A 144,179-nucleotide genomic window follows, 5' to 3' on the forward strand; every position below is an offset into this window, starting at 1 on the left:
TTGCCAAAATCATGCCTCTTCACTATCTTGCATGGTCCAAAATTCTTCATCTTTAGCTTATTATATGTACCCACTGGAAAAAGATCCTTTCTCAAATGAACCATGACTTCATCTCCAACCTAAAATCACTTATATCTCCTTTTCACATCTACCTTAGCCCTATACTATATATTCATCTTTATGATGTGCTTCGTCACCTCCTCATGGATGTTCTTCATATGTTTAGAAAAATATTTTGCTTCAGCACTACTTATCTCTCCTTTATCCAACTGCCTCAATTCATAAGCATTTCTAGGACTACTCCCATATACAATCTGGAATGGTGATTTACCAGTACTCTTATTCACAAAATTATTATATGCAAATTCTATGTATGGTAAAATCATATCCCATTTTTTTGGTTTATCCTCAACCAAACATCTCAGCAAGTTTCTCAAACTACAATTCATAGCTTCTATTTGTCCATTAGTCTATGGATGATGTGATGTACTAAACTTCAAAACTATCTTCAACATTTTCCATAATGTATGCAAGAAATACCCAACAAATTTGGTATCTCTATCTAAAACTATACTCTTTGAAAGACCATGTAATCTCACCACTTCTCTTAAAACCAACTCTACTACATGAACAACATCACTAGTCTTATTGCAAGGAATAAAATGTGTCATCTTTGAAAACCTATAAACCACCACAAAAATAGAATCATGCCCATGTTGTGTCCTTGGTAATCCAAGAACAAAATTCATGCTGACATCCTCCCGTGGCTTCTTTGGTATAGGTAATGGCTGATACAACCCTATATTCTACTTCACTCCTTTTACCATCTGACAAATTTTGCAACTTTGTACAAACTTGGTCACATCTTGTTGTAACTATGGCCAATAATAATTTTCAGCAACCAAATCTATAGTTTTATCTCTGCCAAAATTTCCAACCAATCCTCCACTATGCTTCTCCTTGATGAGATTCTCTCTCATTGAACTTCTAGGAATGCACAACTGGCTTCCTTTGAACAACATATTAGCCACTTTTTCCTATCAAGTGTAATAGTTTATGTACAAGCCTTCTACGCTTCACCAAATCAAGATCATCTAGATATAGAGTACTGAGTTCCTTGAACCGAAATTGTCTTCTACTAAGAGAATCTACAACTTTGTTAGACTTCTCGCTCCTATGTTTCAAAGAAAATATTTAACTCTACAAAAACTCAACCCACTTTAAATTCCTTTGGTTCAACTTTCCTTGACTATTCAAATATTGCAAATCTTGATGATTAGTATACAAAAAAAACTCCTTAGAAAGAAGATAGTGTCTCCACTTCATAAATGCTTGAACTATAGCATAAAATTCCTAATGGTAAACAAAATATTTTCTTTTTGTATCATTCAAATTCTCACTATAATAAGTAACAAGTCTACCTTCTTGGCTCAAAATAGCTCCTATTGCAGTATCACTAGCATCATAGTCTACTTGAAACACCTTTTTAAAATTAGGAAGTGCTAAAATAGGTTGCTCAATAACTTTTTATTTCAACATATTGAAACTCTTATCTACTCCTAGATTCCACTTAAAAATTTTCTTATCCTCCCTCATTGTTTCATTCAAGGGTCCACAAATACTACTAAAACTTCTTATGAACTTTCTATAAAATGTAGTCAGTCCATGAAAATATCTTACCTCTATTTTACTTCTTAGAGTAGGTCATTCAAGGATAGCCTTCACTTTCTCTACGTCCATTTTTAGACCTTCTCCTGTGACTACAAATCCAAGTACACCAACTCTTTCTTTACAAAACTACACTTCTTCAAGTTTATCAACAACTTTTCTTCCCTCAACTTATCAAACACCTTGAAAATTGAATCAAATGCTCCTCCAATGTGTTACTAAAGATAAAAATATCATCTCAGTAAACAATGACAAACTTACCTAGAAACTCCTTCAGTACCTCATTCATGAGCCTCATGAAAGTGCTTGATGCATTGGTTAGCCCAAAAGGCATGACTAACCACTCATATAGTCCTTCCCTTATCTTAAAAGCAATCTTCCACTCATCACCTTCTCTAATATGAATCTGATGGTACCCACTCTTCATATCTATCTTTGTGAAATACTCAACTCTGCTCAAATAGTCCATAATATCATCCATTCTTGGCAAAGGAAACCTATACTTGATGGTGATCTTGTTGATAGTGCCAAAATTTGTGCACATCCTCCATTCTCCATTCTTCTTTGGTGCTAAAACTATTGGTATAGCATGTGGACTCAAAATATTTTGAATCAACCCCTTCTACAACAACTCATGAACTTCCATGTTCAACTCTTCACTTTCTGCTGGTGTCATTCTGTGTGCCATCTTGTTTGGAAAATTGGCTCCTGAAACCAAATCCATCTAGTGAGTGTTCTTCCTCATTGGGAGTAATCCATTAGGTACATTATCTAATAAAATATCAAAAAAATCTCCCAACATATCTGCAATTTTTGTAGGTACCTCCTCTACTTCTTCTTTACTATCTTTAGGAATTATAGGAAAACACATATTTTCATGCTTCATAACTTTAAGAAACTCTTTTCCATCAACAAAACATATTTTGGCAATGTTGATCATAGAATGGTTTTGAAAATTGAGTGGAAACACACTTAAACTATTTGCTAAGTTGATGCTGAGCTAGCAATATATATTGAGTATAATATATGTACAAGAGTTGAGTTGCAATAGGTGCCAAGTCAAAAAGTTAGTAAGGGTTGACTCATTCAAGTGTCAAGAAAATAGATAGTGCTGAGAAAGTGTATGTGCCAAGTAAACAACATGTGTCGAGCAATAAAGAATTATAGTTAGTGCCAAGCAATAGTAAATAGCAAGTTTCGAGTGACATAGTATTGACATAAGATTTTGTGCCTTCACAGACTCAGTTGTAAATCATGTTGCAAGATAGCTAATGGATAGATCTCGAAGCCTAGAGCTAAGATCGAATCAATTTTGATTTCCTATGTAATCTGCATGCAACCAATCAAATAATTAGAATGTTAAAGAGGCAATAAGGATGAATCTCAACCTTAGATTCATACCTAATCCTAAGTCACAAAAACCTCTTAAGGAAGACAAAGCTCAATAATTCAAAAAGATGAATAAAGAGATGATAGAGTGAAAGAGAGCAAAAAATAGAAGGGAAAAGAGAACATTAAAGGTGGCTTAGTAAAATAGAGGAATTGCATGACCAGTTAAGTAAAACAGAGTATCAGAGCTACATGCAACTTCACATTAGATTAGAAAGGATCAAAGTAGAATGAATTGAACAACAATCTATAATCAGCAATTAAAGATTGTAAGCAATCAATTCAACACATTCTACTATACTCTCTAAAAATTGTATTAATAGAATGAAAATCCTATGGAGTTAGGTTGCTTTAATAGCTATTTTGTAAATCCTTTAATAGGGTGACATTCCAAGTGAATGGTTTGTAAATCCTTTAGAAAGGTATACTTTTAATAGGGTGTTAGAGCCTTTGATAGGGCAGACCATTGTTGATGGTCAAACTTTGTATCCTTAACAAGTTACACTATTGCTCCAGTGATAAGTTGTGGGTGTCATCCCCACCCTAGTTTTACCTTCTCATTTTGGAGATTTTTTGGATGATCAAATATTTTTTCATCTATTTTCATGCATGCTTTTACTTTCATGTTATTTAGATATGTTACATGCATGTATTGATTTTAGTTTAAAAAAATTATTGGTTAATCTTTGTACTTTTGATTCACCCCCCAATCTCAAAAGTATACTTCCCACTTGTGAATTCCAACAATTGGTATCAAAGCCAGGTTCTCACAAGGAGAAGCTTTACAGCTTGGAGAAAAGATCTAGAGATGGAGGTCTACAAGCTTGGGAAGATCATAGAGAACTAGGAGATTAAAATACATCTCATTCTACATTCTCTAGAAGAAGCTAGGGAGGAATTAAGGAAATCCCTAAAGAAAAGAAAAGAAATCACCATAGCTAAGAATGATACATAGTACAAGATGATTGACACCACAAAAGTGTTTACCAATGGAGACTCAAAGGAGTTTGATGTAGCAATTATAGACCTAATGGAGAAGATTAGAGTTCAAGCAAAAGAAATCAGAACTCTCAAGATTGAGCAAGAATCACAAGCTATGTGAAGTGACTAAATAGAAGAAGAGAGCCATTGAAGATAAGGCCATGATGGAATATGACAAGAGAAACTTAGCCAACATATTGGAGAAGAAGTCAATTGAGCTTGCAAGATTTCCAACATGCAGCTAGACACCCTAAGCCAAATGATGAAAGCTCGTCATGAGTTGAATGTCAAAGACATTGAGATCACCACATTAAGGTTGCAGAACAAACAACTACAAAATGATCTAAGGAGAAAAAAAGAAATTGCAAAAAGCTTCAACAAGCCCAATGAAGCAATCAAGTATTTTAAGCAACTACTGAAGTCTCCAAGATCTAGCAATGGTACATCAGGACTAGGCTATGCTAGCACTAAAGAAGGAGAATCGTCCAAGACTATTGAAGAAAGAAGTGACAAAGGTAAGAACCCAAAACCCACTTGTCATTTTTGTGGTAAGAAAGAACATACTGTTAATATGTGTAGGAGCAAGAATGTCAATCAAAATGACAAACCTAGAACCATGGGTCACTGTCATAAGTCCAATAAGCAAGGACATTAGGCACATGAATGTAGGACTAAAACCATCAAGACACAAAGATTTGAAGGTCACTACTACAACTACCAGAAGTATGAACATAGAGCCTTTGAATACAAATCCAAGCCTATGTAGTCACCAAACCAACTAGCAAAGAGAAAAAGTCATGGACACCACTACAATTGGGACTACAACACTAGGAAGAGTTGTCACTACTATCAAGAATATGGACACATTCCTAAGAATTGCATAAGAACACACTTTATTAGCAACTAAAATAGATGGTAAAATCAAACCACTTGTTTTAGCTACCTAAAGACAGGACAGATCAGCAAGTATTGCCCAATAAGGTCAAAAGCACCCAACTCTGAGTTCAATAAAGAAAAAGGAAAAGTTGATGTTGAACACATCAGAAGAGAGATGAATAAGACATGGAAGAAAAAAGATTGAAGTAACACATCTAATGGAGGGTTCACTTCACCTAAAAGGTCAAGTGGTCTTAATTCATCCAACTAAGAAAAACAAGGTATGTGGAACTGATATATGATGCTTTATCATACATCAGTTCCAAAACAAATTAGCACTAAAAAGAATAAACCAAAATGAACAAAGATTCAAGGTTAAAAATTAAATTTTTCATTCTACTACTAAGTGTGACAACATACCTTCAGTTGCCAAGTGAAATTATAGTATGTACCGAGTAGCCAAGTGATTAGTTGATGTCAAGTAAAACTGTGCTAGTTGATGCCGAGTAAGGGAAAATCCTTTAGTTTTTGAGTGGAGTGAAAATCATGTTGATGTCGAGTAATGTAGGAAAATGCATACAAGCTGAGTTAATAGCTATATGAGCACTAAGAATTTAATGCTAGGTATTGAAGGGTATATGTTTAAATTTTTCGATCATTATTGTCATTCAAATGCAAAACAAAGAGTAAGCAGAGCAAAGAAGCAATTTTAAGTGAAGAAAAATCATTCAAGTAGATTTGAGAAAAGTCCCAATTCAATTTTATTTATTCAAATGTATTTATTTAAGTGCCGAGCTACATAGTCTTTGAATTTGTTAAACCCTAGTTTGAAGAAATGGCCTCTAGCTCTAGAAACCATAAGGATAAGTATTCGTGTGAAGTTTAACTAGTTAGTGGGGAGGTAAACCAGCCATAATTCAAGCCCATCCCTGAAGTAGCTTACAAGAATGACACATTTGGTGCACTATCCATCATTCCCCCTCAAGTTGTCATGGTTCAAGACATTTTCAAATGCTATAATTGCAAAGTAGGAGGAATAGGAGACATGGAAATTAGGAAAGCCTAAAATAAACTATGTGACAATGGAGTATTGAAGGAAGAATAAGCATAGTTGAGAAAAAGGAACTTACCCATGCCCTAGATTTCCCTACAGTCTTTAAAATGGAATGAACCAGACTTGTTTTAAGTAGAATTCATGATGGTTGCTTATGGTTAGGAGGACTAGTGAAGACAACCAAGAGAATCATTCACCAAGTCATAGGGTATCCAACTCCAAATTAGCCTAAGACCTTGAGAATTGACTCAAAGGAAGTCATAAAAAGAACATTGGTGCTCAATGGAACAAGAGGGGTATGACAATAGAAAAAATCAAGGACCCTCTTATAGAATTTGTTGCTAGAGTTATCTCTCACAAATTCTATCAATCAAGCAGATTGAACAATGTGCCTTGCATTATAGTTGATGTGGGATATAAGATTATGAAGAAGGATCATACATATGGCCTAGCTAAGCTACAACTACAACAAATCATGGAAAAGTTGGGAGCCATAAGAAGGTCCAAGAGTGCCTAATGCAAGTTTGGATCAATTCTGATATGCATATTCTTTTATGTTCAAAATGAATTTCCTTCCTTTGGCAAGATAGGCTAGAAAACAAATAGATCAACTATTTTATAGATCAATGAGTTTATAGAGAAAATGGGAAACGATTTTGAAGACTTTAAGAAGTTTGTGAAATAGAGGCTTAGGATAACTATTTCCTTAGTTGAGCAGCACATCAATGACATTTATTTTCTAGCTAACATTGATTATACATATATTCAAGATGCAGTGCAAGAGTTAGATGGCTAAGGCCACTTGGTTATGAGATCAATATTGATGAAGCTTCAGGGGCAATAACAACTTTACTTGTAGAGGAAATAGATAAAAGTGCAAAACCTTTTAGAACTCATGATGTTGTCAAATCCAAGGTTGAAATGGAACTAAAGATAGCATCAATTTTGAAAAAGAATGATAGATTTGTAAAGAAGCTGAAAGACAAATTTGGTGAAGGTATAATAGAGGGAGAGGACGATGTTGAAGAAGAGGATGAGGAAGAAGAAGAATAGAGTTAAAGACCACTCACCTTGACACAAGGAATGGGTGAGGATGAAGAGGAAGAAGGTGTCGAGGAGGAACAAGCCAAGGAAGCACCTCCAAAACCTGAGCCCAAGAAGAGAAAGGCTAGCACATAGCTTCCACTAAAGCCAAAGAGCAAGAAAGTAGCCAAACCAAGCCCTGCTAAGCCTACTACTCCAAAAATAAGAGCCACTACAAGAGCTACTAGTCAAAAGGCATAGGAGAAAACAAAATACAAGAAGAAGGTAGTAGAGAAACAAGCGCTAGTAAAGAAAATATATTGCTCAACCTAACTCTAATGAAGAGAAGAACAAGTCAGAGGACACAAGCCAATTCAGAGTGGTAAGTCATGCATCTGAATCTAATTTGGAAAATATTTGTGACAATATTAAGGATAATGTAGACTTAACTAGCTTGAAAACTATTGATTTTGGTAAGTTGAGTAGAGAAGAGAAAAAAATGGTGGAAGAATCTATCTACACCATGATGGCCAATTTCAAGACAACTCCACTTGAACTTGACAATTCAATACTACAATATTTGTATTCAATTATTGAAAATAAATGGCATTATTACCTAAACATGGAGAAGGAAATAAGAGAATCTATCTTAGCCAAGGTAATGCCTAAACTAATAAAAGGTCAGATCACAAAGGCAAGAAAAAAGCATGGGAGAAAATTCTCTCCCAAATATAGAGACTTCAACATTCTTCAAAATAACATTGAAGATGTTGTGATATGAATATCAGGATTTAACTGTGTGATTTTTGAGTCAAACTCGATGACCCATGTTTCATGAGTAGTGATTCAACATGAATCCATCTCTCATGAGAATAAATGGAACACTTAGCACTCATTGGATCTAGGTGATGCTCACAGGGGTGAAGCACCGGGACTTCCCGGGAGGTCACCCATCCCAGTACTACTCCAGCCTGAGCGCGCTTAACTACAGAGTTTCCTCCATAGTTAAACCCAAAGCTTGCAACCCCATTTGCAAAACCTTCACCAAGTGTTGTGCCTTATGAACCATTCATTAGAAAGCCCCTTAAGCTCATCAATTGATAAGTAGGAGATAATTTCCACAGCTAGTCAAATTGTGATATGAATATCATGAAACATGGGTCATCGAGTTTGACTCAAAAATCACACAGTTAAATCCTGATATTCATATCACAATTTGACTAGCTGTGGAAATTATCTCCTACTTATCAATTGATGAGCTTAAGGGGCTTTCTAATGAATGGTTCATAAGGCACAACACTTGGTGAAGGTTTTGCAAATGGGGTTGCAAGCTTTGGGTTTAACTATGGAGGAAACTCTGTAGTTAAGCGCGCTCAGGCTGGAGTAGTACTGGGATGGGTGACCTCCCGGGAAGTCCCGGTGCTTCACCCCTGTGAGCATCACCTAGATCCAATGAGTGCTAAGTGTTCCATTTATTCTCATGAGAGATGGATTCATGTTGAATCACTACTCATGAAACATGGGTCATCGAGTTTGACTCAAAAATCACACAGTTAAATCCTGATATTCATATCACAATTTGACTAGCTGTGGAAATTATCTCCTACTTATCAATTGAAGATGTTGTTAATAAATCAACAAAACTATGGAAGTTGACATATGGATTGACAATAGTGAAACCAAGAGAAGATGATCCCCTTGAAGAAAAAGACAATGAAGAGAAGAAGAGTATGAAAAAGATGAGGAAATTCAGAAAGAAAAAGGTGACAACATAGTGGAGGAGACACAACAAAAGACAAATAAAGTAGCAAGTGCTGAGGAGTAGCAATAAGAACAGAGTGTGCAAGACACACAACTACCACCTTTAAGCACTTCACATGATACCTCCACACCTATAGAAACAATAAATATAAAGGATGTTCCTAACAACTCTGGTCAAAATGTCAATCCATTGATTGTAGAGGATCTCAAAAGGATTCTTGACCAAACTACATTGCAAGCATAATTATGTACAAATCCAGTCTTGGTCAGTGTGGAAGAATTACAAAAGGCTATAGTAGATATAACAAGGGATAAGGTGAATCCATAAGAACCACCCTCTCACATCCCTACAACTACAAGTGAACAACCAATAATGAAAATAGCAGTAGACACATCTATAAAAGTTGACTCCATAGTTCAAGTCTTGATGATTGAAAAAAAGACACAGAATGAAGAGGAGAAAGAGCCTACAAAGGAGCAAGTAGGGTAGATAGATATATTTGTCTCTACAACATAGGTACAAGGTGCACTCTCATAGATCATAGTAATTGATAAGGAAAGATCTAAAGAGGACAAGGAAAGTCTTAAGGAGGAGCAAAAAGAAATACAAACATTGGTAAATTTGCCTATAACAGGGACTCCCACAATGCTTTAGAAGTTGATCATTGATGCTTTGCCATTGCAAATATCTACACCAGGCTTAAGCTCAACAAGAGTAGCAAGGGTACTTCATTATGGAGAGCCTACATTAGATGAGGACATAGTCATCTCCAAATATAAATATGATAATATTACTCTTGAGAAAATCAATCTAATGCAAGAGGCATTAGAGAGGAAAAAGAAGTAGGAAATACTCAGAAATGAGTACAAATAAAAGAAAGCTTTACACAAGACAAAGGACATATTCTTAGATGCCTTTATCTTTTAGGCACCTGATGAAACTAAGCCCATTATGGAGAAACTTTCAAATAGAGTGGACCAAGTGCAAAATGAAGACCTTGATACAAATGCAAAACTACTAGAATGGTCAAAAAGGAAATTTTAGGTGAAGACAAATGAGAAAATCTCTACTAAAATTTCACTTTCACAAATTGAACTAGCTAAGAAAATTGAAAAAGTGAAGGAAGTACTTGAGAACATCTTCTTATTGTACATAAAGCTATGTGATCCATCCATTTTCACTCAAGAAATTATCTAGAGGATTATGAGCTTGGAAAGAGACTTGAAGTTATCTTCTATGCAACTACCAAGAGATCTAGCTTAGGGTGAAAAGCATTTTCACACTATGCTTCAAACTCAAAAGGAATTAGTTGTACCAATAGTAGATGAGGCAAATACTAAATCCAAACTAGTTTAGATACAATCTGCAATAACCCCACACATGGAAATCTTACAAAAAGAACTATCTTATGCAGAAAATGTGTTAAAGAAAGATTTTCACATTAGATGGCTTAGTTCACCTTGCAGTAGAGTCAGTCATCCAGATTAAATCACTAAAAGTTGCACTATACAACAGGGATGCTGCTCTAACGATAGTAATGGAGGTAAAAAATCCTTTTTGGCCAAATACTTACTTAGAGTATAGCCCCTTTGACATAAGTGTCAAAAAGGGGGAGATACACTTTAAGGGCGAGAAAATGAGAAAATGAACTAGGAGAAACTAAAGGGCTGGAAGGAAACTTCAACTACAAGGGAAGATATGTGAAAGGAGGAGTTAGAACAGAGCAAATAAAGAATGAATGAAAAGGCAAGGCACATAGGTATAGATAAAGAGTATCAGAATCAACATGAGACAAATCCAACATGAGAAGTTTTGGATATAGTTAATGCACATCAACTCAGGAAGAGTTACAAATTTTGACATATATTGCTCTTTACAGAATTTCAAAGAAATTTTTGAAGTTTTGTATACATGTCAAATAATAGTGGTATTATACTTGAGGGAGTCAAATGCATTATGTATAAGTTAAGTGTTTTTGACACTCATGTCAAAGGGGGAGATTGTTGATCTCAAAATGGTTTTGACAATTGAGTGTTAACACACTTAAGCTATTTGCTAAGTTCATGCCGAGCTAGCAATATATGTTGATTATAATATATGTACAAGTGCTAAGTTGCAATAGGTGTTGAGTTAGAAGGTTAGTAAGTGTCATGTCATTCAAGTTCTAAGCAAATAGACAGTGCTCAACAAGTGTATGTGTCGAGTGAATAATAGGTGCCGAGCAAGATAGAATTATAGTTAGTGTTGAGCAATAGTAAACAACAAGTTTTGAGTGATACAGTATTAACATAAGATTTTGCGCCTTCACAGACTCAATTGTAAATCATGTTGCATGATAGCTAATGGATAGATCTCAAAGCCTAGAGATAAGATCAAATCTATTTTGATTTCCTATGTAATCTATATGCAACCAATCAAATAATTAGAATGCTAAAGAGGCAATAAGGATGAATCTCAATCATAGATTCATACCTAACCATAAGTCACAAAAACCTTTTAAGGAGGATGAAGCTCAATAATTCAAAAAGTTGAATAGAGAGATGATAGAGTGAAAGAGAGTGAAGAATAGAAGGGAAAAGAGAATGTTCAAGGTGACTTAGTAAAATAGAGGAATTATAAGATCAATTAAGCAAAATAGAGTATCAGTGCTACATGCAGCTTCACATCTGATCAAAAAGGATCAGAGTAGAATGAATTGAAAAGTGATCTAAAATCAACAATTGAAGATTGTAAGTAATTAGGTCAACACAGTCCACTATACTCTCTAACAATTGTATTAGCATAATGAAAATCCTATGGAGTTAGGTTGATTTAATAGCCATTTTTTAAATCCTTTAATAGAGTAACATTCCAAGTGAATGTTTTTTAAATCATTTAGAAAGGTACATTTTTAATAGGGTGTTAGAGCCTTTAACAAGGTAGGCCTCTCACAAGGAAGACCATTGCTAATGGTCAAACTTTCTAACCTTAACAAGTTACACTATTGCTACAGTGATAAGTTCTGGGTCTCATCCCCACCCCAGTTTTACCTTCTCATTTTGGAGGGTTTCTAGGTGATCAAATATTGTGTCATCTATTTTCATGTATGTCTTTACTTTCATGTTATTTAGGTATGTTACATGCATGTATTGATTTCAATTTAAAAGTTTTATTCGTTAAGCTTTATACTTCTGATTCAGCCCCCGCCTCTCCCCCCCACCTCCCCCTTAGAAGTATTCTTCCCACTTGTAAATTCTAATAGGCAGAACTACATACCTTTTCTTCTTTATCCCTCAATGGATTAAACTTATGTTTCACTCCATGCTTGATTAGTGTGTACTTATTTTCTCACCCATCATGTACAACATGCTTGTTAAACTGTAATGGCCTACCCAACAACATATGACATATGTCCATAGGTATGATATCACATAGTACCTCATCCTGGTAGCTTCCAATCTTGAACTTCATTGAGTACTACTCATTGACCATGACCTTTTTTTCATCTTTCAACCAAGCAATATGGTATGGATGCGGGTGTTTCTTCCTCTTTAGTTTCAACTTGGTGACCATCATTTCTAACACTAGATTGTTAGCACTTCACCATTAATGATCACATCACAACACTTATCTTCACATCTACACCTTGTGCAAAATAAACTCATTTTCTTAGGTTCAATCTCACCACTTAGTAGGACTCTTCAGTTAACTAAGACTTCTCTTCCTTTAGCATCTTTAGAATGTGAGGATCTAGCATCTTCATCAACATATACAACTCTCACCTGACCTTATTTTCTTTGATCTATCCTTCCTTGGTGTTGGGTGTACATTCAAATTCTCGATTCCCTTCTTATCTATAGTGAAAACATTTTCCACAAAAGCCTCCACTTCCAAATCCTAGTCCTCTACCTCTTCCTCTCTGATCTCTATTGCTCTGATCATGGAAATGAATGGAAATTTTTCCCCTCTACTTTTGACTACTACTTCTAGCCTCATCCTTATTCTTATCATCATCATTAAGACTAGCATAAGATCATCCACTAGATCTTCCATAGTGACCTCTTCCCCTATTCTTATTGTCAAACTTCTTGTTCAATTTCTCCTCAACTCTTAGGACAAACTGATATGTCTCCTTAGTACTATTCATTCAAACCAAACTTAGCTCATCCTAAATTCTTGGCCTTAACCCATTAATATAATGGGCAACTTTATCCTTATCAACTTTTAAATGGTTGGTTCTAATGAGAACTCGATGGAACTCTTCAGTATACTCTTGAATAGATTTTCCTGCTTGTTTCAACCCTTGCATTTTCTTCAACAAATCAATCTCATAATCCACATGAATGAATTATTGCTTCAATTTAGCTACCAACCACTCCCATCTAATGATTTTTTCCTTTACCTTTCTATTTCACTTCAATTGAACCTCCTACCACCAGATCTTTGCATGTAACTTTAGTTTTGCCTTCGTAAACTTGACCCTATCAAGATCTCCAATATCATCATATTCAAAGTACTTCTCTAGTTAATTGATCCAATTGATCAGCTCCTTTGGATTAAGATTTCTTGAAAATTTAGGAACTCTAAACTTAGGTATTTTTCCAATTTTGGAGATGGCCCTAAAAAGCCTCTCTTCCTCTAGGTTTAGAACTGTCGCTACTCCAACATTTTCTTCTACTTTGTCCTCATGCTTGCTTTCATCTCTTACGGGAAGATTTATTCCTCTTTGCATTTGCCTTTGGAGGGCTTAGAAACCTTTAGGTGTAACACCTACAACTCTTCCACCATGCTGTCTTCATGAAGGCATTTTCGTGCTTCCATTGAAACCAGGAGCTAGTACAAATTGCCTAACAATCTATGATCTATCTACATACTCAGCCCAAGCCACAATCCTAGTGCAAACTGCCTCACAATTGGCAATTTTTCTCCACCAAGAACTCTAGCTCTAGTACCACTTAATGCAGGGTGATCTCCTCAATACCATAAACTCATAAGAGAAACAAAGAAATAACAACAATTGCAAGAACAAAATATGGGCTTCTTATTTGCACAACAACTATAGTATTATAGAATTGATAAGTACAATAATTTGCAAGACAAGCTATGAACTATCACCCAAAGTTGTCCTAAACAATATTTGGGCCTTTCTTAAATATGTAGTTTTATGCCACCTAAGAAGGTTCTAGATGCTCAAACTTAATACCTAGGGCCGACAGACCCTAACAAAACATGTAGAGTCATCCAAATACATCATTGATAATTATTTTAGAAATTTCAAGTAGCCCAACTTTGAAAGGCCTTAACTCACTAACCATTGCTCCAATTGGCTATTATTACCACTTTTTGGAAATTTTAGCTCCTAATCTACAAGCTTGGAACCATGCTAGTGCCCTTCCATCAAATTTTTGGACCTCATCCAGGCACTCTAAGGCCTCCATGGTGGGCCTGCAGATTTTTTTGCAAATTTTTCTATCAAAAATTTGCAATAAATTCTTTGATACTTAAGCTAGAGAAATGAGATTTTTATGTTAGGATTATGTTAGAAATAGATAATATTGAGACTGGGTTCAATTAGTATTTTCAATCTTTTTACCCACAACTGAATATTATTAATTACTTTTCCACAAGCATAAGAAAGAGAACCAATAGTGCTAAACAAAATAAACAACCATACATAGAGAGAGATCATAACACGTTATTCTGTTAAGTAGGAAAACCCTGGCCAAGGTAAAACCCCAGTGGGGATGGAATCCATAAGATGATTCACTATATAAAGAATCTAGTTAAGGATATTGATCGTGTTAGGAGTCTATGAAAAGTGTATAGTGTATCAAGTCCCTGTTAGGAGAGTAGGCCTTGTTAGAAACCTCAACCCTATTAGGAGTTGCTTCAACCCTATTAGGAGTTGTTAGATCATATAAAAATGTGTACAAGAAGAGCCACTTCCCTAACATGCAACTATACAATTGAGTTCTTCAAGAGAATAGATATACATACAAAACTAGATCACTTGCTATTCTTTGCAAATCTTCTAATTGTCAATAATTGCACATAACTGAACTACTTGTTGTACTTTGCAATTTCTTTCATTGTCAATTCTTCATACAAGGGGTAATTGTGCATATATCAAATTACATCATATCTCACATCACATAACATTACTTCACATAGCATTTTTCATCATACATATTGCACACTAAATTTGCAATTGAAGTTCCTTACATATACCAAACACATTAATAATTTCTTCCTTGTCAACTTACATATCATCCTTAGAATCACTTCAACAAGATTTAATATTCAAAAAAATTCTACAAGTCGTAGAAGTCAATTTACTAATATGCTCTATTCTGCACTATGAGATATCTGCATTAGTATTTCTTCCAGAGCTTGAACTCGGTTGATCATATGGATAGGTGCACTATATGCATAATCAAGATGACATCATGCATCTCTGGTTAACTACACAAGATAATATTCGAAGGGAATATTATGCTATCAACAAAACTTGTCATTCTATTGTAACATTGTCTAATACTTAGACAATTTTCCTTCACAAGTAAACATGACTAAACTGTAAAAAAAAATGTTTCCATAAATTAAAACCACATATCTCACCTTATTTGATTGATTTATCATATTGCCAAAAGCTTATATCTTTAAAATGAACCTTCCTATAGAAAGTGAGAACATCCTGAGTTCATATGACAAACTTACTAAAAATAGCAAGTTCCCATAAATAGTAACCACCCAATCTACTAGTCCTTATTAAAATAGAAAAGACTAAAAATAATGTTTTTGGGTGATGCAATATTGCTCATACACCCAAGATGCTCCTATATCAATCATCCTTGATCAAAATGTTCTTTGCATCTCCTTGGATAGCCTACACTTAATTAGATAGCCTTCTCTTTTTTCATCTTATCTTCTTCACCACTTTCTCATTTTTTGATCCACATCTTGACCTTTCATATATATGAAATGAAATGTCAAGTAGGCTTGAGTACCCTTTCAAACAAACAAATAACATCCATTGAGTCATCTTGCATAAACCAACAAATGGATAAAACTAATGTGCTGAAGGTCGGCTAAAACTAGGTCACTTGGTTACTAGTGAGTTCCTTGGTAACTAACCTGACCTAGTTTACATAGGAATCTATGAAATTCTCTTCTTCTAAACTTTTTCTTGGTGAATATTGGAATCTTCTAAACTTTTTTCTAACTGGAAGTTCTTGGTAAGAGTATAACATTTGTGTAACATCAATGTCAATATACAATTGAATAATTGTTATCAACAATCTCCCTCTTTAGCATTGATGAAAACACAACATGTCATTAAGAAAATAAAATTGAGAGCAATTAGGATGATTTGTAATATTTTATAATATCCTTATTTTCATTCTAATTCTCTATCCATCCATGGGAACTCCCTCTAAAGTTATCCCTCTATCATCTTATCTTTAGACTCCATTAGATTAAGTTCTCCCTCTTGCAGATTTCTATCATTGATTCTAATTATACCAATCTTCATCAATGAATATATGACATGATTCTCTCTCTCTTTGACATCAAATGACAAAGACTTGACATAGTTATTTTACAATGTACTTGATGTACAAATTCATATGCAATGAGCTCTAACTTCTTTGCATCAACTTAATAGATCTTCAATGCAATTTGGTAGGTAATTCACTAATCTATACTCTAGTGACCATTAGATAGGGGAATGAACCATAGATTTCGTCTTAGATACAAAAATGCATCCTTAGGTAATGTTATGGTAAATATGTTAGCAACCTTCTCCTTTGTGTTAATATATTCCAATCTAACCTCTTTATCTTCAACTAATTCTCTCAAAAAATGATACTTGATTGTAATGTGTTTTTTCTTGGTGAGGATCACTAGATTTTTTAGATATATTAATTGCACTTGTGTTATGACAATAGATAATTATTGGAATCCTTGATTTATTCCTTCATTCTTGATGATAGTTTCCTAAACCACATTATGTTGGAATAATTAACTACTATAGCATCATATTCTACCTCTATTATAGACTGAGAGATGCAATTCTACATTTTACTTGTCCAAGATACTAACTTCTTTCCAAGAAAGAATGGTCCTCCACTGGTGCTCTTCCTACTATCAATGCTTCTAGCATTAGTAAAAGATTTCAACTCTAAGTTTCTTCTTTCTTGTACCATAGACCATAGTCTTATGTTCCTTTTAAATATCTCATAATTCTTTTGATTTTCATCATGTGATTTTCTCTAGGATTTCTAGAGAATCTTGCAATATACCAACTACTAATGCAATATTAGGTCTTGTATGAACAACATGCTGAAATTTTCCAATCATAGATCTATAGGAAGTATGATTTACCTCTTTTGAATCATAATTCTTGGATAACTTGTGTCCAATAGACATAGGTGTTCCAACTAGTTTGTAATATTCCATTCCAAAGGTCTACAATATCTTGTTGACATATTTTGATTGAGTAATTTAAATGTCATCCTTCATTTGTTGAAATTGTAAACCAACAAAGAAATTTTTTTCTCCAAACATTAACATTTCAAACTCTTTCCTCATTTCTTTAGAGAATGACTTACATAAGTCATCATGACCTATAAATAGGATATCATACACAAATATTTATTCTAGAAAAATCTTTTATTGTGGTCTCTCTTTAATATACAGACTATTGTTATCATTGATTCTTGCACAATCTATGATGGATATTTTTCTTCTTTCTTCTATGCCACTCTACTGAGATGTACCAAGTGCATATACCTATCTTTTAATTCCTCTTTCATTTTATAACTCATTGAATTTAGTAGATATGATTTCTCCTCCTCTATTTGATCTTAATGATTTTAACTTCTTACATGTCTCTTTCTCAACTGTAGCTAGATAACACTAGAATTTTTGAAAAGCTTCAAATTTATCCTTCAAGTATATTATTGAAATCATCCTAGAATAATCATCAACAAAAAAAGGAAGAATTTGCCTCTATTGTATCTCTCTATATCTATTGGTCCACAAATATTTGTATGAACTAGTTCCAGGACTTCCTCAGTATTTATTTTTTTTACTTTTAAAGCTAGTTTTACCCATCTTTCCATTCTGACATTGTTTTCATATTGTCATTTCTTTAGATTTGGAATACCTCTTACTCTTTTTTTCTTATGTATAGTAACCAAATTATCAAAGTTTACATGACATGTCCTTTTATGCCATTACCAAATTTTCTTTACATGTGCCAAGAAGCATGAACTATTACAAAGATCAAGATAGAATAGATTAACTTTTTTCTGATTGCTAGTTCCAACTAGGTTTCCTTTACCATCCAGAACCCTAGCCTTCCCATTCATAAATTCTATCTTGAATCCATTATTTTTCAGTTGTGCCACACTTAGAAGATTGTGTCTCAATCCTTCAACCCAGTAGGCATTATCACGTCTAATTCCATCAGTCAATGCAATGCAAGCTTTTCCCTTCACATAACATGGTTCATTGTTTCCAAATTTAATACTTACACCATCATAGTTCTCAAAGTGTTTAAACTTATTTTTATCACTAGTCATGTGATAAGAACATCCACTATTTATTAACCATGTGTCATTCTTGCTAACATGAGAAATAAGTGTCATCTTTTCATTATCCTCATCATCAGATTCATCTATTTAATAGAAATATAGACCATTTCATCTTCATTATGACTAATAGAATCTTTAGCAATATAACAATATTTCTTACCTTTTTCTTTATAGTCTTTATAGCTTTTGAAATCTTTCTTTCCTTGAAAGTTCTTGGATTTTTTTGTCATTTTTTCTTTCCTTGTTTGGACACCTTGCAGCAATGTGACCAACTTCTTCACAAGAAAACAAATCGATGGAATTTTTCCTTTATACTTACCTTTTCCTTTTGGTAACCTCCTTGCAAGTAGGGCTTCAATGACTTCAAGATCATCATTATATTCTTCATCCTCTTCACTATTATATTTTTTTCCTTTTGAGTTTCCTCCCTTTACACCTGTTGCTATTATTACACTACTAAGAAACAAAACACTTAATACCAAGATGATGAAGATCACAATAACCTAAGGATTAGCTAGCTCCCATAAATAGCTATATGTTCTCTAGATCTAGATGCAACTTCAACAAAATCATGAAATATTTTCTACTCTTTTGGCTCTACAAAACCAAGGTGGGTGCACCTAAGGGATAAAAGATTCACAATCTAATACTACATTCACATTTTAGTCACTCTATGATATTTTATAACAATAATCATCCCCTATATAAAATTGGTTACAATTCTTCTTAGATCTACAAATAACTATGGGCAATAGTAGCTAACTAAGACTCAAAGGTTAAATGTAAATAAGTGTTGACCAACTATAACATTATTCAAGCATTTAGTCACAATTCTTCTTAGATCTATAGATAACTATGGGCAATAGTAGCTAACTAACTTAGAGGTTAAATGTAAATAAGTGTTGACCAGCTATAACATTATTCAAGCATTTAAGGTAAAATTGACATTGATTTTTAGATGTTTTCTTGACATATATCTATGATCTTCCCATATGCTAACTTTAATTGTTGATCAGTGCCTTATCCATTGGGATTTAGAGTCTATCCAATTCATTGACCTAATTTACTACATTACAATCAATATAATCAACAATTCTCCCTACAAATCATTCTTACATAAATCTTTCCTAATGCTTGAAGATCTTGTCACATTCATTGAAGCATTTACTGAATTCATCGAATCAAAAGTAATAACAAATTGACATACAACTTATCCTAGTTGCATTAAACTAAACAAGATTTACTCTACAAACTCAAAATAACCACCCACCAAAAATGGAGACAATATTTAGAGAAAAAAGATAATGGGGAAAATTCATCTTTGTATTAATCTTCTTTGAAAATTATATAACATTGGGTAATACTTAGACCAACTCAAATAAAGACATCATGATCATGGACAATTAATTTATTCTCAAAATTTGTAGAGAAAATACATCAAAGAGTTGATATCAAGAAAAATTGGACTAAAATAGACTAACAAAACTAAAAATTATATAATGAATTAGACCCTTTTCTCTAGCCCTAGAATCTCACTTATATAGTGTGAGATGCAACAAACTTCAGGCATAGAGAAACTGATAGTTGTCCTTAAAATAGGAAGATATTTACATTGTTACTATCACAAAAAACAAAATATGGTGTAATAGAATGTCTTTCATCATGAATATTCTTTTGTGGGGACCACTTTTTGCTACATTTTTCATTGTTGAGGAATTTATGATTGGCTTTTTTGTTGTTGTTCTTTTTGGAGGTGTGTGATCATTGGTCCTACATGTAATGGCTCTTTTTCTAGTACTTGAAGACTAAGTTTAACCTTAAGGTACTCCACCCATGTCATCTTGTACTAACAAATTAATATTCACCATTGCTTGTCCTATTGCGAAATCAGCTATTTGGGCCTCTATTTTGGTAGCTATAGTTGGTTGCTTACCATTGTCCTATTCTACTTTTACTAATGTGTCAATTACTTGTACTTCATCCTATTCAATTTCATCATTATCATTTTCACCACTTTCTAATTTCTTTGCATGAATGAAATCTTCCCTCCACTTGTCAAAAAGTGTGTCATCTAGCTAATTAAAATTTAGAATATCATGCTTCTTCCTCATCACATAATCCCTAAATTTATCAATTTCAATAAAATTTGTTCTCCAAGAATCATAAAAAAAATTCACTCCTACAACTTCTTCAGTTGTATTTTCCCACCATGTATTTCCTTTCTCATTTATGACCTTATTCATTTGAATTCATAATAGGTCATTCAATTCTTGGGCCTATTCCTCTTTATTTTTCAACTTATCCTTTTATCTATGGCATGTGAGAAGAGTTCAAAATTAATACTGTCATACTTGTCAAGATAATTTATGATCATCTTTTGCAATACAATTCTCTTATCATCAAACTCTAATAGATCATTGGTCAAATCATAAGTCTTTTCTATATACTCATAAGATAAACTGATAATAGAAAAACACAGAAGAGTAACATTTTTATTACTTCTACTCCATTTGTTGACAACTAGCTTTAGGGCATCAACAGTTGCTTTCAACTCATCCCATATATTTATTACCTTTGCTATTTGGTCATAAAAATTTGGCCAATCAATCTTAATAACTAAATAAATGATGGCTTTAGTTAACCTATCCCTATATTGAATCTCTAACTCTACTCAAAATTCCCATAGTTTACTCTTTTTTTCTTTAAAATCCTCTGCAATGTAATACTAAGGTCTTTGTGGTGTGTCTAGAATCTCAATAAGAAGAGTTTGTTTAAAAGGTTCTACTGGTGGATAAGGATAAGTGATCCTAGGCCTATTAGATTTCCCTTGGTATCCCATCAACTAATTTTCAAGTTCAATTCTCTTTTGAATTTTTTTATTATATGCAGCTAAAACTCTCTCATACTTGTCTTGTAACTCTAACCTTTCTCTTTTATCCCTTAGATTTATGGCTAAAGTGAACTTGGCTGATCCAACACCTAGTTCTATAGCTTCTTCACTTGTAGTTTCTTCAACTCTTTTCACACTTAGATTTCCTATCGAGCCAATGTCATTAGGATGGGAAAAGCTAGTTCTCGATAATTTTCTCATCGACCAAATTACCAATGTAGCATGATCCTCACTAAACATGACATATTTCATTTCCTTCTTTTCTTTCTCATTTCATTTAATCTTTTGGTAATATAATTACAAACCATTGCATCCACAATATCCCAATTTGGTAGTAGTTGAACCCTAGATGATTTTATCATTCTCCTTCCCTCTTTAGGGGTCAAGCTTTTAAATTCTTGCATCATTTCCTCCTTTATTCAGTTCTATAGATATGCCTCCTCTATCCCAAGATGCTTTGTTTTCATTTTATTACATATTTCTTTAAAAAGTCCAATTTTTATCCTCTAATAAAACTAATAAAAGACTCTACACTTAACAAAATTGTCATAAAAAATGAACTCATGGCTAGCCCATTCTAAAATAGGGTCCAACTCCCTTCCTCTGTAATCTGCAAAAATCAACTCAAGACTTGGCATTGGAGGTTCCTGAGGATTTCCCTCTTCTAATTTTGATGTGGTAATGAAAACTCTCCCTTGAGATCCCAACTATTCCACTTGCTCCTTAATGAGTTTTCCATCTCCTATGTGTAATGGGTATTGAGTGGGTGAATAGTCCTTTATTTGAGGCACTTGTTCCTTTTCTACCTTTTGCCTCTTAGGCATAACTTCATTAGGCCTCTCCTCCATAATAGCACTAGTTGACCCTATTATTTGTTTTCATTTCTCCATTTGGGCCTTTTATTTTGAATTATGTTGTAGCCAGGTGTTCTCTGAACAACTAATTATGTTGATCCTACTATAATGGTGAAAGACAACCTCCTCATGACCTCTTAGTCCCTATCAAGATAATAATTATTAAAGAATAATTTTTTCTCATTCATAACTTCCATAATCTCAAAAAAAATAATCATCAATTTATTTAGCTTGTCTGCCTCTATCTTTGCATCATCTATAGGCTTATAATCTTTATCAAAATAATTAATGAATTCTAAAACCCTATAATAAACTCTCCACTTCTCCTTTTTGATCTCTTTCTCTTGGAGAAAGAACTCATTCCTTATTATGTCCTCAAGGAAGTAGGTTTGATTATCCTTTGCACCAATCTTGGCCCTTCATCTAAATATATCAAAAAATCCCTCACTATCACAAAAATGAGCATGGGAGGTAGGCATTTTATACTGGTCTAGAAATTTATACAGAAACAACTAGCCACCCTTAGTGATTATGAGCTAGTGAGCAATAGTAAATGATGGGAAAATTGAGCCCCTAGACATACTAGTCAATTTTGTTTCCTCCAACCCACCTATCTGCAATAGCATTTCAGCTATCCCTACCTTTAGATGCACTTTGTAAGGAAGTACATAGGATGTCCCTTAGAAACCATATATTCCAAAAACTGTAGGAATAGAGTATGGTATAATATCTTTCCAATTATGAATGCCTTGAAAGCAAAAGGATTGTCCACAGGCCAGATAAAATTGAGCAGTGCCTTGGGAATTCTAGGATTTTCCCTTAATATGAAACTTCTCAACCTAGATGGGAAATACCTATAAAATCTAACAAAGCTTGCCTCCTCTACATCTCAGGTCATATCTGCACTCTATAACTAGACTAGTAAAGATTCTGTCTCATATTCTCTATTCAAAACCATCTCTTTTTCAAAATAGGTAACACCTTTAAATAATAACATATGCATCAATAATGAATAACGGCCAAATGTTTTCTCCTCTTTACTCTTTGCAATCCCATTTAGACCTATGTGGATTTCCTTCACTAAGTAAGATGCAAAATCAAAAATGATATCCACACTAAAAAAATAAATTTGTGTCATCATTATATACATGAACTTTATTGGCATAAAATATTGTTCATCCTCACCAAAAACCCAACAGAAGGTCATGTAAATTTCTATGGCCCTAGTAGTGAAAACTGTCTTCTTGAAAGTCTCCTTAGTTGATGTTGTAACAAAGGTTAAATTTCCAGTTGTGGCTAGGTGTCCTCTCAATGCACCTTGCTTGACTTAATCCTTTTTAGACAAATATTCCTTCTCCATTTTTGGCAAGTCAATGATCTCATGGTAGTCTGTGAGTGGCTCTAACCCAAAAACCTCTGAGATTTCTTTTTCATTAATCCTTATCAGGTATTCCCCATCTACTCTTCATACTATCCTAACTACTAGGTCATAATTTTGGGAAATGGCTATGAGAAGGTCTAAATCCATGAAAACTTGAGGGGCCACTAATTTATCCAAATCAAAATTCTAAATATTTCCATGGGGGAAAAACAAATTCCTTTCTGAAAACCATTTCTTAAAAAGATGGAGCCCTATTTTGGAAGTAATAGAATCCCTTACCCAATTCCCTTTATCATATAAACCATCTACAATCTTGAGCCTAATGTTCATAGGAATTATATTTTTTATCTAGGCTAACTCATTCATTGACTCGGTTAATTATTCTAGAAAGTCATCATGTAGGTTCCTACTGGCATATTCTAACTTCCCCAAAAAACCCTTCTTTGGAGGCATATTTGATAAAAATGAAAAATACTAGAATTCTTTGAGCTATATGATGGATTAAGATACCTACTTGGCTCTTTGCTATGTTCTTTCCAAATACTGCAATAAATCACTGATATAGAAAATACTTTCACAATTCAACCAAGCAAGAAAAACTCTTCTTTAAGTTCTTAACTCTCTGAGAACTAAAAGAGTTTGCATGAATAAAAACTCTAAATCATATATTATATCCCTGGTTATTCTTTGCACAAGGAGCCTTAATTATCATAAATGGATCGTAAAGAACACTGGGTGGTATCATCTTCAAATTTAAAAATAAGCCATTAGTTTGTGAAAAATATGATGTTTAAGGGATTAAAACTTTAGTGACTCATCTTTTACCTTCCAAGTTTGAGCTCAAACCAATTGAATCCATCTACATAAGCTTTTCTTTTCACTATTGGAAAACTACACTAGACTCACTTGTGCCCTTGGACACATGTCACATTCTCGCTATGTCACCAAGGGTAAAGATTGAGCAACTTCAAATGCAGATATAGAAACCATCATTGATGATGGTTTAATTAGATGGTTAAACTATATTATTATTTTATTGTAGATATAGTGGGCATGTACAACTTTCCTTTGCTCACCATGTCATGAATAGTAAATATTGAGCAAATTTTCATAGCAACAAGGTGACCACCATCGATTTGAAGAAATCTAATAGCACAAATCAGTAAGTACATTTCCTTAAGTGTCGATCCTCAATATCACTAGATCATACCATTATAACATGCTTACATGGCCATTAATGACATGTAATCTTTACAGTGCCACTTTTAAGTTTGGTCCCACTAAGTTCTCTTTTCATGGGTGGTCACAATGCCACTATCAATAAAGTTCATACTTCTGATAGCGACAAGACAACCACCATCAATTTTGGTGAGATCTGATGGCATGGATTATTTTAGGAGCTTTAGGAATTAATTTGAATAACTATTTAAAAGGTGCCTAAAAAAATAACAAATATTTTAAAAAGACTTTCTCCTACTCAAAAAATAAAATGAAGAGGGACCTAACCCAAACTTTTTCTAGGGAAATACACTTTTGATGAAATAGAAATAGGGTTTTTCTAGGGTTAAGAAAAATTAGAACACCAAACCCTAACTTTGCAAAGAAAAATTGGAACATTTACTTAAATATGCACTTTGATAAGCATAGAATGAAAATATGGCCAATAGTGGCTATGTCTGGGGATAATGAATAAGCATGTTCATACGAGGGCTTAGAATCCCTTGGAGAAGTAGACCACATACTTGAGACAAAACTTCATGACAACTTTGAGAGAGAAATAGCACAAGAAATAAAAACTATACAAGACCACACCAGAATTTATAGGGATTTACAAAATATAAAGGAAAGCCTAAGCTATTGTTCATGGAATACAATTATTTTTAGCAAAAATACTTCTTCAAGAACTATCCATAACTAGAAATTCAAGAATATTGCCTGATAAATCTTTCAAGATATAATAATCTTCCCCCATATGGCTTCCACTAGCTAAGAACTTAGCCATATTGGATCAATTTTTCCATGCTTTCCTTTATCCTCAATCCTAGCATTCCACATGAGAACTAGGTCTTCAATTTCAAACTTCTTAGTCATTGTCTTTTTTTCATAAATTTTTTTTACTTGTAACTACAATTTTGCATTTTTGAGAGAAGCTTCCCTTCTAATCTCAGTTAGCCCTACCAACTCATCCAACCTCTCCTATATATCATCAATAATATCCTCATTATATGTCTAGATGTAATAATATAAGCCTACTAGATTTCTCTGAGGCATTCTTGCCTGGATTCTATACACAATATCAAAGGGTGCTACATCTATGGCTTTCTTTATTATCACCCTATCAGCCCATATCACTAGTTTTAGTTTAGAACCTCGTGCCTATTTATTATCATCCAAGGTTCTCTTTATCACTTTTAACAAGCTCTTGTTTGTAGATTTAGCTTGTCCATTTCCTTGTGAATGATATTGGGAGGATGTTGACCTTGTTATACCATATTTATGCTAGAATTTTATGAACTCTTATGACCTAAAAGACATTGCATTTTTAGTTATAATTGTAAGAATTTTCCTAAGGGAAAAATTCACACAGGAACTAAGAACTCAAACACAAGAACATAGTAGACCAAAGATAGAGAGAGTATGATCAGAATAACAATGTATTCAATAACTAGTTGAGAGTACACTAGGAGTGCTTGAATATAAAGGCCTCTGAGATACATCTAGAATGCCTCATAATCAGTACCATGATGTGTCATACAACCAAGCACATATCCACTAGATATGTGTTATCCTCCATTAAGCATGGAAGTAAGTTTGGTGATCAAAGGATAAGCCTACAAGGGTGTGATGCGCAAAATAGTGTTGTAGACACCATGTGCTAAAATAGAGTTGCGTACTCCTATGTTGTCTACATGAAAACTCATAAAGGTGTGAAAACTCCTAAGTGTCTCATAAATAAAAATAATAAAATAATGCAAAATAATAAATAATGCATTATCCTAAGTAAACTTAAGTAAGTGTACTAAGTGAATACTTATTTACACCAACACCCCCCCTTAAGTGCAACTTAGGGGAATGCCCTTAAGCTTACAAAACTAGGATGAAGATGCACAATGGGTCCCAGGTACTAGGCCATATTAGGTACCCATGTACATAATGAAGATGCAATCTCCCATAAAATGGGGAAAGAGGGAAAACCTGATGGGAAAAACCCTCAACTAAAAAGAGAGAAAAAGAAGGATGCATCGATGGATGGAGTAATCAAGACCCCCCCATTACGATATACAACTAGTATATACATAAGAGAATAAAAGAAGGAAGAGAGATAGAATAGGCTCCCCCCCCCAAAAGAAGAATGCCAACAAGTGAAAGCCGCTCTGATGAAGAAGCTAGTCCATGAATGCAGAATGGTGTTCCTCCACTTACGAAGAAAAAAAGGCAAAGGTACACTCCTAAAGATGTGTGTTGGCCCTAAAACCTACTCAAGTATCCCTATACTGATGTTGAAGTTCACCCCTTCCAACTATGCTAAAAAGAATGAATGCAAATCTGACAAGGATGTCTGTTGAACCTATTCCACTGAACCATTTGTCTCCTCAAGTGACAAAGAGACCTCCACTAATTGTTGTTCATAAGGATCCACAATCATGCTAACCTATTTAGATTGATCATGTAGAGAATGGACATGAGGGTTAGATTGAGCCCTCACAACAACTGTAGAAGCATCATCATCAATGAGAAGATGTAAGTCCTCAAGTCTGTCTCCCAAGTCAAGTGAAGTTTGAGCTGGAAGATGAGATGTACCATGTTGAGATGGACCTTTCACTATGGAAATGTAAGCACGTGGATTGGACTGATGTGACCTTTCACTATAACTCTCGATAGAACCCCGCATGTCTGAATCTATTGAAGCACTATCACTGGTGTCACTATCAGTTTCCACTGTGTATGAAGTGTGGAGAGGAGTAGAGGACAAGCTGGGAGAACTTTCCTCAAAGTGAACATCCTTCTCCACAAAAATCTCATGTGTCTCTAGATCCATAAGTCTATAAGCCTTCACATTGTCTTCATAACCAATAAAGGTACAAGGCCTAGCTGTTGGTGCCTTGCAACTCTTGGAAGAAAGGCTTGCACAAGATGGACAACCAAAGACTCTAAGGTGACTCACAACTAGTTTTTTGCTACACCATGCCTCAAAAGGAGTCTTTCCATCTAAGGTTGGATGAGGAGACCTATTAAGTATGTGAGTAGCATTGTTAACGGCTTCAACTTCAAGTGTAGGATCAAGAGGCTTGGCCTTAATCATGCAACTTGCTATGGTCTTGAGAGTCTTAATCCTCATAGCTACAACATCTTTCTTGTGCAGACTAAATGCTGGTGAGTTCTGAAAATCAATCCCCTCAATTCTACAAAAGTTCTTAAGTCTTCTATCTATGTATCTATTCTCATTGTCCACCCTTAGTACTTTGATGGCTTTCCTTGACTTGCGTTCAACATGAGTCTTGAAGTCTTGAAGCTTATGAACCACTTCATTCTTATGATGAAGGAAGAAGACCCAAGTGAATCTCAAAAAGTCATCAACAAATGTGAGTATGTAGCAACCTCGGCTGACTGAAGTCACTTCAAAGTGTTCTTCTAATACCATGTGAACTCACTAAAGAACAACTAGAGCTTGAGAAGACTTCCCTTTATCATACTTCTCCTCGAGATTCATATCTACTAAACAAGATGAACATTCTCCCTTAGAAAATTTGATATTAGGTAGACCTTTGACCATGTGTTTAGAGAAAAGTTGTTGAAGAGAGCGGAAGTCAAGGTGACCAAACCGCTCATGCCATAAGTTGATTTCTAAAGTAAAGTGAGTTAACAAGGCTTGGGAAGGACTCTTAGGCTCAAAGTGGGAGAAGGAATAAAGCCAATTGTCATCATTGACTTTCCCAACTACTACCAATGAATCATCTTTAAGACTTTGCACCATCAGTGAATTTGGAAGGAACTCAACTGTATGACCATCTCCAAGGTGAGTGATTTGGTAAACTAATAGGGGATTGGAGCTTAGATTTGGAATATAGAGAACATCTTTGAATTCCCCATCTTCCATTTCCACATGTCCTTTCCCTTCAACTTCCATCTTAGCATCATCTCCCACAAAGATGTGTGGTACCTTTGATTGCTTCAATGAAGAAAATTCTTCCCTTGAAGAACCCATGTGGTAAGAGGCCCCTGAGTCAAGTATCCATTCCAAAGAAGAACTTGAATTTGCCATAAGTGCTTGACCTTTACCCTTTGAAGAGGTAGGAGTTGAATCCTTGGAAGTACCTGGCACTTGAATCTTGTTCTTCTTGAGTAGATTTTCTAACTCATCAATTCTTTTTGTCTTGCAATGATGCTCGTCATGATTTAGCTTTTTGCAGTATGCACAAAAGAGTTTTTCCTTCTTTTCATTACTTCCTTTCTTGTTTGAAGAAGAACCACCTTATTGAGAGGAGGATTGGTGTGTCTCAGATTGTGTTTTCTGCTTCCACTAGTTCTTCTTGTTGTTTCTTTTTCCCCCTTAACTAGTTTTGTGATCATCACTAGCCACTAAGGCTTTGGTCTTAGATGACTTGAGAAGGCCAAAATCCACCAAGTGAGATTGTTCAACAAACAACATGTCTACAAATCCATCAAAGGAAGGCTTTTGGTAAGCAAATCCCATGGTTAACCTGTGAGTATTAAAACTCAAAAAAAAGTTGGCGTACTCAAAAGGTAGCCTCTTTAGGATGTGATGAATAAACCTATCATCCTTCATGGGATTTCCACAATCTTTTAGAAGTGCCCTATACTCATTGACTTTGATGATATAATCCTTAATTGTGTCATAATTCTTAGGATCGAAGAGAAGTAGATCATCCTCAATCTAAAATCCCTTTTCTTCATCCACTTTACCATACAACTATTCAAGTTTATCCCAAGCTTCTTTAGATTTTGAACAATTTTTAATGCAAAAGAGAAGATCCCCATGTACACAACTCCTGATAACACCTAAAGCCTATTGGTCTTGAATTTGCTAATGAATGAGTTCTTTAGCATCAGTAGGTTTGGTAATTTTACCATCAACATACAAACTAAATACTTTTTCCATTAATCTACTCCATGCAATATCTTTCCATGTAGAATAGTTGCATGAAGTTAGAAGAGGACATTTAAAACCCATGAAGCAAAAATGAAAAGAGCACAAAAGAGACACAAAAAACATAGTACACACCACCCCTTTTCACTCAATCAAAAGACCCCCCCAAAAAAAGATGCTTTGGCACTTTATAAGTAGTGCATTTACAATGGGCCACTTGTCAAAATGAACAAAGTGGACTTTCTAATTTTTCTTTTACAATTGCCTTATATGGCTGAAATCTGTCACTTAAGAACTGTAGCTCATATTTACAACAATTTAGAAAGAGAACAAAAGATTACAATGCCAAAGAAGGCCTAATTCTGAAAGTGAGAAATTTGTCTACACAACCTTAGAATTTGACTTCAGATCTAGAAAGTAGACAAAAAAAAATGCACTTTCAAAAAAAATGGAACATAAAAAAGTGAACAGATGTGCCTATACAAAGCTTCTAAAGTTGCAAAATGTAGGATTATGTAGGTACAGTCACCAAAAAATGCAATTTCTAAAAAATTTGTGCACCAAAACTAGAAAACAACACCACCACTAGAAAATTCATGAAATTCTACCTGATTTCAAAAGAAATTGCACCTAAATCAGATTCCGGATGTCCAAGATATGGTCTCAAAAAGTTAGGGTGCCAAACTAAAAAGCAATCTATAGAGGGGTCTTGACGTAAAATTGTGAGTCTAAATATATTGGTCAAATGGTCATCTTTTTAGTTATAAAATGCCTAGGTTTGATAGTCAAATGACTATCAATTTTAGCATAGCATTTTGCTGATGTCAACAAAAAATTAGCACCCTTGGGTGATGTGGCAAGCTGACTGGATGCTCTGTACTGTACGAAAATGACACGTTCCAAATTTTCTATTGGTGACATGGCAATACCCACTGGTTCCATGGGTGACATGGCAGTCTAGTTGTCACTATAGATGTGGCAGTTGGGTCAAGCTGATGTGGCAAATACGTGTTAGGTTGAGTTTGCAAACTGATGAATGTACAGATTTGTTGATGTGTCTCCACGTGTTGCAAATGGGCAGATTTTAGTAATCTGTGTGGAGGGGTTTGAAAAAATGCTTGCAAGTGGGAGTTTGATAAACAAAATTTCAAAATATGTTGTTAATCCTGAGAAATGTCTGTGACTACTAGACGTCAACATGAGGTTCGCTAGACACTCTGTGAGGGCTTTTTTAAATCTGTCGTCATCAGGTTTGGTGCAGGTCACTGAAGCTAGAGGAACCATTTTCCAAAGTCAATAAAAATAGCAATGGAAAGTATTGACTATCACCAGCAAATCTATTTCACGTGCCAAAAACTATGTAGCACTTTTGAAATCTTGTATAGCACTACCAAAAACCTGTACAATCTGCTACTGGAAAAGCCAACGACGACTGGCAGAGATCAGATCATGGAAGGACCAAACACAGGTGCCAAAAGTTGAAGCTCAATGCTGGAAATAGAGTCTGTTGTGATCAAAAAACTTAACGTGAGTTTCTAGAGAACATTTTTGGTTGCCAGATTAACATGTAGAGTTGCCAGGAAATGATGGATTAATCCCACATTTACTCTGCAGTGGGTCTGCAGACTGTTTAAATAATAGTCCCCATAGCTGTTAAAACAAAAGGCAATAGGTGTTCACTAGATGTAGGGATTGTGTCACTGGCTGGTGGGTATAGTTGGCCGAGGAAATTTTTTGACCAATGCAATGTTTGGCCAATAGGTTGTCTGGACTCCGCAGAGGTGTATGCGGGTGCAATACTATCCGAAATAAATAAATTCCTTTGTGCACAAAATAGGAAATCCCTCCAAATGGTAGATTTGAGGTGTTACTGCCTGGGTCTACTAAAAAAAATTTCTCTGTTGGGTGCCCAAAGGGCAAAAAAATTTTTTGAAAATTTGACAAAAAATATGACAAAAATACAGAGAAAAATAACATATCCGAAAAAGAATTAATTGAATCTACAAAAAATGACCTTACCCATGCTGCAAATTAGGGCCTCTGGGTTCTGATTTGAAAAAGCATTTTGCCTCATGGTCAACTTTGGGCCAAAGTAGCCAATTTTATAGTCAATTTTCACCGGTTCTGCATTTCAGATGCAATGGCAAGGTCAGATCTGGCTCTGGATGCTCCTAATTTTTATAGCACTCTAGATTTGGGCTCAGGTGATTAAGCAAGCGAGAGCTCTCGAATGGCTATGTGATGAGAAAATCTCTATGCTTTGATACTATGTAAGAATTTTCCTAAGGGAAAAATTCACCTAGGAACTAAGAACTCAAACAGAAGCACATAGTAGACCAAAGAGAGAGAGAGTATGATCAGAATAATAATGTATTCAATAATTGGTTGAGAGTACACTAAGAGTGCTTGAATATAAAGGCATCTGAGATACATCTAGAATGCCTCATAATTAGCACCATGATGTGTCATACAATCAAGCACATGTCCACCAGATATGGGTTATCCTCCATTAAGCATGAAAGTAAGTGTGGTGATGAGAGGATAAGCCTACAAGGGTGTGACATGCAAAATAGTGTTGTAGACACCATGTGCTAAAATAGAGTTGCATACTCCTATGTTGTCTACATGACAACTCATAAAGGTGCACAAACTCCTAAGTGTCTCATAAATAAAAATAATAAAATAATGCAAAATAATAAATGATGTATTAACCTAAGTAAACTTAAGTAAGTGTAATAAGTGAATATTAATTTACACCAATAATAATCTTTTGTGGACATCCAAACCTTGAAATGTTATTATTCAAAAGGAAATTATTCACCACTTTTCTAGTGGCATTCCTTATAGAAATATCCTCTGCCCACTTTGTAAAATAGTCAGTAGCTACCAAAATCCATGAATAACCAATGCTTGATTTGAGAGAAATTTCACCTATAAAATCCATGCCCCATTACTAAGAACGTGCCTAGACCTCAACTAGTTTTAAAGGAGTGCTTCTAGAGAATTTTGGTTTGCCTACAAATCTCTGACAAGCATCACATTTTCTAACCAGTGATTGAGCATCTTTGAAAAGAGAAGGCCACCAAAATCCAACTTTCATGACTTTATGGGCCATAGTCCTAACCATGTGATGTCCTCCATATATTCCTAAATGCATCTTAGCTAATATTTCCTTAGATTTCTCTTGATCAATATATTTTAGTAACACTCCTTCAAAATTCCTCCACCATAAGTTGTTTCTAACAATAATATATCATATGGCCTTTAACTTTATGCTTATTTTCTCATTATCTATCAAATGGGAGGGAGATTATGTGTTGTAAGTAATATATGACATTGGTGTAGCATTCACAATGATCCATATCACATAACCCTAATCTTAAGTCATCCACTACCAAATTTATTTGATTGGCATCTAGGTTTGATTGGGCCATAAGCTTTGTTAGTTTTTGACCTCTTACTAATTTAGTGATATGGATATCAATGTTAAACTCTTGAATCCTATTGATCCATCTACATCTTCTACCAAACACTTCCTACAAAGAAAATATATCTTTTACAACAACAATTGATACAAATGTTATAACAATAGCACCTATAATATAACACCTGAAGGCTTTGACCACTTTTACCAAGGCATAAGTCTATTTCTCATTTATCTCATACTTTAATTTAGTAGGCTAAAGGGATTTACTAAAAAATGCAATAGGTTGTTCATACCCTTCTTCATTTTTCTTTAATAAGACTACTACCACAATATGCAAACATGCAAAAGAAAATATGTGCATCAATTTTGTATAATATAGATTCCTAAGGACTAAAGCATTTTTATAGCTATTTCAATGTCTTCAAAGGATTCTAAAGGTTCACCACCCCAATTGATAACAACTTCATTTTTTAGCATCTTAGATATTGGTCTACTAACCCTAGAAAAATTTGTAGCAAATCTTCTCAAAACATTTACCTACCCAAAGAATGATTTTATTCCTTTGACATTCTTTGTATTAGGAACTTTATCAATGGTAGCTACTCTTTCAAGATCTATCTTCACACCATCTTGTGAAACTATATGTCCTAACAATCTCCCCTCTATTACTCCAAATGTACACATCTTTTGGTTCAAGGATACTCCATATTCCAAGGCTTTAATCAAAATCTTATCTAGATGTTTACAATGATCCTCATCCTTCTTGGAATATGTTGTGAGGTCATCTTGATATACTACCATAAACTTGTTAATATAATCATGAAAGGCTACATTCATAGCCCTCTAAAAAATTTTCCCGGCATTAATTAATCTAAATGGCATTCTCAAATATACATAAGTACCCAATGGAGTTGTAAAAGCTATCTTAAATTGTTCCTTTTCATTTACAAGCACCTAGTTATATCCAAAAAATCTATCATCATAGACATTAATTCAAAACTAGTCTCTTGTTGCAGCATGACTTCCATGTTTGTTAATCCATAGTTGTCTTTCAAGAAGGTAATATTCTAGTTCTTGAAATCTACAGATAGCCTTATGTCTATGTTCTTCTTTCTGACAGGCACCAAGTTTGATACCCAAGTGGAATGCCTAATTGGTTTTTACCCCCCCATCCCTTAGCTTCATTAATTTTTCTTGAATTTTGGGAGCCAAGGTGGAGTTTACTAGTCTCTACTTTTGCCTAAAAGTTTTAACTTTTTCTTTGAGTGGTATGACATGCTAGAATAAGTCTTCTTTATAGGCCTTAGGTCATCATAAGACCATGCAAAAACATGTATATACCTTCTTAGCAAATCAATCTGAGGTTTTTTTTATTTTAGTAGATAAGTTTTGACCAATATAAACTTTCTTTGGGGCTTTAGAAGTACCAAGGTTTTTCTCTTCCATTTCTTGGGGTTTATGATCTCTGATTCTAGACTTCACCCTATCTTAGTTATCAAACATGTTCTCAAAAACCATTGACCCTTTGGGTCCTTTGTTGGTTTTCAATTGTATAATCTCCTAACCAAACAAGGTTTCCTTACCATCTCTAGTTTTAATTAAAGCACTACAATCTAATTCTTGGCCATGGTATTTATCTTCACTTGACAAGAAATTCAAAATATCACTATCATCCTCAAAAACTTGCCAATGCTCTATATTGACAAGTATATCTATATTTTCCAATAGATCAATCATCTTATTTTGACTCCTTTCCATCCAAGGAATACCAAATGCATCAAATAACTCAATTTGAACCCATACAACATTTCTATATTATTTCAATCTTTTGTTTTTGGAAGCATAAGTTTCTCTAACCTAGGAAACCACTAATTTAGAATCACCTATGACATGTAACTTCTTGATTCCATGATGGGTTACAACTATAAATACTAATAAGAGATCTTTATATTTTTCTATATTATTGGTGCATGAAAAATTCAAGGTGAATGAATTTCTAAATGTGTTCTTTTTAGGAGAAACAAAGATTAATCCTACCCCTAAACCTTCTTTAGAACTTGCCCCATCAAAATACATGGTCCACAAAATTTGTCAATCCATACAACATTCAACCTCATGTGCAATCATAGTAGGGAGTTTCTCAACTTCTTGAGTAATTAGCTCAGCCCTAAATGCATTTACTCTAGTATCTAGGAAGTAAGTTGAATCCTTATCATCTCATATCCAAAAATATGATTGACACTTGGTTCCCCATTTACCCTAACAACCTTATCAACTATATAAAAAGTAGAATAAGATAAGTCACATTGTAGGCTACCTCCCATAGTATCACTTCATTTTCTAGATAGCAACATTCCATAGTGTAGAGGAATATCAACTACAAGGACTAACATTGTCAATTTTACATCAGGGTATGCAGCTAGTTTGAAAGGTAGTGCATTGATAGTACCTATGATAGGTACTTCCCTAGCATCCATGCCTCTGCATCTACCTTGTTTAGTGTCTACTTTCAAGCCTACGACTTTCATAACTTTGAAAGGCATAATGGTTTTAGAATCTCCTAAGCCTATCATGTAGTTCTTAATAGTTTTTCCCTTTATGATCAAATTGAGAAAAAATGGGTCAATGTCCTATAAATAAGCAACAGATGAATCATCTAAGAATATTTGGGGAATTTGGGAGACAATTCCACTATCTTCAACTACCACTAGGGCTTGTTGTATGACACTTTGTTTAGTAGTATCTCTTCTATTACCTATTCCACCCATTACTCTTGTGTTCATCAATTCTACGTAATTTAGCTAAAGGAACTTTTACAGTTATTTGGGATAGCATAGATATCATGTCAATGCTTTCAAACATAGTAAGTTTTACAAGCATACCTGGAGTTGTAGTCTTTTGAATAGTAGACACTATTATTTTCTTATCAAAATCAGATCCTAACTTCTCTTGCACAATTGCTTGAGGTGTCTCAATTGTTTGAAAGTCCATCTTCTTTTTGGGTTCCCACTTCTTGGTCTTACTATCTTTAACCTTTGTTGCCTCTACATTATTTTTCTTACTATCATCCTTGATCTTATTTATAAAAATACCAGAAGGCTTACCAATTTTATTACCAATTGTCCTGCTTCTCAAATTATAATTAGTATGACCTCAAGAAATCATTTCTGTTGTAATTATATCAATCTCCTCTTTAGAAGGCTTCCTTAAATTTATATGACCAACATCAACTAATGTAGTATATATTTTATTTTCATCATAGTCTTCATCATCTAAAAATATTTCTGATGGTGTAATTGGTAAACAACTTTCTAACTAGCAATGTCATTTTCATGTTCTTCTAGGTCAGAATCTACATAGTCATCACACATATTAACCATATTAAAACTCACATCATCATGGGCTTTTTCTTCTCCTTCCTCCTCATTTTGTGCATTCTAATCTACAGTAAATGGCTGAGCAACCACATAGTAATCTAAGCAGTGAGGTGATTAACATATGATGCATAATGGTACATCATCATTCATGTTAATAGAATTCCTTTGTAGAGAATCAAGTGTACTGTTACCACATTTTTTTTGCCCCGCCAAGTTTCAAAATTTGAATGTTGCCCTGCCCAACGGTCACCTCCCCAATTACTAATATTTTAATACCCACGAAGATATCAAAATTACCTAAGTTCTGAACCTTATGATATTTTTACGCCTCGCAAGTTCTCTGCCATCAGATCAGGGCCAATCAATGGTCGTCACCATCTCGCTATGATGAATTTGTGCAAGGGTTACTATAGTGATGTAACAATAGGGCATCACGTGTCCTGGTGGGACTGTATTTCATCCTGCCAGCGCAGTAGGGATCAAATGACTAACAAACCAACAGGGAAGTGCCATATGTATCATAGGCCCAACGAGTTACTATGGAGGAAGGTTGCGGGAAGGTGGGTCTTTGTGGCCATTGGATTAGAGAAGATCAACGACTGTCACCATATTGCCATGGTAAAGATGTGCGATCTTTACCATAGCAATGTAGCGATAGGTCTCCATGTGTTAGTGGGGCAAGGTCTTGCTAGGGTGCGGTCATTGAGGTATTGCTAGGTGTCGGTTGGATACGACAAGGTTGTAGAGGTGGCAAAAAATATGATGGGCCTGGGGTAAGGACCGTATGGAGTATGATGAGTCTTCATGATCGTTGGATCTAGGCCGATCGATGGTCATCTCCACCTCACTATGGGTAAGTTGCTCAAGGTTTATGTTGGCGATACAACACCTTGTTGACGCATGTCTCACTGGCCTGGTCAAAAAGGACGGTCAGTGACTGGCGGTTAATGTAATCATCATAGTTAATATGAATATCTGCAAGGGTGGTGTGGTTAGTTTGATGACGGAAGGTCAACCACAAAAAACTTCCCCAGGTGGCGGAGCGAAGAAAGGTGATTGGCCCGCATGACCCAGCTGGCTCGTATAGCCTGTTTGACTTGCTTCAACCCTGTTGATTCATGAACCAGGAAGCAAAAATGATCAAGGTTATCTTGTGATCTGATCTTTGTGATCAATTTTGACCTACCTAAAATGAATGCAAGGCATAGGGAAACACTCCACCATCTCAGTTGATCCATCTACTGTGTTAGGATCATTCATTGGCGTCGCTTCTATCTACTTGAGGCATTCTTTCAGTTGAATATCTAATTTTTTACTTCAGAACCATGCTCGAGTGTGATCTTTGATCGGATATTTTGGGGTTCAATGGTAGTAGTTGAGTAGTTAATGCAGAATCATTTCCCTCAGTTATGCCTGAACTATAAAGGCAATTTTGTAATCTTTTCCAAGGGTCGACTCTTTCTAATTTCTCTGATATTGCTCTACAACTCTCAGTGTAACATTCCCTATGCCTTTGAACTGAATGATTCTCTATTTTATCTCCTTCAGCCATCAATGTGTATGTGCATCCCATTTTGCCTCTCATTGGTGTATTGTCGAGATCTATAGCCTACATATTGTATCTATTTTTTGCCTACTGGATAATATATGAGTGAGATTCCTCTTTCCTTGTGTTATTCAGTTTGGTTTCTTGATTTGCATGAGGTTTTAGATCAAAACAAGCCTGTACGTATACATCCTTAGTTTCATTCTAGTTTAATACTACATATATGGGCAGAAATGGGTCTGAACACTCTATTTTGGTGCATCACCTCTGTAGTTTAGGTAGGGTAGAGTTGTTTTTTGCATCTCCTTCTTCCCCTTTTCCTTCTGAGAGTAGTTAGGTGTTCCCTGATAGTAAGAGGAAGTCGGCCTTCTCCGAAGACTCAACCTTGCAGTTCAAGTCCCACAGCTTAGAGGTTGTTTCCATGTTTCACTAGGTTGTCCTCGCGCATAGGCCTTGGACAAGGGTGCAAACCTAAGTGACAACAGTTTTTGGCACACCCAGTGGGAAAATCCTATTGAAGATTTAAATTCTACTGGTGTCAAAGAAGGAATAATTTTAGAGATTAATACTGAAGAGGTAGTGTTGGCTTCAGTATTCAAGCCTTCGAGAGGTTGGTCCTTCAAAGTACTTGGTGACTCTGAACATCAACAAACTTGGTTCCTAGCCAAAGTTGCAGTGATTCATGCCCAGAGCTGAAACAAGGGCATCTTCTAGAGGTAAATTTCAATATCGAGAGCTTTCCCTTTCAAATCCTAGAAGAAGGAGGACTACAATTTCATTATCACCAGTTAGGGGTGAAGAAATAGTTAATATACCTATAAGGTCCGCCTCTACTCCTCCTACTACTCGAACTCAGCCTAGATTGCCATCAACGCTCATTAATAGAACACTTGTTTATATGGCATAGCCAAGAGTTCATGCTTTTTCCACCTTTAATGGTGGAAGTCCTTTGTTGTTAGCCCAAAGACATGATATACCAGTATCTGCACTAAAAAGCATACCTAATTTTACTGGTGTGACTTCTATCTCCCCTTTAGAGCATATCCTTGAAGTAGCAAATGTCTGTAATATTCATGGTATTACAGAGGATGATGTTGCTATCAGACTTCTAGCCTCATCTTTAAAAGGAAAAGCATTACAGTGGTATAGAGGCTTAGCTCATGGTTCTATAACTAATTGGGATGAACTAGGAGCAGGATTATGCAAACATTTTGAGGATAAGAGTGACCATTTGTCACTATTAGAGCAGCTGACTTCAATAAAAAGAACCCCCCATGAGTGTATGACTAATTTTAATTATAGATTCCAAAAGACATGGGATAGAATACCTACTGCAGTGAAACCTACCCCTGGTAATGCCTTCTTGCATTACCTTAGAGCTTTTGACAGTGATATTGCCACTACAATCCAAACTATGGGAGGGGATACCTTGCCTAATGCTTATGAGATAGCCATAAAAGTTGAGAACATCCTAATACAAGGAGGAAAATTGGCTCCAAGGCCCCCTATGCCTTTCTTTCCTGATGTTCCTAATCACCAACCAGCAATGGCCCCTCTTCCTACAACTTCTACATCACAAACCCTTACTCCAGTCCCTCGAGCTTCTACATCCTCAAATGGGATAGATGAGCTCAAAGAAATGCTCCAAGGTCTAGTGCTGAATATAGATAAAAGAGAGAAGACCCTGGATAAAAAATTGCAAGAGCAGGGGAGGGAGTTGAAGGACCAGGGGAAGAGATTAGAGGATAGTCTCTCTATGATACAAAAGATGAGTAACAAGGTGGTGGCCTTAGAAAGGCAGCAAGCTCAAAGTGACAAGCCTCCCATACTACAATATCAAGCTACAAGTGGTGGTAGGATTCCTAATCAGTGGAATAGCTCCTTTGATTAGGGTAGGAAAAATAGTCATGCTTCTACTTCAAGCTCAAATCAAAACAGAGCCATAGTCCCTCAAAATAACTTGGCCCAAGATCAAGATTTTTGCCCTTCTTCCAACTATTCTTATACCTATTGCATGTGCCAGAAGGCAGAATCTTATATGGCCCTAACTATCCAAGAACCTGTAGCAAAGCAATCATACAAGGAGGATCATCCCAAGGAGGCATCATATATTCAAGGACGTGATGATTTCTCTTTCATGAATCATCAGGATGGGGAGCACTATAATATAAACCAGGATTTTGTTGCTCATAACACAAGGAGTAGGAAGAGATCTATGGAACATGTTTCCCCTCTTTCTCATATGCAGGCCTCAACTTTGAGTGCTACACCTCATATACAAGCAGCAAATGAACAAGCAAGTACTTCACAGTAGCAAGAGCAAGATCCAAGAAAGAAAGATGCAGGTGGTCCTTATGTTGCCCCACCTCAACCTCTTATAAGTGCAGCTCCCAAAGTTTCTACCAAAGTTCCTAATGCACTTTTCAGTGTGGTAGAGAAAATGAAGAAAACCAATGTGAATATCTCCATGTGGGATGCTGTTGCTACCATACCAATGCAGAAGAGGATGTTGCAACAAGAATTAGAGAAGATTGAACTCAAGGATCAGCCATCTATCATGGAGAATGCCACAAGTCTAGTACAACCATTTGGGGATGTGGAGACAAATAAAAGGGTTAGACCTCCCCCATTCTATGTTTCCCTGATTATAGGAGGCAAATTAGTCCACAATTGCATGATAGATTTAGGGGCTAGTAGCTCAGTAATGCCTAGGTGTGTTGCTGTGTTGGAAAATGAAGATGGGGTAACTGAGAGGGGAGGGGTGAATCAGTTACCACAAAAACATTTTCAAAAGTCCCAAAGATGCCTTAAACTTAGTTGTTGCTGCTACTCAATAAACACAAAAATTACTGCTTTAAACTTGATAGATGTTTAGTTAATTTATGAAGCATTTACTAAAATAAGCGACTATGCAAAAGAAAGTAATCATTAACACAGTAGACACCAGATTTACGTGGAAACCCAATATGGGAAAAACCACCAGCAACTAGTCACCAATTTTCACTCTTCTGAAGTGAGCCTTGTTAGGAGCCAACCCTGTTAAAGGTTACAAAACACACTGTTAGGTGTGACCCTATTAGAGGATTTAATCACCCTGTTAGGAGTGGCCTTGTAAGAGGTCTTTTGAACAATTCAACTGAATTGCCACCCTGTTAAAGGATTTATGAAATGGCTGTTAAACCAACTCTATTAGGAGATTTTGGAATCACTGTTACAATGGTTAGAAAGCAACAATGAATGATCTGAAAATACATGCAACTTATCTTGCTGAATATAGATCTCAGTTTAGCTCCACAAGATCCTTACTGATCAAATATATCTCTACAGCTCCAAGATTTTCCTCTGCTCAATTCTGCTTAGGCATACGCAAGTCTCTTCCTTGCACTTCCTTGCACTATTCGTACATACTTTCTATCCTCCTTTCTTTTTTTCGCATCTTGAGCACCTCTTTATATATTATTCATAATACCAGGTCGGCCCAATCAACTTGTCAAAACAATTCCAAAGTCGGCTTGCCCAACTAACTTGACGAAACATATTCCAAAGTCGGCTTGAACTAAAAAACAAAATTCTTCACTAGCCGACGCTGCTCGGTCAATATAGAACAAAAACTTCCTTCCTATGGTAACCGGCAGAACTCGGTAAAAACTACAATTACAGGGGAATTCAGTAAACCTGCCACTTCCTTTGGAAACCGACTGGACTCGGTAAAAGCTGTCTTTGACTATCGAGTGAGCTCGATGAAAACTCAGCTTTCCTTAGCTTACCGTGCGAACTCGGTTAACACTAACCATTTGCTACAAAATCCTTTGATACCCGAGTGATCTCGGTAAGAACTAAACTTTCCTTAGCTTACCGAGTGAACTTGGTTAACACTAACTCACCGTGTGACATACAGGAATGCTCGGTATACACTGCAAAAGGCTTTTACTGACCGACTGAGCTCGGTAGACTCTGTAAACTGTTTTCCTGGTTGATAGAACTCAGTAGACTCTGTCTGATAACTGATATGACATTTGTGTAACATCAAAGATAATACACAATTATTTAATTGTATCCAACAATCTCCCTCTTTGGCATTGATGGCAACACAACATGTCATAGCAGAAATGAAATTTGAAAGCAAGTCTACTGCAACACAACACAATTAACAATTCTCCCTCTAAGATAGAGAACTCTCCCTCTTACAATAATCTCCCTCTGTGAAGAAATTACTTAATCAAATTTTGGATTTCGGAAAAGATATGACGGTAAAACTCTCCCTCTTTGACAACACATGCCAAAGACCATCTAATTTCAAATGAATTTCATTGTACCTTTAGTACTGATTCATATGCAATATTTCTTTGATTTGCTGCATCAACTGATGATTGTTCAATTTTGTAAGAGCTGATGCATCACTAAAACTTATTTTAGTGAACTTCAGATAGGGGAATAACCCCTAACTTACCTCTGAGATACAAAAATGCATCCTTAGGTAAAGGCTTTGTGAATATGTCAGCAATCTGTTCCTTTGTATGTACATATTCCAATCTGATTTCCTTGTCCTGCACCAATTCTCTGACAAAGTGATACTTGATTGCAATGTGCTTAGTCTTAGAATGCATTACTGGATTTTTAGATATATTGATTGCACTTGTGTTATCACAAAACATGACGACTGGTTCCTTGATTTCCATCTTCATGCCTTGTAGCAATTGCTTGAACCAAACAATATTAGAACAGTTTACTGCTGCAGCAACATACTCTGCCTCTGCTGTTGATTGAGCTGTACAGTTTTGCTTTTTGCTTATCCAAGAAACCAACCTCTTTCCAAGAAAGAATGCACCTCCACTTGTGCTTTTTCTGTCATCAAGGTTTCCTGCCCAATCAGCATCAGTAAACACTTTTAAGTCTAGGTTTCCTCCAAGTTTATACCATAATCCATAATCTTTTGCCATCATGTGATTTTCTCTTGGTTTGGCTGAAAATCTTGCCACCATTCCAACTGCAAGAGCAATATCTGGCCTAGTATGAACTACATATTGCAACTTTCCAATCATAGATCTGTATAATGTCTGATCTATTTCCTTTGATTCATCTTCTTTGGTAAGTTTTAGTCCAGTACACATGGGAGTTCCAACTGGTTTACAGTCTTCCATACCAAACTTTTTCAATATCTCTTTGATATATTTTGCTTGAGTGATGTAGATGCCATTCTTGTTCTGCTGAATTTGAAGTCCCACAAAGAATTTGATTTCACTGAACATTGACATTTCAAATTCCTTGCTCATTTGTTCTGAAAATTCTTTGCAAAGATCATCATTCCCTGTAAAAATAGTATCATCTACAAATATTTCTGCCAGGACAATCTTATTTTCTGGTCCTTTCTTCATATACAAACTATTGTTATCATTATTTTTTTGAAATCCAATTTGAATAAGATAGCTATGCAATCTTTCATACCATGCTCTAGGGGCTTGTTTCAGACCATACAATGCCTTGTGCAATTTGCAAACCATGTTCTTTTTATCTAAATCAATAAAACCTTCAGGTTGTTCAATGTAGACCTCTTCATCCAGTATACCATTTAGAAATGCTAACTTGACATCCATCTGATAAACTTTAAATCCTTTGTAGGTAGCATATGCTAATAAGGTTCTAACACCTTCCAATCTAGCAACGGGAGCAAAAGTTTCTCCATAATCTATGCCTTCTTCTTGAGAATATCCTTTGCACACTAATCTAGCTTTGTTTCTTGATACTTTACCATTTTCATCCAACTTATTTCTGAAAACCCACTTTGTACCGATTACATTTTTGTCTTTAGGCCTGGGTATAAGAGTCCATGTTTTGTTTTTCTCTATCTGCTCTATTTCTTCATTCATTGCTTCAATCCAATTATCATTTTCTAATGCATCTTTGACAGTTCTAGGTTCAAAATCAGCAAGTAAACAAGTACCTTTCAACTTACTTCTTGTGATGGTTCCATCAGATTTATTTCCAATGATCTGATCTGCTGAATGATGTCTCCTGACATATTTGGCTAGAACAGGTTATTTTTCTTTTGGATGAATTTTGTCATTATCTTCTTGCATTTCTCCTCCTTGCTCGGTTTGGTCTGGCTCGGTATCAACTGGCACGGTATGTACCTGCTCGGTTACCTTAGGCTCGGTAATCTCTAACTCGGTATTTTTTGACTCGATAGACGTTGTCTCGATAGATGTTTCCTGCAACTCGGTTAGTGATGACTCGGTAGAAGAAGATTTCTGATTCTCAGATGCAGTTGATATTATATCCGAATCTCTGAAGACGAATCTTTTGTAATCTTTTGGTTCTTTTCTACTTTCTTCTTCAGTCTTTTCTGCAAATTCATCAACTTTCACATGTATACTTTCTATGACTTTGTGAGTAGATAAGTTCAAGCATCTATATGCTTTACTCTTGCATGAGTATCCAAGAAATATACCTTCATCACCTTTTACATCAAATTTACCTTTTCTAGATTCTTTCAAGATATAACATTTGCTTCCAAATACTTTCAGATAACTTACATTGGGTTTATAGCCATACCATATTTCGTAGGGAGTTTTGAATGAGTCTTTTTTTAACTGTACTCGGTTTAAGGTATGAACTACTGTACTGATAGCCTCCTTCCAGTATTTGATAGCAACATTCTTTTCTATCATCAAGGTTCTTGCACAATCCATGATGGATCTGTTCCTTCTTTCAGCTATGCCATTTTGTTCAGGTGTACCTGGTGCTGAAACCTGTCTTTTGATTCCTCTTTCAATACAAAAGTTATTAAATTCATGTGAAATAAATTCACCACCTCTGTCTGACCTTAGGCATTTCAATCTTTTCCCTGTTTCTTTTTCTACTCTTGCCAAATACCATTTGAACTTTTCAAATGCTTCTGATTTGTTCCTTAGGTACATGATGGTCATCATTCTTGAATAATCATCAACAAAAAGAATGAAATATTTTTCACCAGTATAGCTTTCAGTTTCAATAGGTCCACATAAGTCAGTATGCACAATTTCTAATAAATCTTCAGACTGATAATTTTTTCTTTTGAAACTAGACTTACCCATCTTTCCAATTTGACAATTCTTGCATAAACCGACCTCTGGTTTCTTTAAATCAGGAATGCCTCTCACTTTCTTGAATTTTCTTATCTTTACCAGATTGTCAAAATTCATATGACATAATCTTTTATGCCATAACCAACTCTCTTCTATTTGAACAATAAAACATGAATGTTCATCAAGTTCAAGATAGAACAAGTTACCTTTAGTTTGAATACCAGATCCAATCAGCTTTCCTTTACCGTTCAGTAGTCTTGCTTTGCCTTGGATGAATTCTACTTTGAGTCCATTGTTGAGTAACTGTACCACACTCAATAAATTGTGCTTTAGTCCTTCTACCCAATAAGCATTATCACATACAAGTTCCTGGGTTAGAGTGATTCTTCCTTTTCCTTTGATGCAACAAGGTTCATTGTTTCCAAATCTTACACTGCCACCATCATACTCTTCAAATTGATCAAACTTTGTTTTATCTCCAGTCATATGATGTGAGCAGCCACTATCAATGATCCATGTATCATTCTTACTTATGTGAGAGATGAGTGCCATTTCTTCATTGTCAGATTCATCTTTTACAGCAATGTAAACAATCTCATCCTCTTCTTCATCATTAGAATCATTAGAATCTTTAGCCATAAAACATGATTTCTTACTTTTATCCTTAAATTATTTGAAATCTTTCTTATTGTTCCATTTATTATCTTTCTTTTCATCTTTATCTTTCTTGTTTGGACACCTTGTAGCAATATGCCCAACTTCTTCACATGAAAAGCAGATTAGGGGTACTTTACCTCTGTATTTACCTCTTCCTCTTGAATATTTCTTTGCAAGTAGGGCTTCAATTAATTCAAGGTCACTGTCAGAGCTCTGATCTGATTGATCTTCACTCTCTGACTGAGATTCCTTCTTCTTTTTGCCTTTGTCCTTGAGTGAAAGCTTGGCTTCAAATGCAGACTTAATGTTCTTTGTAGCTGGAACATAATTATCAAAATTATCTAATTCAAATGTTGTCAATCTTCCAACTATGGCCTCTAGGTTTATCTTGTGATTGGCCTCACACCTTCTTTCTTGAATGGCTGATACCCTGATGGCATAAACTGGAAGTAGAGTTTTAAGAACTTTACTTATGACTATCTCTTCACTAATACTTCCTCCAGAAGCTTTGATAGCACTGACACATGCTTTAATTCTTTCAACATATTTGGCAATATTTTCATCTTCTTTCATTTTCATCTGATCGAACTGTCCTCTCAGACTTTCAGCTTTGGCTCTTCTGACATTGTCATCTCCACCATAGATCTCTTTCAGTCTTTCCCACATTTCATAGGCAGTAGTGTAGTCCTTGACATCATCAAACTCTTCATAACTCAAGGCAGATGCAATATCAATCATCATAATGTTATGAGTCTTCTTTATAGCAATGTCATTGACTGATAATGTACCTGATGGTTCTACATATTTCTCATCAAGATATTATAGACCAGTGTCACCAATGGAAGCTAGATGAAGTCTCATTAATCCCTGCCATGCTAAGAAGTTGTTTCGGTTAAGCCTTGGGATTTCCCTCTTATAAGACATCTTGATCTTTGGCTTAGATCGTTGAAATCTTCTCCTGCAAGCACCAAAAGCTCTGATACCAATTATTGGAAAATGAAGATGGGGTAACTGAGAGGGGAGGGGTGAATCAGTTACCACAAAAATATTTTCAAAAGTCTCAAAGATGCCTTAAACTTAGTTGCTGCTGCTACTCAATAAACACAAAAATTACTGCTTAAAACTTGATAGATGTTTAGTTAATTTATGAAGCATTTACTGAAATAAGCGACTATGCAAAAGAAAGTAATCATTAACATAGTAGACACCAGATTTACGTGGAAACCCAATATGGAAAAAACCACCAGCAACTAGTCACCAATTTTCACTCTTCTGAAGTGAGCCCTGTTAGGAGCCAACCCTGTTAAAGGTTACAAAACACACTGTTAGGTGTGGCCCTGTTAGAGGATTTAATTACCCTGTTAGGAGTGGCCTTGTAAGAGGTCTTTTGAACAATTCAACTGAATTGCCACCCTGTTAAAGGATTTATGAAATGGCTGTTAAACCAACTCTGTTAGGAGATTTTGAAATCACTGTTACAATGGTTAGAAAGCAACAATGAATGATTTGAAAATACATGCAACTTATCTTGCTGAATACAGATCTCAGTTTAGCTCCACAAGATCCTTACTGATCAAATATATCTCTACAGCTCCAAGATTTTCCTCTGCTCAATTCTGCTTAGGCATACGCAAGTCTCTTCCTTGCACTTCCTTGCACTATCCGTACATACTTTCTATCCTCCTTTCTTTTTTTTGCATCTTGAGCACCTCTTTATATATTATTCATAATACTAGGTCGGCCCAATCAACTTGTCAAAACAATTCCAAAGTCGGCTTGCCCAACTAACTTGACGAAACATATTCCAAAGTCGGCTTGAACTAAAAAACAAAATTCTTCACTGGCCGACGCTGCTCGGTCAATATTGAACAAAAACTTCCTTCCTGTGTTAACCGGCAGAACTCGGTAAAAACTACAATTACAGGGGAATTCGGTAAACCTGCCACTTCCTTTGGAAACCGACTGGACTCGGTAAAAGCTGTCTTCGACTACCGAGTGAGCTCGGTGAAAACTTAGCTTTCCTTAGCTTACCGTGCAAACTCGATTAACACTAACCATTTGCTACAAAATCCTTTGATACCTGAGTGATCTCAGTAAGAACTAAACTTTCCTTAGCTTACCGAGTGAACTCGGTTAACACTAACTCACCGTGTGACATACAGGAACACTCGGTATACACTGCAAAAGGCTTTTACTGACCGACTGAGCTCGGTAGACTCTGTAAACTATTTTCCTGGTTGATAGAACTCGGTAGACTCTATCTGATAACTGATATGACATTTGTGTAACATCAAAGACAATACACAATTATTTAATTGTATCCGAACAAGCAAGTACTTCACAGCAGCAAGAGCAAGATCCAAGAAAGAAAGATGCAAGTGGTCCTTATGTTGCCCCACCTCAACCTCTTATAAGTGCAGCTCCCAAAGTTTCTACCAAAGTTCCTAATGCACTTTTCAGTGTGGTAGAGAAAATGAAGAAAACCAATGTGAATATCTCCATGTGGGATGCTGTTGCTACCATACCAATGCAGAAGAGGATGTTGCAACAAGAATTAGAGAAGATTAAACTCAAGGATCAGCCATCTATCATGGAGAATGCCACAAGTCTAGTACAACCATTTGGGGATGTGGAGACAAATAAAAGGGTTAGACCTCCCCCATTCTATGTTTCCCTAATTATAGGAGGCAAATTAGTCCACAATTGCATGATAGATTTAGGGGCTAGTAGCTCAGTAATGCCTAGGTGTGTTGCTGATGCTTTAGGGATGAAATATGAGCCCATTGTTAGGGATGTGTTACAACTAGATGGTAGTACTGTCAAAACCATAGGTATCCTTAAGAATGTGGAGATGGCCCTACATGCATGCCCCGGTTGCACTGTGATTCAAGATATATCTGTTGCTGAAGTCAAGCCCTATTTTGCCATCTATCTTTCAAGAGACTTCACTGCTTATATTGGTGGATTCATATCTGTTGATTGGTCATATATGCCATTTAAGACCAGATATGGAGCCAATGCCTCAATTAGAGCAGAACCTCAAGCCCTTCATCACACTGAATCTTACACCCCCAATTTCATCAATATGAATTGCCCTATTCTAGAGATGGATGAAAATGACATAGTAAAGGAGCCTGTCACTTCCATAGTAGGGATTCCTGATTTCTTCTTGGATGAGTGGGAAAATGCATATCAGTTTGAGCCTATGTCAAAAATTCTTGAGACAGGCCTTAGTACATATTGCATAATAGAGAAAGAGGCTCAATCTCCTAATCTTGTTGGGACTAATGATGATATAAATGGAATATGGAGTATGTACTTTGATGGCTCAAGGAATAGAAATGGATCAGGGGCTGGTGTTATGTTGGTCTCTCCTACTCAAATAAGATACTACTTCTCCTTCAGGCTCCAATTCAATTGCAACAATAATGTGGCCAAGTACGAATCCTTGATTCAAGGTCTCTTACTTGCCCAAAAGAGGGGAATCCAAGTCTTGAAAGTATATGGAGATAGTGACTTGGTAGTGAATCAGGTGAGAGGCCAGAATGTCACAAAAAATGGCCTGCTCAAGTCTTACAAACACAAAGTCTGGGATTTTCTTGAGGGTTTCAATGCATTTAATATTCAGAGCATTCCTAGGAAAGAAAATAAACATGCTGATAGACTTGCAGCAGTGGGTGCAGCTTATGATGTACTAGGGAATCTTGAGGAGGAGAAGAAGCAACAAATTAGGGTGGTAGTGAGGCCTGCCATCCCTGACAACAACACTCATTGGCAACTGTTTGACTCCGATCAGCAAATTGTGAGTTTCTTGTAGAATGAGGCAGAATTCTCAGGTAGAAACCAGTCAAGGCTGCAAGATCAATATGGTGATCAGATCATTCACCTTAGTTCTAAAAAGTTTCCCAAGGGTCTCATTACTTTGGAGAGTGTTTTTAATCCTGATGATCAAACAAGAGGCAAAGGAATAAATCTAGCTGTAGAAAAGGATGATTATGCCCCAGTTACAATTGCTGATGGAAAATCTCTAAATATGGGGAAGGTATGTTCTGAAACTAAGCAAGAAAACTTCATTCAATTATGTCAAGAATTTCATGATGTATTTTCTTGGACATATGATGAATTAAAAGGGTTTGACCCTAGTTTGTTTCAACATACTATAGATCTAGTTGATAAGGCCAAACCAGTGAGGCAAAAATAGAGACCAGTGAATCCTAAGATTGAGCCCCTAATGAGAAAAGAATTATCCAAGTTGATAGAGGCCAATATAATATTTCCTGTCAAACACTCATCATGGGTAGCTAACCTTGTCCTTGTAAGGAAGAAGAATGGGGAAATCAGATTGTGTGTGGACTTTAGGGATCTTAATCGAGCTTCTCTTAAAGATCACCATCCTCTCCCTTCCATGGAGCAAATTCTATCCAAGGTCAGTGGGTCAAGGAGATTCTCTTTTCTTGATGGATTCTCTAGTTACAACCAATTGTTGGTTAAAGAATCTGATAGACATAAGACAACATTTACTACTAAATGGGGCACCTATGCTTACTACAAGATGCCATTTGGACTAACAAATGCAGGTGCCACATTTTAGAAGGCAATGGAGATGGCCTTCAAAAAATTAATTGATAAGTTTGTCTTAGTATACCTTGATGATATAACTGTATATTCAAAAGATGTAGAAGATCATTTTGATCATCTGAGACAGGTATTTCTAAGATGTAGAGAGTTTGGGGTTTCCCTCAACCCAGCCAAGTGTGTCTTTGCTACAAGCCAAGGAAAATTATTGGGACACATTGTATCTGAGGATGGTCTGACCATTGATCCAAAAAGAACAAAGGCAGTGCTAGCCCTTCCTCTTCCTAAACACAAGAAGGGGCTGCAAAGTTTCCTTGGTAGAATAAACTTTGTGAGAAGGTTTATCCCTAATCTTGCTACCATGGTGAAACCTCTTACATCAATGCTCAAGAAAGACATGGTTTTCTCATGGACCAAGGAGGGGAAGGAGATTTTTGAAGAGATCAAGATAGCCATAGCCTCAGCCCCTACTCTCATGAACACAAATTTTGAGAAAGATTTCATCCTCTACACTTTAGGTGGTGAGTCGAGTATCTCTGTTGTCTTGACTCAGACAAATGGAAAGGATGAGGAGCAGCCCATAGCTTTTTTTAGTGAAGGGCTCAAAGAATATGAAGATAAGTATAGCTTTGTTGAGAAGCAAGCCCTTGCAATCATCAAAGCCTTGAAGAAATTCAAGCACCTCTTATCCCACAATAGGATCCATTTGTTGGTGCCCCATGCCAGTGTAAAGGAATTTTTGTTAAGCAAGGGTATCAGTGAAAAGAGAGCTGGATGGATCACTAGGGTAATGGAATATGATGTTGATATTCAGATTACCAAGCTAGTAAGAGGGAGAGGATTGTGCAAAGAAATCTTATCAGGTCAGGGTTCTGATGAAGAGGCTACTATGGTATTAATAGACCAGCAAGAGGAAGTAAATGTTAACGGCCCAAAGAGCTGGATAAATAATATGAAGAGCTTCTTATTAGGTGATGGATAACCTTAGGGATTGGACAGAGCTAAAAGAAGAAAATATAGATTGCAGTCCATTCCCTATGTTGTAGTTGATGGTATCCTATTTAGGAGGGATTTTAATGGGACCCTATTGAGATGCATTGAAGAGGATCAGGCTGAAAGGATGATTAAAGAACTTCATGATGGCCCTGATGGAAGCCATTTCTCTACAAGAACAACTACTATGAAGATCATGAGGGCTGGTTATTATTGGCCATCTCTGTTCCATGATTGTTATAGGTATGTGAGAAAATGTGAGAAATGTGCTTTCTTTTCAGGCAAACAAAGGCTTGCAGCTCTCCCCCTTCATCCTATTCAGGTGGATCAACCCTTTACCTAGTGGAGGTTGGATTTTATAGGCCCTATTAACCCTCCATCTAGCGCAGGTCATAAATGGATTTTGGCTGCTACTGATTATTTCACTAGATGGACAGAGGAAGTTGCCTTGAAGGATGCCACAGAACCATCAGTGGTCAAGTTCCTTGATGGGATTGTATCTAGGTTTGGTGCTCTTTCTACTATCATCTCAGATAATGCTAAATCTTTTTTTGGAGCCCAGATTTGTGCATGGGCAATGAATCAAAATATCTACCTGAGCACATCCTCAAATTATTATCCCCTGGGCAATTGTTTAGCTAAGTCTTCCAACAAGAATCTAATCAGAATCATGAAGAGGACAATAGAAGACAATCAGAGGGTCTGGCATAAAAAATTAAAGACTACTCTGTGGGCTGATAGAATAACACCCAAGAGATCTATTGGGAATTCACCTTTTGTGCTGGTATATGGTAGGGAGGCTAGACTCCCAATTTCACTAGAATTCCCTTCCTTGGAGTTGGCTCATCAGTTGGAATTGATTGAAGATTGTGCCATGTCAGTAAGAATGGAAGAGCTGATGGAGCTAGAAGAAAAAAGAGATAAAGCTATGAAGACCCTGGAGTTGCATCAGCAACAGGTGAAAAGGAATTTTGACAGAAGGGCCAGGGACAGGACTTTCAAAGAGGGGGATCTAGTTCTGAAATGGGATGCTGATAGGGTGAAACTAGGAAGACATTCTAAGTTTGATGCATTATGGAGTGGCCCTTACCTAATTGCCAGTTGCAAACAGGCTAATGCATTCCAACTGAGTAGACCCAATGGTGAAGTTCTGCCCATCCCAGTCAATGGGATTTATCCTAAAGCTTGCTTCTAATGAAGATTGTGAATCCATGTACATAGTTAGTCTAGTTCCTTTTCTATTATTTCCTACCTTTCAAGAAGTGCACGTGCACAGGGTTCTCCTTTTGAGTTTCCAGCTTCCAAAGTTTGGACAGTCTTAGGTTGTAGAGGAAGTTTTGTTTCGCTTCAGTTACAGGGTAGATCTAGGGTTTTTTAATGTTTTGATCTCCTTGCAAAAAAGGGTTAGGGTTTTGCAGTTCTCAGATTTGTACCTTTCAGACCCATTTTTGACTCCATAGCCCAATGGATTGTTTACAGGCATTGGTCTTATGCATCGAGCAGGCTCATGCCCCCTGTGAGTCGCTAGAATGTTACCACATTTTGTTTGCCCTGCCAAGTTTCAAAATTTGAATGTTACCCCGCCCAACGGTCACCTCCCCAATTACTAATATTTTAATACCCACGAAGGTATCAAAATTACCTAAGTTCCAAACCTTATGATATTTTTATGCCTCACAAGTTCTCTGCCGTCAGATCAGGGCTGATCAATGGTCGTCGCCATCTCACTATGATGTTGTGCAAGGGTTACTATAGCGACATAGCGATAGGGTGCCACATGTCCTGGTGGGACCATATTTCATCCTGCCAGCGCATTAGGGATCAAATGACTGATAGACCAACAGTGAAGTGCCACATGTACCACAGGCCCAACGAATTACGAGGGAGGAAGGTTGCAGGAAGGTGGGTCTTCGTGGCCGTTAGATTAGAGAAGATCAATGACTGTCACCATATTGCCATGGCAAAGATGTGCGATCTTTACCATAGCGACGTAGCGACAGGTCACCATGTGTCAGTGGGGCCAGGTCTCGCTAGGGTGTGGTCACTGAGGTATTGCTAGGTGTCAGTTGGATATGACAAGGTTGCAGAGGTGGCACCAAATATGATGGGCCCGAGGTAAGGATAGTATGGAGTATGACGAGTCTTCATGATTTTTGGATCTAGGCTGATCGATGGTCGTTGCCACCTCGCTGTGGGTAAGTTGCTCAAGGTTTATGTTGGCGACACAGCGCCTTGTTGACACGTGTCTTGCTAGCCTGGTCAGAAAGGACAGTCAATGGCTGGCGGTTAATGTAATCATCACAATTAATATGAATGTCTACAAGGGTGGCACGGTTAGTTTGATGATGAAAGGTCAACCACGAAAGACTTCCCCAGGTGGTGGAGCAAAGAAAGGTGATTTGCCCACATGACTTAGCTGGCTCATATAGCCTATTTGACTTGCTTCAACCCTGTTGATTCATGAACCAGGAAGCAAAACTGATCAAGGTTATCTTGCGATCTGATCTTTGTGATCAATTTTGACCTACCTGCAATGAATGCAAGGCATAGGGAAACACTCCACCATCTCAGTCTATCCATCTACTGTGTCAGGATCATTCATTGGCGTCGCTTCTGTCTACTCGAGGCATTCTTTCAGTCGAATATCTAATTTTGTACTTCATAACCATGCTCGAGTGTGATCTTTGATCGAATATTTTGGGGTTCAATGGCAGTAGTTGAGCAGTTAATGTAGAATCATTTCCCTCAGTTATGCCTGAACTATAAAGGCAATTTTGTAATCTTTTCCAAGGGTCGACTCTTTCTGATTTCTCTGATATTGCTCTGCAACTCTTAGTGTAACATTCCCTATGCCTTTGAACTGAATGATTCTCTATTTTATCTCCTTCAGCCATCAATGTGTATGTGCATCCCGTTTTGCCTCTCATTGGTGTATTGTCGAGATCTGTAGCCTGCATACTGTATCTATTTTTTGCCTACTGGATAATATATGAGTGAGATACCTCTTTCCTTATGTTATTCAGTTTGGTTTCTTAATCTGCATGAGGTTATTAGATCAAAACTAGCCTATATGTATATATCCTTAGTTTCATTCTGGTTGAATAGTGCATATATGGGCAGAAATGGGTCTCAACACTCTATTTTGGTGCATCACCTCCGTAGTTTAGGTAGGGTAGTGTTGCTTTCTGCATCTCCTTCTTCCTCTTTTCCTTCCAAGAGTAGTTAGGTGCACCCTGATAGTAAGAGGAAGTTGGCCTTCTCCGGAGACTCAGCCTCGCAGTTCAAGTCCCACAGCTTGGAGGTTGTTTCCATGTTTCACTAGGTTTTCCTTACGCATAGGCCTTGGACAAGGGTGCAAACCTAAGTGACAATAGGTACCTTTATCCTTTATATTCTAAGTCTAGTTAGATATAGGTTTACCATCTTTCCATTGGGTGGTATATGGGTAATTCTAGATTTTTGGTTGTTTATTGAAATGGTTGTTGTTCACTAGGGCCTTTTCACCAACATTTGGTTTGTGTGAGTTGAAAGTTAGTGGGTTCATATTCTTTAATAAGTCCAATACTTGACCTATTGTGGCTTCCTCAGGCTTCTTTCCTATACGAGACTTATCATTCTCTTTCTTATTGTTCTTGGGATTGAACAACTTTGGGTCATCTCTCCTTCCTAGCTTACTAGATACTTTCCTATTGTTTCTAATATTCACAACTACCTTGTAAGCATCCCTTAAAGTTTTGGTATCTTTATCTCTCAACTAATAAGCCATTTTATTCTTAAAGGCATTGAAATATGTTGTAAGGCACACATCCTCATTCAATCTCATAACCTAAAATAGCTTGTACATTCTCTTCTAAAACCTTACATTAAAATTAAAAATAGATTCATTAGGATTCTTCCTGATGTTATTGAAATCATGATATTGCTATCAAGATTTAATTGTGTGATTTTTGAGTCAAACTCATTGACAGATGTTTCAACATAAACCCATCATTAGTCATAAAGCCATCGTTAGTGTTATCTCCATAGTGTTCTTTAAATAGCTTATCTAAGTTGCTCCATGAACTAATGCTATCATTTGGTAGTCCCGTAAACTAGTCCCTTACATCTTCAGTTAATGAGTGTACAAATAATTTCATCACCACATCCTCATATTCTACCTCAAAACCATTTAACATGTCTATAAAAATTCTCAAATGTTCCTCACCAAAAATAGCATTATTCCTTGAAAACTTCACAACTTTATCTCTTAAATCAAATGATATTGGATGAGGAAAACCAAAAATACCTAAGAATGACATTTGCTTGTACTTTTCCATGTATATATGCTTCTTCTAAAAACTAATTTTATTTTATGTGCTTGTCATATTACTCTAGTTATGGACAACATTTTGAGACTATGATACTTGGATAGTAGGGACTTGGGTACTAGTAGTAGATGATGAAGCATGGTAAAATTGAGACATATTTTAGCTAGAGATTACTAGTCCATAGGTGAGTATAGAGTTTTTGGCTTGGGTGGATAAATTATGCCATGAACCTAAGGTAGAGTTGAACTTGATCATTGAATCTTTCTCCTTGTTTCTGCTACCTAGGCTTCATTTTCAACCTTTTCAAGCTCTTTTGCAAGATCCTCTTTCTCTTTCCTAGCCTTTTCTAAATGAAGATCCAATTTGGACATAGGAGGGTTCATATATTTACTTGCTATAGTGTGAATTTCATTTATTTGGATTCCTATAGCCTTGCCCTTTCCTTTATTATTGGTTTTCACAATGGGTTCTACATGTTCTATCTAAATAGGCTTCTAAGGTTGGATTTGAGATATGATAGGTTCTTGCTTTGGCTTATGAGATTTTCTTTTTCTAAAACCTTAGATCTTAGGCTATCAATATCCCCAAAAATATTAACATGAAGGACAAAGTCCTTTCCTCCAACTTTCTATTCTACTCTTTTAGGGAAGCCATCCTTCTGAAAAATTTATCTCTTTCAATATGAGAATTCAAGGTGTCTTGCTCTCTCTCTTTCTCCAAATGAGAATGTTTAGCCTCCTCTTCTATAACCTATTTCTTTAAGACTCCTATTTCTAAGTATACTTCCCTTGGATCTACAAAATTTACTTCTAAATTAGTAGGGTTGTCAAAATCTATTAGGTTTGTTTCTACATATCGAGGTATTCTAGAATTAAAAGGATCCTTCATAATGTTCTTATAACCTAGCCTATGATTTTCAGCTATCACATATGATCTATGTAATGCATCTCCCATTGAAGATATGTATTTATCTTGATAGTCTTTCACTTCTTACAATGGGGTACTAAACATTCCTCCTAAAAGTCTTGTGGTTTCTGATCTAGAGCTTAGTGAAGAAGATTCCCTCCCTACCATAGGTTGGTATTGAGAGATTACTGATGAACTACCCCTTGGTTTCCAAGTAGGATTTACATCTACTTTCTTTTTCTTTTGTTTCTTCCTACCACCATGAGGTAAGTCAGTATATAATGGTATATCATGATTGGCTTTTGTATAAGCTCGTGTACTTTTCCTTTTGTCTACCATTTGTGGAATCTTTTTAATAAGCACTAGTTTTCAAAACCTTGATTGATTCACCATCCTATCCTAGGGAAAAATATAGCATGAAATAGCTTTGATTAAAAGAAAATACATGGGATAATCTAGAATATATTGACATACAAAATAACCAATCACAAATAACATAAGACTACAACTCTTGCTTAATAGATAAGACATGTTCACCAGGTCGGTACATGTCAGTCAACACCTATGGTACTAAGTATTTTCTCCTTTTCTAAACACTCAAGGTTTGTCACTAGAAAATTCCAATATAACCACAAAACATTACAAAAATAATTTGACCAACACATGTACAAACAAGACCAAAAAATTTGTCATACCTTCCACATATAAGCATGAGTTGAACAACTCCCAAGTAGAGTCACCATTTTTTTCATGTTTTTACACTACTAAGAAAAAAAATTCTTAATATGAAGATGATGAAAATCACAATAAGCTATGGATTAGATACTTACCATAAATAACTATATGTTCTTCGGATCTGGACCCAACTTCAACAAAATCATGAAAGATTTTCTACTCTTTTGGCTCTACAAAACCAAGGCTGGTGCACTTGAGAGATAAACAATTCACAACCTAATACTATATTCACATTTCATGCAATCCATTATATTTTATAAAAATATTCATCTCCTCTAGTAGATTACTCATAATTCTTCTTAGATCTATAGATAATTATGGGAAATAGCAGCTAACTAAGACTTAGAGGTTAAATGTAAACAAGTGTTGACCAACTTAAACATTCTTCAAGAATTTAAAGTAAAATTGATATTGGATTTTAGAATTTTTCTTGATATCTATCAATGATCTTCCCATATGCTAACTAAAACAATTAGTCAATGCCTCATCTATTGGGATTCAGATTCTATCCAATTTCTTGACCTAATTGACTATATTACAATCAATATAATCAGCAATTCTCCCTACAACTAATTCTTATATAAATCCTTCCTAATGCTTGGAGATCCTTGTTAGAATTCTTTTAGAATAACTAAGATGGGGGGAGGGGTTGTGAATCAGTCATCCAAGGTCCAATGATGTCCAATACAACTTTTTCTTCTAATCTTTGATGACATATAGTTGAAATTATCATGCATGCAATTAAAAATTAAACAACTATGAAAGATAACATGCATCACCACATAACACTAAGGATTTTGATGACCCAAAAACCCTCTAGGAATAAGAAGGTAAAACTGGAGTGGGGATGATACCCACAAAATAACTACATAATTGATTTCAACCACTTTTGATGGTTTGCATTTTTAAAGGCCTGCCCTATTAAAGGCTTTACACACTATCAGATGTGACCCTGTTAAAGGATTTCTACACCCTATTAGGAGTGTGCCTTGTTAGTGGACTTAAGAACATTCAACTTATAATGTCACCCTATTCAAGGATTTACATAGAGTTTTTAGGCTCACCCAAGTCCATGGGATTTAGAGTCACCTTCTCAAAAGAATCTTTTGTCCCTCTCTAAGGATCTCATATCCTTCTCCTAAGGATCTCCTATCCTTCTCCTGGGGATCTTCTATCCTTTTCCTGAGGCTTATCCACCTATTTGTTAAGCTAACCTAGCAATGTAGGATTTCATTATCTAATACAATGGTAAGAAGGTATTAGAAGGGTTTTGACCTAATAAAGATTGCAACCCTAACCTTGCAAATTTTAGATCACTCTTCAATTTTTTTTTTTCTTGGCATTCCTCCCTTGCAGTGCTGACAATTTGTTCACCCTTCAAGATCTGTCTCCTTGAGTTCTTCCTCTCATTATGCCAATGCACTCCATGATCACTTGATCAACTCAGAGTCTTGATGCTCTGTACTTACACCTCACTGTGTCCTCCTCCACATTAGCCTTCTCTTTGCTTTGACCATACTTGTGACCAAGTTCCCCTTTTTCTTATCTCTGACCTATAACTCTTTATAAAGAAGTTATGTTCTTCATTTCCAACTCAAATCTCAATTTGATCTAAGAAAATGATATTGTTCTCCCTCCAAGTTGTTTCTTCTAGAAACTTCATGATAAATCCATTAGCATTTGCCTTGAATTGGTTTGCATGGTTTACATAAAATTCTATGACATCTACTCAGCATCCTTATTATCCAACTAATTCACAAAATTTGATGTAACAAACTTATCGCTACTAATCTAGTGAATCTTTGACTTAACAAATAATGTAGCAACTCAGCATCATTGGTTTACTAATGCTTGGCTCTTTCTATGTTACTCAACTTCTATTTTTATTTTATTGGCGCTCGACACCTATAGCATTTTTTCTTTTCTCAGCACTTGAAGGATTTCTCAGCACCTATAGCATTTTTTCTTTGCTTAGCACTTGAAGACTTACTCAGCATCCATTACTTCTTTTTTTATGCTCGGCACTTGACCAATTCTATGTTACTCAGCACTTGAAGGAATTTTTGTTACTTGACACCTGAAGGATTTTTTGTTACTCAGCACCTGAAGGATTTTGTGTTACTTAGCACCTAAAGGATTTCTCGGCACACACTAAATTTGAACTTGCTTGGCTTCAACTAAGAATCTGTTTGGCTCTAACTAGCTTGCTTAGCTCTCTCCAATGAACCTAGTTAGGCTTTACAAATGACTTAGTTAAACCTTACATCTTTGTTGTGTCTTAGTGTGTCCATCCTCTTAGAGTATGTCATCAGTACACTATTTCATCAATGGCTTAGCTGATCCTTATACTTCTTTACAACATCATAACTTCAACCTTTCTCTAGATGCTCTAGTTACATCTTATTGATTGCCACCTCCTTGTCAATAAACCAATAGATAGTACTTGGATCACTTAAGAAATTGTCATTCCTGCAAGTAGCAATTTTGACATCAATGACAAAACAATGATTGAAAACATTCTTTACTAGTTCCATTATTCTTCATTCATGATCTTTTCAATCATTTCCAACAATCCTATCACACTCATTAAAGCATTTACTCAATTCATTGAGTCAAAAGCAATAATGAATTAACATACAACTTATCCTAGTTGCATTAAAATGAACAAGGTTTACTCATACAATCTCAAAATAGCCAGCCACTAAAAATGGAGACAATATTTAGAGAGAAAAGATAATGGGGACAGTTCATCTTTGCATTAATCTTCTTTGAAAATTATATAACAATGGGTAATACTCAGAACAACTCAAAATAAGACATCATGATCATGGACAATTAATGCATTCTCAAAATTTGTAGAGAAAATACATCAAAGAGTTGATATCAAGAAAAACTAGACCAAAATAGACTAACAGAACTAAAAATTATGCAATGATTTGAACCCTTTTCTCTAGCCCTGGAAGCTCAATTAAATAGTGTGAGATGCAACAAGCTTGAGGCATAGAGAAACTAACATATTTCCTTAAAATAGGAAGATATTTACATTGTGACTATCACAAAAAACAAAATTTGGTGCAACAGAATGTCTTTCATCATGAATATTCTTTTGTGGGGACCACTTTTTGCCACACTTTTTATTACCAAGGATTTTATGATTGGCTTTGTTGTTTGTGTTCTTTTCAAGGTGTGTGATCATTGGTCCTACATGTGGTGGATCTTGTTCTAGTACTTGAAGGTTGAGTTGAACCTAAGGTACTCCATCCACATAATTTTGTACTGACAAATTAACAATCATCATTAGTTGTCCTATTGCCAAATCATCTATTTGGGCCTTTGTTTCAGTAACTGTAGTTGGTTTCTTACCCTTGTCCTCTTCTACTTTTACTAATGTGTCAATTACTTGTACTTCATCATGTTCCATTCCATTATCATTAGTTTCACCACATTCTAAGCTCTTTGCATGAAGGAAATTTTTCATCTTGTTGTCAAAAAGTGGGTCATTTGGCCAATTAAAATTTAGAATATCATGTTGCTTCCTCATCACATATTCCCCTAATTTATCAATTTCAATAAAATGTGTTCTCAAAAAATCATAAAATAATTGCACTTTTATAGCTTCTTCAATTGTAATTTCCCACCATGCATTTCCTTTCTCATTTATGACCTTATTCATTTGAAGGCATAATAGGTCATTCAATTCTTGGGCCCATTCCTCTTTATTTTTCAACTTATCCTTTTTATCTATGGCATGTGATAAGAGTTCAAAATTAATGCTCTTATACTTGTTAAGATAATTTATGATCATCTTTTGCAATACAATTCTCTTATCATCAAACTCTGCTAGATCATTGGTCAAATCATAAGTCTTTTCTATATACTCATAGGATAAACTAATAACAAAAAAACATAGAAGAGTAAAATTTTTATTCCTTCTACTCCATTTGTTGACAATTGGCTTTAGGGCATCATCATTTGCTTTCATCTCATCTCATATATTTATTACATTTTCTATCTGGTCATAAAAAGTTGCCCAATCAATATTATTAACTAAATAAATGATGGCTTACCTTAACCTATCCTCATATTAGATCTCTACCTCTACATGCAATCCTCAAAGTTTACTCTTTTCTTCTTCAAAATCCTCTATAGTGTAATAGTAAGGTCTCTGTGATGTGTCTGGAATCTCAATAAAAGGAGTGGATTTAAAAGGCTCAACTAGTGGATAAGAATAAGTGATCTTAAGCCTACTAGATTTACCTTGGTGTCCCATCAAATTATTTTCAAGTTCAATCCTCTTTTGAACTTCTTTATTATAGGCAGCTAAAACTTTCTCATACTTGTCTTGTAACTCTAACCTTTCTCTTTTATCCCTTAGAGTTGTTGCTAAAGTGAAGTTTTCTAATCCAACACCTAGTTCTACAGCCTCTTCACTTGTAGCTTCTTCAACTCTTTTCATAATTAGATTTCCTATCAAGCCAATGTCATCAGGTTTGAAAAAGCTAGATATGGATCCTTTTCTCATTGACCAAATTACCAATGCAGCATGATCCTCACTGAACTTGACACCTTTCATCTCCTTCTTTTCCTTCTCATCTACATCTAATTTTTTGGTAACATAATTAAAGACCATTTCATCCATAATATCCCAATTTGGTAGCAACGGAACCCTAGATAATTTTATCATTCTCCTTCCTTCTTCAGGGGTCAAGCTTTTAAATTCCTACATCATTTCCTCCTTTATTTTCTTTTGTAGATCCACCTCCTCAATCTCAAGATTCTCTATTTTCATTTTATTACATCTTTCTTTAAAAATTCCAATGTTTGTCCTCGAAGAAAATTGATAGAAGGCTCTAGACTTACCAAAATTTTCATTAGAAATGAACTCATGGTTGGTCTATTCTACAATAGGGTCCAACTTCCTTCCTTTGTAATCTACAATAGTCAACTCAAGGCTTGGAATTGGAGGTTCTTGAGGATTTCCCTTTTCCAATTTTGATATGGTAATGAAAACTCCCCCTTGGGTTCCCAATTGTTCCACCTTCTCCTTAGTGATTTGTTCATCTCCTATGTGTAGTGGGGATTGAGTGGGTGAACACTCCTTTGTTTGAGACACTTGTTCCTTTTTTACCTTCTACCTCTTTGGCATAGGTTCATCAAGCCTCTCCTTCAGAATAGCATTGATTGACCCTATTGTTTGTTTTCCTTTATCCACTATGGGCCTTTTATTTTGAATTATGTTGTAGTCAGGTCTTCTTTGAACAACTAATTACCTTGATCCTACTGTAGGGGTGAAAGACAACTCCTCATGACCTCTTGGGCCATATTAGGATAAGAATTAATAAATAATAAGTTTTTCTCATTCATAACTTCTATGATCTCAGAAAAAGTAATCATCACTTTATTTTCCTTGTCTACCTTTGTCTTTGCATCATCTAGAGGCGTATAATATTCATCAAAACAATTAATGAATTCTAAAACCGTAGAAAAACTCTCCACTTCTCCTTTTTGATCTCTTTCTCTTGGAGAGAGAAATCATTCCTTATTACGTCCTTAGGGAAGTAGGGTTGATGATCCTTAGCACTAGTCTTGGCCCTTCATCTGAATATATCAAAAAATCCCTCACTATATTGGTCCAAAAATTTATACAAGAACAACCAGCCACCCTTAGTGATTATGAACTAATGAGAAATTGTACAAGATGGGAAATCAAGCCCCTAGACCTCCCAATCAATTGTGCTTCCTCCAATCCACCTATCTTCGATAGCATTTCAATTATCCCTACCTTCAAAGGAACTTGGTAAGGAAGTACATGGGGAGTCCCTTGGAAACCATACACTCTAAAATTTATATTAACAAGGTAGGGTATAATATCTTCCCAACTAAGGGATACCTTCAAATTAGAAGGATTGTCCATAGGCTTGATAAAATCTAGTAGTGCCTTGGGAATTTTTTAATTGTCCCTTAATATGATGCTTCTCAACATTGATGTGAAATACTTATCAAATCTAATAAATTTGACCTCCTCTACATCCTAGCTCATATTTGCACTCCATAACTAGACTAGCAAAGCTTCTCCCTCATATTCTCTATTCAAACCATCTCTTTTTCAAAATAGGTAACCCCATTAAATAAGAACATATGCATCAACAATGAATAATGGCCAAATGTTTTGTCCACTTTACTCTTTGTGATCCCATTTAGACCTATGTGAATTTCCTCCACTAAGTAAGATGCAAAATAAAAAATGATATCCACATTTAAAGAAGAAATTTGTGTCATCATATGCATGAACTTTATTGGCATAATATCTTGTTCATCCCTACCAAAAGCTCTACATAAGGTCATGTAAATGTTTATGGCCCTAGTAGTAAAAAAAATCTTCTGGAAAGGCTCCTTATTTGATGTTATAAGAAAGATTAAATTTTTAATTGTTGCCAAGTGTCCTCTTAATGCACCTTTCCTGACTTGAACCCTTTTAGACAAATATTCCTTCTCCAACCCTCACAATTAAATCATCTCATGGTAGTCTGTGAGTGGATCCAACCTAAAAACCTCTCAAATTTCTTTAGCATTTATCCTTGTCAGGCTTTCCCCATCTACTCTTCTCATATCCTAGCTACTAGGTCATAATTTTGGGCAATGTCTATGAGAAGGTTTGAATCCATGAAAACCCTAGGGACCACTAGTTTATCCAAATGAAAATTCCAAATATTTCCATGGGGGGCAAAAACAACTTCATTTCTAAAAACTATTTCTTAAAAAGATGGAGCCCTATTTTAGAAGTAATAGCATTCCTCTTCCAATTCCCTTTATCATATAAACCATCTACAATCTTGAGCTTAGGGTTCACAAGAATTAGCTTTTTTATCTAGGCTGACTCATTCATGGACTACTTTAATTATTTCAGAAAGTCATCATGTATGTTCCTACTAGCATATTCTACCTTCCCTTAAAAAATCCTTGTTTGGAGGCATATTAGATAAAAATGCAATATAATAGAATGCTTTGAACTATATGATAGATTAAGCTACTTACTTGGATCTTTTCAATCTTCTTTTTGAATACTTTAATAAATCATTGATACAGGTTATTCTTTCACAATTCAACCAAGTGGGAAAAACTCTTCTTCAAGTTATTGGGTCTTAGAGAATTAAAAATTTGTTTACATGAATAAAAACTGTAAATCCTACATTATATCCTTGGTTATTCTTTGCATGAGGAGACTTAGTTCTCATAAATTGATCATAAAGAATGCAGGATGGCATCATCTTCAATTTTAAAAATAAGTCATTGATTTGTGAAAAATTCGATGATTGAGGGATTAAATTATTAGTGACTCATCAAACCAATTGAATCCATCCACATAATCTTTTCTTTTCACTATTGGTGAACTACACTACACCCACTTGTGCCCTTTGACACATGTCACATTCTCACTATGTCACCAAGGGTAAACATTGAGCAACTTCCCATGGCAACATAGAAATCATTGTTGATGATGCTTTGATCAAATTGTTAAACTTTATGATTATTCCATTGTAGATATAGTGGGCCTACAAAAATTTCCTTTGGTCAACATGTTGTGAACAGTAAAGATTGAGCAAGTTTTCATAGTGACAAGGTGACCACCATCAATTTGAAGAAATTTGACAGCATAGATTAGCAAGTACATTTCCTTGAGTGTGGATCCTTAGTGTCACATTACATCATAGATTTCTAACATGTTGACATGGCCATTAATGACATTTAATCTTCATGGCACTACTTTTAAGTTTGGTCCTATCATGTTCTCTTTTCACAAGTGGTCACCCATTCACTATCAAAAAAGTTCAACAACTTTCGGTAGCAACAAGGTGACCACTGTTGATTTTGGAGAGATCTGATAGCCTGGATTAATTTGGGAACTTTAGGAATTAATGTGAATAACCATTTAAAAAGTTCCAAAAAAAGTAAGGAATATATTTTTTTAAAATTCTCCTACTCAAAAAATAAAATGAAGAGGGACCTAACACAAACTTTTTTTAGGCCAATACACTTCTAATGAAATAGAAATAGGGTTTTCCTAGGGTTTAAGAAAAAATAGAACACCAATCCCTAACCTTGCAAAGAAAAAATGGAAAATTTACTTTAATATACACTCACATAAGAAAAAAGTGAATACATGACCAACACTACCAAGGGTTAGTTTTGTTTTGAATGTTGATTCTATGTTGTGAGATCCAGGAAGATAGTTATCAAAGTTATCCAACTCAAAAGTTGTTAACCTTACCACTAGTGCATCCAAAGTTATATCATTTTTGGGATCACATCTCATCTCTTGAATAGATGAAACTCTAATTTCATAACTAGGAAGAAGAGTTCTTAACAACTTGTTGACTATTGTTTCATCTTCTATTTTTCCTCCTGAAGCTCTAAATGCACTCACACTTGCTTTGATTCATTCACTTTATTATGCAATGTTTTCATCTTCTCTTATCTTCATCTAATTAAATTAACCTCTTAAAAATTTTTCTTTGGCTCTCCTCAGATTTTCATCTTCATCATAGATCTTTTGAAGCCATTTCCATATTTCATGAGCAGTAGGACTATCTTTAACTTCATCAAATTCAACATAATTGAGAGTAGAAGCAATGTCAATCATCATTATGTTGTGGTTCTTTTTATCTACCATTTGATTTATAGTCAAAGGATCTAGAGGTGACACATACTAGTTCTCTAGGAATTTTAGGCATGTGTCTCCAATAGTTCCCAAAAATAGCTTCATGAGTTTCTGTCATGCTTTTAAGTTATCTCTATTCAACTTGGGAATCTCTCTTTCGTAAGACATCTTGATATTTAGCTTAGATTCCTCAAACCTTTTCTACAAGAACCAAAAACTCTGATACCAATTTTTGAAAATATAAGAGGAGTAACTAAGAGGGGGGGGGTGAATTAATTACCACTAAAATAATTGCAAATTCCTTAAATGTCAACAAAACTTCCTTTAAACTCACAGCTCAGTTAGATCTAGATATACATTATAACTTAGTTAAAAAAGAAATATATTATATTAATCTATATTAAGCTTTAGTAACTTAGTTGAAAAAAGATAAAGTAATAATAAAATAACATAAACACGTCATATACCAAAATTTAGTATGGAAACCCAATTTGGGAAAACTATCAATGCAACTAGTTACAACTTTTCACTCTTCTGAAGTGAGCCCTATTAGGAGCCAACCCTTTTAAAGGTTACAAAATATATTGTTAGGTGTAGCTCTATTTAAGGATTTAAATTACTATATTAGGAGTGGCCTTGTTAGAGGTCTTAGGACACTTCAATCAAGAAAATGCTACCGGGTTAGAGGATTTACAAAATGATTGTTAAGTCAACTTTGTTAAGAGATTTGTTCACTGTTACAATTGTTAGAGAGTACTAATGATTGACCTAATTTATGAAGAAACTAGATTGTGGATTCAAATCATTTCTTTAGCTTATCCTTTGGTTCATCCTTAATCAAAATATTCTTTGCAGCTCCTTGGATACTCTACTCTTAGGTAGATATCCTTCTCTTTTGCATCGTATCTTCTTCACCACTTTTTCATATTTCAATCCACATTTTGACCTTCCATATATATAAAATATAATGTCAATTTAGCTTGAATACCCTTTCAAACAAACATATAATATCCATTGATTTAGCTTTCATAAACCAACAAATTGATAAAACTAATCTATTGAAGGTTAGCTAAAACTGGGCCACTCGGTTACCACTGATTTCCATAGCAACTGACTTGATTCAATTTACACTAAAATCCTTTGGTAACCAACTTAAATTAGTTTACATAAGAATTCCTAAAATTTTCTTCTTCTAAACTTTTTCTCAACTCAGTTCCAACTGGCAGTGCTTGGTAAGAGTATAACATTTGTGTAACATCAATGACAATATACAATTGAATATATATATATATATATATATATATATATATATATATATATAGATATATATGTATACATATGTATAGATATATATGTATACATATGTATAGATATATATGTATACATATGTATAGATATATATGTATACATATGTATACATATGTATGTATATATATGTATATATACATGTATACATACATATGTATACATATATATACATATATATGTATACATGTATATATACATATATATGTATACATGTATACATATATATATATGTATACATATATATGTATACATGTATATATATGTATATATACATGTATACATATATATGTATATATACATGTATACATATATATGTATATATATGTATACATATATATGTATATATACATGTATAAATATATATGTGTGTGTGTGTGTGTGTGTGTGTGTGTACATATATATACATATTTATTAATGGGGATACAACCCAAGCATAGAATGAACACAATAGGAAAGGGAAAATTTTATTAACTGTAAAAATATGCTAGTACACTTAGTGTAGAGAAACAAACTCCAAAACATGCCCTATGGACTTACAATAGCATAAATCTAGAGATAAATTCTTCTTCTAGTACCTTCTCTCAAACTCCACTCTGAACTGCCTTTTACAATGCCAGAAATGTCCTTAAATAGACCCCAAAGGGTTAAGGATTAGGAATACATTCTAGAAAGTGCTAGTTGACATCCACTGACCAAATAGAAGGCTCCAAAAGCTGCGTTATAAATTGGTGCAAAATTAGAAGAATCTAGAAATGGTAACCAAACTTCTAGGAGGCATAACTTTTGAACCGTAGCTCCGATTGATGAACTGTTTACATTTTTGGAAAGCTCTCAAAGTTCTCTATAGCCATATGGACAAGATTTGCTAATCCCCCATTTTTTGGCCTTATTTGAGGTCATTTAATAACCCTAACATGACTTTAAAGCATTCTTAGGGTGTCTCTAGAAACTGAAAAATTGTGATAACTTTCAAACCATGGGGCCTTTTGACCTGATTCTTTTTCTGGAATGATCTAAATTATAATGACAATCATCCAACCAATTTGCACCTTCTATTTCACCAAAATGATGGCTCAATTGCATACTCCTATTTTTTCAACATTTACACATATCCCGAGGTGATTAAAAACTCTAACCCAGAACACTAATAGTGGAACTGTGAAAGTTGGAACCTTTATTTGACCCCAAATGGGTATCCAAAAATGAAAACACATGAAACAGAAACTAAGTCTAAGTACATTTTTTTTGGGTGACACAGGGTTGCCCTTATACCTCTGGATGCTCCTGCATCAGACACCCAGGGTAGTTTGAAAAGTGACCCTATCACTTAATGAATGGTAGAGGAAATCCCAAATGGGAAACCTCAATTGTTGATATCCAAGTTGAGTCCTCTATTAGTTGTCCTTTCCACTTGACCTAATACTCTTCATACTGCCTATTTCTAGTACTCCTACCCAGATGACTATCTAGAATCTCCTCCTTCTTAAAAGTAGGAATTGGACATGGCTCTAACATTAGCTCCTCATTTACACCATCATCATGATACTCTATTAAGTTTGTAATGTTGAAAATAGGAGAAATGTGAATTCCATCTAGCAACTCTACTTCATATGCATTTCCTGAGTCATGTTTTTTCAGAATTTTGCAGGGGCCAAATTTTTTCATCTTTAGCTTGTTGTAAGTATTGGCTAGAAATATTTCCTTTCTTAAGTGTACCATGACTAGATCCCCTACTTGTAACTCTTTATGTATTCTCCTTTGATCAGCCCTAGCTTTATATTGTTGGTTCATCTTGGTAATGTGTGCCTAGACCTCCTCATGTAGACACTTGATATGTTTAGCAAATTCTTCAGCTTCAACACTTGTCCTCTCCCCTTGCTCTATCTTCCTCAATTTTGGTGCAGTCCTTGGGCTACTTCCATATACAATTTGGAATGGTGATCTACTAGTACTCCTATTTATAGAGTTATTTTAAGCAAACTCTGCTTATGGTAGAATCAAATCCCACCCCTTCGGCTTATCCCCAACTAAACATCTCAATAAATTGCCTAGACTTCTATTTACCACTTCAGTCTGTCCATTAGTTTGTGGGTGATGTGTAGAACTGAACTTCAAGTCTATTCTCAACTTCTTCCACAATGCTCTCTAGAAATACCCCACAAATTTAGTATCTCTGTCAGGAAACTATACTCCTTGGGAGACCATGTAGTCTTACCACCTCTCTGAAAAACAAGTCTGCAATATGGACAACATCATGAGTTTTGTGGCATGAAATGAAATGTGCCATTTTGGAGAACCTATCAACCACCAAAAATATTGAGTCATTATCCCTTTGTGTCCTCAGCAATCGAAGAACAAAATCCATACTTATGTCCTCCCATGGCTTTGACAGAATAGGCAATGGCTGATATAGTCCAGTATTGTGACTAAATCCTTTGGTCACTTGACAAACCTGACAACTCTGTACAAACTTCTTCACATCCTGTGACATTTGAGGCCAAAACTAATATTCCCTAAGTATGGTAATGATCTTATCTCGACCAAAATGTCCTGCCATCCCTCCACTGTGTTTCTCCTTAATCAAATTTTCCATCATGGAACTCCTTGGAATGCACAATTGACTACCCTTGAATAACATACCATCCTGAATCAAATAGTCTAACCACCTAGTTTTGTCTACAGCAACAACTTCTTTACAAGCTTTCCATGCTTTAGCAAAATCAAGATCCTTAGGGTACAGATTCTTGGGTTCAGCAAACCCAACTACTTCAACCTACATTACTAGAAGCAAAAACTATCTCCTACTTAATACATCTGCAACCCTATTAGATTTTCCACTTCCATGCTTCAACACAAATGTATAGCTCTACAAGAACTCTACCCACTTCATATGCCTCTGATTCAATTTACCTTGGCTATTTAGGTACTACAATACCTGATGATCAATATACAAAACAAATTCCTTTGGCAATAAATAATGCCTCCATTTCTTTAAGGCCTAAACTATTGCATAGAACTCTTGATCATAAACAGACTACTTCTTCTTCGCATCATTCAATTTTTTCAGTAAAATATGCAATAGGCTTACCTTCTTGGCTTAATACAACTCCAATAGCACTGCCACTAGCATCACAATCCACCTAGAACACCTTTCTAAAATTTGGAAGTGCCAACACAGGTTGTTCTGTCACCTTCTTCTTCAGCATTTCAAAACTTCTCATAGCTTCCATAGTCCATTTGAACTCTTTTCTATCCCCTCTTATTGTGTCAGTCAGGAGTGCACAAATGCCACTATAATTCTTAATGAACTTCCTATAAAAACTAACCAAACCATGAAATGATCTTACCTCAGTAGAAAACCTTGGAGTAGGCCATTCCATGATGGCTTTTACCTTCTCTCGATTTATTTTGAGACCTTCGGGTGATATAACAAACTCCAAGTAGACTAACTCCCTTTTTGCAAAGATAAACTTCTTCAGATTAATTAATAGTTTCTCTTCCCTTAACATTTCAAGGACACTACGAATATGCAATAAATGTTCTTCCAAAGTCTTGCTGAAAATTAAAATATCATCCAAATAGACAATAACAAATCTTCCCAAGAACTTCTTAAGTACCTCATTCATAAGCCGCATGAAGGTGCTTGAGGTGTTCATCAATCCAAAGGACATGACTAACCACTCATAAAGACACTCCTTAGTCTTGAAGGCTATTTTTCACTCATCTCCTTCTCGTATCCATATTTGATGATAGCCACTCTTGAGATCTATCTTTGTGAAGTACTGAGCTCCACTCAAGTAGTCCATAAGATCATCCATTCTTAGCAAAGGAAACTAATACTTGATGGTTATCCTATTGATAGCTCGAGAGTCTGTACACATTCTCCACTCTCCATCCTTCTTTGGTGCTAGTACTGTAGGTACTAGACATGGACTCAGGCTCTCTTGAATCAACCCCTTCCTCAATAACTCCTGAACCTATCTATTTAGCTCCTCTATTTTAGTAGGAGTCATCCTATGAGCAGCCTTGTTAGCCAAACTAGCTCCTAGTATCAAATCTATTTGATGACTAATTTGCCTTACCGGTGGCAATCCTTCTAGAACATTATCATAGATGATATCTCCAAACTCACCTAGTAAATTTGAGACTTCAAGTGGTATTTCACTACTACCTTCTTTAGCTTTCCTAGGAATCAAAGCATAGCACCTACGTTGATGTTTCATGCCATCTAAAAACTTCCTTCCATCAACAAGACAAATCTTAGCACTCCTATATACCTTTTTGTCTTCCTTTTTCATGGGCTTCAGCTTGTGGAAAACTCCATCCTTTGTTAGAGAGTATGTGTTTGCATGACCATCATATATTGCATGCCTATCAAACTATCATGGTCCACCCAACAATAGATGGCAAACATCCATTGGAATAACATCACAGAGAATTTCATCATGGTAACTCCCAATTTTGAACTTCACTAAACATTGTTCACTTACCAAGACCTTATGATCATCCTTCACCCAAGTGATCTGATAGGGTTGGGGGTGTTTCTCCCTCTTGAGCTTCAACTTAGAGACCATATCCTCTTATACTAAGTTATTAGTGCTACCACCATCAATGATCACATCACAACATTTATCCTCACACTTGCACCTGGTACAAAATAAACTCCTCCTTTGTCCTAATTCAATCTCACCACTTAGTAGGACCCTTTCATTTACTAAAGTCTCTCCTCTTTCTGTGTCCTCTGAATATGATGATTGTGCATTCTCATCCACATGAGCAACCCTAGCTTGACTCTCAACTCTCCTATCTTTCCTTCCTTGTCATTGAGGGCATTCAAAGGCATGATGACCTTCTTCGTTGAAATGGAAATAGGTACCACAAAATCCTCCTCTTCCTTGTCCATGTCCTCTACCTCTTCCTCTCTAATTTCAAAAGTCTTGATCTCAGGAACTGTTGAAACCCTTGTTCCTCTATTCCTACTAGTACCCATATCTTCATTTTTCTTTTGGGTTTCGTTTCAGCCTCCAAATGACCTACCACTACCCCTTCCTCCTTGACCATGCCCTCTTTGTCTCCCTTCAAACCTTTTATTTAGCTTCTCTTCAACTCATAGGGAAAACTATTATGCCTCTTTAACACTGGTCATTCTTACCAGACTTAATTCCTCCTAGATGCTAGGTCGCAACCCACTGATATAACGAGCAACATTCTCCTTATTTTCTTTTGCATGCCCTACTCTAATCAAAAGTTGATAAAACTCCTCTGTATATTCTTTGACTAATTTTCCTGCTTGCTTTAACCCATGCATCTTCTTAAACAAATCAAGCTTGTAGTCAATAGGAATGAATTTCTTCTTTAGTTTGTCCACCATGTGATCCCACCTTATGATCTTCTCCTTTCCTCTTCTATTTCTTTCCAATTGAACCTCTTGCCACCAGATTTTGGCATGGTCTTTCAGTTTGGCCTTTGCAAACTTAACCCTATCTGGATCCCTCATATCTTCATACTCAAAGTACTCTTCTAGTTCATTGATCCAATCGATCAACTCATCTAGTTTCAAATTTCCTGAAAATACACCCACATCAATTGCAGGTCTTTTTCCAAACTTAGTAATGGCCCTAAAAAGCTTTTCCTCTACCTAATTTAGAACTTCCCTTCCAACTTCCCCTTCTGGTCCAATTTCCTCTTCTTCTTTGTCGTCCTCACTTTCGTCACCTGTAGTGACATTTGTTCCTCTATGGAGTTGCTCCTACAACCCTTGTACCTATCTTTGGAGGGCTCTAACCTCCTCTAGATTAATAGCTCTAGCCCTTCCACCACACTCTCTTCATGGAGGCATCTTCTCAATTCAAACCCACAACCACATAGTCTTGGTGCAAACTACCTCACAGTCGACGCTCTGTCTACACACTCAGGAAAATCAGCTCTGATACCACTTGATGGGGACACAACCCAAGCATAGAATGGACACAATAAGAAAGGGAAAAAATTATTAACTATAAAATATGCTAGTACACTTAGTGCAGAGAAACAAACTTCAAAACATGCCCTATGGGCTTACAATAGCATAAATCTTGAGATAAATTCTTCTCCTAGTACCTTCTCTCAAAGTCCACTACAAATTGCCTTTTACAATGCCAAAAATGTCCTTAAATAGACCCCAAAGGGTTAAGGATTAGGAATAAATTCTAGAAAGTGCTAGTTGGCATCCACCAACCAAATAGAAGGCTAAGTCGCGTTAGAAGTCGGCGCAAAATTAGAAGAATCTAGAAATGGTAACCGAACTTTCGAGAGGCATAACTTTTGAATCGTAGCTCTGATTGACAAACCGTTTACATTTTTGAAAAGCTCTTGAAGTGCTCTATATCCCTATTGAAAAGCTTTGCTCATCCCCCATTTTTTGGCCCTATTTGAGGTCATCTAATGCCCCTAACCTGACTTTGAAGCAAGAAAAACTGTGATAACTTTCAAACTGTGGGGCCTTTGACCTAATTCTTTTTTTGGAATTCTCTAAATTACAATGACAATCATCCAACCAATTTACACCTTCTAGTTCACCAAAATGATAGCTTAATTACATACTTCTATTTTTTTGGCATTTACAAGTATCCCAAGGTGATTAAAAACTCTAACCCAGAATACTAATAGTGGAACTGTGAGAGTTGGAACTTTTATTTGACCCAAATAGGTATCCAAAAATGAAAACACAAGAAAGAGAAACTAAGTCTAAGTACTTTTTTTGGGTGACACAAGATTGCCCTTATATCACTGGATGCTCTTACATCAAATACATATATGTATACATATATATATCTGTACTATATATATACATATCTATATATGTATACATATATATATATATATATATATATATATATGTACATATATATACATATATACATATATGTATACAATATGTGTATATATATACATATATATGTATATATGTATATATATGTATATATGTATACATATATATAAATATATACATATATATGTATATACATATATATATGTGTACATATATATATATATATATATATATATGTATATATATATATATATGTATATATATATATATATGTATATATATGTGTACATATATATATGTATATATGTATATATGTATATATGTATATATATGTGTACATATATATATATACATATATAGATATATATATGTACACATATATACATATATACATATATATATATATGTACACATATATATACATATATATACATATATCTATGTATATATATATATGTATATATATACATGTATATATGTGTATATATATACATGTATATATGTGTATATATATACACATATATACATGTATAAATATATACATATATATCTACATATATATATGTATATATGTATATATATGTATACATATAGATATGTATATATGTATACATATAGATATGTATATATGTATATATATATATACATATATACATATATCTATATGTATACATATATATACATATATACATATATATATATATATATATGTATATATACACACATACACACACATATATATATGAGAGATTTAATTTATTATAATAATAAAATGATTAACAAATAGACATGTCTCATGAAGAGACATGTATCTTTAGGACTTATTCTTAATATAAATAACATATCGTTGCCATTTGGAACACATAGACCAAATAGGCAGTGTTAATATATTTGAAGTGATCTCAGAATTTCAACACTATTGATGAGGAAATTAGGAGTTTTTGAATTGAAATATTCAACTCTTAGATTTTTCCCTAGTTGTTCTTCCACTTCCTATTTTCTAGCTTCCACTCTTGCACCTTCCTCTTTCAAAATTTTACACTTTCCATTCATTTTCTTACATCTTCCCTTTCATTTTTCACTTTTTTCCACCAAATGTACTAACATGTTTCTATTAATATCTCTTACAATTTTCATACCATTTTGTGAAATATCTTCTAATTTAAATCTTTTAACCATGGAAATTTTCTAAATTGTGCAATGCAACTATGACAAATTTCCAATTGCACATATTTCCTTCCAATTTTGCATTTGGCTCTCAAATCCTATAAATTGATCCTCTTGTGCACTTATTTTGTTAACCACATTCTCCTAGTATTCTTTTTGTCTTGTCATTTTTCTATCATCATATCATCATCTACTTTCTATCATTTAGTAGTTGTGACTTATCAAGATCAAAAGCCATATCAACACTATTTATTGAAAAGAAAGTAGAGCATAGGAGCTAAATTTTAAAGGGGGTTTCTTGTTTTGATCTCTTTTTATTTAAAATGGATTTTATGTTAGGATAGAATTTTTTGAATAGTTTGTGAGGTTTTTGGTTCTCTCATTTATGCATTCTCACTCTATTGTTAATGCTACATTCGGTGAACCCAATGTGAATCTTATACCAATGTGATATTTTCTTCTTATGTATTCATATGTGTAAGGATGGAAGCTTTGAGCTCTCATGGACTCTAACTCTACTTGTTGTTCAATTTCTTTAGTTTTGGAATATAAAATGAATAATACTATAATTAGGAGTTCAATAAATATCGCATCATCTCATATAGTCTAAGTAGGAGGATCAAATAACTCTACAATTTTCACTTAGATTTAATTAGGAAGGAAAGAACAAAAAAATTTCATATGTTATCATATTTCCCTTTTTAATGGGTTAATCCACAACAAATATCATGCAAATTTAATTAGGAAGGAAGAGAAAAATAAATAATATTTTCTATCACATTTCCTTTCTAATTGGATGAAAACCCATGAAATTATTTTTCCTCTAAGTTTTTGGTGAGTCTTATGATTTGTAATTCCAAAGGGATATATAGACATATCACCTTGCCTTGCCTTTGTGGAACTTGGGTGAAGAGAAATCTATACATTTATTTTAGAGTAGTATTATTGTATTACTAATGATCTCTTTGTAGCTTTTGGCAATTGTGGGATTAATAACATATGATGGTAAAAATACTAATGTATTTGATGTATGATGTATGATGAAGACCTTGTGTTTGGAATTTTAGATGTGTACATTATAAGGTTTATATAGACATAACCTCTCCCCTCACCTTTGTGGATCTTGGGTGTAAGAGAAATCTAGTCAATTCTTTTAGAGAAGCCTACATTGGACCAATGTATCTAATATTGGGTACACTAGGGGATGACTTTGGACTAGTAATAGCCCAAATCTGAGTCTCCATTATAAGGTCTCTATATAAAGGTTAGATTGTGGGTAATGCCCAATTAATAGTATGGTTGCATGATAGCTCTCCTCTAGTACCCTTAGAGGTTCATAAAACCATGATTCTCGAGGATTGGAGACCTCTTGTGAGATTTTTTTGGCAATTTGGCTAGGTTACTCAGTATGATGTTGTCATTTATGGTAACATGTAATCAAGATTGAGTAAGAAAATCTTAAGGATGAAGTTTTTGGTAGTAGACTTAGAAAATTGTTTAAGGGTTACTCAATTTTACTATCAGAAAAGGTACAAATTTGATTGGTGAGATTTACTGAGAGAAGATCAGGATGTGTGCTCTTAGATGAGATAGTACAACATGTAAGGATGACATATGCCGGAGAATAGAACTATATGATCAATACAAACATATATATTTTGGTTTCATAGTGATAGTGTTTGGTCAACAAAATAGGGTAAATGATATGTAGTTGAATATTTTGTATTAAGGGATTATTTCTTTTATCAAAATAATTACTTAACTAATAAAGGATCACATCCTAGATGTTAACCCTAAGTGGGTAAGGCCTAATTTTGTATTCTGGCAAGTGTTTAAAGCGATAAAGGTTGATAGTTAAAGAAATAAGGCATAAAGGAAAATATTTTGAATATGAAGTTTTACAAACTTTGAAGTATGAATAATGTAATGGTGTGATGTGATTTATTATGTATGATCATAGAAGTGTGAATTGTGATAAATTTTTGTAAAGAACAACGAAAGGAAAATATCATAAATTGAAGATATTAGCATATTATGTAGAGGTTTTTCTATCTACTCTTTGTATACTGAATTTCATCTTATATTGCATGTTTAGGCAGTGGGATCATCTTTCATACTTTGTATATTTTAATAACAACTCCTAACAAGGTTGAGGCTTCTACCAAGGCCTAGTCCTTTAACAAGGAATGGGACACTATATGGATGTAATAGACTCCTAATAAGTTCAATGTCTTACACAAGAAACTTTTGATTAGTGGATCATTTTGTGGGTACCATTGCCACTAGGGTTTTCCCTTGGCTAGGATTTCCCTAGTTAAAAGTTTGTTAAAGATATCTAGTTTTGGGGGGAAAATTATGAAATATTGATTCACACCCACACCCCCCCCTCATTATTTCTTATTTATAAAAATTGGTATCAAAGCCTAGTTACTCAAAAAAGGCCTAACAAATTGAGTAAGATCCCTATGGATATAGAATAGTTACAAAAGAACCTAGAAGAAACTCTTGAGAAAATTGATATTCTTACTAAAGAAAGAGATACTTTGAGAGACAAGTATGAAGATGTGAAAGACTATATAGAGAATCTAAAAGACAAGATAGATTATCTTAAGTCCAAGAAAGAGCCTAAAGATCATATCAAGGATAGTGATGAAGTTTCAAGAATGAAGAACTCAATTGAGATCCTAAAGCATGAACTGAAGATTACAAATATAAAGATAATCTTGAAGGATTATGGTAGTAAGATTGAGTTAGATTTGAAATCAGTAAATGTAGATCTAATATCTAACCTTACCAAAGTGACATATAAGCTTGAGTCTAAAAAGTCAAAGTATGAAGAACTTTTGAAGTAGAATAAAATTTTGAAAGGAAAATTAATTTAATCTAAGCTACATCTTGAAAAGTAGTGTTCTTGTAGTGAAAAGTGTGATGAACAACCCTTTAAACATAGACCCTCTTATGATAAGATAGATATTGGATATCTTGGAGAAAAGTTTGTGAAGAATTCTAAAGCTAGAAAAGAACAAGATCTAGTGATACAATAGCCAAAACATGAGGAAGATAATCTAAACAAGAGTTACTTAAGCAAGTTGAGCAAGTTAATCAGCTTAAGCAAGTTGATCTACCTAAGCATCCTAAGAAATTTGAATCACCTAAACAAGTGATGAATGAATTCAAAGGTTTATGTTATGCATGTAATGAATTTGGTCAAATGAAAAGGGACTATACAAGTAAGTCATTTAAACCTATTTCTAGTTATTGTTAAAATTGTCATGGTTTTTGTCAAAGAGAAGTTAATTGTAGAAAGTATAAATTTGATAATAGTAATAATAGTAGAATATTTAGAGGTACTAGCCCTAAAAATAAAACTTATTGGAGGAACCAATGTTAAAAGAAATAGTATTATGTGTTATAAGTACAATGACATTGGACATGTTGCTAGAGATTGCAGAGTATAGATTGGTCAGTTGGGACCTAGATAAGGAAACAATATTATAGTTTTTTCATATTTGTAACAATATGGACATGCATCAAGATATTATAAGATGAAAAACATGTGGAGAAAAATGAGAAACCCTAATCCTAGAAGGAATATGAAAAATAATAGAAGAAATAAGAATAATAGTAACAATCAAAGAAAAAATGTGAAGTATGTTGTAGGAAACCTTGTTGAATCATTTGTTAAAGCTAAGGAACCAAAAATTTCATATGTTGTGTTGGAAATTCAATCAATTGAAACATCTGATAACAAATTTAAGTCAATAATAGTTGGCAACCAATCATTATCTATTTTAGAAACTTATTCTATAAGAAAAACATTAGGAATTTAAGATCAAAAACTTCATTAAAAGATTAGGAGAAGTTTGGAGACTTGCATAGTTAGTATATGGTTAAGTGTACTAATATTTGGAATTCGTATGTGAGTGCACAAAGAAAAAGAAGTTCACTAGTCAAGTAAAACAACTTTATGTTGATAATGTACTTGCACAATTAATGAAGTAGGTAATAGAGGAGGATTTAAGGATCTAAATTGGATTTCAGAGTACCATTTGAATGTGTCAAGAGTTAAAGAGAAAATTAAGATCAAGTTAAAGACTTTAAAGGTGAAAATGAAGAATGTTCATCAACAAACCCTATTTCCATGAAAATTAAGGTATTTTATGAATTTATAAAGGTTAAGTTCATGAATTATGTTCAAAATTTATAATGAAGATGGATATGTCTATGATTCATATTGTTGAAGATATTCCTAGAGTTAAGTCAAAGCTAAACCAAACTAAACCCTTGGAAGATGAACCTTAAACATATTTTCTCAAACCTCAAATGATGTTATTTACTTAAAGGATGCTAGTAGTTGCATGAGATGTAAAATTGAGACAATAGGAGATGGAAACATTGAAAAGGAATTTGACATTAGCTGTAATGAAGACGTGACTTTTAAGGAAGGTTGTGAACACTTATAACATAATGATATAGTAAATTTTAAGTTTTACTATGATTTTGAGAATGAACAATGGACAAAAATTATTCTAAGTAGGATTCATGATGCTCAACTCTAATTGGGTGAAAATTTTGTGGAAATACCTTCCAATCTAATACATAAACTATTTGGTCTGAGAAGTGAGGGATCTATTCCCTTAAATGAAAAGAATATAAAGAAGTTTGTGCTTGAAAAAACCCAATCAACTTATAATGGAAGAGGAGTTGTAAGCAATAAGATTAATAAATATGATGTGAGATATGTGAGAAAAATTATGGCAACAAAGATATGTTCAATCTCAAGGGAAGATGACATGGAAGCAAGTTTTGTACATGCAACATACAAACTTTTTGTTGGAATATCCAAGGTGAATCTTTATTTAATATTGAGAGCATAGTTAATTAAGAACTTGGTGAAGATTAAGAAAATATAAGAGAAGAATAAGAAGAAGGAGAAGGAATAGAAAAATGAGGAAGAAAAGAATAAAAAGAAAGAAGCAAAGGTAAGCAAGAGGACAAAGGCAAGTGAACCTGGTTCTTCTAGGTCACCACTTGAATCGACATTGGCATTTTTTTCATGAAATAAACTAGATGATGATGATCAAGTTGAATTGATCTCATCATTGAGAAAGATCATTGAGAAAAATAAAAAGGTGAAAACTCTTCAAATCTAATTGATAGAAATGACATACAAGTTACAAAGTACTATATGGGTAAGGATCAATGAAGAAAAGCCAAAAATAAAAGTAGCATAGGTTATAAACTCTTTTGATAATGAGTTTACTCATTTATCAAAAGTGGAAACTACTAAGGTGCAAATCTTACATGATGCAAAAATGTTCAAAAAATCTGTGGAAACATCAGAGGAGATTTGAAAAATTCTTGATGAGGAGATCAAGGAGTTGTGCAAATTTTTCACAGAAGGAAAGGAAATGTATGGTAAATGTGCCCTTTCATGCATTTTTATTGAGGATACTTTAGATGGACTAAATGCTAAAGTGGAAGACTTAAAGACTCTTTTAAATGAGTTGAAAAATTATATTGTGCAAATTATTGGTTTGGAGAACAAAATCAGTAAGATACATGATGAAATTAAGCTTTTATAGCTACAGAAGCAAAGGCAATTCAAAATATTTTCACTGTTAAGGGAGCACATCACACCAAAAATTGACCTTGTACATAGACAGTTTGAGAAATACCTATCAACCAAGGAATTTTATAATAAGTTTTATTATATTGACTTGGAGGCAGTAGAGATTGCTTCATATGCATTATGTGGAGTGTTGGCTCCTAATTTACCTAGTTTTGAATAACCCAATGATAACAAAAAATGCATATAGGGTCTAGCTGATTTGCATATTCAACACATCTATTCAGACATCAGGACCAACAATAAAGATGAAATCCTTATTCACTTTAGGCTTAGAAAAGACCTATGTGGGTAGACCTTAGATTCTATTATGGGACTAGTGCAAAAACCATAAATCTAAATTTATATTAAGCAAATAAAAACCCCAAAATCTTCTATACTTATACAATAACATACACATGAAATAGCTAATAACATGACCTATGCACTCACAAGATAAATGAGGGTTAACCTTCTTAGTTCTACAACAAGAAAGGGAAAAGATATTGATTATAAAATGATATCAACATAACCCATATATGAAACAACAAGAAACATGTAGATCCTTTGAATGATCAGCACCCTATCCATTGGGTATTTCCTAAATCATAACATACATTAAGAAATCAGAGATTTATCCCTCCACTTTGTGTATTATACATCAATGTTAAAACTAAAGCTCATATTCATCAAATCCTTCTATGAAATCTACAACCCTATCATAACATATCAAGCATTTACTTGTTTCTTTGAATAAATGGTAAAACACATCAAGATATACAACCTTAAAAAAGTAGCAACATAGATATGTATTATTTGTCCACAAATCACAAAATATTGGGTGAAAGCACAAACCTGTGTCACCATTTTGAAAAGGAAAAGGCTAACAAAAGTATAATTGTTCACCTTCAATGACATAAAATTGGTATTATTATTTTGAATTTGTAAATGAAGTAAACTAATGAAATGTGTAAAAATGGATGAAGTTTAGGATTATAATTATTAATAATTATTTAGAATAAGAATTGATATATTTTTCTAATTTTTATAGACAATCTTTTAGCTACTGAAAAATGCTAAAAATTGGGGGTCTAGGTCCCACCACAAAACTATAGGGAAATAAATTTATTTCCTTTTGATCTCAGACTATGTTATACATAACATGTATAGCTAGAATAATAAAAAATAAAGATCATCTTTAGACCTATATTTTTTGTTAGAATTCTTTAGAATAACAGGAGCGAATGTTTCTCCATAATCTATTCCTTCTTCTTGAGCATAACCCTTGCATACTAATTTGGCTTTATTTCTGGTAATCTCACCATTCTCATCTAGTTTTTTTTTTAATACCCATTTGGTACCAATCACATTCTTGTCAGTTGGTCTAGGAACCAAACTCTAGGTTTTTTTTTTCCTTATTTGATTAATTTCTTCTTCCATAGCTTTATACCAGTCATCATCCTGTAATGCACCATATACTGTCTTGGGTTCAGATTTGCTGATCAAACATGATTCATGTCTTAGTCTATTCCTTTTCATTGATCTTGCATCTTTGTCACCAATTATCTGTTCAGCAGGGTGATGTCTTTTTACATATTTGGATAATCTTGGCTCTGTCCTTGTTTCCAAGTTTGATCTTTCGAATTCAGGATCACTATGTACTTCATTGTTAGGTTGTTCTTCATTATGTGTACTGTCTTCAGAATCAGATTGTGCATTTTCTTCATTTTGTAACTCGACTTTTGAATGCAACTCGGCATTCATTGGTTGTGAATCAGCTGAAACTGACACTTGTTATTGATTTTCAATTTGATTGTCATCATCCTCATCAACAGTCATTCCTTCATAAGAATATACAAATGTTCTGTATTCTTCCATTTTCTTTGGTTCTTCAGCTTGGACTTCTGTGTGCTCATCAAAATTTACATTTTCACTTTCAACAATTTTGTTAGTGTTAACATTCAAACACTTATATGCCCTACTTCTAGTGGAGTAACCAAGAAATATACCTTCATCACTTTTTGCATCAAATTTTTCATTTCTAGTATCCTTTAGGATAAAACATTTGCAACCAAACACTTTGAAATGTTTTACATTGGGTGAATAACCATACCATAATTCAAAAGGTGTTGTATTTGTACCTTTCTTGACTTGTACTCAGTTCAGTGTATGAACAGCTACACTTATAGCTTCTCTCCAGTATTTTAGAGCAACATTCTTTTCCATCATTAATGTTCTGGCACAGTCAATCACAGATTTGTTTCTTCTCTCAGCAATTCCATTCTATGGGGGAGTTCTAGGGGTTGACGTTTGTCTTTTGATTCCATTGTCATTACAGAATATCTCAAATTCATTTGATGTAAATTCACCACCTCTATCTGATCTTAGGCATTTTAGGCTTTTTCTAGTTTCCTTTTCAACTCTGGCCACATACCATTTAAACATTTGAAAAGCATCAGATTTTTGTTTTAAGAACATAATAGTCATCATCCTGGAATAGTCATCAACAAATAGCATTATGTATTTATCTCCTCTATAGCTTTGTATTTCCATTGGGTCACATAAGTCAGTGTGAACTAACTCAAGTATCTCTTTAGATGTATAGTTCTTGCTTTTGAAACTTGATTTTGTCATCTTTCCTAGCTGACATTGTTTGCACGTGATATTATCAGGCTTTTTCAGTTTTGGTAAACCTCTGACTTTCTTCATTTTACTGATGTTGACTAGATTATCAAAATTGACATGACATAATCTTCCATGCCATAACCATTCATCATCAAATTTTGCAAATAGACAAGAAGCATCATCCATATCAAGGTAAAACAAATTACTCTTTGTTTGATATCCTTTTCCTATTAGTTTACCATCAGTATCATAGATTTTTGCAGTTTTGTTTCCAAATTCCACTTTGCAACCTATATTGCCTAACTGTGAGACACTCAGTAAATTGTAGTTTAATCCTTCAACATAGTATGCATTATCACATGAAATCTATTCTATGAGATTAATGGAACCTTTTCCTTTGATTTGACATAGAGCATCATTACCAAATCTAACACTATCTCCATCATACTGAGTAAAGTTGACAAACTTACTTTTGTCTCCTATCATGTGATGTGAGCATCCATTGTCTATGATCCATCTGTCATTCTTGTTTATACATGTCACCAGTGTTGTACCTGCTTCTTCATCAGATTGGTCCTTCATGGCTACATAAACAACTTCATCATCATTGTCATCAGAATTTTCTTCAACAATATAACACTTCTTACCTTTTTCTTTGTAATCTCTTTTGTCATCATCTCTTCTATTCTTGTATTTATTGCTTTCCGTGGAATCCTTTTTCTATGGAAATCTTGTAGCAATATGACCTACTTCATTACAATTGAAACAAATGATAGAAATCTTACCTTTGAATTTTCCTTTGCCCCTATGAAATCTTCTAGCGAGCAATGCTTCCAATTGTTCCACATCTTCCTCATTAGTGCTACTGTCACTAGATACATACTTCATTTTTCTTCCTTTCTTTGATTTTACGTATTAGGCATCTTTTAGTGATAACTTTTCCTTAAAAGCAGATTCAACATTTTTAGGTTTGTAGTTGTCAAAGTTAGATAACTCAAATGCTACGAGTCTACCTATTATACCTTCAAAGCTTAGATTATTTCTTGGTATGCATCTTAGTTCTTGTATTGCTGATACTCTAATAGCATAGATAGGGAGCAAGGTTCTTAAGAACTTACTATTAACAGTATCCTCATCTAGTTGACCATTCAAGCATCTTATTGCACTTACCACTTCCTTTATTCTTGCACCATACTAAGCAACATTCTCATTTTCCTCCATTTTCATGTCGTCAAACTTTCCTCTGAGACTTTCTCTTTTTGCTCTTTGTACATTCTGATCTCCTCCATAGATGTCTGATAGTGCTTTCCACATTTTGAATGCAGTGTCACATCCTTTGATATCAAATAATTCAGCATAGCTGAGTGTAGATGCAATTTCTAGCATTGTCTGATTGTCTTCTTGTTTGTTTTTCATGTCTTCTATAGTAGGAGCACCTGTTGGATCTACATGTTCATTGACAATTAAATTTTGGGCATAATCTCCTATGGATCCAAGATGTAGCTTCATCAAACTTTGTCATGCAACAAAGTTGTCTTTGTTGAGCTTGGGAACTTCTCTTTTTGGCATTTTGATCTTTTCTGCTAGTAGTTCCTTTAAACTGAATTAGCAGTCAGGCTCTGATACCAATTGTTATAATTCTTTAGAATAACTAAGACGGGGGGGGGGGATCAGTTATTCAAGGTCCAAATGCCCTATTAATATCTTTTTACTACTTTTAATGAATACATACCTTTTTCATCTGTTCAAACTTAACTCAATCATATAAGCAAGTTACAGTAAATCAACATGCAAAGATAAAACACTCAAGATCAACACATGACACAATGATTTACGTGGAAACCCAATTTGGAAAAAACCACCAATAACATGTTACTTGATTCTCACTCTTCTGAAGTGATGCCCTGTTAAAAGCTTGCCCTGTTAAAGGCTTACAACACACTGTTAAATGTGACCTTGTTAGAGGATTTCACCAAACTGTTAGGAATGGCCCTGGTTAAAGGTCTTTAGAACATTCACTTGGAATGTCACCTTGTTAAAGGATTTTTCTAATGGCTGTTAAACCAACCTAAGTCCATAGGATTTAGACTTACAGTTACAATTGCTAGAAAGTAACAATAATGGTCTTTTGATCTAATATAACTTACAACATACTTTGCAGATTTCAGATCACACTTTCAGTTCAATCCTTATTCTTGGCTTTAATCTCTTTAGCTCTAACTACTTGTCTTCCTCTCAAGCTTCATCTCCTTGAGTCTTCTAACTCATTCTGGTCAATGCAATCACCTTTGTGGTCGTCTATACAAATAGAATTTCTATGCTATCTTCTCCTAGGCACATTCTTCAGCATTTCATGCTTTTATGCTTGAGCACTATCTCTCTTTCCTTCTATCCCCTCTCGCTCTCTCCTTCTCTTATTAACTTATGTCTTCTTATATAGAGGTCTGATTTGCCTTTACTGCTTAATTCTCCCTCTTCAATTTTAGGGTTTCAAAATTGATTAGGTAGGATACAATGTATCTACCTCATATCTTGTTTTCTTCTCGAAACTTTTCCAGTTGTATCTTAAAAATGTTCTACATGGTGTTCTATGCCACCAACTCATCATTCTTATCTTCCTTTTAATTCACAGATTTCTAGATAACAACCTTGTCGTCTTAGATCTGGCAAATCTTCGATTTCCTAAATAATGCAGCAACTCAGCATTATTGAGTTACTGGTGCTCGGCACCTCTGTGTTACTTGGCACCTATACCAGCTCAGCACTTGAACTTGCTCGGCACTTGAACTTACTTGGCACTTGAACTTACTCGGCACTTGAACTTGCTCGGCACTTGATTCTACTCGGCACCACTCGGCATCTGAAGTTTACTCGGCATTAACTAGAACTTGCTCGGCTCTTACTAGCTTGCCCGACTCCTTCTCTCTAATGAACTTAGTTTGAGCTTTACAAAATACTTAGTTAAAACCTTAAATCTTTAATATGTTTTAGTGTGCCCATTCTTTGTAGTATGTCATCAAATACATTCTTTCATCAATGGCTTAGTTGATCCTTGTACTTCATTTGAACATCATAACTTCAACCTTTCTCTAGGTATTTTAGTTACATCTTATTAATTGCCTCCACCTTGACAATCAACTAATTGATAGTATTTGGATCACTAAAACAATTGTCATCCCTGCAAGTAGAAAGTTTGACATCAATGACAAAACAATGATTGAGGACATTCTTTACTAGTTCCATATTTTATTCCAACAATCTCCCTCAACTTTTCCTATAATTATTTCAATCATTTCCAACATTTTCTCTTTTATAATGATTCAAATTTCAACTCATTTGAAATCGATAGTTTTCATCTCCCACCACATTTTTCAAAACAAATCTATTCTAAACAAGAGAAAAGAAATGTACATTATAGAAGAGGACTCTCTTCTCTGGAATGTCATATAATTTTTAGATTTTTTTATATGATTTTATTTTATTTTTTGTTTCTCAAAACTGACATGTTTTCAAGTGTTAAAATATGTGCTTATAGAATTTTTAATTACAATATACTATATCTAATTATAACACCAAAAACTATAGATAAGAATATTCTTGACTCTGAGCTCTATAAAATGATGCTTATATTTTATTAAAAAAAAATCATAAAAAATAGTAAGAGTTATTGAAATGCCACTTTTCTGAAATAATTTTATCTCTTTAGTAATTGGATACAAACTAGTATTAAACATGCATTTAATAGCCATTTACAATTGAAAAACTATGAGATCATATATAACTTAACTAGAATAAATTTTTCTAGATTATATATCTTAACAAAATTGATTTTTAGGTAAAAATACTCAAATTTAGTCATTATGATAAGTCAACTTTAAAGGTCACATAGCTTTATACTTTTACCTGATTACAAACCACAAAGATATGAGACAAGAATCTGAATGAAACTGAGTTCATTTACTACCTTTTTATTCATTTCTTTGAGATAAATAAATTCAAAATGCATGAATATAACTCATAGAAACCAAATAGATCTGAACTAAAATACTATAACTTTATTGGTGTTGTTCATACAAGAGAGAATATTGAGGATGTGGAAACACAATTAGAGATTTACTCAATAGACTAGAACCAACCAATAGTGTACAATGAGAGAGAAGAGAAGGATATAGAAGAATGAAGAATCCTTGGATCTACTCTGAAAATGCCACTTGTCCACCTAATGCTGGTAAAACATCTCTCCTCCTTCCTTTTCCAATTGCTAATCAAATATGATCTCCAATCTAGTTGCACAAACTAGAAAAATATCTCATGATGGAAAACCCCCTTAGGAAGAATATCATATTTGTTGATAAAATATTTCCAAAAATCTTATTCAACTATTTTGAAAACTAACTAGCACTGCTAGCATGACTCTCTCAAATTTGGTGGATATGTTATTCACCATTTTCTCTAAAAGGGAATCTAAACTGTGCATACCAAAAAACAGTTGAATATAATGTAATTTGGAAAAAAAAAATTGAGAATATCTCTTACCTACTAATATTTATGCAAAAACTAATGAAAAATCTAAAAAGTAAATTCTAAGCTATTTCTGACAATCTGTAATAGTCCTATGTTGGCATAAAGGACATGCCCGGGATGTCAAAAAAGAAGTTGATGATCGAATGGATGAACAAACCCATTATTTTTTTGTGCAAAAATGTTAGCTTAACATAAAGTTGAAATTTATAATATAAATCTTGTTTCATTTAAATGACCTGATGTAAAAATTGAGGAAAAATAATTAATTTTTAAATTTTTGAAATCTTTTATTTTTCCCTCCCTTTTGAATCCAGGTCAAACTTAAGTTGACCAAACTTGATATGTTGTAGTCTAAAATTTGATCATCACATTGATGTTTGCACATTGTCATATTTTTCTATAGGGAACTCTACCACATTACCACCATGTGGCACCATCTAATTTGATCTTAGATTTTCCACCTTATCATTTGTTGGGACCCACATGCCACATGTCAATTGAGCATAACTCTGGGAGTCTTCTCATGGTTTAGCCACTAATCACCTCAGCCATATGACTAACCCCTATGGTTAGGGCCATTAGTTCAAACCATTGTGATCATATGCTTGAATGCTAGTAGATTATCATAGCTTTGTAACCATCACTGACTAATTGTTGTGCATATACAACCGACTCAATTTGCACAACAGGTGTCAAAATTTGATTCATTCATCTTGCACCAATGTCATCTCATTGTTCTACATGTTTATTCAAAATATACATCAATCAAATTTAGATGATCTCTCAAGGACTCATACAAGGTTGTCCCTTGTGTCATAAAGTAGCGTTATTTTAGACATTATAACATCTCACATTTCTAGATAAAAACACATAGAAATTCTTTCACTCGAGAAATGTGGGATAATCAACAAACCCATTTATTAACCATCAACATTCTATAGTTTTTTTTTTATTACTGTGGGGCATGACATTCACCCATCAAGCCCATTTTCCTTTTTCACTTCCTTATTAATGCATTGTCTATTCCAACTCCACACTTTTCATTATAAATTCCATCAAAGGATCTCCCCATATACTTATATTTGATTCATTCAATCTAACTACATGGTGTTCAACATAATAGGTGGGCTTGGAAAACACTTCATTTGTCTTCAATGTGTAACTATGAGTAGAATGTTCAGAGATTTCAATTCTTTTGGGGATTTTGACTCAAAACATGGGCATGAGCACTTGCAAAAACTTATGCCACTCATCTTGTGATGACCTCCATAACTCCTTTCCTTCTACTATAGCATGTTCTCTATTTAGGATCCAATGTATTAGTGCTTACTTTAATCCACATAGAAGTTTTTTTAAGGGCTACATGGGGATACCCAATGCAATGGTTAGTATGGTCAATATAGTAGATAAATGCACAAGATTTTATCCATTTTCATCAACAAACAAAGATACTAGCACAATAAGAAAAAGGTAATCCACCCATATCTCAAACATATCATAAAACTCATACCTTCTAAAAATTCCTAAAAGCCATGAGAAGAGCTTGATATTGTATTCCTCTGACCACATTTCTTCTACACTCCATGCTAAGAAAAGACCTCCATTGTGAATGTATGCCTCTAACTGGATTGTTCATAGTGTGTCAAGTCTTTGCCTTTACCTTCCAATAGAATCTCCTATACTCCCCAAAAACACTTGGTTTCAATATTGAAGGTGTTCACTGGTGTGTTAATGTATGCATCACATCCTTATTTTACTCTCAATACTATCGTCTCCTATATTCAACAATTCCTAACTCCCTCTGCAACATTCTTGGAATGGGATCCTAACAGATTGTACCTTTCATGATGGTCATTTCCTTAAATCTCACTTGGGCTTCCATGCACATTTTCATTCTATAGTGATTTGAGTACACACTGGTACTTGGCCTTTTCATGAAATTTTCTCCTACCCATAGCATATGATGTTTCATCTCAGCATATTCAAACATTTCCAATCATGGAAGTCTATAGAACACAATGTATCTAGAATCACCAGTTAAAATATGTAGCCCTTGCATTCACCTTTAAATAAATGATCCTCCATATTCTCTATTTTTCATTCATTGATGGTAATTTTAATCAAATATTCCCTTTTATGTATTTAATCAAGCTCGAAATTCAACATCAACCAATGCCCACTACTATAACAAGAATTTCTAACTCTTGTAATGCTTGAAAACTCAAACTTCCTATTCATTTCAATAGAAATTATTTGGTATGTAACCCCTTTTTTTAGGATTCAAGAAACTCATATAAAAATCCTTTTCAAGGTTGTCCAAGAAATCACCATATCCCATTAACTTCAAAATTGAGATCTCAACAAGGCGAGTTGGGTTACAGAGACCTGATTAAAAAAAAAAAATCAAACTCAAAAAATTGACACCTCAAATGCTTTGACAACCCACTAAAGCTATTCTTCATGAATATAATCTAACATCGATCACTAATTAACTAGTCCAAACTCCCCTTCAAAGTTGTCTATTCTTTGTTAGGAAGTATTTAAGCCTACCTCAAAAACTAACTAAATCAAACAACCAAGTCATAAAACCTTGCATTTATGTTCTCTTGTCCACATACATTTACCCTAAAAATCCTTATCTCTCGATGACATCTAGGTCAAAAAATATTGACCATCAAAGTTGACCACTTCAAACTATCCTACCAAAAACCATGTCAAAAAAAATTAATTGCATTTGAATTTGGCTTTGAAAATAGGTCAAATGATCACTTGGGGACTTGAAATCTAGGGCATTGGTTTACTGTCACATGGAGAGTATAAGTCTATAATTTGGGCTCATGAAAAATATCTAGACAGATTCAAAAGGCATGGAAAGTTGAGTTTTGACATTTGCAAAACCTGACATACTGCGAAAACAAAGATTTTTCCAAAGAGAATAAACATGGGAAAATCTACAAATGGATTCGTCAAGACTTATAAATTGGCAAACCTTAAGTATTTTTAGTTTAGAACATAATGGTACAATATTTTTGGCCCCATATAACATGTTTTCAAAAGTATAACATCTTGAACAGGGCTACTAATCAATCTACACATTCTATCACCAATGAAACTTCAAAAATTGCATTTGGAAATGTGTTTGAAAACTAGTCAAATAGATTTGTCATAGACTCAAATTTGGAATATAATAAGTTTTTAACCCCTAGAATGTAATACAAAAATAATTCTATCAATAGGGTCAACTAGTTTAAAGTTATAACTATTCAATCAGGGCTTCCTAAAATTTGGAGCAATGTGCATCAGCATGACAATAGTGGACAACCAACTTTGACGGACTCAAAACTTTGTCAAAACATATCAAAATGACTTGAAATCTAAAATCTGAAACACATGTTGTCTAATATGCATACTAGACACTCCCAAAGTGGTGAGTCATGAAACTTAACCGAATGCAATATATTCAAATGTAAACTTGGCTTTTGACCTCTATTTAACACTTAGGAAAAAATGTAGATTTCACAAATGTTCAAAATGAAACATCACATAATGATTTGAAATGGAAATTTCTCATCATGAAACACATGCATATGTTGAATGAAAGGTGTGGAACAACTAAAACACATCATAGGCCTCAAAATGATAGCCAAGTATAGATGCATGAAAAGCTCTTGTAGGGGTTTATTGAGAAAATTTTCTCAATATGGTACTCAAAATTCACTTGCAATTTTGAGTCCCATTAGTGGCTCTTTCTAGGGATGCATGTCCCTTGTAGGCATGAAAGGATTCAAATCTCTGGAAAAAAAAAACCATTCCAATAAATTCTCTTGAACAATTTTATTGAAAGCAAGAAAACTAACTCTAACTATACAAATGATGGTCCTGGGCCACCAAAACTTCAAAGCAACAACTTATGTCTATCATAAATATTATTTTCATTTACCTCTACTTGAGGCAAGCTGAAAATAACACTCTTATGAAGTTTACCATCAATATCAACATTCTCAATTAGCTCATTTTTGGCAAAATAGAATCATCCTCTTCACTTTCATAGCACACACACCAATCAAATATGACTTCATACTCAACTTGATGAGGGAATTTGCACATACCTTTGTCAAGATTAACCTTAGATATAAATAATAGTTTCATGCAAATATAATCAATATCAAAAAATAATAGATTGCACATAAGAGAACACAAGACACCAAGATTTAACATGGTTCATGCAACCCCTGGGCTATGTCCACCAAGGGCAAGTCCAATATTATTATTATCAAGTGATTACAATTTGATTACAATCCATAATACCTTGCAACTAAATATTGCTGCAAGAACCAATTTTTGCATCACACACTATGAAAATACCTAACCCTATGCCTTTTTATACAAGCTTTTTTACACTTAAAAAAGTTGGGGCTAGAATAATAGAAAAATAGTACATGATGCCTTTTACAATATAGGGTCATTTTGTTCTTCAGGAATGCTGCCCCAAAAAATCCTCATGAGGGCATTGCTCCTTGTCCCCACCCTATACTATGAAAGGGAGCACACCTGAGGTGCTACCCCTTGACCCCATCTTGGGGGCACTACCCCCAAACACCTATAGAAATAATATGGGGAGAAAACCACATCGAATAAACCTCCAATTCAAATTAGGCTCTACATCACAACAATCTCCCACTTGAAATTGATCAGACTCCACAATAATAACCTCCCATTTGGAGAGTGATCATAGCACTACTAAACCTATAGCTCCCACTAGAATATCAAACCCCACTGGACTTTTCTATTCTTTTATTTTTTTCTATCTAGAAGATAAACCAAAGCTGAAGAGTAGTTCATCTTTTCCCTTATTACTACCTTTATAAACATATATGTTAGATTATCATCTGTATGTATATTCTCAAGCTTTAACTATCCATCATCCAAAATTGACCAAAAGAAATGGTACTGCAACTATATGTGTTTTGTCTTTGAATGTAGAGCTAAATTCTTTGCAAGATGAATGGCACTCTGGCTATTTGTGAACAAATAATTATCCCTCTATAGATGTCCAAACTCTTCCATGAAAAATTGAAGCTATATCATCTCCTTGGTTGCCTCTATAGCAGCAACATGCTCTGCCTCTATAGTGGATAAACATTAACCTTCTGTAACCTAGAAACCTAGCTCACAATTGCCCCACCAATAGTAAATACATAACCTATAGTAATTTTCTTGGTATCAATATTCCCTACCAAATCTAATTCAACATATCCCTATAAATCAGTAGTAGAGCCCCCAAAATGTAGATTCTTACCATATGTGCCTCTCTAATATCTAAGAATCCATTTAACTACATTCTAATGCTCAATTCTTGGATGACTCATATACCTGCTAACAACTCCCACTACATGTGCAATATCTGGCCATGTACATAGCATAGCATACATCAATATTCCTATAGCTAAAGCATAAGGTACCTTAGACATCTTATCCTCCTCTTCTTGTGCCTTAGGACACATTTCCTTAGTCAACTTCAAATTACCAGGCAAAGGTGTGTTGACAGCTTTAGCATTCTCCATAGAGAAATGTTGCAACACCTTCTCAATATAATCATCTTGAGATAATGTCAATTTCATGTTCTTTCTATCTCTACAAATCTTCATACTAAGGATTTTCTTTTCCCCCAAATTTTTCATAGCAAAATCATGTGCTAACTGGCATTTTAGCCTCTTAATGTGATCCATGTTAGACCTAGCAACAAGCATATCATCAGCATATAAACTTAAAATAATATAGTTGTCATCATCCAACCTCTTAAAATAAACACAATGATTGAATGAAAACTATTGTATCCATGCTCATGCATAAGCTTGTCAAATTTTAGATACCCTTGTTGAGGTGCTTGCTTCAAGCCATATAAACTTTTCTCCAATCTACAAATTAAGTTCTCCTTATCTTTGACCTCAAATCCCTATGGGTGTGCCATATGTATCTCTTCATCCAAATCACCATGAAGGAAGGTTATTTTAACATCAAGCTACTCTAAATGCAAATCTTCAATAGTCACAATACTTTTAAAAAATGTGAATAGAAGTCATTTTAACAATAGGAGTTAATATCTCATCAAAATCATTGCCCTTTTCTATGCAAATCCTTTTACAACTAACCTAAATTTAAATATTTTCTTACCTCCATCATCTTCTTTCAACCCATAAACCCACTTATTCTATAAATCCCTTTTACTTGTAGGCAGCTTGCATAAATCCCAAGTCTTATTTTTCAGCAAAGAGTCCATTTCATCTTTTATTGTAGACTCACACTAAATCTTAATATCCACTTGCACTACTTGATCATAACATTCAAGTTCACTAGCATTCGCAAGTAAAATAGAATACAAGTAAGGAGAAAATCTTTCTGGAGGTCTACTTAGCCTTGTTGATCATCTAACATTCACTGGGGTGAATGGTATTTGTTGTTGTAGTTGTTGCAAATCATGAGGAATTGCTAGAATATTAGGGTTTGGAGTATCATCGAGCACTGAATAATCATTTTTTTTCTTAGCATGTTGCTGCAACAAATCTCTATACAACACTTTCTCATTGAATATGACATCCTTACTTCTTACAATTTTATTATTTTTAAAATACCAAAGCCTATAACTAAATCCATTAATGTCACATCCAACAAATACACATTTCTTTGACCTAGCTTCCAACTTGGTTCTATTTTTAGAATTTATATGAGAAAATACTTCACAACTGAAAGTTTTGAGAAAAGAATAACTCACCTTCTTACTAGTTCATGCTTCCTCTAGAATACCACAACCCAAAGGATTTGAGCGACCTCTATTAATTAAATACACAATAATATTGATATCCTTTTCCACATGTTTAAGGGAAACCATGTATGCAACCTGATGTTTCTTGCAAGCTCCATTATAGCCCTATTCATACATTTAGCCACTCCATTTTCCTATGGATTCCTTGGTACAATTTTCTATCTACAAATACCATTAGTGAAATAATATGAAAATTCATGACTACAATACTCACCACCATTATAAAATCTGAGACATTTTAATTTCTTTCTGGTCTCATTTTCAACCAAATATTTAAATGTTTCTTAAAAGTGTGTAATACATCAGATTTCTATCTAAGGAAATAAACCCATACTTTTCCTAGTTGCATCATTAATAAATGTAACATAATAATGAGAGCCACCAAGGGAAGATACCTAAGCTAGTCCTCATACATCTGTATGTGCAAGCTCTAATTTCTCACTTCTATTTTCCTTCCCAGTCTTCACAAAACTCACTTTCTTTTGTTTTCCATACACACAACTTTCACAAAAATCCATATTGACACATTTTAGACCTGCTAGAAGTTTCTTTGAATGAAGTATTTTCATACCTTTCTCACTCATGTGCCCAAGTCTTTTGTGCCTCAGAGTTGTCTTAGAATCTACATCAACTATTTTTTTCTCCCTACTCAACTATAGCAATTGTTCCTGAACATTCATTTTTCTCTGTAATAATTAAAGTAGAAGGAACAATATAACCTGTACAAACATATAAGTTGCCTACTTTCACACTTTTTTCTACTACAAGGTAACCTTTTGAAACCTTCTAATTTTTATCATTAAGAGTAATTACGTAACCCTCATCACCAAGTTTCCTTGCTGAAATTAAATTCCTACTCAGCCTTGGAACACATCTTACCTCATGTAGTAGCCAATGATTCTCATTCTACAACTTAATCTTAACTTTTCCCTTTCCAATAATATGATAGGGTTCATTATCCACCAAATAAACAAGCCAAAAATCCCCTTGGACATAATCAATAAAATAACCTCTATGAGGTGTAGCATGAAATGAGACACCAGAAACTAAAACCTATGAATCATCAATACTTTCTAAAGAAAGAAGCAAAGCATCCTCTTCAGATTTGTTACTTACCACATTTTCCTCCTTGTTCCCTTTTGGTTTATCTCTTTCATTGTTATTTTAAGTCCAAAAATTTTTCTTCTTATGTCCTATTTTACCATAGTACCAACAATCTCTCAGTCCTCTAGATTGAGACCTCTTCCCGTTTGACTTTCCTCTTGATTTCCCATGATTTCCAAAATTGTTTTCTCTCTTAGTCATTCTGCCTCTACTTTGTGCTTTTAAAGAAATTCCTAATGTAGATCCACCTAAGGTTTTCCTACAAGTTTTCTCACTCAAGATAACACTGATCACATCATCATATTTTAGGGTATTAGATCTAGAAACAAAATTACTCACAGCCATTACCAAGCAATTCTAACATTCAGGCAAGGAACACAAAATCAAGAGAGCCATAATTTCTTCATCAAAATTAATACCCATAGAATATAAATGACTAGTAATAGTATTAAACTCATTTAAATGATCTACAATAGATCCACCTTCTCTCATTTTCATATTAAATAAATGCTTCATGAGAAATAGCTTGTTTGAAGCGGAGGGCTTTTCATACAATTTTACTAGGGTTTCCATCAACTCTTCCATCATCTTTTCTTTTGTAATTTTAAATCTCACTAATGATGCCAAGCATAATTTAATGCTTCCAAGTGTATTTTTAACTTAAATCTCTTATTCCTCATTTGTCATAGTTCCCTAGTTTTTAGTTTTTCCTTCTAGCGGCTTCCATAAATCCTTCTGATAGATATAGTCCTCCATTTGAATCTTCCATAACTAAAATTTCTTCCCATTAAAATTTTCAACCCTTATTTTTCCCTTGTCTACCATCGCTCCCACTCAAGTGTGAGGCTCCCACTCAACTGTGAGACCTTCCTATAGAGGATTGCTAAAAATAATGTCAATGGTTTGGCTAAAAAAATTGATGATTGTCTGGCTCTAATACCACTTGTTAGGATTATCCTCGGAGAGAAATAATTGTTGCATGCAAATATAACCAATATCAAAAAATAATAAATTGCACATAAGAGAACACAAGACAACAAGATTTAATGTGGTTCACCAATCCCTAGGCTACATCCACCAACAGAAAGTCCAATATTATTATTATCCCAGTGATTACAACCTGATTACAATTCATAATCCCTTACAACTCAATACCACCACAAGAACCAATTTTCACATCACACACTTTAAATATCGCTAACCCTAAGCCTTTTATACAAGATTTTTGCTACTTACAAAATTAGGGCTAGAATAATAGAAAAATAGTAGATAACACCTTTTGCAATATAAAGTCATTTTTGGCTTTGAGGGTGCTGCCCTTGAAAGCCCCTACAGGGGTATTTTCGCTCAACCCACCCTATACTATGACAAGAAGCATACCTAGGGTGCTACCCTAGGACCCTGCAAGGGTGCTTCCCCCAAACCCGTGTAGAAATAATATGGGGAGAAAACCATGCTAAATAAACCTCTAAGTCTTATTAGGCTCCACATCACAACAACCTTGAATTTTTATCTCCTCATGTGCAAAAATTTTGTACTCAAATGATAAATCAGACTTGTATTCAGAAATGTCATCCATATCAAAGTCTAGAAAAACTACAAGGTTCTCCAATGTATCTTTACAATCTAAAAAATAATTAGTAATCACATGAGATAAATTATCATTAAACTTATCATAAGATGTTGGATGATTCTCCATAATCATTTTTATCAAACACTTCATCATCAAGTTCACAAAATGCAATGTCAGCATCATTATCACTATTAGTTTTAGAAGATGATCAATCTATTTCTTACAATAGGAAGATAATGTATCGTCATTCAAATTGGGACCAAGAAAATCTAAAAATTCAATGTGCTTCTCAAAATGTGAGTTAATAATTCCATCAAAACTCCTTTATACACATCAGGGAAAGGGATGGACTGATCATTATCAAACTCCTCATCATAAAAATCATTTTTAAACACTTTAAACTCACTACCCATCTCATTATCAAGGAAACTTTCAACATATGAAATAGAATATGAACTACATGAAGATTCATTGTCTATTTCACCTATCAAGCATATAGCATTCACATCAACATTATTTTCATTCTTTTGTTCAAGATAAATGATATGAAAAGACAAAGAATTGTCCTTAAACTCATCACTATATGTTGCAACTTCACTATTTAATACAAAGTCGCTTACTAATTCTTCATCTTGGTCTTCATATTCAACTTCATAAGTAATTCCTTGGCTTATCATTTCCTTATCTAAAAACTTTGGAGACAAGTCACTCTTAAGATTTTCATTGTCAAACTGATTTGTATTTAATGTAAAGATTGAAGTGCATTTTCAGACTTGGGATAACAATTTGTATCTTGATTAATATAGGAAAACTCACTCTCATAATTGCTCTCTTCTTCTAATGTTGCATCTGACTCATATGAAGATACATTGATACTATTGTTTCCATCACTCTCACTTGAATTACTACTTTCAGAACTCACTTCATTTGACTAAGAAATATGTGTTGTAACTTCATGGTTAGAAATATTATCAACATCACCATACACATAACTATCATAAAAAGAATTTACTACTACAATTTCACAAGGTGCATGATCATTTAGTGAATCATATTGATAAAAATTTACAACACCATCTTTTGCTATAAAAACCATGATCATATGCATTATTGCCAATAGTAGGAGAATTCCCTTCCTCAAACAAGGGGTCTCTATCCAAACACATATTCTAATCTGAACTTCCAAAATGATTAGAAACTAAAGAAAATGTACTAATACACTAATTTTAAATTGATATATCAACATGAGTTTCACCCTCACTTTCAAGTTCATCATACTGGCAAACTTTTTTTAGCAAAATGACCTCTAGGCAATCTATATTTCATATTATTTTCAATATTTGTTGCAGTCATAAATGACCAATATAATGTCTTAGGTTCTTTATTGCTTAATAGGTATCTCATTTTCCTATCAAATGTGTCAAAGTAAACAACCAAGCATCAGGTCTACAATTCTTAGGTATTTCATTCAAAGTTCTTGCAAATATGATATTAAATTAAGGAACAAGTTCACCATTCCTAATATGGATCTTCAAAAAATTACCAAAAAAATTAGATATGCTTACTCTTTCTCCAAATTATTCCATGAATATTGTATGAAACTAACTCCAAGATGAAATAGAACTTGCTAGTTAAAAATAAAAATAGTCTCTAGCATCACCTTCTAAAGATTGAACAAAAAAAATCATATGCATATCCTCATGAGCAATTTCAAAGTCACCCATCAAGTCACTAAATGAATGAATATGATGATTGGTTGAATCAAGATGGTTCCCGCTAAACTTAGGAAAATGTTTTCTAAGATAGTATGGAATTAAATTTGGGAAACCATGAATATCATCAAAGCATAATGACATGTATCTTTTGGTAGAAATAGATCTACAAACTCCATTAATAGGTTGCATGCTTGGTGAAAAAAATTTGACATTCTTTACAACTTTAAAACTCACTCACCAAAAATAACATTTAGACTTAAAACACACAATAGATCTATACATTTCTCTACTAGTCTACTCTTCAAACACACTTCAAAACTCTCACAAACTTGTTGAAACTTTACCCCACTGAAGTGTGTGAAAACACATCAAATAATTCTCCTTCCTAGTGCTAGAAATCACTTGGTGGAGAACACCTTTGTGAAACTTATTTTCATAGAAAGAAATATCTCATGAAATTGAATATACCTCAATGTGTGATGGCTACAATTATTTCTCTACTTGAAATAACTACAAATTTGGATTTTTTCAATATTATAAACTCTTGCATAATATAGCACAAAATCAACATGAGTCATTGAAAACTCTATTCTACCCTTTGCTAAGATAAACAACCAAACTCTAGTACACTTTCTCCTTGCTACTCATTGGTCACAAAATCATTCATAACATGCACTAGTACAGAGATATTCAACTAGAGTCACCACTCACAATTAATGAGAATGAAACTTGAAGAACTTGAAAAAAGATACAAGCTACTCCAAAAGTACATCAAGTAAAGAACAATTGATCTCATGTAACATTCTTGGAATTTTTTAATCTTGACAAGGCTTAAACATCACAATCCTTGAATCTTAGATCTACAACAACACTTTACACATAGCTAAATTGATTGATGATGAACTTACTTTGGTTTTAGTACACATTTTACATCCAACTTTCAAAGATACTATTGTCATGGATAAGCCAACTCACCAAAAATGTCACCATTTTGTTGACACCTAATTTAACAAATTTTGAATAACCAAATGCTAAGAACAAATAAATCTAGGGTATAGCTCATTCCTATATTCAACATATCTATTCAAACATCAGGGCCAACTATAAGGTTGAACTCCTTCTTCACTTTAGGTTCTACAAGACCCAGGTGGGTAGACCTTAAATTCCATGATGTGACCAATGCAAAAAACATAAATCTAAATCTATATTAAGTAGATAAAAACCTCAACTCCTTCTATACTTATGCAATAACATAGGCAACAAATGGCTAATAACATGACCTATGCACTCACAAGCTAAGTGAGGGTTAACCATTTCAGCTCTACAACAAAAAAGAGAAAATATATTGATTATAAAATGATACCATCATAACCCACATACGAAACAACAAGGAGCATTTACATCCTTTGACTGATTAGTGCCATATCCATTGGGTATTTCCTAAATCATAGCATACATTAAGATATCAGAGATCTATTATTTCACTTTGTGAATCAGACATCAATATTCAAACAGAGCCTCATACTCATCAAATCCTTCTATGAAATCTACAACCTTGTCATAACATATCAAACATTCATTTCATTCTTTGAATCAATGGAAAAAACACATCAAGACATATAACCTTAAACAAGTTGAAACTGGGATTTGTGTTATTTTTCCACAAATAACAAAAGATTACAAACCACAAAGATAGGAGATAAGAATATGAATGAAACTAAGTTCATTTATTGCCTTTGTATTCATTCTTTAAGATAAATACATTGAAAATACATGAAGATAACTCATAAAAAAACTAAATTGATATAAACTAAAATACTCTAACTTCATTGATGTTTTTCATACAAGAGAGAATACTAAGGATGTGAGAACATAGTTAGAGCTTTGCTCAATGGACTGGAAACAAACAACCCTATACAATGAGAGAGAAGAGAAAGATTTACAAGAATGAAGAATCCCTGGATTTGATTTGAAATTCCACTTTTCCACCTAAAAATATTCCACATGCTACTGGAAAAACATCTCTCCTCCTTTCTTTTCCAATTGCAAATCAAATCTGATATCCAATCAGGTTGCACAAACTAGAAAAATATCTCATGATAGAAAACCCCCTTAGGAAGAATATCATATATGTTGATTAAATGTTGCCAAAAATCCCATTCAACTATTTTGGAGAAAAAATAACACTGCTAAAATGAGTCTCTCCAAATTTGGCAAATACCAACTTCACCATTTTCTCTAAAGCTAAATCTAACTACCCATACCAAAATGTAGTTAAATATAGAGAACCTTGGATAAAACTAAGTATATTTGTTACCTATTGAGATATGTACAAAAACTAATGGAAAATCTGAAAAGTAGACTCTAAGATCTTTCTGATCATGTATAATAGTCTTATGTTGGCCTAATGGACATACCCAAGGCATCAAAAAGAAGTTGTAAGTCGAATGGATGAACAAACCTATGATTTATTTGTGCAAAGATCTCAGTTTATCATAAAGTTGAACTTTATAATATAAATCATGTTTCATTTAAATGACCTAATGTGAAAATTGAGGAAAATAAATTAAAACTTGAATTTTGGAAATCTTTTAATTTTCCCTCCCTTTTGAATCTAGGCAAACTTAAGTTGACCAATCTTGACATGTGGAAATCAAAGATTCCTCTATCAGATCCAATTTGTTCTTGGATTCAAAACCTCATCATTTTCTAGGATCCGCATGCCACATGTCAACTAAGAGTAACTCTAGGATTCTTCTCTTAGTTTAGCTACTAATTGACCAAACCATATGACTAACTGCTATGATCAGGGAGATTAGTTTAAACTTTCATGACCATATGCTTTACTATTGGTGTCTTTTCATAACTTTTTAACCCTCACCAACTAACTGTCGAACATATACAACTTTCTCAATTTGTGCACCTAGTGTCACATTCTCATTTTCTCATGTTGTACCCATGTCATCTCATTGGTTTATATATTTGTCCAAAATATACACCTATCAAATTTGGATGATCTATTAAGGCCCCACACAAGGTTTTCCCATGTGTCATAAAATAGCACTACTTCAAACATTATAACATTTCACATTTCCATATAAAAACACGTAGAAATTCTTTCACTAGGACAATGTGGGATAATCAACAAAACCCATTTATTAACTGTCAATATTCTATAGTGCTTTTTTATTGCCATCGATTATGATATTCACCCATCAAGCCCTTTTCCTTTTTCATTTACTTTTTAATGCACTACCTAATCCAACTCTACACTTTTTATTCTAAATTCCATCATAGGATCTCCCCATAAACTTAGATCTTATTCATTCAATCCAACTACATAGCATTCAAGTAAACACATGGGCTTGAAAAAAACTTCATTTATCTTCAATGCATCACTGTGAATAGAATGTATAGAGATTTCAATTCATTTGGAAATCTGTCTTAAAACATGGGCATGAGCACTTGCAAAAAATTCTACCACTCAACTTGTGTACAACAACATCCACAACTTCACTCCTTCTACTACAACATGTTTTTCATTTAGAACACAATCTATCACTAGTAACTTTAATCCATGCAATAACATTTTTAATGGCTACATGGGCATACCCAATGCAATGGTTTGTATGGTCAATGTGGCACATATATGCACAAGAGTTTATCCATTGTCATCAACAAATGAAGCCACTGGAAAAATAAGAAAAATGTAACCCATTCAAATCTCAGACATATCACCAAATTGGTGCCTTCTAAAAATACCTAAAAGCCATGAGAATACTCTAATATAATTTTGTTACTCTCATCATAATTCTTGTGCGCTCCATGCTAAGACAAGGACTTGATTGCAAATGTATGCCTCTAACTCCATTGTTCACATTGTATCAAGTCTTTGCAGTTATCTTTGAATAGAATCTCCTTTACCACACATGATTGTTTGGTTTCAAAATTGAAGGTGTTCGCTGGTGTGTTTTAGTATGCATCACATCCTTATTTTACTCTCAATACCACCATCTCCCATATTCAACAATGCTTAACTCCCTCCATAGAATTCTTGGAATGAGTTTTCAACAACTTGTACCTTTCATGCTAATCATTTCCTTTAATCTCACTTGGCCTTCCATGCACATTTTCATTCTATAGTGATTTCAATGCACAGTGGTACTTGACCTTTTCATGAAATCTACTCCTACTTGTAGCCCATGTTGTTTCACCTTAGCATATTCAAACATTTCCAATCATTGAGTTTTGTAGAACACAATGTATATGGTGTCATTAATCAAAATATTTAGCCCTTGCATTCACCTTTAAATAAATCATTTTCCATATTCTCTATTTTGCATTCATCAATGGTAATGGTAATCAAATATTCCCTTTACATATTTTAACAACCTCAAAATTAAACATCAACCAATTCTAACTAATGTAACAATTATTTCTATCTCTTGTAATGCTTGAAAACTCAAACCTCCTATTTATTTCAATAGAGATCATTTTGCATGTAACCCCTTTTGTTAGCATTCAAGAAACTTGCATGAAATTCCTTTTCAAGTTGTCCCAAGAAATCACCATATCCCATTAACTTAGAAAATGAGATCTCAATGAAGCGAGTCTGGTCATAGAGTCACATGACCAAAAAAAAATCAAACTCAAACAACTGGCATCTCAAATGCCCTGACACTCCACTGAAGTGATTTTTCATGATTATAATCTAACATTTATCACTAATTAACTATTCAAAACCCCCCTTTGAAGTTTTTTATTATATGTTAGGAGGTATCTAAGTCAGCCTCAAAAATTGACTAAATCAAACAACCAAGTTATAGAACCTTGCATTTATGTTCTCTTGTCCACATAGATTTACCCTGCAAATCCTTATCTCTCAATGGTATCTAGGTCAAAAAATATTGACCATCAAATTTTCTCACTTACTACTCTCCTACCAACAACCATGTCAGAAGCAATAAATTGCATTTGGATTTGGCTTTGAAAATAGGTCAAATGATCACTTAGGGACCTAAAATCTAGGGAATTGGTTTAGTATCACATGGAGAGTATAAGTCTATGATTTGGCCTCATGAAGAATATCTAGGCAGGTTCAAAAGGCATGGAAAGTTAGCTTTAGAGATTTGCAAAACCTAACATACTACTAAAACAAAGTTTCTTGCAAATGGAATGAACATGGGAAAATATGCAAATGGATTCATCGAGACTTGAAAATTGACACAGCCAAAGATTTTCATTCTAGAACATAGTGGTAGAGTCATTTTTTTCCTGTCTACCATAGTTTCAAAATTATAACATCTTGAACAGGGCTACCAATCAATCTGCACATTCTAACACTAATGAAACTTTAGAAATTTCATTTGAAATCACATTGTAAAACAAGTCAAACGAATTCATCGTAAACTCAAATTTGGAACATAATAGTTGTTTGACCCCTAGAATGCAATGCAAAAAGAATTTTATCGATAGGATCAAGTGGTTTAAAGTTATAACTGATCAAACAGGGCTACTCAGAATTCTGAGCAATGTGCATTAGCATGACAACATTGAACAACCAAATTTGAGGGATTTATAACCTTGTCAAAACATATTGAAATGACTTGAAATATGAAACTAAAGTTCTTTGATATGCATACTAGACACTTCCAAAGTGGAAAGCCATGAAACTTAACTAGATGCAAGATATTCAAATGTAAACTTTTCTTTTGACTTCTATTTTAAACTTGGGCAAAAATGTAGATTTCACAAATGTTCAAAATGACACTTCACAGAATGATTTGGAATGAAATTTTTTTACCATGAAACACATGCATATGTTGGATGAAAGGTGTGGAACTACTAAAACACATCATAGGCCTCAAAATGATAGCTAGATACATATGCATGAAAAGATTTTGTAGGGGTTTATTAAGCAAAGTTCCTCAATATTGTACTCAAAAATCACTTGCAACTTTGAGTCCCATTATGGAGTACTCAACATTTCAGATGCAATATAGGAAAAATGGGATATGCATCTTTCCATTTTGAAGGAAAAATTTGATGATTGCATCTAACAAATGTTCAATCAACATCCATGAAGATAAAAGCATCAGTACAATTTTGACCTATATATAGTTTTTGACACATTGGTCATTGATGTCAAAGGGGGAGATATATAACTAAAATTGTGTGTATATATATACATGTAAGGGGGAGTAGTCTAGAAATAAAAGAATTGTAATAGAGGGAAGGATTAAATAAAATGGGGTGTTATAATATAACTAGGAGATCTAAGGAAAATATGGTATAAAATAATGATGATCCACAAAATTTTGAAAATTTTGCATTGTCCATGTAACTGATGTTACAAGTTTTTATGTTTTGGTTTTGGAACTTTAGCTAGTTTTCCCAAATGTTTCCATCAATGCCAAAGGGGGAGATTTTTTGTGACTTGGCTAGGTTACTCAGTATGATTTTGTCATTTATGGAAACATATAATAAGGATTGAGTGAGCAAATATTAAGGATGAAGTTTTGGTTTGTAAACTTAGAAAATTATTTTTAAGTGTTACTTAGTTCTTCTGTCAATAGAGGTACAAATTTGATTGGTGAGCTTTACTGAGAGAAGATCATCATGTATGATCTTACATGGAGGTAGTACAACATGTAAGGATTATGTATGTAGGAGTGCATGACTATACAATTAGTACAAACAAAGATATTTTGGTTTTACAGTGACAATGTTGACCTAACAGAATAAGGTAAATGATATGTATTCGAATATTTTGTTTATCAAAATAATTACTTAGCTAAATTGGGATGACATCCTAGATATTAATGTAAGGTCCCAACCAAGTAAGGACTAGAAGGATCATTAATTTTTCTACAATATAATTTGATTAGAAGTAAATAATAATTTTGTCATTAGAGAACATTATATGGCTTATGCAATAACATGATTAGGGAGGATCCTTATGTGACTTGCTATAATTAGTATTGTTTAAATAAGATTAACTTATCATTTGTAACCATCTGAATATTAGGTGCAAATGTGTATGTGATACATTATATAGTAGAATCTTGCTTATTTAATCAATGTGCAAAGTTAGACTCAACTTATGATAAACTATAGATTTTGTTCATACAATTGACACTGATTACAAATAGAAATGGTTGGACCTCTTTACATATGATATGATAGTTTAGATAATTTATGAGACTGGTAGCATTAGAACTAATTCACACTATGATGGGTTGTCTAAGTTATGTTAACATTTTGATTAGCTAATGTGACTTACCTTATGGATAAATACATTATATTGTTCATCTTATCTCATCATGATAATTAGATAGTTTTAATAATTTAAATTATGGCCAATTGAATTGAATAGATATTGAGTTATAGTGAATACATTCTACATAAGGTGACTATGAAAATGGAAATCAAGTTTGGGTTATGTGATTATTATTTTGAAGTAAATTATGTATCATTTAATTCTAAACAAAGAAGTACAGAAATGAATAGAATATAGATAACACAATCAATACCAGTGATACTTGTTATGTTATTCTAAGAGATGTTATGATTTGAATACTATAATTAGTGAGAGTAAATACTTATGCTTGATGAATTTGATTCATGTATGTGTAAGGTGTAAGGTGTTTTGATACATATGCCATGAATTATTAATGTGGTTATTATTCTTGAAAAAATTTGTAATTAGAGCAATTAAAGTAGAAAGAATGATACTTATTTGTAAATGAATTTCATATGCAAATGATTTTGAAGAAATGATGTTGGAATATGATATTGATCTAATGAATTTATCTATGGTTAATTAAAGTATATGCATTAATGTTTATAATCTTATATTTATATGTTTGAGTTACGGATGTTAAATTTGAATTTGTGCAGTGGATGATTGTAAAGGCCTAATTGGATGATTATGAAGACCTTTGAGAAAACTATGCCAACTCTTGTACAATAATCAAAGTCAACCTCAATACAAACTTTTTGTAAAATCAGATATGAACTAAAGTTGGACTTTAGGGGCATTAAAATGGACCCTAGAGTGCATTTTGGGTTAAAATAACCTAACCCACTCATACTACCCAAGGTTGGAGGTTAGTTGAGGGTCAAATCATGGTTAAAACTTACATTATGACACCTCAAAAGGGCCCCACTTCAAATGTGACGAAAATGAATAGTGGGAGATAATGGGTTATGACACATTGATAAGAAAGCCATGTGCCTTCATTAAAGGAGGGAGGGTTTTAGAAGAAGAGAGAGGAAGATTTTCGAGGATTGACCATTCACCATTGTTGGAGATGAAAAGGGAAGTTATATGTAGAATAGGAGAATGGAGAAGGGGGGGGGAGGATGGTAGAACCAGTATGAGGAGAAGAAGATCAAAGGGGAACTTCAGAGAGAGATGAGTCTTCTGTTCCTTTTTTTTTTCTTTTTTTTGTAGTATTCTTCTTTGAGTTGGATTCATGTAAGTCTGAAATATGTAACAAGTGTAGTTAAAATTTTTGTTCTTGTATTAGGAACTCACTCATATGATAACATCTATGATACTTAGATGCAATGAGTTCTTTCTCGAGGGTATGGCTAGGGCACCAGAGGCCTCATGATGCCATTAATTGGTAGGGTGGAAAATGAGCATTGTTTGAGTATTTGTGGTTTTCTTTATTGTGTCTTGCAAAGAAATGTAACTGAAACTTATAAAAGCTAAGTTTTATTATTTGGTTCAAGCTTGTGTATATGACTCTATGCAAAAGAGGAGTTTTTTATCTGACATTTGTGATATATGAAAGGTTTCCTGTTTGAATTCAAGAAAACAAAAAAACAAAAATAGTTCTATCTCTTGTTAAGATTTATATTTGAAAGACTTTAAAATGGAAATCTAAATCTAATGCTCTTTCAAGTTTAAATAAATTAGTTAAACAAAGTTTTGTTTCCTTATATTGTAGATCTAAAAATTTGTAGTAGAAAATAGTTATCTAAATAATGCCTTCCTTTAAAAGAATCTATGTTTTATTTTGGGTAAGAAATTATGGGCATGACAATTAACCCTAAGTGGAAAAGGCCTAATTTTTTATTTTGGCAAGTGTTTAAAGTGATAAAGGTCGATAATTAAAGAAATAAAGAAAAAGATTTGAATATGAAGTTGTCAAAACTTTGAAGTATGAATAATGTTATGTTGTGATGTGAATTCTGATGTATGATCAGATCAGTATGAATTCTAATAAAGTTTTGTGAAGATAGGCAAAAGGAAAATATCATATATTGAATATATCTATAGATTATGCAAAGGTTTTTTAATCTACTTTTTGGATACTGGATTTCATTGTATATTGCACGTTTGGGCAGTGGGCTTATCTTGCATACTTTGTATATTGTAATAAAAACTTCTAACAAGGTTGAGGCTTCTGATAAGGCCTAGTCCACTAACAAGTATTGAGACACTATACAAATGTAATAGACTCCTAATAGGGTTAATATATTTCACAAGATACTTTTGGTTAGTGCATCATTTTGTGGGTACCATCCATATTAGTGTTTTCCCTTAGCTAGGGTTTCCTAGTTAACAAAATATGGTGTTATGAGTTCCATTACTTTATGATTATATTTATTATTCATATTAATTAGTTTTCTTTCATATGCAAGTTATATGATTGTTAAAGATATCCAATTTTGTGCAAAAGTTTATAAACTATTGATTCAACCCCCCTCTTAGTATTTCCAATTTCTAGCAAGTTCATCATTTGCATACTAAATAGAGTGTCTGATACTAAACACCATATCTTAATGGCAAAAATCCTTCCATCCACTATCTCAAGGGGTAACCCATGCACATAAATACATCTTGTGAACTTGAAGTCCTTAGTAAAGACAACAGTCCCTTGGGAAGTGATTTCCTTTAGGAAAAGGATCTTCATATGCCCGAGAAGTGAGTGCACTATAAGGGGAAGCCTATGCTAAAACATTTCTAGGTTTTCCACTCTGGATAAGAATGGATGAAATTTAGTTCAAGTGGGAATTAAGTAGATATAGTTCTTTTATCTTAAGTAATCAAGCTAATAGAAAAATTTACTAAAACTTTCACAATTACTTGTCCAAAATATTCAAAACATTACACTTGTCAAAAACTTTTCCAAAACCTTCAAAAATATTTGTAAAACATACACTTGTAAAACTTGTCCAAAAACATTACAAAGACATGGAAAATCAATCTTGTTTCCTTAGGATCTCATGGCATGTCTCGTAGGATCATTTAGTACATCATTCTTGCATTTTTCATATCATTTCCTTACCATAGTCCTTGCTTAATTTCTATTTTGCACTTTGGATCCTTTTTGCATTTGCATAACCCTAATTTTAATCCTTACATAGTCCTCATTTTTCACTTAGGATATCTTACATTATCCTCATTTTTTCATATCATAATCCCCATTTTGATCCTATTAGTCCTCATTTTGATCACATCATAATATTTAATTTTCATAGTGGTCCTTGCATAGCCCTCATTTTGATCCTACCATAACCCTCATTTCAACCTAGAACCATTGAGTTTAGTTCAAAATCCAAACAAAGTATGAGTTTTAAAGAATATCTCCTTATTTGGATGAATAAATGATCTTGACCTTGGTCTTTTTATCATTTGTCCTTTTATCATTTTCTTTGAGTCAAATTATATCTATGTCCTAATGGATTTGATTTAATCTTTTTTTATCAAATATACACTTTGTTTTTTTCCTTTTTTCTTGGTCAAGATCCAATATTTATCCTTGAGAGGTTAGATTCTTAGACCTTTACTTTCTAAATTTTTTTTGTCAAAATTCAAACCTCATTTTCCATATCCCTAGTTTTTGTAATCCTTCTTTTAAACTTAGGTTGCATAATCTTTTCCTTGTTTTGCATGATCCTTGTTTTTATAAACCTTGGTTTGCATAGCATTTAATTTATCCCAAAAATCCAAAAACATAGTTGCATTTTCTATTATCATTTTGAAGCATTTTCATATCATATCCAAAGTGTTTTCATATCATATCTGAAAACGTTTTACCAAACATCAAAATCCTCCAAAGTCTAGGGAGCATTTTCAAATATCAACTTTCTCCAAATCCACCAACATTTTTGAAACCAACATTTTTTGCATCGTCAACCTTTGCATAATCTCATATTTCACTTGAAAACTTGCTGGTCCTAAAAAATTTAACCCATTTCATATGTGCATACATAAACCCTTAGCCAAATTTTCATAATCCAAAATCCAAAATTCCAAAACATCTTGTATGCACATGTCCTTAATTTCATTTGTATAATCAAAAAATCAAAAAACAAAAGATATTATTGCATACCTTAGCTTGAATTTTCATTTCAAAGACCAAAAATCCAAAAACAAAGAGAATTTTTCATACACTTGCATACTTAGGTGCATTTGCATAGATCCTTAAGTGTCATGCCAATCATTTTTGTTGAGATAATGGGTGTTGCACACATTGCATAATATTGTTATATTGTATTATTTTATTTTAATATGTAATATTGCACCTAGATGGATGTGCAACATGTAAAGATTCAAATGGGATATACCTGATGAGTTGCATTGTAACATTGTGATATATTTCATGTCATTATTTAATATTGGGGAAAACAATTAAATTTCTAATATTAAATGTGGGGTCAATGGGTTAGGAAGCACATGGTTTACATAATACCACTTGGTTGTTTTGTGAGACTTGCTACTATATAAGCATCTATAAGGGTAGTTGTTGAATGTGATAAGACAAAAAGGAGAAAGACAAAAAGGGAAAGAGTTAAGCAAGACAAGGCTTGATAGGTTAGCCAAGGGAGCATTTGTGAAGGTTGGAAGTATGGAATGGGATGTGCATAATGGTTTTCTTGGTTGTGGCTATGGCTTTAAAGGGTTCCATGGTTGTATTGCAATAGTATTTTTTTTAAATAATGCATGGTGATGGATTCTTTTGGAGGCTAGGTTTTTCCCTCAATGAGGTTTTCTCAGGGTATATCTTGTGTCACATTTTTGTGGGTATGTTGTCCATTCTCTTACATGTGAATTTCAATTACATATTTATTTTAGGTCTATTATGGGTTATGTTGAAAAGATTATATTTTTTCTTGCAAGTTTCCTTATAAGTGGTATGAAAGCTATGGTTTTATTATTGTAAACGTAGATTGAATCCATGGGAATGCATGAGAGGATGAAAGAAAGGGCAAGATATATAAGTTGTTTAGTGTAGAACTGAGGGTTTTGAGTTTGTTGTTATGATGGAAAGTTGAAATATTTTGGGCATGTGAAATTGTTGGACAAAAGGATTTTTTGGATGTTTCATTCAAATGAGAGTTTTAGGGGGGAGCTTGCATAAATGACCTCCTAGGTAAAAATAGACCTCACTATTGGATCTGTCAACATTACCATAAATTTTGATATATAATATGCCCTAGTTTGGCCATGTTCAAAGGAAATGAATGAATTTTTAAGTTTCAATCTATGATGGTCATCAAATTTAATCTCATCAAAATTTTTGTCACCAAAAAAATATCGCAATAAAATGGTAAAAAGATTGTCTTAGTAAAATGGCAATAACTCTCTCTCAAAATATCAGATTTTAGACTTCTGACAGGCATTGGAAAGCTAATTTAGAGAACTACAACTTGGTGTATCTTTGGTTCTATGATTTTGACATTTTTTTAGGTCTCAAGAGCCAAAAAGTTAGATGGTGTTTACTTTGAACATAAATTAGGGCATAACTTGGGCATATAGAGTCAGATTTTAAACTCCTAGTAGTCAATGAAAAGCTCTTAGAAAGCTCTACATATTGGTATAGATTTGGTGCAGATTTGGCATAGTTTATTTGGTGATATATTAATCTAAAGATTTTATGATATATAGTGACTATGGTAGCATTGTGAGTTTATGAAATTATATGTTTGGAGGTTTAGGATTTGATGTCATTGTATACTCGATACATATTTTAGATTGGTCTCATGATGATATGGCTATTAGTGTTTGGTTTAGATATGTATTTAATGACTTGTTGGGTCTATAAGTTGTGTAGTGTTGTAAGTAGTCTACAGTTACATGTATTTATAGCTTGGTTATGGGTTGTCTTTGCACATTGATATTTTATTATTTATGCATATTTAGATTGGTGGCTTTGATTTTGGTTGTTTATTCCCTAAGTCACATGATTTTCTTATTTGTCTTCATGTAGAAGGGATGAGATATTATTACTAGGTACAGTCATGGTGGAGGATTGTGGTTGACTAATTTATACTAATAGGTTATACATATTGAGAGTCATATGTTTGGTTCATGGATGTGATCATGGTGCTATCGATTTTGGCATGGCATGATTAGATATACAAGTACATCCTTGATATTCATTGGTTTGGATTTTCAATTTGTTTATGGTGGTATATCTTCTTAGTTGAGGATCATGGTTATTTGGTTTCTTTTGAGGAGCTCATGATGTGCACTTTGAGTTCTTGAATAGTTTGATGCCTTGGTTTATTCTCATGGTTAAAGAATGGTTTTTCATCATGATGCCATGGATAGCTTGGATATATAGCTTAGTGAGAGCTTGTGACCATAATAAGGTGATAGTGCAAGATTAGTTCCTCATTTGGTTTGTATCTTCTTGGCTTGTAGATCTTGGTTTAACTTGGTACTGACACTTTCGTTGCATGAGTATAGACCTATGGTGCCTTCATGTAGGATATTGGTTTTATGATGCCTTGGTAAAATGGTTGAGTGGGAATTTTTTGGCATTGATATATTTATTGAGTGTTTGTAGATGTTGGAGTTTTTTCTTAGATCCTATTATTTTAGAAGCATCTTTGACATTTGCATGGTGCACTTTTTATCTTCATGGTGTGTGAAGATGGTTAGATTTTGAGGACTCATGGGGTTCTTTGTTATCTTCATGGTGTCTATATATAGTTTTCTTCATGGTGTGTAGAGATGGTTGCATCTTGAGGAGTAATATGGTTCTTGGTGAAGGTGTGGTTTATGCTTTCATTTGGCATGTTATCCTTAGTGTGAGGATGATTTCATTATTATGTCATGATATGCTGTTGATATGCATTTAGAGTTTTGGCATGTTATAGTATGTTCATATGGATCATGTTATCTCTTTGGTTGAGATGATTTAGATCATGTTGCCATGTTTATGTTCCTGAGGCCATGGTTGGAAATTTGACATTGATCTTGGTTTAATTTTTTGGTATCGAGTACATTGATCATTTGTTGGATACTTCATGATATTGATATGTTGCATTTTGATTTGGCATGGATTGATTGGTTATAGGTGCTCATGTATACTTAGAGATGGTAGTGATGTAAATTTCTCTTGGATTAGATAGGTGTCTATTGGGATAGTTGATGGTTTCAACAGAAAGTCCAAGGGGCATTCACCTGATATGGACTTGATAGGAGATTGTTCTTAGATGAGTCTTGGTTGGAGACTTGGATATCTTGATGAGCATTCTCATTCCCCACTCTTGGTCTTCTTGATGGTTTGCTACTTGAGAGGTATAGCCCATTAGTTCTCTCTTGTGCATTATGTTTATGCTTTTCTTTCATGGATATGGATCTTGAGCTATGGTACATGATTAATTCTAGAGGGTTCATTTTAGATATGGTTTAGCATTGGTTGTTTCCATTCGCATATGTTGTTATGTTGGTTTATTTTGGAAGATGGTTTTATATTGGGTATATTCCTTGGATTAGGAATGGTTTATGAGTTTGATCTTCTTATGAGAGGCTTGCATCCATGATTAGTTATATGCCATGGTTTGGGTGTTGTTGAGCCTTCTTGCTTGGGATTTTATGGAGGAGATCATACTTGTATAGTTTACATATAGAGGTGTGTGTAGAAGGACATGACACAAGTTATAATTTGCATGGCTTCTCTTTGGTCTTGGTTATCTTCCTAGATGTTCATTTTTTTCTTACACTGGATTTGATATTGGTTAGAGATTGTGATCACTAGTTTGTGCTCCATGTATTTCATGTGAGAGATGACATGGTTATTCCATTATCTCTTTCCTCTATTGGTTGTGGAGAACTTAGGAGAGTGTTGGAGACTTGTTATGAGAGTTGTTCTTATAGGTTATTAGTTTTTGTATTGTGGATGTCTTTGAAACTACATGGATTCACTTCTTTCAAATGTTGTGAGTGGATTGGTTATAGATTTGGCATTATCTTTTGTAGTGGGAGCTTCTTGGTATATATATTGCAGGTATTGCTCTTGAAGCTTGTGAAGACAAGTTATAAATTAGATATGTTGATGATGTGAGATTCACTTGTTATACCATTGGAGGTATGGATAGTTGGATGGGTTAACACTTATTGTGGGTGATATTTCAGCTATGGATATTTTGACAACTATGGATACATGTGATTACCTTTGGATTAGGTTTTTTGTGCTTGGCATTTCAGTTGGTATAGGATTTTATGATATTCTAATATAAAAGCTTGGGTGGCTTTTCATTTGGATGGCTTCTATGTATGTCTAGTGGTAGTGGCATAATAGGAGGTGGCTTCATTCATGTTTGAGAGGCTAGATGCTTTGATTTTGTTGTGGGTACTAGGATGGAGCACTTGGTTTAATTTTGATCCATGATGTTGGATGTGCTAGGAGGGATTGCTCCCTTTCTCATATATGTGTCTACAGATTGACCCTATGCAATCCATACAAGTGGGGGATTTTTGAGATAATGGGTGTGTTGCACACATTGCATAATATTTCTGTATTATTTTATTTTATTATGTAATGTTGTACCTAGATGGATGTGCAACATGTAAAGATTCCCATGGGATATACTTGATGAGTTATATTGTAACATTGTGATAATATTTCATGTCATTATTTAACAATGGCAAAAATAATTAAATTGCCATCAGCTCATGTCATGAGATTTTTGGTTAAGTCTCATAACGAGTGAAACCCTCAGGTCAATGGGTTTGGTAGCACATGGTTTTAGCACATAGTTTATGTAATACCACTTGGTAGTTTTGTGGGAATTGCTACTATATAAGCAACCACAAGGGTAGTTGTTGAATGTGACAAGACAAAAAGGAGAAAGGGAAAAAGGGAAAGAATTGAGTGGGACAAGGCTAAAAAGGTTAGCCAAGGGAGCATTTATGAAGGTTGGAAGCATGGAATGGGATGTGTGGATTCATGCTTGTTCACCTGGTTTTCTTGGTTGTGGCTATGGTTTTGAAGGCTTCCATAGTTGTATTAATGGTATTTTTGTTGAATAATACATGGTGATGGATGTTTTTAGAAGTTGGCTTTTCCCCTCAATGAGGGTTTCTTAGGCTATATCTTGTGTCACGTTTTTTTTTGGGTATGTTGTCTATTCACTTGCATGTAGATTTCAATTACATATTTATGTCAGATCTATTATGGGTTATGTGGAAATGGTTATATTATTTCTTGCAAGTTTCCTTACAAGTCTAAGTTCAAAAACTCCTCCAAGGCAATAAGACCTATATCAAATCATGTCCACACAAATGTTACTCGACCCAAGATAGGGGGGTAATGTAAGATCATGGTGTCCTAGGAATGGCGATCTAAAAAATATGTAGTTTTGAAATGTCTCAAAGCATTTCAAAATCTATTCTAACTTTTTTTCGACCTATCCTGATACTAAACCAAAATATTAATACCTTTATAAGGCTTAGTATTTCTTTGGATGCCAACCCTGCATGGTCAACTTTTAAAAATTTTGAAAAACATGTTTTTGGCATGTTCCTGTGTGTTTTATTACTTCAAAGATGTGTCTAATGAATTATCTTTGACCAAAATGTAATGAAATGAAAAGAATTTCTTAAGAATATTCTTATCATTTTAGAAATGTAATGTCTGTCAAATTACAAGTTTAGTAAGTAATTCTTATTTATTTTCTAATGGAGTTACACATAAAGTGTCAATTGACATGCTAATTGAAAAAAAATATTACTTTCAAATGGTATAACATTTTTGAAATCCACATTAAATTTTTTAAATTTTTGAATTAGTTAAGGTGGTCAGACATAAGAGTCTTTTTATTCCAAAAATACTGTAGTAGAAAATTCATAATTAATTATTTATTTGGAATAAAAATACACAAAAGTATGTGTCATATCCGGGCATGAATCTACTTTTTATATCTAGAATCTTATTAAAAATATTATCATTTGATTTTGATTAAGGTGGTCAAACATACGCCTACTTTTTATTTTTATCTTGAAATTTTTGTACTATTACATTAAAATTCATAATTTTAACCAATCAATTTTTTCTTTCTTCAAATATGGCCTAGTAGTTTAGAAACTAAGTTCAATCTCCTATAAATTATTTTCTAACAACATTTTTTGATGAATAGACCCTTTTCATTAATTTAAAACTTTAAAGATACATATTCATAAAAAAGGAGTCAGGGGATACAAGATCACAGTGTGAGTTCAAATGGCCCAAGGCTAGAAATCAACTATTCATCAAAAAAAAACCATATATAAGAAAAAATAAAGAACTTTAGACTACAAGTGCAATGCCAACCTAAGGAGGGTCTTTTTCATCAAAACCCCAGAAGTTCTTGGGGTCATTGGTTCGCTCAAGGGGAGCCCAACCATCAACAGTTGTATCATCTTTATATTTATCTTTACCTTCCTTGGCCCTAGGAGGAGAAATGGCTAAATCTAGCCAGAGGAATGCCCACTTAGGGTTATAATGAGTAGATAGCCAACTTGCATCAGTGAAAATAGGAGGAGCCACTAGGGACCATCTCGAGCCTACCCTTTGAGGAGGTGAGGTCAACCAAGGATGGCCACCAAAACCACCACTGGGAGAGTGCTGACAAGGCTAGATCCTAGGGGTCTTTGAACAATGGGTAGAACTGCTCTAGCCTCTCTAGTGACCATGAGAGGAGTGTGTTCATTGAAAAAAATCCAAAGGTACTCAAGCAATCGTAAAAGGGCATTTCCCCAATGAGAAAGTTGCTCCTATAGGTGAGCCACTTCCAACATGACCTTGCCAATTTGTACTTGTATCTACATCATAAAATTATTACATATATGTGCTTTAGAGTAAATTACAACATAAATATCAAGAAAGTTGTGAGAGAATAAAATAGCATTGTGATCTTTCCATATTGTGAATAATATCTCCATTCTGAAAGCATGCCAAAGCTATGCATATCTAAAAGAGAGTCTGGGAGTATCACCCAAAACTACCATATTCCAAGTGAAGGCCTCTAGATGAAAAGGCTTGAAGAAATCAAAAATCCCAAGCCAATAATTTTGAGGTCTTTTGTAAAACCAAAAAATATGTAGAAAGCTTTGAGGTTGGCCACAAAAAAGGCGTTTAGGGTCAAGAATCCAAAAATGTCAGAGCTGAGGACCCAAAGGCAAGCCTTAGTAAAGGAGACCATAGGAAAAGTGAGAAATATTTGGCTTAGTTATAGTACACCAGATAGTGAGAAATCTAATACTCCAAGTCTTATACGAAGAATGTAAATGCCAACATTGATTGAGGATATCAACCATCAAAGGATGGGGCACCAACCACCAATACCCTAGCTTGGGTTTGTAACTATTCATTGGAGTGGCAGGGTAGACTTCCAATCTTTTCACCAAGGACAGGATGAATGAATTCCAAGCTTGTGTAACAAATTGGGAGGAACTACAAAAATTAGAAGATCAATTATTTTTCAATCTTAATTGATAAGAAAATACTATACCTACAAGTCCTCCCATGAGTGAAGGCTCATAGTAACTCTAGAGAATGAATTCTTGAGTTTCTTGATTCCATAGTAAAATAAACATAGAGCACTGGCTCTTTGAATCTTGGCTAAAGGCATCCCTTGAGTGGCAAACAAGGATAACTACCAAAGTTTTTGTTGATTCATTGAGTGGCCATCTCTAAATCCATTACCAGCCTAGTGAAGCCAAGGCTTAATGGCTTTCTAGGATTTTCAAATGTTCTTAGCAAAAAAGGTTCCCTAAATTTGAATAGGTTCAGAAGTCACAAGATAGGTTTGAAAACTAATCCCTTTCCAGGCTAGTGATTAAACAAAAATTATAAAGAAATGTAGTGATGTAACAAAATCTTCCAGGCCTCATTGCTAGTGAGAGCCCATATGACCCATTTGGCACAGAGTGAAATCCCCTATTTGTGAGTGGAAAGCAAGCCAAGACCACTAGAATACTTGGGTAAACAATAGAAATCCCAGACCATTCTGTGAAATCCATGATGCATAGCATCAAAGGCCTAGAGAAAGTCCCTAATAAGTTGTTCAAGCTTAAGGTATGAGGCTTTGGAAGGAGCCAATAAGAGGAAAAATAAACATGAGTAGCAGCAAGCACTTTGGAGCATATTTGAAACTTCCCCACAAGAGGAAGTGGCTTAGTGCTCCAATACTCCAGCTTCTTCTCAATTCTATCAAGCACAACATTTCACTGCTCCACAGTAGATGCTTGAAAAGCAAAGGGAATGCCCAAGAATTTAATTTCACCATGTTGGACCCATTTCCATCCATACTATTGCAACAATGAGGGCCTGGTAGAAAAGATTGATAGTAGAAAAGGGTTTTGTTGTTGTTCTTAGAATGGTTTTGACATTTGAGTGTCAACACACTTAACCACTTTCTACATTGAAGCTAAGTACACTATGTATGCTGAGCCACAGTATGTGCCGAGTCAAAATTCTAACAGGTGTCGAGTGACTTTAGGTATTGAGCATTATACAAGTGTCGAGTGATATATAGGTGTCAAGTCATAGTTGATGCCAAGCAAGTTAGAACACTACATATGCCAAGTAAGCTAGAGTCATACATGTGAGTTTGTGCTCTCGCAAAATTAGATGTAAACCATTTTAGGAGCTGACATAGAAAGATTTTGAAGGTGAATAAGGATAAGAACAAATCTTTTGTATTTCCTATGCAATCAAAACGCAACCAATCAGGAAAATAGAGAAGGCATGCAACCAATGAGAAAAATATAAGGAATGAGCAGGAATTCAAAATTTAATATGGATCGTAGATTCATATCTAACCCTAAGTCTATGAAGTCTTTATAAGGAGGCTTACACCCCATGATTTGATGTTGATGAAGGGAAGTCAAGGAAGTTGCTAAGCAGATAGAAAATTGTGGAACAAGACCAAACTGTAGGGGCATCACAAACCTAGTGAATTAAGTAGCAATTCCACATCCAACTGTTTAGAAAAAAGCAAGGGATATGAATAGATATTAGATCAAGAAAGGATCACATTAGAGTGAGTAGATCAAGTGCCTAAAATCAGCAATTGAATATTGTAAGCTATCAAGTCAAAGGTTTCTAATACTCTCTAGCCATTGTATTAGAAAGTGAAAATCTTATGTTGATAGGTTAGCTTAATAGCTATTTTGTAGATGCTTTAAAGAGGTGACTAAATCCTTTAATAGGGTGACACTTCATGTAAAGTTTTTGTAAATCCTTTAACCAGGTCACTATTGACACAATGTAAAGCCTTTAACAGGGTAGGCCTTTCATAGGGTAGATCATCAGAAATGGTTTAAAAAGTATTGCTACAATAATTTTTGTGGGTATCATCCCCACCCCAGTTTTACCTTCTTATTCCTAGAGGGTTTCTAGGTTACCAAATCTAGTGTTATGTGTGTTGATGCATGTGTTTTCTTTATGTTTAATTAATATGTTTACGTGCATGCAATTTTACTTTCAATTATTTGTTTTAAAAGAGTTGAAAATAATAAAATGTGGTACTTCTGATTCACCCCCACCCCATCAGAAGTACTCTTCCCATTTTAAATATTTCAACAATTAGTATCAGAGCACAAGGTTCTCACAAGGGGAAGCCTAAAAACTTAAGAAAAGGTCTAAAGATGGAATTCTTTAAACTTGTGAAGATCATAAACAATTAGGTGATTGATGTGCACCTTGCTTTACAAAAATTGGTAGAAGCTAGAGAAGAATTGAGAAAGTCCTTAAAAAGAAGGAAGGATATAGCCATAGCTAAAAATGACATACACTACAAGGAGATTGATACCACACAAGTATTTTCCAATGGATATTTCAAGGAATTTGATGCAGCAATAGCTGAATTGGTGGAGGAAAACAGAGCACAAACTGAAGAAATCAGAATACTCAAGCTTGAACAAGAATCATAAGCCATAATGCTTTGTGAAGTGACTGAACAAAAGAAGAGAGCCATTAAAGAAAAGGTCATGATAGAAGATGACAAGAGAAATCTTACCAATAGACTGGAGGAGAAGACAATTGAGTTTGAAAGAATCTCAAACATGCAGCTAGACATCTTAAGTCAGATGATGAATGCTCATCATGAGCTAAACATGAAGGACATTGAGATTTCCACCTTGAGAATGCAAAATGAGAAATTGCAAAATGAACCAAAAAGAGAGAAGGAGATAGCAGAAAGCTTCAACAAACCCAATGAGGCTATCAAGTACTTTGAGCAACTACTAAAATCACCAAGGGCTAGTAATGACACTTCAGGACTTGGTTATACCAGCACTGAGCAAGGAGAGTCATCCAAGACTGTAGAAGAAAGGAGTAACAAAGGGAAGAATACTAAACCTACTTGTCATTTCTGTGGTAAAAAGGGAAATACCTCTAATGTATGTAGGATCAAGAATAGTCATCAGCAAGATAAGCCTACAAATGTAAGCTTATGTCACAAGTGCAAAAAGCAAGGACATCAATCACATGAACGTAGAACCAAGACCATGAGGACACCAAGATTTGAAGGTCACTGCTACAACTACAAAAAGTATGGACATAGAGCATTTGAATGTAGATCAAAGCCTATGTGGACACCTAATTAGCCTGCAAAAGGAAACTGTTGGTGTTTGAAAATGCTGGAGGGTTTTCAATTATCCCCATGAGAACATGACATATCTAGGAGCAGCTAACTCCCATTATCAATAGATCATTTTAGACATAGGGCCAACTATAAGGCATGACCCTTCTTCTACTTCAGGCTCTGCTAAACCTAGGTGAGTGGACCTAAGATTCAATTGATACTACACTAGTGCAAAAAACATATCCCTGAATCTATTAAGCAAATACAAGCCCTTATTTCTCCTAATAACTCATGAAATGACACAAATCTACGATAGCTAAATGCAAATCTAGAATATTCATAAGCTGACTGAGGGAAAAAAAAATTAAATCCTTCAACATAAAGGTGAAAAGCATTTGATTTATAATGTTCATTTCAACAAACCCTCAGATATATAGCAGTAAGAAAATAATGACCTTGTAGCTAATTAGTGCCTAGTCCATTGGGAAAATTCATGGATCACAAACATACATATGAATATCTGAGAGATATGTGTATCTTTAGATATAGATCTATCTATTTAACTTTTAAATAAACATCTATGTTCAGTTTAAATCTCATTCTTACCTGATATCCTCTTCAATAAATCTGCAACCCTGTTGATTTCTATGAAGCATTTACACAATTCCTTGAATTATCAGCAACAATGAAACAACATACAGTCTTAGGGGACTGCAACTATAGCCTAAACTCTTTGTTCAAAGATCATAAAACATTGAAACTCAATGAGAATGGAGACAAGATTCAACCAAAACTTAATCATCTGCTACTCTTTGCATTATTTCCTTGAAATTATACAATCATATGCATGAAATGAAAGACATGAAACAACCTAATAGATCTGAACTTTTTGTATTTATCTTCCTACTACTGTTCATACCAGAAGAATATTACTAAAGAATGTGTTCATAGTCATGGGAATGTATGAAGAACTGGATATAAACTCTGGTATCACAGTCACAATTATATTCCTTCCAAAGAACTAGAACCTACAGGTTCCTCAGTCACAAAAATTGGAACCAAAAATTGGAACTGCAAGTTAAGACACTCTATGATAGAAGAACTATAAGCAAAAAGTTTGAAGATGGAGATCTAGTCTTAATGTGGAATGCCAAAATTGAATATAAAGGGAAACATGGAAAATTTGATCCTATCTGGTTAGGCCCTTATTTGATTGAAACTATTTGGGGTGAGAATTCTTATGTACTCAAAGATTTATCAGACAATATTCTTGAACTGCCAGTTCATGGATAGTTCTTGAAGAGGTATTTTTCTTTAAAAAATACTTATTTTTTCCATGAGCAGTAGTTTAGGGTTTCCTTTTATATACTTGTAAATTCTTTTTCCTATGAGCTTCCTTGTATAGTTTGGTTTCTTGTTCCGGTGTGTTGTTTTGTGCTCTCTGAAGAAGTTGTCATTTTTGCACTAGGTGTGTGGTCTACTTTTCCATAGGTTCTAAATTCTTGCATAGACCCAAGTGGTCTATCATCCCTAGACAAAGCCACTATTGGTGTGATTTTTCATAGTATAGAAAACTTTTGATATTTGGTTGAAAAATTAGTTAAATCTTTGATTCTTGCAGATTAGGGCTTTATCCTATGAAAACCCAAAAAAAATTAAATTAACCCGATCATGCCTTGTTCCATGTGTTGTATTATCCTTTTAAATTCATAGGGTTTGTCTCTCAAATTATCCATAAAAAAGCCCTAAGTGTGTGAAAAACCCTTATACCTTTGTTTTGTGTTGCCCTAGTTTTCAATTTTTCAAAAGGTATCGTTTCAAATTTTTTTGGTGGGGAATTTTATCCTAATGTTTTGTTTGCATTAGAATACCTTTTAAATCCTTTTGATAAACCTTTCATGTTCTTTAATTGATATTCTATTTTAAAGGGATGACCAAGTTGAAATGTTTTTTAGCACCATTGATCTTGATTAGATCAATGGCTCCCGCTTTCTTGCAATCTCCAGATGCTGGTTGTTTAAATAATATAGGGAAGCAAAAAGAGGGCATGTAGCACAAGGAATTCCTCTATTTTCCATGATAAAGTAGATGCCCTAGGCCAGGTGGCATTTTCATATTCATCGGCAGAACTAATGAGGTACTAAAGTAGATGCAGGGTGGTCTACCGTCGATCTGAGGCAGATCGACGGATATTACTTTCCTGCAATATGGACTTTCTCAAGATTTAAATTATGTGGGCAAGCGACAGCTTGACAAGTGGTGGGACCAAATATGGAAGTTATGCATTGCATCCTATGCCAAGCTATAAAAAAAATGATGATGTGTAACAAAATTGGGCCATTCAAAAGGATTTGTTAGATGAGAAGGTTGATAATTGTGTGATCGTCGATCTGTATCAAGATTAGAGGTAGACACTTCCACACAATTTGAAGCTACATAGGATTTAAACAAAGTGGGAATGTGCCCTGCAGACACGTGTCCATGGTGACATCTGAAGTTTTTGCTCAGATCCCTTGCAGGGTAAAATCAGTATCACCATTGATCTATCAAAGATCAAAGGCGAGCGCATGCCCACAATTTTAAGGTGCTCGTTAGATAAGGAAAGCGAGAATGAGATAGCATGACATGTGGACTAAATGATGCTAGGTACTTCCTTGCTCTAAAAAGGATATGGGATCTGCTAACGTGGAATGTTGTCAAACAGCATGAGCTCATATGGTAGTTTCTTATTGGTCAGTACAGCTGACTAGTTTTTATTAAAAAGTGGATTAGTTTGATCATCGATCTTGTCTTGATCAACAAACGACGCTTCCTCGCAATTCTAAGATGCAAGGAATTTAAATAGTGTGAGGAAGTAGAATTGTGACACATAGCATTGTTTTAAAAGCCATAATGCTTGTTAACTTTTAAATCAAGACCGTCTGATCCAGTCAAAATCTATGGATGGGATTCAAACTTGGATGCAAATTGTGGGTAATAATTACTGAGACTAAATATGATTCAAACCTTATGCATGTGATTTTATTATATGATAAGAGCCAATGATTTCACCATAATGAACCACTAAAGCACAAAGAGAATATCAGGGCATACAAAATTTTCAGAGCCAGGGCACAAAAATTCTTAGTTAACACTCCAGTAAAATTGCAAAAGATATCAAATAGTGTAGAAGCACGAATTCTGGTGGGTAAGTACTCTGTAACTTTCTAAGAAATTTTAAAGTGTCTGCTATTGTGAAATTCCTAGGGTTTTATTCAAAATGTCTCCCCGAAAAGAGTTTACTAGGCAAACCGATTATTTGAAACATTCTATGCATGATGACTTTCTTGAACAATTCCCCTTATCAGTGCATGAAATAACTAAGGGGAGGGAACTCATTCTAAAAAATCCGAAAATAGTTGCAGCTGAGCGTTTTTATGACAAAGCTAATTGGGTAAGAGATACCCAAGTTCCCATGGGGGGTTTGGAGTTGTTTAAAAAATAGTTTTCAGAATGGAAACTGGACACTCCTATGAGCAATGTTTGGGAGTTTGATATTGGTAAATTAATAGTCCCCATAGTTTTTTTTGATAGTGATTTGTTGATGTACCTAGCAAATAAATATGATCCTATTCCGGGATGGGTAAAAAATCATTTTGGAGTCAATCTTTTTAGGGTTTTCCCTGAGCTATTCAGTGAGGTTTTCAACCTTAACACTAACCATGTTGTGCATGAAATCATGGATATGGATGATTTACAAGCTAAATATGATGCACAACGAATTTACTTAAGAACAAGGCCACTACAGGAGCATGCTGCCAAGGTTGGTAATTTGCCTGTGATTACAGCCAGTACCCCAAAGCCATTGTTGAGAAGACACTTCAACTTGAGAGCTCAAGCACTATTTTTTTTTCTTTGCAAGATTTTTGGCATAGATGAAGGTGATCAAATTTTTGGTTCTATTGTCGTTATAATGGCTCAAACCCTTCAATTTGGAATGAGTACCATTCTAGATTTTGTCACTTTTCTATCAAAAGAGATTCACAATGGTTTGGTGGGGATAGCAAGGGGAAAAGCAAACAAACCATTCTATTGATATTCATTGCTTATGCATGTATGCTTATACAAGGGATTCACCTTTTTCTCCAAGGATATGGAACTGGAAACAACCAAAAATGGGGAGAGGAATCCAGTGCAGTTGTGGGGTGTAGATATGACTTCAGAAGCCACAGATGCTAGTTATGTAAGATTTAATAGATATTTCACATCTAGGTTGAGATTGCTCTTGAGAGGTGACAGCCCCAGAATTCCACAAGCATTATTGGAATTGGTTAGACCTAAAGACCATGCAAAGTGATTACTGGTAAGTCATATTTTGGGGGTCATCATTCCCTATAATGTTTCAATAGTGATAAGGGTATATGGCTTCCTGGGAGAGCCTCATGTTCTACCATTCCATGTGCCTTTGAAGATAGGGATAGCTGAACTCCTATGGCAAATAGGTACTATATATGAGAGCGAGTTGTCTAAGAAGGGCACATTTTATCCAATTGTTACTATGGCCCATGATTTTTTTTTTGTCAAAAAAGGGTGGAAACACCTTCATATGTTCTTAGATAAATATAACATGGTAGAATCTCATGCCAGGTTTACTGAACATGAAGGATTCTATGACCTTTAAAGAGAAAGAATAAAAGCTACCCGTATGATGCACCAAGTATATTACCCAGAGGATGTGATTAGAAATGTCTTTACTCCGCAAGAGCAGGAATTGAGAAAGGAGAAATGGGTAGCATATAGCAAAACCCTAGAATTCATTAATGTGTTTGACCCCCATTATGATCCATTGAGAGAAAAGAAATACTGGGGAACCAAGATACAAGCATTAATGAATAATTTTGCAATAATAATTCAAACCATGAATGAAAAGAAAGCTATGTATGTTGAGACACATCTAGACAAGGCTGTAGAAGTAAAAAGAAGAATAACTTGCAGAAATGTGGTAGCTCCAGGGCAATACACCTTGTAGAAAAGAGAAGGGTATGTAATGATTCAGAATGTACAATAGGCTCTTCCTCAGCAGAAGCCAAGACCAAAGAGTCCACCTGTAGAGAGTGCTCCAAAGAGACAAAAGTTAGAATAGGGGTCCTCTTCCTCTCAAGTAGAGCAATACTCCCCCAGTCGGTCTCCAATCAGAATTAATAATGAAGAATCTTTAAGAGAACAGCTTAGACAGATTGGTGGAGAGGGAGATATGGTTGTTACTTCCATAGATTTGGAAATTGGTGAGCCACAAGAACCACCTACACCTTCCTTGGAGCTTACTATTGTTGACTATCAAGGTAAGGAAATTGACCCTATAGTTGCCCAAGCCTCCAAGAGGTTTGTAAATGATGAGGATTTTGTGAAGTCTAGAGCATTTGCACAATTTTTGTGGAGGTTGAATAAAGGCAATTTTGAAAAGGCTTGTGAAAAAATAAAGGCAAAACACCCAGATAAACAAAACTCTATCATTAAAGAGGAGGTAAAATCTAAATTCTTGAGAGATTTTTCCCAATTCACACTTGAGACTGGGAGGCAATTAGTTAAACAATCAGGAGTCCTGCTTCTACCAGAATGGGATATAGCAAATGCTATTGTTTTTTATTCAGTAAGGAAATAGAAAGATGTTCAATTAACAACTACTAAAGAAATATTACAGGCTCATAGAGGAGTCAAATTTAGTGATGACCACCAAGCCCTTGTTATATGGTCCATGGAAAAGAGGGAAAATACTAGGATGCATGAGTTTCCCACTACAGAGCATACTGGTACATTGATAGTATATAGGGCTGGTGAAGTAAGTAGTAAGCAAATAATGGGAATGGCCTCAGAAATGCTGAAATTTGGTTCTGTTGTATCTAGCCAGGAAGAAGATAGATTTACCCAACTCAATGCTAGGTTTGAAGAATTTTTAAAAGCATATGAGTAAAGGGGTATATAGATACAGTCACTGGAAAACAAAGTGTCTCAAATGGAGAAGATACTTGGGAAGAGAAAGGTGGGAAAATCCAATGCACCTAGAATTGCATACCCTTCACAGTCATTTTCTGGAGCAACCCCTATTGTTGAAATACCAGACACCCCTAAAAGGCCCCAATTCTATTCTACAGAGTACTTTGAAGAAGGAAAAACCAAATTACATGAGTTGCAAGTAGAATTAAAAAATCAATATGAAGGAAAATTAAAGCAAGGTGTGATGTATTTAAGGGATAAAATATAGTGGTCAACCTTCTTTGATTAGTTGACAAGAATTGCAACCCTTATTGATGGTTGAACAGGGATAAGGATAAATTGACTCCCCTTGCATAGAAGTGGAGGGAGAGGAATAATCATATCATAATTATGTGTATATCTACCATCCAAATGCCTTATCATCAAGTAGAGAAAATTTTTGATTTGTTAAATAAACTAGAAGATTTTGATGATAAAAGGTATTCTCTGTAGAAAAGATGAACACATTGTTTTTCCCAGTATATTGCTGAAAAATTCATTCTATTTCCTTGTGCTTTAGAATCTGTTGATACAATAAAGGAAAAGGAAAAGTGGAAAAAGAGTTGGATGAAATATTTTGTGAAAGGATCAAGGACATCATGAGTGAAACTGGCCACTAGTTTTGGGCAAGGACAAATTAAGAGTTGGTAAAGATACAGTTATTTTATAATGCCAAGAGAAAAGAATTTGATGATTTCGAAGAATTTGCAAATTCTTTAGTGATTATACAAAGAGAGGTTCTAAATTTTGATTGGCTAGATGATGCTTCTTATAATGAATGGAAAAATTAGTTCATAGAACAGATGTCAAAAGATGATGAGGAGGAAGATGCAAAAGTAAAAGTTACCCTCATAGTTAGTAATGAAGACATGGAAAATCCCCAGATTAAAGTAAGTTTGCAGGTAGTTGAAGATGATACATCACTTTTTAACCTCATGGCCACTTACTCTGAGGATGAAGAATAAATGAAGAATTAGATCATATTTTCTTGTCTCAACAATTGAGAAGAATAATAGAAAGGGACCCACCCAAGAATGTTCAATGTAATAGCCTTTATGTTATTTGCTTTTGTCTTTTATGACAGATGTATGTCAATATCTTTTAGAAGACACCTGTCACTTTCTTTTAGCCTAAAGCTTGTTGCATCTCACATTATTTAAGTGAGATTCCAAGGCTAAAGAATGGTCTAAATTCTATTTTCTAGGTGATATGCTTAGTCTATTTTGGTCCAAATTTTTGAAAGCAAGTTTATGATGTATTCTCTCTATCAATTCTCTGAGAATACATGAATATAGAATGAGTTGTGTTTCTTTCTGAAGGTCATTATGATTCTATTGTAAATGGCATACAATTTTCAAAGAAAATGAATACAAATTATGAATTGTCCCCATATCACTCCTTTTTATTACTTGGTTATCTTGATATTATGTAAGTAAAGGCTTGTGCAATTGAATGCAATCCAATTAGGTTGTATATATGTTTATCACTGTTGTTAATTCAATGGATTAAATAAAAGCTTTGGTGAATGTGATAAGGTTTCTTTAGTAGTGGAAAGGGTTTTGAATGATAAATTCTAATAAGAATTGCTGATAGAATTTGTTGTAAGACAACAAGTTAGATCTAAAAATTTTCTATAGACTCTGAACCCCAATGGATTAGGCACTGATCAAATTGATTCAACTAAAGGAGAAATATATCATAAATGGTTATCAAAATGCAGCATCAAATCAAATTTTACTTTTTTTTTTGTAGATCTTCAAAGGTTGGTCAGTAATTGTCTGCATGGAATGTTTTAGATTCAGTTAGCCACTATTGTTGAGAACATCTACAGATCTATAGAAGAAATTTTGGCCATATCTGTTATATGGGATTTTTTTATCAAGTTATTAAGAATTATGTATTTTTTTGAGGATTTTGAGATGAGAATTAGAATGAAACTAAAAATAATCCTCATATAGTTTTCCTAGTCCTAAATCATCCCTGGGTATACCCATCCTGGTTTTGCAGAGCCAAAAGAGTAGAAAACCACCTTTGGTTTTGTTGAAGTTGGGTCCAAATGCTTTACACATGCAATTGTTAATAAGAATTGGCTGACCTTTAGATTGTATGAGTATTATCATCTTGGTATTAAGCATTTTGTTTCTTAGTGGTTTTAATACTTTTAAAACACCAACAAAATGGCGACTCTACTGGGGAGTTGTCCAACACATCTATGAAGAGTACTGTAGTTTCTTTGGTCCTGTTGTGTATGTGTGTGTCATGTTATCCAAATATTTACCCATGGTTATAAGGGAATATTTTAGTGACAAACCTTAAGAATTTAAAGAAGATAAAGCCCAAGTACCATTACTACACACTGACGTATCCAACTTATCCAAGTGTCTTATCTAACAAGCAAGAGTTCTAGTCTTATGATCCCAGTGATTGGCCTATCTAAGTCAGATATTTCTATTTCTATTTGTGTGTTCTTCCTCTAAGTTAGGAATAAGTGTCATTTTATATTTTCCCAAGAATAGGGTGGTGACTCAGTCAAGGTTTTGAAGCTAGTGCTCATTTTAACAAAAGGTGAATATGGCTAACAAGAGAAAAAACACAAGAGCTTATATGAGAGCCAATCCTGATGTACCAATATATATTGATTTACCTCAAGGTGGTAAGAAGAACCAAAGTAAGAAAAGAACAGATCCAAAATCCCACTTGGAAACCCAGAGGCAATGCATCCGTCAATTCCCAGTACCAACTAGTATTAGGAAGAGAGTCTTCTTCACTTAGTTTTGAATCTAAAACTACAAGACTCTTAAGAGGCATTTACAGTACCCTATTACCAGATGAGAGAGTCTTTTAGGACAAAGATGTGTCCATTGTAGGAATTGCTTCATCAAGGCCAGATCCTTTAGCAGACATGAACTACAGGCTAGGATTTAGGAGTTCATTTGATAATCCTTTTAATCCCAAAGTAGCTCCATATGTGGAACCAAATCTTATAGATCTGGATGATCTTGCTAATTCGGAGGATACTTCTATAGACCCTAAAGAAGTGCATTCTGAGATAGGAGTTCTGAAGAAATGGATTGCTAAGGAAGAAGCTAGACATGTTCATCTTGAAAAGGAGAAGGAGCAAGCCACCTTAGATGCCATAATAGAAAGGGATGCTTTATTGAGAAGGATGGCTGCCTTGAAGGAGCAAAATAAAAAGTTAGAAGAAAATACCACAACTCTCCATACTAATGTATTTGGAGATGTAGACAATCTGAGAGCTAAAGTTCAGGAAAAAGAAAAATGCCTGAATCAAAGGCAAGAACCAGTTATTGCTCAAGTCCAAGCCTATAAGAATATTCAAGTGGACCCTATAGAGCCCACTGCAAAAGCTCCAGATAAAGGGAAAGGCAAGTCTATATTAATCCAAATAAATGAACCTCAAGCTCTACCAAGCTAACCCATACAACCCTCCATGTCAAAATTAGACTTAGATCTAGAGAAGGCTAGAAAAGAGAAGGAAGATCTTGCAAAAGATCTTGAGAAAGTTGAGAATGAAGCTCAAGCTACAGAAACTAGGAGAAAAATTCAATTCATAACATCTAATTCTACATTGGCTTCATGGCCCAATTTGTCTATCCCACCTGCAATTTCTACACCAGCTAGTGGTCAAATAATCTCAACTCATGGAATATCCCAATCTGCTTCTGCCTCATCTTCCACTATTGGCACCCAAGTCCCATTTGTCCCACCTCAACAATCCCAAGCTACTCCTCTAAGTCAAGCTAATATAGCTAGTACCTCAAATGTTCCTGGTTTCTAGAAGAAACCTGTATAGCTGGAAAAGTATAGAAAAATATCATTTGTTGGTGGTGCTCCACATCTCATATCATTTGATTTAAGAGACAAAGTGGTTAAGTTCTCTGGGAATAATGTTGTTACTGGTGAAGAACATTTGAGAATTTTCATTGACATGTTGAATCATTATGAAGTTGAACATGAAGATATGGTAATGAAATTATTTGTGCATTCACTAACTAAGGATGCAAGGGATTGGTTTAGGAGGTTACCTAATGATAGTATCACCTCATGGAATGACTTGAAAAAATTGTTCAAGGAGGAATATGGAGACACCACTAATGCAGGATTCATGTTAAATGAATTCAACAACATCAAGAAGAATCCAAAGGAGTCCACGTTCAACTTCAATGTAAGATTCCAAAAAGGTATGTACAAACTATTTCAAGTTATGAGGTTAAATGAGGATGTCTGTCTCACAACATATTTCAATGCTTTTGATAGCAAAATGGCTTATCAATTGAGGGATAAGGATCCCAAGACTTTAAGTAATGCCTATAAAATTGTAGTAAATATAGAGAATAATAGGAAGGCATCTGGAAAACTAGGTAGGAGGGATTATCCAAAGCTTTTCAATCCTAAGAACAATAATAAAAGGGAGGCTGATAAAATCCCTATAGGAAAGAAGCCAGAAGAACCCACTATAGGCCAAGTTTTGGAATTGCTCAAAAAGATGAATCCCACTAATTCCAATAAGCCAAACATTGCTGAGAGAAACCCTATGAATAAAAATAATTTCAATAGGTAACCTAGAATGCAAAACTACCCTTACACTACCCGATGGAAAGATGGTAAACCAGTCCCCAACTAGACACAAAATGTGAAGGATAAGGATACCCCAGATCCCCTACAAAGGAACACTATGAATATGAATGATGATGTACCATGGTGCATCATATGTCAATCACCTCATTTTTTTGATTATTGTGCTGTTGCTCAGTCATTTGCCCAAGGTCAAGGTGTACAACCTGAAGAAGAAAGTGAAGAGAAAAGCTGTGAAGAGATAGTTTCAATATGAATAAAAATAGTTTCAATAGGTAACCTAGAATGTAAAACTACCCTTACACTACCCAATGGAAAGATGGTAAACCAGTCCCCAACTAGACACAAAATGTGAAGGATAAGGATACCCCAGATCCCCTACAAAGGAACACTATGAATATGAATGATGATGTACCATGGTGCATCATATGTCAATCACCTCATTTTTTTGATTATTGTGCTGTTGCTCAGTCATTTGCACAAGGTCAAGGTGTACAACCTAAAGAAGAAAGTGAAGAGAAAAGCTGTGATGATATAAGTTGCAATATGGTAAGCATGTGTGATGATTTAGTAGATTCTAATTTAGAAGAGCCTAAAAATGACATTACCAGTTAGAGAATTGCTTATCATTTACATCATCAACAAGTGCTTTTAGATGATGAAGTTTATGATGAAAATAAGGTATGTGTTACATCTCCTAATGTAGGACACATAAGCTTGAGAATGCCTTCCAAAGAAGAAATTGATAGAATCATAGCAGAAATGATTTCACAAGTCCATAGTAACTACAATCTGAGAAATAGAACAATAAATAATGATGCAAGAAAGCCATCTAGTGTATTCATCAAAGATATCACCCATAAGATGAATAATCAAAATAAGAGAGTCAATGAAGATGTGCCTAATATCAAGGACAACAAGGGTAAGAAGTGGGAACCAAAAAAGAACATTTAGTTTCAAATAAATGAAACAACAAAACTAGTGGTGCAACCTAAGAAATTAGAAATTGATACTATCAAGCAAATAGTGGTGCCTACTGTTCAAAAGACTCCAATGCCAGGTACTCTTGTAAAACCCACTATTACTGAACATGTTGATATGATAGCTATGTTGTCCCAAATTATTGTAAAAGTGCCCTGGTCTAAACTTCTTAGAATTGAAGAGCATAAGAACAAGGCTTTATCATGGTTGGGTGGGATAAGAAACAATATTACTGTTGTAGATCAAACTGCTACCCAACAAACCCCATTAGCAGTGGAGGATAATGGTATCATATCCCAAATTCCCCAAATTTTTTTAGATGATTCCTCAGTGGCATTTATAGAAGATATTGACCCTTTTTTCCTCAGTCTAATCATAAAAAGGGAAGACCCTAAAAGACTATATGATAGACTCAGGAGCTTCCAACACCATAATGCCTTTCAAAGTAATGGAAGTCATAGGATTAAAAGTGGATACCAAGCAAGGTAGATGCAGAGGAATGGATGCTAGGGAAGTCCCAGTCATAGGTACCATAAATGCATTACCTTTCAAACTAGTTGCATATCCCGAAGTAGAGTTAACCATGTCTGTCCTTGTGGTGGATATACCTCCACACTATGGAATGTTACTTTCCAAAAAATGGAGTGCTACCATGGGGTGAAGCCTGTAGTGTGATTTAATCTATGCTACTTTCCACACTGGGGATAAAGTTGTCAAGGTAAATAGAGAACCAAGGGTTAATCAAATTTTAGGGGAAGAAATTGACAAAGATGCCACTTGTTTCTTAGATATTGGGGTCAATTCTTTTAGAGCTGAATTGATTATTCAAGAAGTTGAGAATTTACCTACTATAATTGAACATGAAGTTGAATGATGTACAAACTCACCAAAATTATGGACAATGTTCTTTGATGGGGCTAGTTCTAAAGAGGGTGCAAGGGCAGGTGTAGTTTTTGTCTCCCTAAGAATAATACCTTCAGATATTCATTCACATTGAAGTTTTCCTGCACAAATAATATTATAGAATATGAGGCATTGTTGCTAGGATTAAAATTTGCCACACATCATGGGATAAAGAAGTTACATGTTATAGGGGATTTTGAGTTAGTTATCTCCTAGATAAAAGAAACTTATGCATCCAAGAATAGGAGACTAAAGCAGTATAGAAATGCAGTTTGGGATTAGATAGAATCCTTTGATGCATTTGGTATCTCATGGAGAGATAGGACTCAAAATAAGATGGCTGATTTGTTAGAAAATGTAGCAATCAATCCTAAGCAAATATCATTTGCAGGGATATCTCAAATTGAGGTACAAAATAGGCCTTCCATACCTGATAACATTGAAAATTGGCAAGTCTTTGAAGATGACAAAGACATTACAAATTTTTTGTTAAATGAAGATAAGTACCATGGTTAGGAAATGGATTGCAGTGAACTGATTGAAACCATAGATGGTAAGGAAACCATTTTTGGCCAAGAGATTATGCAATTAAAAAAAAAAAAAGTACCTAAGGGGCTAGTGGTCTTGGAAAACATTTTTGATAACCAGGATTGAGTAAAACCAAGAGTTAATGATCTTAAACCTCAAGAATTAGAAGAGATAAACCTAGGTACTGATGAAGCCCCCAAAAAGGTTTATATTGGCCAAATTCTACTTATAAAGATTAGAAAAACATCGATTGACCTGCGTAGAAAGTAAAGACATGTTTTTGCATGGTCATATGATGACCTTAAGGCTTATAGGGAAGATGTGTTCCAGGATGTCATACCCTTAAAAGATAATGTAAAACCTTTCAGACAAAAGTAGAGACTAGTAAACCCTACCCTAGCTCCCAAAATGCAAGAAGAGTTGATGAAACTAAGGGATGGGGGAATAATCAAACCAATTAGGCATTCCACCTAGGTTTCAAATTTTATTCCTATCAGGAAGAAGAATGGAGAGATAAGACTATGTGTCAACTTCAGGAACTTAAACATTGCATCTTTGAAAGACAATTATGGATTACCCAATATGAAAGCCATGTTGCAGCGAGTGACTAGTTTTGAGTTAATGTCAATGATGGATGGTTTCTTCGGATATAATCAAGTTTTAGTAAAGGAAAGTGAACAATTCAAGATAGCCTTCACAACCCCATGGGGAACATATGTATATGTAAGGATGCCATTTGGCTTGATCAATGTTGGAGCTACTTTCCAAAGAGCGATGGATGTGGCATTTCATGATTACATTGACAAATTTATGGTTGTATATCAGGATGATCTTATAGCATATTCTAAGAAGGCTGAGGATCATTGCAGACACCTGGAGAAAATCTTTATGAAAGCTCTGGAATATGGAGTATCTTTAAACCCAAAGAAATGCACATTTGGGGTGACAAAAGGAAAATTACTAGAAGATATAGTGTCTAAGGATGGGGTAAAAATAGATCCTGAGAGAGTAGAAGCTATTGATAAACTCCCCAAGCCAAAAAATGTAAAAGGAATTCAGTCCTTCTTTGGCCAAGTCAATTTTCTTAGAAGATTTGTTACAAACTTTGCTGAAATAAGTAGACCTATCTCAGAGATGCTCAAAAAGGAAGCCACTATAGATTGGAATGGTGAGCCTTCACAAGCATTCTAGGATATTAAAATTGCAATAAAAAATGCTCCAATACTGAGAACTCCATATTACACAAAGCCTATGCATATCTTTTCTTTTGCATCTTTTCACACTGTAGCTGCAGTTTTATTGCAAAAAAATCAAGAAGGATATGAGCAGCCCATTGCCTTTTTTAGTAAGTCACTATAGCCTACTGAATTAAAATATGAGATAAATGAAAAGCAGGCATATGCTTTAGTAAAGGTTATAAAAGCTTTTAGATGCTACCTAGTAGGTGCTACTATCATTGCCTTTGTACCTAGTGCTGCAGTGAAAGATATATTTTCTCAACAGGAAGTATCAGGCAGAAGGTGTAGATGGATCAACAGGATCCAAGAATTCAATATTGATATACAGATAACTAAGTTGGTGAGAGGTCAAGGTTTGGCCAAACTCATGGATGAAGCTAATCTAGAGGCAAATCAGATAAATCTAGTAAGTGATGATCTCAGAGTTGACTTATGTGACATGTATCAATGTGATTTGTACACAATTGTTATATATTATCTACAACACATGGAAGCTCCCCCTCATTTGCCTGAAAATGAAAAGAGGAGTACTAAATTGTAAGCCATCAGGTATATAATTGTCCAAGGTAATATATGGTGGAGAAATTTTGAAGGAGTATTATTGAAATATGTTGATCAAGAAAAGGCAAAAGAAATCTTGAAGTAAATGCATGTTGGAGTGTGTGGAGGACATTATATGGCCAAAAAAACTACACATAAAGTAATGAGGGCTAGATTTTGGTGGCCTTCCCTTTCAAGGATACTCATATTATGATTAGAAAATGTGACCCTTGTCAGAGGTTTCTTGGAAAAGTAAAGTTCTTAGGTAACACTCCATTGAAGCCAGTGGAGGTCCAAGCACCCATTCAATAGTGAGGTCTGGATTTCATATGAGAGATTTTCCCCAAGTCTAGCACTGGCTACTCTTGGATTCTAGTGGCTATAGATTACTTTACAAAGTGGGTAGAGGATATCCCCATAAGAAATTCAACAAGAAAAGTTTTCAATAATTTCCTATTGAATAATATTATCTCTAGATTTGGTTGTCCTCAGAAAATTGTAACAGACAATGCTATGTGCTTCAGGTCTGAGGAATTCATTGATTTTTGTGATAAATATGGAATAACAAGGTCATCATCCTCCCCTTATCATCCACAAGGAAATGGACAAGCTGAATCCACAAATAAGAGCTTGTTGAAGGTTATTAAAAGAACTTTGGATGATAACAAAAAGGCATGGGATTCAGAGCTATAGTTAGCAGTATGAGCTGACAGGGTAACTATGAAAAAAGTCATTCGCATAGCTCCATTTGATTTGGTGTATGGAATTCAAGCTAGAATGCCTCAGAATGACTTGATTGGACTCTAAAATTACATTCAATTGGATGATGAAGATACTATAGATGAAATGCAAGAATGGATGGATGAATTGGTAGGACTAACAAAAACTAGCAGCGAAGCTTCCCTTAGGAACCAAAAGTTGCAACTGCAAGTTAAGACACTCTATGATAGAAGAACTATAAGTAAATAGTTTGAAGATGGAGATCTATTCTTAATGTGGAATGCCAAAATTGAAGATAAAGGAAAACATGGCAAATTTGATCCTATCTGGTTAGGCCCTTATTTGATTGAAACTATTTGGGGTTAGAATTCTTATGTACTCAAAGATTTGTCAAACAATATTCTTGAACTGCCAGTTCATGGACAATTCTTGAAGAGGTATTTTTCTTTAAAAAATACTTATTTTTTCCATGAGTAGTAGTTTAGGGTTTCCTTGTATATACTTATAAATTCTTTTTCCTGTGAGCTTCCTTGTATAGTTTGGTTTCTTGTTCCAGTGTGTTGTTTTGTGCTCTCTGAAGAAGTTGTCATGTTTGCACTAGGTGTGTGGTCTGCTTTTCCATAGATTTTGAATTCTTGCATAGACCCAAGTGGTCTATCATCCCTAGACAGAGCCAATATTGGTGTGATTTTTCACAGTATAGAAAACTTTTGATATTTAGTTGAAAAATTAGTTAAATCTTTGATTCTTGCAGATTAGGGCTTTATCCTATGAAATCCCAAAAAAATTTAAATTACCCTGATCATGCCCCATTCCATGTGTTGTATTATCCTTTTAAATTCATAGGTTTTGTCTCTCAAATTCTCTATAAAAAAGCCCTAAGTGTGTGAAAAACCCTTATACCTTTGTTTTGTGTTGCCCTAGTTTTCAATTTCTCAAAAGGTATTGTTTCAAAAAAATTTGGCGAGGCATTTTATCCTAATGTTTTTTTTGCATGAGAATACCTTTTAAATCCTTGTGATAAACCTTTCATGTGCTTTAATTTATATTCTATTTTAAAGGGATGACCAAGTTGAAATGTTTTTCAACACCATTGATCTTGATTAGATCAATTGGTCCCGCTTCTCCGCAATCTCCAGATGCCAGTTGTTTAAATAATACGAGGAAGCAAAAATAGGGCACGTAGCACAAGAAATGCCTCTATTTTCCATGATAAAGTGGACACCCTAGGCTAGGTGCCATTTTCTTATTTTCCAATAGAATTGATGAGGTACTAAAGTAGATGGAAGGTGGTCTACCGTCAATCTGAGGCAGATCGAAAGATATTGCTTTCCCACAATATGGACTTGCTCAAGATTTAAATTATGCGAGCAAGTAGTAGCTTGACAAGTGGCGAGGTGGGACTAGATATGGAAGCTATGCATTGCGTCTTGTGCCAGGCTATAAAGAAAATGATGATGTGTAACAAAATTGGGCCATTCAAAAGGATTTGTCAGATGAGAAGGTTGATAATTGTGTGATCGTCGATCTGTATCAAGATCAGAGGTAGATGCTTCCCCGCAATTTGAAGCTACGCAAGATTTAAACAAAGCGAGAATGCACCCTGTAGACATGTGTCCATGGTGACATCTAAATTTCTTGGTCAGATCCCTTGCAGTGTAAAATTAGTATCGTTGTTGATCTATCAAAGATCAAATGCCTGCACATGCCCGCAATTTTAAGATGCTCGTTAGATAAGGAAAGCGAAAATGCACCAGTACAACACGTGGACTGAATGATGCCAGGTACTTGCTTGCTCTAAAAAAGATATGGGATCTACTAATGTGGAATGTTGACAAATGGCATGAGCTCATATGGTAGTTTCTTATTGGTCAGTACAGCTGATTAGTTTGATCATCGATCTTGTCTTGATCAACGAACAATGCTTCCTCACAATTCTAAGATGCAAGGAATTTAAATAGTGCGAGGAAGCAGAATTGTGACACGTAGCATTGTTTTAAAAGTCATAATGCTTGTTACCTTTTAAATCAGGACCGTCTGATCTAGTGAAAATCTATGGATGGGATTTAAACTTGGAAGCAAATTGCGGGTAATGGTTACTAAGAGTAAATATGATTCAAACCTTATGCATGTGATTTTATTATATGATAAGAGCCAATGATTTCACCATTAATGAACCACTAAAGCACAAAGAGAATATTAGGGCATACAAAATTTTCAGAGCCAGGGCACAAAAATTCTTAGTTAACACTCCACTAAAATTGTAGAAGATATCAAATAGTGCAAAAGCACGAATTCTGGCAGGTAATTACTCTATGACTTTCTAAGAAATTTTAAAGTGTCTATTGTGAAATTCCTAGGGTTTTATTGAAAATGCCTCCCCGAAAAGAGTTTACTAGGCAAATAGATTATTTGAAATGTTCTATGCATGATGAATTTCTTGAAAAATTCCCCTTATCAGTGCATGAAATAACTAAGGGGAGGGAACTCATTTCGAAAAATCCCATAATAGTTGTAGCTAAGGGTTTTTATGACAAAGGTAATTGGGTAAGAGATTCCCAAGTTCCCATGGGGGGTCTAGAGTTTTTTAAGAAATGGTTTTCAAAATGGAAAGTGGACACTCCTACGAGCAATGTTTGGGAGTTTGATATTGGCAAATTAATAGTCCCCACAATTTTCTTTGATAGTGATTTGTTGATGGACCTAGCAAAGAAATATGATCCTATTACGGGATGGGTAAAAAATTATTCTGGAGTCAATCTTTTTAGGGTTTGCCCTGAGCTGTTCAGTGAGGTTTTCAACCTTAACCCTAACCATGATGTGCATGAAATCATTGATATGGATGATTTACAAGCCAGATATGATGCACAACAAATTTACTTAAGAATAGGGCCACTATAGGAGCATGCTGCCAAGGTTGGTAATTTGCCTATGATTACAGCCAGTACCCTAGAGCCATTGTTGAGAAGACATTTCAACTTGAGAGCTCAAGCACTATTTTTTTCTCTTTGCAAGATTTTTGGGATAGATGAAGGTGATCAAATTATTGGTTCTATTGTCCTTATAATGGCTGAAACCCTTCAATTTAGAATGAGTACTATTCTAGATTTTGTCACTTTTCTATCAAAAGAGATTCACAATGGTTTGGTGGGGATAGCAAGGGGAAAAGTAAAAAAATCATTATGTTGGTATTCATTGCTTATCCATGTATGCTTATACAAGGGATTCACCTTTTCCTCCAAGCATATGGAGCTGGAAACATCCAAAAATGGGGAGAGGAATCTAGTGCAGTTGTGGGGTGTAGATATGACTTCAAAAGCCATAGATGCTAGTTATGTAAGATTTAATAGATATTTCGCATCTAGGTTGAGATTGCTCTTGAGAGGTGACAGCCCCAGAATTCCACAAGCATTATTGGAATTGGTTAGACCTAAAGCCCATGCAAAAGGATTATTGGTAAGTCATAATTGGGGGGTCATCATTCCCTGTAATGTTTCAATAGTGATAAGGGTATATGGCTTCCTAGGAAAGCCTCATGTTCTACCATTCCATGTGCCTTTGAAGATAGGGATAGCTGAACTCCTATGGCAAATAGGTACTATAGATGAGAGTGAGTTGTCTAAGAAGGGCACATTTTATCCAATTTTTACTATGGCCCATGATTTTTTTTTTGTCAAAAAAGGGTGGAAACACCTTCATATGTTCTTAGATAAGTATAACATGGCAGAATCTCATGCCAGGTTTAATGACCCTGAAGGATTCTATGACCTTTTAAGAGAAAGAATAAGAGTTGCCTGTATGATGCACCAAGTATATTACCCAGAGGATGTGATTAGAAATGTCTTTACTCCGCAAGAGCAAGAATTGAGAAAGGAGAAATGGGTAGCATATAGAAAAACCCTAGAATTCATTAATGCATTTGACCCCCATTTTGATCCATTGAAAGAAAAGAAATACTAGGGAGCCAAGACACAAGCATTAATGAATAATTTTGCAATAATAATTCAAACCATGAATGAAAAGAAAGTTATCTATGTTGAGACACATCCAGACAAGGTTACAGAAGTACAAAGAAGAATAAGTTGCAGAAATGTGGTAGCTCCAGGGCAATACACCTTATAGAAAAGAGCAGGGTATGTAATGATTCAAAATGTACAACAGGCTCTTCCTCAGCAGAAGCCAAGACCAGAGAGTCCACCTGTAGAGAGTGCTCCAAAGAGACAAAAGTTAGAACAGGGGTCCTCTTCCTCTCAAGTAGAGCAATACTCCCCCAGTTGGTCTCCAATCAGAATTGATAATGAAGAATCTTTAAGAGAACAGCTTAGACAGATTGATGGAGAGGGAGATTTGGTTGTTATTTCCACAGATTTGGAAATTAGTGAGCCACAAGAACCACCTACACCTTCCTTGGAGCTTACTGTTGCGGACTATCAAGGTAAGGAAATTGACCCTATAGTTTCCCAAGCCTCTGAGAGGTTTGTAAATGATGAGGATTTTGTGAAATCTAGAGCATTGCACAATTTTTGTGAAGGTTGAATATAGGCAATTTTGAAAAGGCTTGTGAAAAAATAAAGGCAGAATAACCAGATAAACCAAACTCTATCATTATAGAAGAGGTTAAATCTAAATTCTTGAGTGATTTTGTCCAATTCACACTTGAGGCCGGGAGGCAATTAGTTAAACAATCAGGAGTCGTGCTTCTGTCAGAATGGGATATAGCAAATGCTATTGTTTTTTATTCAGTAAGGAAACAGAAAAATGTTCAATTAACAACTACTAAAGAAATATTATAGGCTCATAGAGGAGTCAAATTTAGTGATGACCACCAAGCCCTTGTTATATGGTCCATGGAAAAGAGGGAAAATACTAGGATGCATGAGTTTCCCACTGCAAAGCATACTGGTACATTGACAGTATACAAGGCTAGTGAAGTAAGTAGTAAGAAAATAATGGGAATGGCCTCAGAAGTGCTGAAATTTGGTGGTTTTGTATCTGGCTAGGAAGAAGATAGATTTACCCAACTCAATGCTAGGTTTGAAGAAGTTTTAAAAGCATATGAGGAAAGGGGTATACAGATATAGTCATTGGAAATCAAAGTGTCTCAAATGGAGAAGATACTTGGGAAGAGAAAGGTGGGAGAATCTAGTGCACCTAGAATTGCATACCCTTCGCAGTCATTTGTTGGAGCAACCCCTATTGTTGAAATACCAAACACCCTTGAAAGGCTCCAATTCTATACTGTAGAGGACTTTAAAGAAGAAAAAACCAAATTACATGAGTTGTAGGTAGAATTAAAAAATTAATATGAATGAAAATTAAAGTAGGGTGTGATGTATTTAAGGGATAAAATACAATGGTCAACCTTCTTTGATCAGTTGACAAGAATTACAACCCTTATGGATGAGTTGAATAGAGATATGGATAAATTGACTCCCATTGCATAGAAGTGGAGGGAGAGAAATAATACCAAGAGAAAAGAATTTGATGATTTAGAAGAATTTGCAAATTCTTTAGTGATTATACAAAGAGAGGTTCTAAATTTTGATTGGCAAAATGATGCTGCTTATAATGAATGGAAAAATCAGTTCATATAATAGATGTCAGAAGATGATGAGGAGGAAGATGCAAAAGTAAAATTTACCCTCATAGTTAGTAATGAAGACATGGAAAATCCTCAGATTAAAGTAAGTTTGCAGGTAGTTGAAGATGATACATCACTTTTTAACCTCATGGCCACTTACTCTGAGGATGAAGAATAAATGAAGAATCAAATCATATTTTCTTGTCTCAACAATTGAGAAGCATAACAAAAAGAGACCCACGTAGGAATGTTTGATGTAATAGCCTTTCTATTATTTGCTTTTGTCTTTTATGACAGATGTACATCAATATCTTTTAGAAGACACCTGTCACTTTCTTTTAGCCTAAAGCTTGTTGCATCTCACATTATTTAAGTGAGATTCCAAGGCTAAAGAATAGTCTGAATTCTATTTTCTAGGTGATATGCTTAGTCTGTTTTGGTCCAAATTTTTGAAAGCAAGTTTATGATGTATTCTCTCTATCAATTCTCTGAGAATACATGAATATAGAATGAGCTATGTTTCTTTCTGAAGTTCATTCTAAGTCTATTGTAAATGGTATACAATTTTCAAATAAAATGAATACAAATTATGAATTGTCCCCATATTAGTTCTTTCTGAATCTTGTCTCCTTTTTATTACTTGTTTATCTTGATATTGTGTAAATAAAGGCTTGTGCAATTGAGTGCAATCCAGTTAGGTTGTATATCTATTTATCACTGTTTTTAATTCAATGGATTAAATAAAAGCTTTGGTGAATGTGATAAGGTTTCTTTAGTAGTGGAAAGGGTTTTGAATGATAAATTCTGTTAAGAATTGCTGATAGAATTTTTTGTAAGAAAACAACTTAGATCTAAGAATTTTCTATAGACTCTAAACTCCAATGGATTAGACACTGATCAAATTGATTCAGCTTAAGGAGAAATATATCATAAATTGTTAGCAAAATGCAGCATCGAATCAAATTTTACTTTTATTTCCTATAGATCTTGAAAGGTTGGCTAGTACTTGTCTGCATGGAATGTTTTAGCTTTAGTTAGCCACTATTGTTGAGAACATCTACAGATCTATAGAAGAAATTTTGGCCATATCTATTATATGGGATGTGTTTATCAAGTTATTAAGAATTATGTATGTGTTTGAGGATTTTGAGATGAGAATTAGAATGAAACTAAAAATAATCTTCATACAGTTTTTCCAGTCTTGAATCATCCCTAGGTATACCCACCCTAGTTTTGCAGAGCCAAAAGAGTAGAAAACCACCTTTGGTTTTGTTGAAGTTGGGTCCAAATGCTTTACACATGCAATTGTTAAAAAGAATTGGCTGACCTTTAGATTGTATGAGTATTATCATCTTGGTATTAAGCATTTTTTTGCTTAGTGGTTTTAATACTTTTAAAACACCAACAAAAATAACCATGGTCATCACTACAACTAGGATTACAACACCAAGTATAGCTATCAATATTGTCAAGAGTATGGACACATTCTTGAAAATTGCATAAGGACACATTTTAAAGGGAATTACAGTAGATGGTTAAGTCAAAATACATGTTTTAGTTGCTTGAAAACTAGTCATATCAGTAGGAGTTGCCCAACAAAGTCAAAAGAACCCAAGATAGAAGTCAACAAAGAAAAAGAGAAGGTTGATGTTGAACAAGTAAAAGGGAAAATGAAAAAAACTTGGAAAAAGAAAGATGAGTGCAGCACATCAAATGGAGAGATCACCTCACCCAATAGCTCAAGTGATCACATCTCATCCAACTAAGAAAGAATAGGTGTATGGGATTGATATATAAATTTATATCATACATCAGTTCCAAGACAAAGAAGTACTGCAAGGAAGAAATCTACATGAGCAAAGATGCCAAGTCAAAATTTGAAGTTTTTGCAAATACTATTGAATTATCCTTAGATGTCTAGTAATGGTCCAATGGATATCAAGTTTCTAAGAATGACTGAGTTGATAACTAAAGCTAAGTGAAGTAGAAAACTAGTGGAAGTTGAGTAAACAAAATACAATGGGAGCCTAGAAATAGTGAAACCTTCAAGTGCTGAGTTTATAGCTATATGCACCAAGCATTTAATGCTTGGTTTTGAAAGGTATAAGGTCAAATTTTAATCATTTTCAGGCCATTCAAACAGAGAATATAGATAAGAAGAGTGAAAGAGTGATCATACAACAACCTTGAAACCATTT

Source organism: Cupressus sempervirens, chromosome 4 (assembly GCF_028749045.1).
Source record: "Cupressus sempervirens isolate cs-2001-9-10 chromosome 4, ASM2874904v1, whole genome shotgun sequence".
Lineage (NCBI taxonomy): Eukaryota > Viridiplantae > Streptophyta > Pinopsida > Cupressales > Cupressaceae > Cupressus > Cupressus sempervirens.